General features: G+C 38.6%; 1 protein-coding gene across 1 annotated transcript; it reads left to right on the forward strand.

Moving 5' to 3' along the window:
- Positions 1–20,521: 20,521 nt before the first annotated feature.
- Positions 20,522–111,187, forward strand: XPR1 (xenotropic and polytropic retrovirus receptor 1). The gene is made up of 15 exons (XM_087726905.1): positions 20,522–20,930; positions 29,053–29,104; positions 58,882–58,983; positions 59,825–60,048; positions 63,924–64,073; positions 66,221–66,304; positions 68,854–68,935; positions 78,736–78,923; positions 81,026–81,205; positions 82,324–82,489; positions 85,981–86,175; positions 98,451–98,617; positions 100,704–100,843; positions 102,204–102,425; positions 110,682–111,187. The coding sequence occupies exons 1-15, from the start codon at positions 20,862–20,864 to the stop codon at positions 110,740–110,742; spliced, it is 2,082 nt and encodes a 693-aa protein (XP_087583031.1). The 5' UTR covers positions 20,522–20,861; the 3' UTR covers positions 110,743–111,187.
- Positions 111,188–119,749: the final 8,562 nt, after the last annotated feature.

The raw sequence follows: 119,749 nt of genomic DNA on the forward strand, positions 1-119,749 counted from the left end.
ATCCCAAGCGGCTTCCTGTTCTAATAAGCTTTAAACAACGTAAATTTTGCCCTCATCCCTTGCTTGTCTGATATTTACCACAAATAACGTAGTTCATTCCACATGCATTTTACCCTCATCTCTTGCTTGTCTAATATTTACCACTATCAAATTTATACTAGCGTTTATTTGAAAAATAACTCAGAACTATTACAACCAACTTTCCCTTCAAATAAAAGTTAAGTAGCATGGATCATATTCAAATAATGCTTTCAGCAAGAGTCAGTTAACCTTCTATTTTAAAATAGTCCCATCTAACAAAGTTTAAACAACATAAATCATTCCGCATTCTTTTAACCACTATCAGATTTATGCTAACGTTACTTTAGAATCTAGCTCAAAGTAGTTTCACCCAGCTTTCCCTTCTGATAAAAATTAGTCCACTTTTTCTACCGGAGAGAGGTCTCAAACCCCCATTCAGTCCTCAACTTTAGGAAGTCTTTTGAAGTATCTAAATTCTCGATCTGCGTTCTTCTGCTTCTCCGAGGGAGGAGGGGCTACCCCCTCCATCTTGCAGCCGCATGGCCAGCCGTTTGCTTTCTCCTTCCGCTTGTCTCTCCTCTCTTCCAAGCGCGTCAGGAAGTCCCGCCTTCAGAATCCTACAATAGAAATCTTGAGCCTCCGAAACAGAGTTAAGACGAAATCTTTGATTCTCAAATGTAACCGTGATGCCGGCAGGGGCCTCCCATCTGTATCGAATCTGTTGACTCCTAAGCTCTTTAGTTAAAAAGGCGTAGTCCCTTCTTGCTCTCAACATTTGGAAAGGTATATCTTTGAAGACAATCACGTCCTGGTCATCAACTCGGAGATTGTTATTATGAAACTTTTGCACAATCGCGTTTCTAGATTCTTTTGTAGAGAAATGTATAATTATGTCCCTCGGGAGCTGTCGCTGTTCCGCTATCAATGAGTTCTGGCGATAGATTTTCCGAATCTGCCAATCAAAGTTAAGTCCCGGGCCTCCCAGCGCATGGCTGAAGGCTTCAGCAAATGTCTGTTTCAAATTCTCCTGCTCCTTTTCACGGAATCCTCTGACTCTTATTGAAAATGCCTTCCTATCAAAATTTAGCGTCATAAGCTGTTCTTCGTTATTTCTAATTTTTTCTTGTAAAATTTGAATATTGGTAGTCAAATCAAAATTAGCCTTCTCCAGACTTTCCAATTTGTTCTCTATTTCAGCAGAGTAATCTGACAGGGCAGACACGGCTGCAAACGTATTCGCCTTCATTTGATTAACTTTAGATTTTAGATCCTCATAAAGTTGCAATACAAATTCCTTAAGTTCTTGCTTAAGGGCATTAAATATTTTAAAGAGATATTCCTGTGTTAAAACTTCTCCAGTAGAGGGCGTAGGAGACAAAGGCTGTGTTTCCAAAAAAGATTGTTTAAATTCTTTAGACCCATTTGTAGCAAGACGTTTCTTTGATCTGGGTGCCATAATAGATAAACAAGTAAGCAGTGCTTCGCTCCCCTCTATTTCCAAAGAAAAAGAGTTTATTTTGTTAAGGAGCGGTCTGCAGGAAGATAAGCCCGGCTAAGTACATCCAGTAATCATCCACGGAGAGAAATCGCCATTTTAAAGTCTATTTAAACAAAGAAGTCTTTAAGACAAATGGTGCTGGTATTTAAGATAGTAATAAAAGCATAAATCTCACAGGGGTGGTACCCTCCCGTATCAACTCTAGCTTGAAAAAAACTTTGTTTTGTCCTGGGGGGGGCTAGCCTGTCTGGGGCTGCCAAAAAAAAAAAAGGCAGCTGAGAAGAACTGGCCGGAGATAAAGGCTCCGCTTCGGCTGGATCTAATCTCTTCCACAGCCAAAAAAAGAAAAAGGCTGTGGCTTACGAATAGACCCTAACCTACGGAGCTATCCTCCCTGCCCCTTTCTTAGCCAAAAAGGGGTGCTATCTATGATCTTATTTAGATATACAGACCAGATCTCTGAGGAGCTCGGTGGAGCCCTCCTCGGCAACAGGCCACGCCCACAGGAAGTCCTCTCTCTCTCTCTCTCTCACACACACACACTCTGTCTCTTTCTCTCACTCTCTCTGTCTCTCTCTGTCTCTCTCTGACTCTCTCTCTGTCTCTCTCTCTCTGTCTCTCTCTCTGACTCTCTCTCTGTCTCTCTGTCTCTCTCTCTGTCTCTCTCTCTGTCTCTCTCTGACTCTCTCTCTGACTCTCTCTCTCTTTCTCTCTCTCTGTCTCTGTCTCTCTGTCTCTCTCTCTGTCTCTCTGTCTCTCTCTCTGTCTCTGTCTCTCTCTCTGTCTGTCTCTCTGTCTGTCTCTCTCTGTCTGCCTCTCTCTCTCTCTCTCACACACACACACACACTCTGTCTCTTTCTCTCACTCTCTCTGTCTCTCTCTGTCTCTCTCTCTGTCTCTCTCTGTCTCTCTCTGTCTCTGTCTCTCTGTCTCTCTGTCTCTCTCTGTCTCTCTCTCTGTCTGTCTCTCTGTCTCTCTCTCTGTCTGCCTCTCTCTCTCTCTCTCTCTCACACACACACTCTGTCTCTTTCTCTCACTCTCTCTGTCTCTCTCTGTCTCTCTCTCACTCTCTGTCTCTCTCTCTCTCTCTGTCTCTCTCACTCTCTGTCTCTCTCTCTCTGTCTCTCTCTCTCTGTCTGTCTGTCTCTCTCTCTGTCTCTCTCTCTCTCTGTCTCTCTCACTCTCTGTCTCTCTCACTCTCTGTCTCTCTCTCTCTCTTTCTATTGGAGAAGAGCTCTCTGTCTGGAAGGGAGAGAAGGCAGATTTCTTTTCTTCATTGCATGTTTCCTGCCTTTTAGTCATTAAAATATGACCTTATTCTAACAAAGTAAACTTTAGAGAACAGGCATAAACAACCCACTGAAATGATATTATCCACAGGGTCAAAAGGAGGTAAAGGAAAACAGTTGCTTCGGCTGTCATTAGAACAGCCTGTTCTATCCTCTTTTCTTTTCATCTCATTCCTTGTCCTGTTTTCAGTTTCAACAGAATTGGTCTATCCGCTCTTGCATATATTTGTAAACTCCTGTTTTCTACTCACTGTATTTATTTTCGGAAAACCTTCTCCAGCCTTGAACCATCTCCGTTATCATTTATAGATATAGGTCTAGTGCCAGTGATTCTGTGAATCTATACCTCTGTCTCCCTGCTATAGTTTAAAGCCCTCATCATAGGGAGAATATATAAATTCCTCCTGAAGTATGAAATGGAAGAGGAAATTGTGAAAGAACAAATGATAATATAGGCACAGAACTTTGGCTATAATATTGAATTAGACAAATGGGAAAAATTTGGGGGAATAAATTTAAAAATGACACTATCAGTTCCATACAAGGAAAACCAGTACAAAATGTTTTACAGATGGCACCTGGCACCATCAAGGTTAGCTAAAATCTCAACAAATACCTCCCCAAAATGCTGGAAATGCCAATCAATACACGGAACATATTATCATTTATGGTGGACCAGTGAGGAGGCAAATTTTTTTGGGAAAAGGATCAAAAATTGGCTGGAGGCAATAACAGGGGTTAAAATAGAATGGAAACCTGAAGTTTTTTTAAATTAGGAATTATGTCAGTGAAATACAAAAAAGAAATCCAGTATTTAATACTACATATACTTACAGCGGCAAGGATTGCCCAGAAATGGAAAAAACAAATTAATCCCAAATGAAGATGAAATAATAAGAAAGATTATGGACTGTGCCAAAATGGATAAACTAACTAAAGAAATCCAGGGAAAAGAAGAATCCGAATTCTACCAGATATGGGATAAATGGTATAGGTGGATGGAGGAAAGAAACAAAAATCAATGAAAGAATATAACAACACTCAAAAATAATAGTTATGAGTAAAATAAGAGGGTTAAGAAAGGGGAAATCTCAATGAAGTACAATAGAAGGGGAAATAATATAAGGTGAGCGGTATCGATTGATGATTGCTATTATAAAGAACAGGAAGTTCCTGTTCGCACTGTATTGTATAAATGTGGTCTACGTCTAATTTTTGTGTGTGTGTAAAAAAATAAAAAATAAATAAAAATAAAGCCCTCATCATGAGGTTGCAATACATGTTTTCCCCTCCCCTTTTCAGAAACAGCCCCACCACTGCCTGTGAGCTTCTTACACTGGTAACAGAAGTTGTAGTCAACAAATCCAAATCATTATTTACTTGGTAGCCAGATATTCATGCTGCTTAGCCTTATCCTTTGAAAAGAGATAGTTGTGTTTCTAGTTCCCTCACCGTCTTACCCAAGGCTTTACCGGTGGTTGTAATCTAAATATTAATCATGTTTCTAGAGGTGTCATTTTCTCCAAATAGATTAGCAGGACTTGTTGCCAATCAGTCATTCTGATGAGCCTTGGTAATCTTCGGGGAGGGGGGACCATGTATTGGGGTGGACGCAGAGGTGGGTTCCTACCAGTTCGCACCTATTCGGTAGAACCGGTTCATCAAATCTACCGAACCGGTTAGAAGAGGTTCCACCAGTGGACCCGGAAAGCAGGCCACACCTACAGAAGAGGTTCCAAAATTTTTTGAAACCCACCACTGGTCCTTGGATATGATTATTCTACACTACCATGCTCCTATTTATAAAACTCAGTGCCTCTGTGAAAGGTAAGGATGACTACTGCGTTTGTGGTGCAATCAGAACATTGCGTGTGTTGAAGTTGTTTTAACGCAAACCAAAGATGCCTTTTAAAAAACAAGTTGACATCCTATTCTTATATGATTATTACTTATCTTCTGCAGGCAATGCATAAGTGGAAAGGATAGAGTTAATAAAAATGTCCTTTTCATCCTTTCTGTTTAGTTCAGGTAGGTCTTTGGTGGTGTATTTCATTAATTCCTATAGTAAATCTTGGCTCAAATCTCTAGCTTTTAAAAACCATTATCACCATTATTATTATTACACTAAGTTGCCTTCAGAACATCTTTGTTTCCAGAACCCCCAATACTGTCTTTAAGCCAAACAGTTTTCGTCTCAACAGGTTGAAACAGCTCTGTAGGCTGGGAAAGTACTGCAGATCTATTCTCTTTTGGATCTTTGTGTTAATTTCTTTGGAAAAATACACTTTTTTTTTCTGAGCAAGATCAGGAGCTACATGGGTGGCATGGAGGGACACAATTGTTCAGGAATATTTCTTTTTAATTTGAGCTTAAGCTTTGCTTTTGTTCCCTTTTGTAAACTTTTAACTGTACAGTTGTTGAAAGAAACGTCCTTCTGGGTTCGGCTCCAAGTGGGGAAAAAGACACTGGAGACATGGAGGCTGCTTGGAAAGATGGTTTTAATGGTGGACAGGACCACATGGCTTGAGCCCTGAACAGAAAAGGTGATCACATGCTTCAATGTTGGTGGAGAAGAAGAGAAGGGCCGAGGGAGGGGCTTGCTAGGCTTTTTATACCCTGTTCAGTCCCACCTCTCTGTTTCCTGTTCCTGTGTAAGAAATGTATTCTGATTGGTTGTCAGACTCCCATGGGGCCATGCAGGGACAACTCTCTAGGCTGCGTTTTGAATCCAGGTTTGGTTGAGTTCTCAGATGCCAGATGGTCAGTTGAGTAAAGAGCCAATATTATCATGCTTTAATCCCATCCCCCCTGGGGCTGCAGTGGAGAAGTCTTTATTATGCAAAGGGACTAGCTTGGCCTTCTTAATGGCCCATTGACAAAGTGGGGATGGGCAGGAAGCTACAGGCAGCTATTCTGTCTTTTAAAACATGTTTCTTTCTTTCCACATCCAGAGAAATATTCTGCCTTTTCAATATTTCCTAGGATATTTCATTTTTCTGGGAGAGGACTGGGTGATAACTTCCTACACAGTAACAGCAAAAAATCTGGATCTGGATATTTGAAACAATTTCTTTTCCAAAAAATAACTTTAAGTGCTTACTGCAGAGAAAATAACAAGAGATGGGGAATTATTCCTATGGAGCAAAGATTTGGCTCTCTTTCGGCCTTGCGCTAGCCCTAAGACGGCTATTGAGGATGCCCCAATTCCCAGTTACCTTGGCGATGGTCTGTTGGGGATTGCGTAAACCTCAAGCTGACCTACAGTTAAACCTCAAGGAAAGCATTCCGTAGCTAGAAAACAACCTGATACTTCCCTTTGTCCGTGAACTAAGGAGCTCAAATTCCTCCAACGTAGAACTGGAATCTCTTAATTTTCCACTTTACCAGTCGTCTTCTAAAATGAAGGCAAAAGTTTTCTAGCAGTGCCAGAGTGCAAGGCTCCATTTGCATGGAGGTGCGTTTCATCCGGAAAAAGAGCCGAGGTGGCACAGTGGTTAAATGCAGCACTGCAGGCTACTTTAGCTGACTGCAGTTCTGCAGTTCGGCTGTTCAAATCTCACCGGCTCAGGGTTGACTCATCCTTCCATCCTTCCGAGGTGGGTAAAATGAGGACCCGGATTGTTGTTGGGGGCGATATGCTGACTCTGTAAACCGCTTAGAGAGGGCTAAAAGCCCTATGAAGCGGTATATAAATCTAACTGCTATTGCTATTGCTATCTTTTACTTTGCAGGATGTATGGCGATAAAGGGCTGTTATTATGCCACACAGCTTGTTTGGAATTCCGTCTGCGTAGACTTACGAAAATCAAGTACTCTGAAAGAATATCCAATGCTGAAATCCGCCGAAGATGTGATATCAATGAAAATGTATCTGCCATTATAGAACTTAGACGCTGGCGCTGGCTAGGCCATCCATTGAGAATGCCAGATAATCGAATCCCAAAAATTTCCCTGCTTGCAGAGCCTGGTCCGACCTGGAAACGGCCAAAAGGAGGTGTTCGTCTAACCACTTTGCGTCACTTCAAACGGAAAGCCGAAGATATAGTCATGCGCCCATTCAATCTTAGCCGAAAATCATATAATAGCGACTGGCTGCACCACCTGACAACCCTAGCCCAGGACCGAAAACAGTGGCGTCAAATTTCCATGGAAGTCGCCTATACCCACGATGGGTGAAGAGGCGTCAAGTACAAGTAACTAGTACAAGTACAAGCTATTGCTATCTGGATATTCCTGCTTGCTTTCAATCCAGTAGGCATGGGGATCAGATGTTCAGAATCACAATGTAAGGACTCCGATACCAGTGGAAGCCATGTATCTCTGTTCGGAAACTCTTTAACCAGTCCCTACAACCTTGAACCAAATCCATGAAGCTCAATAGTTAGGTTTGGACATAATGCTAAGCTAGGGGTTGGCAGCATTTGATAGATTAATTGGAGGCCACAACCTCCATTGTGTGTCTGTGTGTGTGTGTGTGTTGTTCCCTGGAAGATGACAATAAAAGCAAGGGATTGCTCATTCCCAACGTTAACATTACTTCCAAGTCTGCCAAGATCAGGGCCGGATTTTCCTATAGGCTAACTAGGCTTCATCCTAGGGCCTCAAGATCAAGAGGGGCCTACATTCAAATTGTTAGCAAAATTAAAATTACGCTATTCTAAAAACAGTGAACACTAAAACACTGAACGGAAAATAAGGAGAAATTCTACGCATATGACTAATAAACAAAGATAAAAATGTATTGGTTAAGATTGTTTCAGCGCCGCGGCAGTTGGGGAGCCCGCCCACGTTCCCGGCACCGGCGGTTGGGCGAGAGGTGTGGCCGCTCCCAGTAGCCGCCCCATCGACGCGGAGCCCACCAGCGGCCAGGCAGGTGAGGGCGAGGGGGCCGAGCCGGGCAGCTGAGCGCAGCAGGGGAGGCGGCTGGCCTCGCTGCCTTTGCCGCAGAGCAGAGCCGTCCTCCGTCGGGAGGCCAGCTATATATATTGATATATATTGATATATATCACAGTAATGATGTATTTTATTGTCTCTCATGTAATTTACAAACTTATAAATGGGAGGTGAAAGGGCCTCATAAGTGGAATAGCCTAGGGCCTCTTTTCATCTAAATCCGGCCCTGGCCAAGATGGCTAAAATCAGGCAGCCAAAATGGAGGTCATTTGCCACCGACAGTGCAAACTCATGTTTGTTGCAATATTGCCTTAATCCCAACCTTCAAATCAAATCAGACTTTTATTATGATCATACACTACCAGAAGGAGGGTGAAGTACAGAGGTGGGTTCCTACCAGTTCGCACCTATTCGGTAGAACCGGTTCATCAAATCTACCGAACCGGTTAGAAGAGGTTCCACCAGTGGACCCGAAAAGCCGGCCACACACAGAAGAGGCTCCAAACCTTTTTGAAACCCACCACTGGTCCTTGGATATGATTATTCTACACTATCATGCTCATATTTACAAAACTCAGTGCCTCTGTGAAAGGTAAGGATGACTACTGCGTTTGTGGTGCAATCAGAACATTGCGTGTGTTGAAGTTGTTTTAACGCAAACCAAAGATGCCTTTTAAAAAACAAGTTTATATCCTATTCTTATGCACGCCAGTGCTGTGTGTGAGGTAATTTAAGGTGGTTCTGACAAGTGTCGTCGGCATCTTCATATCCGGTCACATGAGTGGCAAGCCACTCCCATCCGGTCACGTGGGTGGCAAGCCACTCCCACAAAGGAGGCCACACCCACAGAGCAGGTTCGAACAATTTTTGAAACCCACCACTGGTGAAGTATCATCAATTAAAAATTATGGAAAGATACACCAGAGTCTAAAATATATCATGATTAGCTAGACAATATAAACAAATATATGTATCAAAAAATCAAGGGTCTAAAACGAATCTAAAAGAAGGGATAGGAGTGTCAGATGAGTACTATTATACTATATGGAAGATTGTGTGTGTGTGTGTGTGTGTGTGTGTGTGTGTGTGTGTGTGTGTACACATATATCAGTGGTGGGATTCAAATTTTTTTTACTACCGGTTCTATGGGCATGGCTTGGTGGACATGGCATGGCTTGGTGGGCGTGGCTTGGTGGACGCGGCGAGGAAAGGATAGTGTAAAACAATGGTGGGTGCGAACCGGCTGAATCCCACCACTGCATCAGAATATATAGGCCAAAGCAGCACTTCACGTTCTATCTCTAAGCCAACGCAGGGCCTGTAGCAGAAGTGTAGTATGGTCCTGTTAATTTGTGCCAGTTAGCACCATGAATTGGTATATTCTAGATCAGTGGTAACCTCTGAGTGGCCTATGAAAGCAGCGTCCATGTAGAATGCACTGCAGTAGTTCAGCCGAAGAGTGATAAGGGCATGAGTTATATAAGAGCGGGCGGTGGAAATGGGGTTGGTGACTAGAGGCTCACCTCTTTGGTTGCGTTTCCATAATATTGGATCACTGATTAATCAACCACATTTTAGCCTAGTAGTTTATATGAACCCAGACCACAACATTTAAGGTTCATGTATAAACCCATAAAAGTACGTTAATTAAATAAGTTAACAGATGTTGTAAGAAGACAACATTCCTCTATGAAAATTGTCATCAAAATTGTTTTAATTGGCATGCAGAAATGAATTTGCACTGGTCATAGCCTATAAGCTGAATAGTAATCATTTCATTTTATACATATGCACACCTGTCTTTATAATCCATATACGAATCTAATCTTTTTCACATGAGAAAAATGTGGTTTCCCCTTTTCTTCTCTAAACTACACGAACACTAAAGGTGTAATTACTCAAAAGACTTGTTCTATTTATAAAGGATTCTACTATGTTAATTTGACAAAGCAGGTGCAAGAGAGGAGCGGAAAACAGATTTTTCACAGTTCTTTATCTACATCTGAAAAAATACAAAAGTATATTTGTGGGGAAGAAATCCATAAAAATGAGCATTATTAAGGATGGGAAGGGCATAATAAGGATATGTCTTTGTGATATAGGAGAGAGCCTGTTTTTCACCGTTACAATGAAAAGATGTCTAACAGAACTTTGCTAACCAGCATTCCCTCCTCTCATTTCAGAAAATTCTAGAATGTAAGGGTTGAAAGGATAGTAGCACCCAACCAGCTTCTCAGGGGGGAAACCAGGGGTGGGTTCCTGCCAGTTCTAACCTCTTATATAGAAGAGGTTCCACAAATCTACAGTGCCGTTTAGAACCAGTTCCAGCTCCCTCCCCCCCGCCCGTCCGTCCACACATCATCAAGATGAAGAGAGAGAGGAGGAATTCTGGGAGTTGAAGTCCACAAGTCTTAAAGCTGCCAAGTTTGAACACCCCTGGGGGTTTTTTTTCCCTAAAGGGTTAGGGGTGCAAGGGTCTTGTAACTTGACAGCTTTAAGACTTGCACGCTTCAATGCCAGAGTTCCTGAGCCAACATGACTGGAGGAGGAATTCTGGGAGTTGAAGTCCACAAGTCTTAAAGCTGTCAAGTTTGAACATCCCTGGGGTTTTTCCCCTAAAGGGTTAGTGGTGCAAGGGTCTTGTAACTTGACAGCTTTAAGACTTCCATGCTTCAAATGCCAGAGTTTCTGAGCCCACATTTTGGTTGCTAAGCAAGAGCGTTGTTAAGTAAGTTTCACCACATTTTACAAGTTGGCCACGCCCACCCAGTCACATGGCCGGCAAGCCACTCCCACCTGGTCACATGGCTGGCAAGCCACTCCCACCAAGTAGGCCACACCTACAGAAGAGGTTCTAAAAAAAGTTGAAACCCACCACTGGGGGAAACCCATCACGTAACTGATTCATTTATTGTATTTGTGTTCTTCCACAATCATTAAGTGACTCCATGCCAAGTTTTAAAAATACCTCAACTTTGCCGGGTTCTACGGTAACTATGTTTATCAGTATGCATGAAATATAGATAATTGAATACAAGTAGTCCTGGACTTACAACGGTTCATTTAGTGACTGTCCAAAGTTACAACGGCACCGAAAAGAGTGACTTATGACCATTTCCCCCAACCATTGCAACATCCCCAGGGTCACATGATCAAAATTCAGGTGCTTAGCCACTGGTTCATATTTATGACAGTTGCAAGGTCCCAGGGTCACGTGGTGACTTTCTGACATGCAAAGTCAATGGGGAAGCCAGATTCACTTAACAACCCTGTTACTAACTTAACAAAATGACTCACTTAACAACCGTGGCAAGAAAAATTGTAAAATGGGGCAAAGCTCACTTAACAAATGTTTCACTTAGCAACATAAATTATTGGCTCAATAGTGGTCGTAACCCGAGGACTGCATATACCAAAAACAGGGGAGATGGTACAGGCTAAAATTTTAGTTAAGTTATTTCTATGTTGTGACTTTGGGAAAGCCTGATACATTGTTGCACCATCAGCATAATTTTATTTTCAAACAAGCCAAGTTTGACCCATGAAACTTCAGCGAGGAGATGCTGTTGATTTTCCTAACCCCCCACTTCTATTTACAAAAAGTAATATATTAAAGTACACGTTGTTCAGGAAATGAGTATCAAGTAGTGATAAGATTTGAGCTTTGTGTAAGGTCAGTAGTTTTTCAGTTGCGGCCACGAAAGCTTCTGTTGAAGATCCCTAAACATCACTCATTAAAATACTTCTACAAGCCTCAGTTAAAGATAATGCAGCAGAAGATAATCTGCTGTTGCAGTTGGATCAGCCTCAGAAAAAAGCAGGTTGTTTGCTCAAAGATTATATAAGGAAAAGGAAAAGAAGCATTTTTTGGAATACTTACGAAGAAGATTTGCATTTTGCACGGGTAAATCTTGTTTCTCTGCCTCTGGCCAATACTTGGAATCAGTAAGAACAGAAATGCAATATTTCTGATGATTGGTGACATTATGGTCAATTGAAAATATGAACGTATATTATAAATTAATGGGAATTCTTTGTTCTAATCTCTGCTTTTTCTCCTTGGAGAGAGGTGATATTATAATGCTTTAAAAACTCATTGTTATTTGATAGATAATTATGAATTCAAGGAAATAAGGATTGTTGCAAATGAAAGAATATTAAGGGTACTTTGAACACATAATGCTCAATGACAGCGAAATATTCAGTTATGCTTAATGCAAAACCAGCAATGTTATTCTTAATCTTAAGAGTTGATGCACAAAAACTTGTAACCAAACGACATGCTTGATGAAATGGAGGAAAGTTGTTTTTTTAATTCTTGCTTTGTTTTGTATCTGTTGTTTTGTTTAAAAAGAATAAAAATATTTTTTTTAAAAAAAGAAATGCAATATTTGATAGTAGTTGGACCATGTGATGGATTGTGGGTGTGGGGACAAGATCATGAACTTTTAACTGGGTGGAATCCTGATGTCATTTCCAGTATTGGGATTCCATAGCACGATGCCAACATGCCTGTCTTATTAAATTGGAACTTTAAGGATACTTTAGCCTTTGACTCTGATTTAATTCTGCATGGTACTTGGAACGCTGACAACCGATTTGCTCAGTTATATTCAGTTGTGGGATTATGATGTATGATTTATAAATAACTTTCTTATACATTTTATGGCTAATAATTCAAATGGTTATTCTGCCTTATAAAATTTAAGAAAGTGCAATGGGTTGCTTGCAATTTTCCAGGACGCATAATTCTACAGTATTTTCCATAGTGAATCAACAATACCCAGAGAAGAAGCTTAGAGGGGGAAAAATCCCTAGTTTATGCCTACATTTTTGACTCAGAGCTGAATGCCTGACCAGCTGAGTGACCTGTCCTTGATTTATCCTAGAAAAAAAAAAATGTTATTATATTTTTTGACTGAAAACAAAGTGACACTGTCCCAAAACATGAGACCATTACAGTAATAATTCTACTGTTGAACTTTCTCTACCCCGCTACATTCTATTTCTAAGACTTCCCAGAAGCTACTATTAGCACAACACTTATGTATTGATAGATTTTTTTCCCCAGTAGTTTGAGATAACTCTACTGGATAGAAAGAGAAATTGGAATCCGTGGAAAATATTACTCATACAGTGTGATCCTGCTCCCATCAGGCCTGTAATATTATACCTTCAACAGAGGAAGTATGAGGTGTTACCAAGTCTCAGTGCCATGCCTCACTTGATTTGAGTTTGGTTTAGGGGGATGGAAGAATACTCGGTATGTTTGCGACCTTGAATTATTTACAAAACTAATAAAATGGGATAAAATAAAAAAAACAGCAAAATCGTCTATTCTACTTTCTGCAGGAGTTCGGGCCAGTTTACACGAGGATTTCCCAAGGTAAAATGGTAAGATATAACTGGCCCAAAGTCACATAACAAGCTCCTATTATGAGCGTGGATTTGAACCTCTATTTCCTTAGCCTAAGCCAACTTCAAGGCAGTTTGTTCCACACTGGCTTTTAGGAGAAATGTTTTAAAAAGAACAATTTTAAGAAGTTGTCAAAGAGTCTCAAATGTGAAACAAGCTGATATAGCAATAGCAGTTAGACTTATATACCGCTTCATAGGGCTTTCAGCCCTCTCTAAGCGGTTTACAGAGTCAGCATATCGCCCCCAACAACAATCCGGGTCCTCATTTTACCCACCTCGGAAGGATGGAAGGCTGAGTCAACCCTGAGCCGGTGAGATTTGAACTGCAGAACTGCAGTCAGCTGAAATAGCCTGCAGTGCTGCATTTAACCACTGCGCCACCTCGGCTCTTCAAATTATTTCATATTAAGACTGAAATAATATTTTATGCATTATTTACAATTGCCATCATCTGTGAATCTAACTCCCAATCTACTTCCCCCTTCTTTTACAAGGACTGTAACTGCATTCTCCATAATCTGGACATCAGTCCCAGAACTATTTCCTATTGATTGACAACACTTCATTTTGTCTGGTTTTAACTTCAGTTTCTGCACCAAATTTAAGCATAGATTTTTTTTCCCTGTGGTGGTGATGGTAGTGGTAGTTTTGAGAAACTTTGATATAGTTTATCCAACATGTTAAGCCAGTCTGTTCAAACATGATTATGGCATTCATCTAATACACTAAGTCAGACAAGCCACATTATGGCTTAGTACAACTGGGAAACAGTTGAAAACAACTGTACCACCAACTGTACTGCTGTTTTCCAGTTGAAGTTCATTCATTTACATAATCATTTACATAATACCATGCAGCTACACTGTCCTGAGCACTTAAGAGCTCTTATTAATCTATACCCCAAGGCAATTAGTAGAAACCTTGGCAGCAGTGACTTATTTACAAGGATAACAATCATTTGCAACTGTTCTGACTTAGATGTCAAAGAGCTTGAAGATTTGATTCAGGCCACTTACTTGTCTCTTTGCAATTTTTTTGCGTGGATTGATTTCCCATAGTTCACAAGTTTATCTGTTGGTTGGACTGATGCAGTTTGTCCTTCATGGTATTGGATCTGGGTACTTGAGAGACCGCCTACTGCCAATCACCTCCACTCGACCAATTAGATCCCATAGATTAGGCCTCCTCCGAGTTCCATCAGCCGGTCAGTGTCGACTGGCAACCACGCGGAGGAGAGCCTTCTCGGTGGCAGCTCCGACCCTGTGGAATGAACTCCCCGTGGAGATTCGTACCCTCACCACCCTCCAGACCTTCCGCATAGCCCTTAAAACCTGGCTGTCCCGACAGGCCTGGGGCTAAAGACCTCAACCCCACCCGAATTGTATGAATGTTGTGCTTTTAACGATGTATTGTCTTATGTGTTTAATCTGGTTTGTCCTCCCTTCCCTCTGAACTGTGAGCCGCCCTGAGTCCCCCCAGGGAAAAGGGCGGCATACAAATAAAGCACCTATACCTATACCTTTACCTATATTTCATTCTGTTAAGAGCTGGATTAGCACATGCTAAGGTGAAATACGCCTGTTCAGTTAACTCCATGCTTAGGAATCTCTTTCAGATCAAGTTTATTATCAGGCATTCTTAACAGCAAAACTTACAGTTCAGTGTTAAGATACTTCTGACTTTCCATAATCTGTCCCATCGCCTGGTGTAAAAAGATGATGATTTCACTCCTATGCTGAGCGGAGATACACACTACTATTCCAGTTCACAAAGGCATTCAAACAGACCGGGAATAAACTTTGTATGTGGGCAAAATGCCCCAGTGGCCAATCATAAACAGAGATGTGATCACATGTCATGGAACTACATTTCCCATAAGGCAGCCTCTGCAGACATTTCCCATGAGGTAGTTTCTTAAAGGAGAGAGTTCTTAATTCCTACACTAGCTATATACTGCTGGGGCAGCACACTAACCAATAAATCCCCTTCTTCAGTGTTATTTCCACTCCCCCCAGTGGTGGGTTTCAAATTTTTTTAGAACCTCTTCTGTAAATGTGGCCTGCTTTGTGGGAGTGGCTTGCCGGCCATGTGACCAGGTGGGAGTGGCTTGCCAGCCATGTGACTGGGTGGGCGTGGCCAACTTGTAAAATGTGGTGAAACTCACTTAACAACGCTCTTGCTTAGCAACCAAAATGTTGGCTCAGAAACTCTGGCATTTGAAGCACGCAAGTCTTAAAGCTGTCAAGTTACAAGACCCTTGCACCCCTAACCCTTTAGAAAAAAAATCCTCAAGGGTGTTCAAACTTGACAGCTTTAAGACTTGTGGACTTCAACTCCCAGAATTCCTCCTCTCGCTCTTCATCTTGATGATGTGTGGATGGACGAGGGGAAGGGAGCTGGAACCGGTTCTAAACGGCACTGTAGATTTGTGGAACCTCTTCTAAAGAAGAGGTTAGAACTGGCAGGAACCCACCCATGACTCCCCCCCCCCACTTACATGTATGTCAAATGGCTACAGTATATTGGTTGGAAATTCAATGAGATGAAGTCTAGTCAATCAAGAGACAAGAAACTGAGAAAGGCTACAGTTTAACCTTCTTCCTTCTTTCCCAGTGTTTCACATAAATATGAATTATTTAGGTTTCCTTGCACAAATTAGGACAACACTAAGTGGCTATAATCTTCAGATCACCTAGACATAGCAATAGCAATAGCAGTTAGACTTATATACCGCTTCATAGGGCTTTCAGCCCTCTCTAAGCTGTTTACAGAGTCAGCATATTGCCCCCAACAACAATCCGGGTCCTCATTTTACCCACCTCGGAAGGATGGAAAGCTGAGTCAACCTTGAGCCAGTGAGATTTGAACAGCCGAACTGCAGAACTGCAGTCATCTGAAGTAGCCTGCAGTGCTGCATTTAACCACTGCGCCACCTCGGCTCAGGATTGACTCATGACTGATCTTGATGACTTTTTCATGACTGGAAAAGTTAAGCAGGGTCAGATATTACTTCTTGGATAGGAGGCTACCAGGAAAGTTCCAGACTTGTAGGCTTGACTCAGAACCCAGAAAATTTCTCCAGAAGTTAATATCAAACCTCTTCATACTATTGGCAAGAAAACGTTCCTGAGCCAGCTTGGCTTAAAAGTTGTTTTTCCTTTTCAATTATATAAGAGCTGATATGAGACCACAATTCTATACTATTCAAAGCAGGCCATTAACCTGGTTAAATGGTTGAATCATAGCTGTTTATGGCTACTAGACATGATAGTTATTTATTACTCCCTTTACAAGAAGGACTTTGCCACTTAATGACAGTAGTTGAGAGAAATTAGCAGGAAAATTATATTGTCCTTATAGAGTGCTTGTATTAGCAGTTGGGAGATTATTGGGGATTTAGGATTGGTCCAATACACTGCTTGATCTGATCCAAGGAGGTTTGGTTATTTGAGTAGGGATGAGCCCAGTTTTTCTCCTGGAGCTCATCTAACCACAGCTCAAACATGCCCTGCTAATTGTTTTTATAACATATTGCTGTCATTTTGTCTCATCGCTAACCCACAGCTAAAGCAGCTTTAAATCATCTTTAGCTGTTCCACCTTTAAAGTGGAGTTTCCCCTCTTCTGAAAGAGTTATTGTAGTGAACATGACCTGGAATGCTTCCTTGATGATACATCAGTGGTTGATCTGCCCAATTACTTTGCTCACTTTAAGCTGCTGCGGGCACATGCGTTTCTCTTCAGTTCTTGGGCAGTATTTAAGTTATGGTAACTTATGGAAACCAGGACAAAATCCAAAATTTCCTGAACTATTAGTTGCAGTTTACCGTATATACTCGAGTATAGGCTGACCCGAATATAAGCCGAGGCACCTAATTTTACCACAAAAAAAAACTGGAAAAGTTATTGACTCGAGTATAAGCCTAGGGTGGAAAATGCAGCAGCTACCGATAAATTTCAAAAATAAAAATAGATACCAATAATGCCATTGCCCATTGAATAACACACACAGCCTGCCTGTGCCCATTAAATATACAGTAGCCATTGTAAAAATTTGCTCTGCATAACAAATTATTATCACACAATACCGGTGTATTCAATGAAATACTTCACTCACCTCATGATGCTGATGTCCCGCTGTGATGATGATGTCCCGCCTCCTATGACACACGGCACAGTGATTCCTATCATTGGATCACTGTACCAGAGGAGGTGGGACATCGCTATGTGGCTGCTTGCCATAACAAGGAGGAGGTGGGACATCGTTGCAGAGCGGCAGGAGGGGGAGGAAGGGGAATCGTAAGACAGCCCTGCATTACATTAGAACGTGAGGAGGGGGGATGGTGCGGTGCACGCTGCGCGGCCAACTGACACAGAGGGAGGGGAAACCCAGGGGCGCCGGGCCATTCACGAGCATCACCCAGCGGCATGGCCCCGCCCCTTTTTCTCCTCCATTTCGGGCAAATTTTTCACTGACTCGAGTATAAGCCGAGGCGGCTTTTTTCAGCCCAAAAAGTGGGCTGAAAAACTAGGCTTATACTTGAGTATATACAGTATACTGGATCTTCCTTTTCATGCATATTTATTTGTCCTAATAAGTGGAGTTTAGGAGCATGTGTGTGAAACCACATTATTTTTGCAAAGTGCTGCCATAGATTTCTTCATCAGAATATTCTTTTGTGAGTGAAAAATGGGCACAGCATACATGAAACAATCCATTCATCCATCCCCATATTGGAGAGAGACTGTCTTGAGTTAGAGGGAGGAGTCAAACAGAGAATTAGTCTGAAATCCCTATGTGAGCATGAGGGCAAAATCTGAATGCCACTAAAACTTACCTAACACAGGCATAAACACTATCAGTTTAAGAAGATTTTTATGCATTGCCTTGAGCATTAAAATAGCTAATTGAATTCTTCATATGTGGATATGATTATCACACTTAACATTTCGAACAAAATATCCAATTGATCTGTGGAATCTCTCTATAAGTGTATACACTGATGTTAAATTAGGACGGAATACTAAGTTAAACTTCACCAAGTGATTTGTGGCTTGACATGCTGTGAGCATCCACATGAAAATATAAACTTGTTCATTTTTTTTCTCAATTTAGAGTTGTCACATGAGGCCCAAAGGATAAAGCTTCAAATTATACTACTTCAGACGCACTATGTGAAAATCCATCTATGGAAAAAAGTTTTAATGCTGGGAAAGGTGGAAGGAAAGCTAAATGGACCACTAACAGCAGGTTATATTCGCTATGAATACAGGTTAGAAGACATGTTAGTTTTCTTCATTGTCATGAAGAAACTTGATGGTATATAATTAATTAATCAATCTTCATGATCTCCAATCAAAAAACTTGATAGCACACAAGGAAAATTTATGTGGGAGTGAATACACCTATCATAGAATGACGTGTGTGTGTGTGTACATGTATATATGCATTATATATAATGTTATCAGAAATAAATACAACGAAAGATCTCAGGTGCTAATTATCCATATAAAATCACTTTCTCGAACCAGTATGTTAGTGCTAAAGCATTTTGGATAAACAATATGGTGGATTATTTAAAATATTTTTAAAAAGAGGATAAAGTTCACTCCTGTTGTTTTTTTGCTAGGTATAATTACAGACTCTACAGTTAATTTGATTCTGAATTTAATAACAGCAACAAGATTTCTGGAAGAAGGAAGAATTGCTTATTATTCAAGAATGGACATTAAAAGTAGTAAACTTAGCAGAGATGGCTAAAATCTCAGCATATTGGAAAGACTATTCAGATGAGAAACACAAGTTGGAATGGAGAAGATGGATGGACTACATTCAAAATAAACATTGGACTAAGGAACTTCAATTAGTTTATGAATGAACAAGGAATGTTGTAATTTATCCAAATTTAGCTTAACAAAAGCGGAGTTAAAGTACAAGAGGGAGGTAAGATGTTATAGTTGGTTAGCTTATGTTAGTCTATGATTGTTAAATGTTTATACCCTGTATTTTGCTCTGGGAAGTTGGGGGGGAGGGAGGGTTGGCGGGGTTGGGGTGGAGCAGAGGTCGGTTCCTACCAGTTCGCACCTATTCGGTAGAACCGGTTCGTCAAATCTACCGAACCGGTGAGAAGAGGTTCCACCAGTGGACCCGGAAAGCAGGCCACACCTACAGAAGAGGTTCCAAAATTTTTTGAAACCCACCACTGGGAAGGATCTTGTAACTTGACAGCTTTAAGACTTGCATGCTTCAATGCCAGAGTTTCTGAATAGCTACTTGGACCGACCTAAGTACTAATTCATAATTTCATATCTGGTCACATGGGTGGCAAGCCACTCCCATCCTGTCACATGGGTGGCAAGCCACTCCCACAAAGGAGGCCACACCCACAGAGTAGGTTCCAACAATTTTTGAAACCCACCACTGGCAAGGATCTTGTAACTTGACAGCTTTAAGACTTGCATGCTTCAATGCCAGAGTTTCTGAATAGCTACTTGGACCGACCCAAGTACTAATTCATAATTTCATATCGGGTCACATGGGCGGCAAACCACTCCCATCCAGTCACATGGGTGGCAAGCCACTCCCACAAAGGAGGCCACACCCACAGAGTAGGTTCCAAAATTTTTTGAAACCCACCACTGGGAAGGATCTTGTAACTTGACAGCTTTCAGACTTGCGTGCTTCAATGCCAGAGTTTCTGAATAGCTACTTGGACCGACCTAAGTACTAATTCATAATTTCATATTGGGTCACATGGGTGGCAAGCCACTCCCATCCAGTCACATGGGTGGCAAGCCACTCCCACAAAGGAGGCCACACCCACAGAGTAGGTTCCAACAATTTTTGAAACCCACCACTGGGGTGGAGGGAAGGAGGGAAGGGGAAATATTTGTAAAATTTATTAAAACTTTTCATTTTAAAAAAAAAAGAACATTTTTTAAAACGCCGCATTCCCTTCCCTTCCAAGCGTGGGAAAGTAACCCTAGGATAAAGCAAAGGGGACCTTAATATGTCACACACACCCCCCCCTTTTGCCTCAAAGACGCCGCGTGGAACATTCCCGGTCGCCTCACAAGTCGCTGCCGCAGGGCAGAAAAAGGGGGCGTTCCCAACCCCCAGATCCCGTTTTGTTTGAAAATCCGCTACCACTCAGGGCGTGCCGTGGGCGTTCCCCAACGACGGCTCCGCCCCCCCCTCCTCCGAGCTCCTCACGCTCCTCTGGCTCCGTTTGTGCGGGATCGAAAGAAAGGCGGCGAGGAGGGGAAGTGGGCGTGGCCGACGGCAGTGTTCGTTCTCTCTCCCCCCTCCCCTCCCCTCCCCACCTTTGTTTTCGCCTTACGTCTGCTCTTCGGGAGGAAGGCGGTTCCTGGGGGCGATGACGTCAGGTCCCTCAGCGTGGAAAGGCGGGCCCAGGCCAACGGAGGAGAGCAAAGATGGCGGCGGAGGTGGCCGCTGCCTCAGGAGCGCCGGAGGAGGCTGCGGGGCCACAGCGGGCGACGACGGCCGCGCGAGGGCATTCCTGAAAGGGGGAAAAAAAGCGCGCTAAGGGCCGGAATCGTGCGCGGAAGAAGAGATTCAAGGACTGGGGGGGGCTCATGCGCCGCGGAGGTCGCCTCCGTCGCCCGCACCTCAAGCACCGACAAGAAGACATCCCAGCCGGCTCTGAGGCGACCGAGCGAGGCTGAGAAGTAAAGCAGGCGAGGCTCGGAAGCCTTAAGGGGGGAGGCGGCGGCGGCGGCAGCATGAAGTTCGCCGAGCACCTTTCCGCACACATCACTCCGGAGTGGCGGAAGCAATACATCCAGTATGAGGTACCTGAAAGGCTCTTCTTCGGCGGCGGCCGGGGTGGTGGTGGTGGTGGTGGGTTTGAAATAAAAAGACGGGGGAGAGCAGCCTTTGGAGAGGAGCGGGTAGCGTCGGGGAGGCTCAAAAGCTCTTCGGGTTTGCGTTTGTGGAAGAAAACGTGCATTAAAAGATGCGCGCTTAAGAGCGTGTGTGTGTGTGTGTGTGTGTGCATGCCTGTGTGTGATGTGGGGGGGGGGCTCACCTGCTGCAAAGAAAAAAGCCTTGGAGCCGAAAGAGTTGAATGGAAAATATTAACAGAATTGGGGATTTTCGGGGGGCGGCGACGGCGGCGGCGGGGGGGGGGATTGTCTGGCTTTCAAGTAGGGTCTCCATTTGATGGAGTCGTTTGCAGCCGACCCCCCCCCTCTCCTTCACACACACACCGCGGTTGGGCGTAGCGGCATCGCCGATGCTTCGCTGCTCGGCCGGCCTTTTTTTCCCCTCCCCTGGTAGAATTCCACTCTTCCCTGCTTCCAGCTGCATTCATTCTGCTTTGGGCTCATGCATTTTTTTTCTCACCCGAGTCTTGCAAGGCTTTCTTTAACTTGTCCCCCCATTTGAAGCTTCCTTTTTGCCCGAGATTTCCTTGGGCTTTGATGCTTCCACACACACACCTTGATGTAATTTAATCAAGAAGGAAAGGAAAAAAAACTGGCTACAGAAATATAGTTGGGCTCATGCATTTTTTTTTCCACCCGAGTCTTCTTTAACTTGTCCCCATTTGAAGCTTCCTTTTTGCCCGAGATTTCCTTGGGCTTTGATGCTTCCACACACACACCTTGATGTAATTTAATCAAGATGGAAAGGAAAAAAACTGGCTACAGAAGTATAGCTGTCATCTTGTACCAATTATCTGGACATACCTCTAAACAATCTTTGGACCATTATGTTGTTCTCCACTTTTAATGTCGATACTTTTTAATTATATTTTAATGTTAGTATTTTTTAATATAGACATACCTCTAACAATCTTTGGACCATTATGTTATTCTCCACTTTTAATGTCGATACTTTTGAATTATATTTTAATGTTAGTATTTTTTTTAATATAGTGTAAAAACTAATGTGTATTGCTGGTCTTTGTAATAAAGATTTTACTTACTTAATCAAGATGGAAAGGAAATAGCATCTAGGGAGAGCCAGGAGCTTTTTTTTGCTAAGGAGTGTTTCTTTTGTCGAAGGTCAAGAAGGCTCCTGTTTAGTAGTAGCAGGGCTGTTGTAGTGGACCTTCTGTTGGGATATTGCTATTCCCAAAGAAGATGGGGTGGGAGGGGAAGCCACCTGAGAAAAGCTGTCTCCCTGAACTGCTTTGGAAGGAAACTAGATGGCACTGCATCCCAGGGTTATTCAGCCTCCACTTTTGACACTTGGGGTTTTTCCTCTACTAACTACCAACAATTATCCTTAATTAGTCGCTGAATTGGTATATGTTGATACAAATGCTGAAAAGTTAAAGCTTTGCACTTTTTTTTTGAACTTGGAAGTTATAGTCTCTTGAGCCTGGTCATCAATGGGGTCCTTGTGGGTGTGGCAATTCCCAGAAATACTTCTAGAACCAAGCTTGCATAACTCAAAATTTCAACTTTTCCATATATATATTTTCGCTGATAACGGATAAGAGCCTGTGGCCTAATGGCTAAGATGTTTGCCTAGTATGTAATATAGCCCAGGTTCAAATCTCAGTAAGGGTATGGCTAGCTGATGAGAGCTAAATAGCTTGAAATAGAACTAAACTAGTCTCCCTTTATTTATTTATCAGCACAAATTAAAACACACACACACACACACACACACACACACACACACACACACACACACATATATATATATATATATATATATATATATATATATATTGGGGGGAATGGATTGGGCATCAGGTTCAAGGCTTGCATCAGTTGCTTGAGCCCAGTTTTATTGCATTTTTGTTCATTACATTTGAAGCTTTTGAAACTTTCAGTAATTAAACATTTCAGTTTGTTTTATCTCTGTAAGGCTTTATCTTACACAAGTAATCTGTGTAGGGTTTTTTGTTGGGGGGTTGGAATCCTATTTAGAGTTTTAATGATATTTTTTTTATTATTTACTGACTATGTAAGTCCTTTTCTTATTAGAATCATTAGCCTCTTAACTAATAGGGAGAAATTGGTTCTAGATGTGTTGGAGGGTTAAGGAATGAAATGAATCCCTTATAGTGTATTATAGTATTTGAAAGTTTGTGGGTTCCTTTGAATTTTCATTCTTTCTGTATAAACATGACCCAAAATGTGATTTATTCTTCACATAAATCTTAAAGTTAAAGAGAACCCAATTAAACAAAAACATTATACTTGTTTGTTGAAGAAAATGATTCAAAGCTACATATTTCTGCGTGGCAGAATAATGTGAATCTTTCTTTCAGTAACTGGTGAGTCACCCCTTTGCCAATAATAATTGCAACTAAATGTTTTCAATAACTTAATTAGTTTGTAGATTGTGTTGGAGGATTTTTAACCCATCCTCCCTTAGAAAAGAGTTTCAACTTGGAGAAGTTGTGGGCTTCTTTGCATGAACTGCCCACTTCAGTTCATTCCACAACGTTTCTATAGGATTGCAGTCAGGACTTCGGTTTGGCTATTTCAAAGCATTAACTTCCGTCTGCTGTAATCATTCTTTGATTGTATGACTTGGATGTTTTGGATCATTGTTGTGCTGCATGGCTCACTTTTTAATGAATTTCAGTTCATAGACAGATACCTAGACATTTTCCTGTAGTGTTGCTAGTACAATTCAGAATTCATAGCTCCATCAATGATGGCAAACTGTCCAGGTCCAGAGGCAGCAAAAAAAGTTCAAACTATGATACTGCCACCACCATGTTTTACAGAAGAGATAGGTTTAATGTTTTTCATTCAAGCTAATAGTTACATTTTGGTCTCATCCATTCGCAGAACATTCTTCCAATAGCTTTCTGGCTTATCCACCTGGTCTTTTGCAAACTGTAGACAGGGAGCAATGTTCTTTTTGGAAAGTAGTAATTTTCTCCTTGCAGCCCTGGTATGCACAGCATTTTTATTTAATTTTGTTCTCTTGATGGTGGTTCCATGAACATCGAACATTCACTAATGCAAGAAAGTTCTTTAATTTTTTAGGCATTATTCAAGGATTGTTTCACACCTCCCTGAATATTATGCACCTCTTTGCTGCTCAACCACTCCTATGGAGGGGTAACAGTGATGTTGAATTACCTCCATTTGTACACAATCTGCCTGAGAGTGAACTGGTGAAATCCAAACTCTTTGGAAATGGTTTTGTAACTATTTCTGTGTGTCATGGCTTGAACAAAGTTTCTATCCTGGGGAGCATGAACAACTGTTTTTTGGGGATCCTCAAAAATCTCCTTTTTCAAGCCATGACACATTTCCACATACCTATGTTGTGATCAGATTTTGATAGTGAATACAGTTTTGCCAAGAAAGATCAATTTTGTTAGATACGATGGTATTTTCAACAACATTATACAGTCCAAAATGAATTTGTATATTTGTCCAGAGGAAAAGTACTTTATTGATCTGTCAGTTTCCATGCAAGAACTGTCTTAAGATATCCCAGGTGAGACATTAAAAAAACCCTATCAGTGGTTCTGGAAAATTTTAATACTGCTTTTGGCAACCATGAGATAAATATGTGATCAGCTTGATGCATAATGCATGCTTTGCTCTTAGCCTAGTGTTTTAAATCAAGCAAGGAATACTAGGTCTTGTAAAATACAGACTTCTTCATGAGCATATTATGATCATAATATTTCCTAGCGACTTTTTTATTGACCATATACCAATGTCCAATATATACCATGTCCCAAAAGGGACAATCCATCCTGGACACTTAAGAAATCCTAGAGATTTCTGGATGCTCTTTGACATTCCAGTTAAAGCCATGAAAGTTTAGGTAGAGAGATCCATAGTTCTGATAATTCCCAATTACCGAGGAACTGAATTCATGAAATGGATGGATTGTAATCTGAATGTTGATGTTACAAACTTGATAAAGCTGTATCAAATACAAGCCAGAACAAGTAGCTGCAGCTATGAAACAATCTGTCTCCTATGTCATCTTTGATAGCTGTCCACACTTTTCTCAACACTTATCAGTATTGAATCAGTAGGGCAAATTATGGTCTAATTATATCTAGTTATAACTAATCAGGATATCTTTGGTCAAATATATTGAACCTTCCCACTGCTCCATTTAAGCATATGACAATATTTTGCTGGTGTTTTTGCTTGTATACTATACTTGCCAAAGTTCAGTTAACTGCCGTTAGCTCACTTTTTATGGGTTCACAAGATGCAGCCAGTAATAAACAATGAATTAGATGTGCATAGTATATTAGATTATAAATGTGGTTATTTTGTAGTTCATTATATTGTGTGGACAGAGATATTCTGACTTGGGGGAGTAGAAAGCAGTCCCAATTAGATTCAGCTAATTAACAAAATGCATTTCAAACCAAAGTTTGAAACATTGCTTCAAACTTGGCTGGAAATGGGTTCATTTTCCAGAATGAAGTACAGCAAAAGGCTGTGAATAAAATGTAGGGCAGACAAGCAATTGGTTGGTTGGTTAGTATAGGTGCCAAAATTAAACAGAACAAAATTAAAACTCTTAGAGTGTGTGAAATATAATGACACTAATACAAGAATCCTGCTAAATATAAAACTAATACAAAAAGTCTGCGAATCCAACAAAGAATCATATCAGACAGTGTCACAAATCCACCTGACACAATGTCTGGAGAAAAGCCAGGTCTTTAAGACTCTAATACAAATTGGTAGATTCAGGGTCAGACAGTATGTATCTTTGGGCTAACTCTCATATGCAGTGACTGGAAATATAAGTTTACTACATCTTATAATATTGTTTAAGAGATCGAGCATGTTGATCCCTATTGAATCTTCCTGAATGGGCAATGACAGTCTCTCAAATAATCCAACTTTATGGCTTAAAGGCTTTAAAAATGATAGATGCATCTTGAAGTAAAGTTTCAAACAATCAAATTAAAATATTACACATAATTCACTCATATTGAAGCATGAAAATTGTGGAACATTTCAGTTTGATACTCTAAAGAGAGTGTGTCTAGGTCTGCAATTAAATTGTGATTAGTTATTGTAGACACACTACTGTTTATTACTAAATATTGCAAAAATGTACTATAGACTAGTTATTTATATAACAGTCATGGCTGAAAGTGGCCTGGTTAAAATTATTGCAGAGTTTGGATTACATATTTTTTCTTGAATCTATTTAGACAAGAATGTATCTAAATCTTCATGATCTTGGCTTAGTCCATATTGTGAAAGCAGGCTGTGAAAGAAGAGAAATATGTTTTAAGTTTAATGAGAATCTGAGGTTTCATTCATAAGACTTAATTCTAGCTCATTAACATTTAAACATTGGGGTAAAATTTACACGTAGTTCTCACTTAGTGACCACTCCAGCTACTGTTCAAATGTTGTGATGGTGCTGAATGACTGGTATTTATGACTAGTCCTTGGAGTTCCAGTTGTTTCAATGTCCCCATGATTACATGATTGAGATCTGGGTGCTTGGTGGATAACTTGTGATTATGATGGTGGCAGCATCCCATAGTCACACAATTGCCATTTGCAACCTTCTTTTGGGCAAAATCAATGGGGAATCTGTAGGAAGTTGCAAATGATAACCAAGTAACATTCTCATTGATTTTCTCACTGGTTGGCTTAATAACAGCACATAGGAATATCAATTCCCATCACTAAGTGACATGGTCACATGACATGATTTAGCAATGGCAATTTCTGTCCCCGTTGCCATCATTCACCTTTAATGGTGAATGCTTTCATCAGCATTACAGTGGTGGTGGTGGTGGGAGATCATTCCTTTTCTCTTTCATCTTCAGTCTGCCTTAGAGGATCTTTAGTCTTTCAAACTTTTGAAGGAACATGGAAGATAGCAAGGGAAAAAAAAGAAGATGGTAACATCATGTCAATAGATACCTTCAAGTTCAATCTTGTATTCAACATATGCCAGCCTACTAACTGAATTTTAAATATCAGCGTTTTAATTGGTTTTGTAGTTTTATCAAGTGAAGTTTCAGATATACTGTAGAACTAATGCATGGTATAACTTTTTTTCTTTTTAAGACAATCACATTGGTTATATGGAAAATAGCATTATGTCTAGTCTTGAAGTTAAGCTTACAGGTACAATTTGTACAGAAACAAAGAGAGATTATTTGAAATTTTGGTTACATTGGCAGCGTCCATTTCTGAAAGACACATAATTGACAAGAACTATTCAAAGTGAAGTATGGAAACAAAATCCTTTCCACCCTTAATAAAAGCAGCCCTGCCTTGCCTGTAACAATTAACTCAGTGAAAAATACTTCCATTGGCACAAATAGAAGTTTCAAGTCCAGGAAATAGATTTGAGGCTCAGCCCCAATCTCTCCTTACCTAGTAACTTCTATATCTTTAAAACGAATATAACAACATGTTTTGAGACTTTAGTAAGACTCTGGTGCAAATATGCTGCTTGTTGAAACATAGTATAAATTAATATTGCAAGGCATGGAGTTAATAATGGTAAAGAAAAATGATACCAATTTTACTCCACTCTCTTTTATTGATGTAACTTAATTAACCAAATAATAACATTAACTTAAAGTGTCAGAGATGTTCCATCTGACGGGGAGATTGGCTTTGGCTCTCGTAATTGTGTGACGTTTTTATTCAATAAAGCATAATTCTAACATTTGTATGAAACTGTTGTGACGTAGATCAGCATGCAGTTAATTTGTTGCAACATGGAGGTCAGTTGATGAAGTTTTGAAAGCAATTTGTTTTTCCATTTTTCCATCTTCATTTCCAGGTTGTCCTTTTAGACTTTGTATCTGTATTGCAAAGTCATAAATTTCAGCTAATAATTCTTCAGAGGTGTTTTGATATTTCTGTTTGCTTTCCTCTAAACTGTGACTGCTGATCACTCATTGCTTACTTTTAGATGAAAGACTAAGGCCTTAAAGTTTGGTTTGCTAAGTTAAAATCCATAGTTCAACATGAGATGCCACATGAGTTGAACTCACCTTCTGTTCATTGACATTACTGAATATTTGGGTCTTAATATTTAACATTAACCCACAGATGTTAATGTTTTCCTAATTAGTTTCTCTTGAGTTTTCCATATTTTAATCTAATGATATCATCGTAATTGAATGTCTTACATTTGAGGATCCCTATTGAAATTTAGTACAGATACAAGAAACAACAGTTTCTGTTGTTAATGATAGAAAACAGCATAATTATTACAGGTGATCCGTGATTTACAACACAACTGAACCCAAAATTTCTATTGCTAAATGAGATAATTGTTATGTGAATTCCCCCCCCCCAATTTTATGACCTTTCTTGACACAGTTGTTAAGTGACTCTCTACAATTGTTAAATTAGTAACAAGGGTGTTGACTGAATCTGATTTCCCGATTGACTTTGCTTCTCAGATTATTTCAAAAGGTGGTACATAACCCCTGTTACAGTATCCTGTGAGTCACTTGCCAACTTGTGAATTTTGATTATGGATGCTGCAATGGTTATAAGTGTGAAAAACGGTCATAAGTCACCCTTTTCAGTGCTTTTGTAACTTTGAACGGTCACTTACGGAACTGTTGTAAATCAAGGACTACCTGTTTAATGCATATTATAGACTATTGTGGTGGTCATTCATGCTGCTAATACAATCTGAGATGCTTCTTCCTCTTCTCCAATTTCCAACTAATCTTTCAAGACTATAGACTATGTGAATGATAATTGAAAATTCAGAGACTTAAAAATATAGCAGAGCTTTGTTTTGCTAGTCAGTTTGTTCCTTGTGCTAAATGTTTATGGTCAGTGTGTAGAATTCATCTCTGACTTTGGAAATAAGTGAAATAACATTAAATTTACATTCCATGGTTTTGTTTGTTAGCCGTAAGGGGTGATGGGATTTAATTACTAATTGATTTAAAGTATGCAGAACAAGTGTCTTAATCTGCTAGTGATGACAAATTTATTTTTCCTTCTTTCATGACAGGCTTTTAAAGAAATGCTGTATGCTGCTCAGGACCAGGCGCCTTCTATAGAAGGTATAACACAAACTATAATTATTTTAACTATATTGATTAATTAATTTTTACTTCAGTAGTTTCCTGATTATCCAGATACCATTTTCTATATAGACAAAAAAGGGGGTTAAAAAGAAGTCCTTTGACAAATTTGTTTTTGAGCTGAAAACACTAAATGATCAAAATAATCCATTTCAAGCACACAACAAGTGATTCTATGTTAAATGGGATGTTTTAAACTTACAGTGGTTTGAGTTGAAATGTTTTGCATCATGTTCTTCCTTAACTCCCAATTTTTATTACAGTATTCTCAGAAGTCAATTTGAAACTTCTCATTTGTTCTATTTTCTATGTTTTTTCAAAAAGTAGGTGCTAGAGGTTTCATTTTGGTTATTGGTCACAGGCATGGCTTTTAAAATAATGTTTGTAGAAATTAAATATTTATTTCAATTCATGGTTATGTAATTCATAGAACAAAAATCAAGGAATCTGCTCGGCTGTAACTACTTTCTTGTTGCATAGGAGGAAGAGGAGAATATAATAAGGGGTATCATAGGAATAGACTAATATGGTCTTTGTTTTTAAAATAAGAGCTCAAGAGTTGCATGTGGCAATCAGAATTATTCACTGCAGTTACACGCCTCTTTAAATCTTGTGGCCTCTGTTTAGTTTTCTCATTTCTAATCCACTACAATCAAAAGAGTCCCAGCATCTTACATAAAATACAAAACTAAGAAAACATCCCCCAAAGCAGCAAAGATTATTTAATTTACATACAGTTGTGGGTAACAGGGAAATAGGCATTTACCTATCCTTGTCTTGCTTTCAAAATGTTGTTTCTAAACTGCACAAGGGTATCTTGCTACTTGGTCAGATGGCGATGTTGCATTATACTAAATTAAATTAGTACTAAACATACTCTTGTGTCTTTGCAATTTCATTTTAAAACCAACATACAAAGAAATTGGTTAAATGCTTATATAAATATAAAAAGTTGCTAGACTAGAGTCTAGCTTTTCTATGTTTTATACTTCTTATTATATTCTTTTTATATCCCACATTACTTTTACCAATAACCCAAGACAATGAACATATTAAATATTCCTTCCTTCTCCTATTTTCCCCATAACAACCCTGTGAAATGAATTGGATTGAGAAAGAGTGTTTGGTCTGTGGTCACCTAGCTGGCTTCCATGGCTAAGACAGGACTCCATGGTTTCCTGCTTTCTAAGCCAGTGCCCTAGATCAAACTAACTCTCATGTTGGATTTTATGGCATGTTGCTTTTTTGGCAATCTGATGTCTGCAGAAGACATTTAATTATTGGGTTGCTTAGATGGGAATAACGTTAGATACTAGATTTTTTTGGATTTGGAGAATTTGCTTCACTGTAATAAAATTGGTCATAAACTAGTGAGTTACAGAAATTATTATTTCAATTTACTTTATATAACTTTGGATATGTATCATTATTGCTTGTGCAGAACTGATTGAATTAATGGCTATAATGGGAATAATCTGCCGTATGGATTTGACATAGATGGCATTACAATCTGAGGCATCTGAATACAAAACTAGAATTGGAACCAGCTGAATTTGGAAAACTAGGTCTAGTAAGGAAGGGGGTAATTATTGCCTCCATATCTGTTTAACATGTACAATAAATATATTATAATAATAACAAGAATGGGAGTTGGCAGCTAGAATTCAAATTGAGAGTCAAAACAGTGAAACATGCAGATATGCAACTTGGTTAGATAAACATAAAGAAGCTTTAGAATAGCTCTTTATGGGAATAGAAAATAAAACTATAAATTAATATTAAATATTAAAACATGAAACCGCATGCTAAATGAATTTGAAATTGACAGTAAAGAAGTAAAAGTGATAGATAGTTTTGCTTTCCTTGTTTTAATGGCAGACTTAGGCAAGATTATGAAGGACAAAGTCATTTCTGTGACAAATAAAATTGGAAATCTTAAAGCAATGTGTTTCCATGGGTGATAGTGTGCTTTGAGAACTGAAGACTGAAAATCCAAAAAAGAAGCAAGTTTCTTTGAAGTATGAATTTAGAGACAGATTAAGTATCATGGATTGCAAAAAGCATATCCATCAATTCTGGACTAAATAAAAACTGATTATTTGAGGTAATGTAATTCAGACGTTGACCAGATGATGCAAGCAGGAGATGGACTTGGAGAGGATTCTGTTTGGCAGGTTTATGGGAAGTAGGAAAAAGGATAAGGCAACTGGTAAAATTGATGAACAAACACAACGAAATTGCTGGTGTGTCCGTGAAAGAGCTGTAAATGTTAAGAGACAAGTCAAGATAAAGAATGTTTGTCTATACAACCACCATGCTTCCAGCCGGACTCAGTAGTATCTAACTAAAATAATTATGTATAAGAGCCAGCATTTTAACTGAATAGACTAGAAAAAGCATAACTATCTAATTTCCAAATAGTATCAAACTCATCTATTTGGATCCTTTAACTATAGTAATGTTAAAGGTAAAGGTGTCTCTGCGGATTTTATACTGCTAATCATTGATGCCAAAGGGGACAGTGCTCATCTCCGTTTCAAGGCCATTGAGCCAATACTCTTCAAAGACATTTCCACAGTCATATGGCCAGCATGACATCATGGAGCTCTGTTATCTTCCCACTGAAATGGTACCTATTTGTCTACTTGCATTAAACTTTTCAACTGCTAGATTGACAGGAGCTGGGTCAAGGATGGGAGCTCACCCCATTGCGGGATGTTCAAGTCTCAAACCTGGGCTGCTGGCTTTCCAGGTGACAAGCCCAGCGTCTTAACCGCTTTGCGGTTAAGACAGTATATTGTCTTAACAATATACCACAGTATATTAACATAAATTCAGAAATATTTGCCAGCAGATTAAATGAATATATGAACTAGATTTTGGAAACTTGTAGATTTGACTGATGTTGTAATTCTTCTAAATCAAATGATTTCATCTTGCTTTGAAAAACTTATTGGCATGCTTATAGCAGTTCTGATTTGCCTTCGATGCAAATATTCTCATTGAGAATAAAATGATAGAGAATTCTATCCTTGCAAATACTTTTATGTTAGATGACTATCTTTATTTGGTTAGTAGAATACAGCTCTTCTCAGTACCAGTGCAGTTTTCAGCAGACCTGTACATTGTACATTCTAATTCTTCATACTTAAGAAATGTCTTAGAATGTTGTTTTAAGAGGCAGGGAATGTAAAATATTATAGAGACGGACACTAAAGGCTGTGCTTCATGGGCCTAAATAACAGAAGTTGACTGATAATATTAAAGTGGTGGAAACTTTGATTCCAAGTGGCCATGCTTTGTTAGAATTTTTGATTTTAACAAAAAGCTTAATTAAAAAATAACAAACTATAAACCACATATTTTTAAAAGACTGATTTTAGTACACTAAAAGAAATAATGCAGATGTAATGAGGAAAATTTTAGTGTTGCAACCAGCTGGGATATCTTGAAAAAAACAACCCTAAAGAATACCATTTCAAACAACACTAATGTGGAAGAAAACCAGAATGCCTTTAATGGACCCAGTGGGATTGAAAAGGTACCTTGCTGACAAGCTGAGGCTAAAGAAAGATGCTTCTTGGAAATGAAAGGAAAGTCTAACAACCAAAGAATTTATAAATCTGGAGTTCAGAAATGTAAGAAAAGGGAGTTTTGTGGACGGCTTAATGCTCAGATAGGAATATCGTCCCTATATATTTGTAATAGAAAAAGAGAAATAGTTTGGTATATGGCGCTTCCTGCTCCCTACATCAAATATTCATATGTAAGCAAAAGAATTTACTGATACGGCATCTTGAAATTGCTGTTATTTCAGTAATTTTCCACTTTAGAATTAACATTTTTATGTTAATCCTGTGCTTGTACTTGACTGCCTATGCTTGTTACAACTTGAAATAACTGTTCACACTTTCCATTACATTATTGGGTGGATGTTACAACCCTGTACCATGAGGATGCAGTTTGTCAATAAACATTTATACTATCACTTCTGATTTTAGCATGGGCAATTGCTATGGGCACTTTTGCAAATCAGATTTTGTTAATGAGTTGTTAGTACTTGGCTGTAAAAATAAACTTTGTCACATTGTTTAATAAACTTCACACATCATTTGTTTCTGAGATTTAAAGACCCACTACTTTCTACTCTTTGAAGAAGGTTGGATATATTTTAATAGTATTTTAAATAATCAAACTATAGTTTACCAGCTATTAATGAAATTAAGAGCCCTCATAATAAAAATCAAGAAAATTTAGAATTGAAATTTTAAAAAATTGGAATTCTTATAACAGTATGAAAACCTTCCAAAGGAACTTTACTGTTCTGTGATGTAATTCATGATAGAAATGACAGTCTAATTTTATTGCTTTGCTTTGATGTTGTAGAGTAGTGGTTATTGTAGGAAGAATGCCAAGGAGAGCATTTAGCTAACTGCTTTTATGATTCATTGATTTTAAAGTCAATAAATAAAGTAAAAACCTACAGAATAAGTCAACTACTTCCTTGTCTTCATATTTTTCAGGCTTGAACATTTTCAAATTAACCTCAAATTAATCTTTGTCCCCCAGGTGAATATTCCCAGTACTAAATTGTGACAATATTTGATTAATTTGCAAACCTGTACTCAGAGTCTAGAAGTGTATATAATGACATTTACACGAAAGAGGAATATTAATATTTTTTGTGGCCAAAATTGACATATTAGGGCTTCAAATATTGCATTGGGTTATTAGGAATGTTAGGGGTTTTTAATGTTGAAGTATAGAATAATAAGTGCTGTTTGATTTATAAATTAAAAATAACAAATTAATGCCAGCAGTTTGTACATAAGAAAGATGGGATATGTACAGTGTATTTTTAGCATATATACGAGAAGCTTCTTCTCCTAGAACTCTCTCTCACTTATCTAGAGTATTATCTCTGAGCTATGAGCAGGCAGAAACCACATTCAAACAACATCTATATAATATAGACCAAGAACCTAGATGCAGGAAATACTACTTAGCTTCCCATAATGGACAGTCAGGAATACATTTTGGCTTCAGCTATGTATCTCACACATCTTAATACTTCCAACCAGAAAAGGGCCTTTACCTTAGTCTAATGTAAGGTATTACCTTCAGCATTCCAAGCTGGAAGATACAAAAGGATACTATACCCTTTATAAGTATGTTCTTGTGAGTCAGGACATGTAGAAACAACTGAATATTTCTTTTGTATTGCAAGTTTTACACAGCATCCCAAAATGCTCTAATTGCCCTACTCCTGGTTAGTAAAACAGGTTATAATGGCCAGCAATACAAGCAATTCTTATTATATTAATCCTGAAATAATATATAAGATTGCCAGGTTCTGTGCAGTGGCAGACAAAATTATATAAAGAATAATTAAGAGTAATTGGACTTGTTTGAGCAAGGAGTAGTTCTGCTGCAGCATTACTCACTTGTCATTTTTCTTATGTTAGATGCTATATTGTACCCTCTTCAGATTTGTTGGGGACTCTATAAATCTATGTTTTAGATTAGTTTTAACTAATAAGAATGATGCTTTTTAGTATATGTGTGTGTCCGCGTGCACGCATATGTGTATGTTAAATGACTGCAATAAAGTTGGTTGAATTTTAATTTTTAGTATAAGTGATTTTATCCCTCCATTGTGCAGTTAACTGCACTGAGATGACAGTACTTAGATTTATATTTCAGTAACATTTGCTCTAGCCAAAGTATTTTCCCCTTGGTATAAATAAAGTTTTAAAATATATGTGACTTAGATTAGAAAGGGAGATTGAAGTTATGTACTATATGGCATGCATATTACAATTCTGCTCATCTTAACAGTATGTGAATAATCAATTTTGGTGATAAGCTACTAGACTATCTGTACTTAATCTTTCTCCTAACTACGTGAAGAATAAAAGATAAAGTAACTTAAAAAATAAGGTTATCGTTTCATATATACTTGAATTTTTCAAGGATTTGGATTATGTCTGAAGTCAGGTAGTTAAAAAAAAGTCAGTGCTGCACATATTATTTCATTTTTATTTTACTATCATACTTCACAGTGAAATTTAGTCTCTTGGTTGTGTTTTGCAACAGGTGGTCAGAATGTTCCTTTTTATTTGCCTTTGAATGCAAAGCAACTTAAAACTTTTAAATGCTTATAGCTCTCAGTTCACATTTTAGTTTGAAGGGAAGATTGTGAAGATGGGTGTTGACATGTAGATGTGTTAAAACCTCTGTCTTGCCCAGGCTTGTCCAGCTGCAGCTGTTGTTGCTAGATTATAACTCCTTAATAATCTCTCTTTATATGGGGCACATGCCAGTTTGGATATAACAACTTCAATTTGTTAAATTATATTTGACAAAAAAAATAAAATAAACTTGCATACTAACCTGGTGCTGAAATTTGAGAGGGGAATGCCTTAGAGTGAATTTTGACTCCTGGCAAATGCCTGAAGTTTTCTTGACACGATTTTCAGAAGCGACTAGCCTGTCTAGGGATGAGAAAGAATGACTAGCCCAATAATACAATACAATACAATACAATACAATACAATACAATACAATACAATACAATAGCAGAGTTGGAAGGGACTTTGGAGGTCTTCTAGTCCAAATCCCCTGCCTAGCCCGAAGTCACCCAGTTGACTTCCAGCCTGATGGCTTAACCATTATACCAAATTGGTTCTCTCAGACATCAAACTAGGTCATAATATGGCTTGTTTTGGTTAATAGTGTGGTATGAAGTTAGTCATTGTACTGTGCAAAATATAACTTTGGAAAGGGATGAGTTGTCTAATTATCCTATCCTTGAAACGTGGAAGAGGAGGAAAAGAAAGGGACATTGGAGATATTCTGGTGTTTCTGACCAGTTTGGGCTTTGGACCGCTCAGTGTTATTTTCAGCCCCCACAGATACTGTTTAAGATGACAGAAAAAAAAGGTTGTTCATTCCTCATTTATGGCTTAACTTGCTATACGAACCATCCATTATGCAGCTTACTCTGTTAACAGTATTTAGGTAAGTCATAACTTAATGCAGTGTGTGGTCCTTCCTTTACATCTGTAGTTGAAGATGTAGCTAGCATTTGTGAAAAGAAAATAGGAAAAGTGTACCTATAGGTAGTCCTTGACTTATGACTATAATTGACTCTGGAGTCTTGGTCATTGAGTGAAGCGGTCATTAAGCTTTGTTCAACAGCTACAATCCCAGGACTCCTGGGTTTGGTCATTAAGCAGTTACACGGGTTATTAAGGAGACAGAGATGTCTCGGGGGAGAGGTCCCTGGGAGGCTCCACCCAGAAATGAGCTGTATGCAGAAACATTGCTCAGGTCCCAGGATCTGAGTTCCATTTCTCCATCCTGCTGAAGGAGTTCAGCTGCCCTTGGCAGACAACTTGTTTTAACTTTCATTAGTTTCGTGGGAACTGGCACAGTCTAAAGTTTTGCATGTCTTGACAGAACACAACGTAAATAACAAGTCTAAAAAAACCTGATCTCAATATTTTATTCAATAGTTTAAATTCAGAAAACTTTGATCAAGTTTAAATATAAATAAATATAATAATATAATATAATAAATCTCTGCTTATAATAGTTCCAACACAAAGTTGTCACTAAATCAGTATTCAAATATATTTTAATAACTAAAGAAATTATAAATTTTAAGATGCTCTATATAAAATAAAGTTTAATTGCTAGAGTAATTGTGGTAAATTAATTAATCATAGTTAATAGAGGCATTTGCTCTAAGAGTGAAACAAATGAATAATTCTAAAAATATTTTTCAGTTTGTTAATCATGTTTAGCTGAGGATTAAAGTAGCTCCTGATCAATCCAAACTACTGATTGAAGATAAAAAAATCACACTATTTCAATGAAGATGTATAAAATGGTATCATTTACTGGCTATTTCAAATACAGTTTTACTTTTTATAGTAACTTCATTTGCTTGTCACGCTCATTGACAATTCAAAATGCTCATTGTTGAAACTGATGAATAATTCTGGCCTAGTACCTTCTTGGCTTTGGGAGGAGCAAATGAACTACTGAAATCATATTAACTATTTAATCATTAATTGTTCTATTTGATTGCATTCTTTAAAATGTAGCTAATGTAGTGCATTAAATATATTTTTGTTCTCCAACACTAACATCTTTTCTAGAATCTTTTTCAGTTTGATAAATTAAAGGAAGGATAAGGTATTTGTGGCCATCGGCAGTGAGTTAAAACAGGTCACATTAATGTCTGCATCAAGCCAATAAAGCATTTAACTGTAAATATGATAATTGGATTTCATATAGTATAATCATTTCCCATCAATGACCCCTCCTCTGGTCTCCAAGTATATATGACTAAAGAAATATACTTGAACAGGCTAGAAAACAACCTTGAAATATTAATGCTGCATTTTAAAAGTCAAACCTTCTTAAGCTTGTTTGATAGGCAGCTTATGCCCCTTCACTGTTTGAAGCTGTATCCTTTGGCACAAATCAATAAAATCCATGTGTTTCAACAAAATTATCTTCTTTTTTAGCAAATAGTAAAGATACTCTAATGACTTCTATTGCGGAATACATACTGGTTATCTAGGGAATAAAGGGAGCAACATAAGCCTATCAGTGAATTTAATTTGAGGATGCTTCAGAGTATATTCCTCCATTATTATTATGTTTTGTAACTAACAATGTTCCATACAAAACTCTTAATAGTAGTGGAGTTAATAGATTTGGACTTGAAGCCAGGAGACAGATGGGTTGTCCTTTATATGATGATCATTGGCTAGAAATAAAAGGGGATGGGTAGCCAGTCATCATTTTACTCATGGTTGGATACTTAACAATTGAGAGTTTGGAAGAGTTCATGTTAAAGACAATGCAAACAGATGGAATTATGAATCTTAACTGCAAGGTCCAAAATTTTCATCTTATTATGAAAAATGTTCTCAATTGTAATACAGTGCAACAGCTGAACATTCCCCCCAATAAAATTTAATGTTGCAGATTACTACAATCACAGCATCAATTTCTGTGTAAGAAGCACACTGGCATTCTACAACTCCTAGATTCAGATAAGAGGCCTGTATTTCTGACACTGAATTCCTGATAGCAGAACAAAAGACTTGTGCATAAGCTAAAATTTTAATATGTAATGCTCCAATTGTTCAGGATCAACAGGATGTTATATTGAAGCAGGTAGTGCTTGTGAAACTCATCTTGAAAACCATCAAAATCTTTACACCAACACTATTTTCTTCTTTAGGTGTTTTTCATTATTGTGAATGAGTAAACAACTTGACTTTAAAGTGTTTGGGATTGAATTCCCCATAATAATTGACAACTGATCTTGCTTTTTAGTGTTTCTGGGAGTGGCAGAACAAAATAATTGAAATTGGCCTGAATTAAAATGGAGATAAATAAGACACATAAAAGTGATTTCTGTGGAAGCTCTCCACTTCATACCAGAAATGGGTCAATTAATTTGAGTTGTTATATAGGGACAAGGTGTATCAGTTGGTTATTGTATGCAATCCTGAATTTCAGGATAATATTTGGAATGTCAGCCATAGGATGAGGTGATAATCTTGATGCAACAATGAGGAAGACCTTGGGAAAGAAGAAGTTACCCACTTAACATTTTTAGAATAAAATACTACTTTTGAAATTGTCAGGAATACTGAAAAAGTTAAGAGGACAAACTATTCCCATTAAGAAGTGGCATATTAGTTGATGAATTATCATAAATGGGTCAGCTTGCAACCTGAGGCGACATTTGTCCAAAAATCATTTTCCTATTCACTAACAAGGAAAGCTAATATTTTTATGACATTTTAACTCAACTAAATTTTAACTCAACTAAATGTATTGGTATTTATAAAATACAAAATATTTACTATTTGGCATCTGTACTAAATTGCTGTACTTTCAGCTTAATTCATATGCCTCATGCAAATTACTTAAAGTTTTCTTTTTCTTGGGTTTTCCCAACTTTCCAAATATTAAATATTTAAGAGCTTTCCTTCAGTTTGAAGGAAAGCTCTGGTTGGTTTTTCTATAAATGGGGGGGAGGAGGTTATAACTATATTCTTTAAAATGTTTATCCCAGCATGCATCAGGATCCATCATATTTTGAATTCTAGTGCTCTGTTGCTATTACTTTATAGTTATATAGTCTGTAACTTAAAAATGTATGTATCAATTTATCTCTGCATGAGGAACGGCAATCGACAAGTATGTGACTAAGGAATCTTGCTACTCTCCATTGCAGGAAAAACCCTTGTAAATGTCCTGCTAAATTGTCTGGTAATAGTTTGGAGCTGGGCCTGCTTCCAGAGACACAATGCACTTTCTACAAAGGTTGTAGGACTCTTGACATGATTTTGCTGTGTGCCAGCTTTAGGAGAAGAGGAATTGTGAACTTTGTTGATTTCACAAAAACTATCAATGCTATTAGCCAAAGAGTCCTGTGGAGAAGGATAATGTTGAAGTTTGGCCGCCCCCTCCAAAATTTATTCAGATGGTGTGCCAGTTGCATGATGGCCAGTGTGTTGGATAGCTGGGAATCTGCTAAGGTTTTTGCAGTTACTAATGATGTCAAACACAGCTGTGTGCTTACTTCCACACTATTCAGCATGATGTTTCCTGACATTGTTGAATGATGCCTTCCAAGATAGTGATGCTGGAACCAGATTCAGGTATGGAGGATATAGAAATCAATGTCAGGAGGCTTAAAGCTATCGCTGAAATGAAGAGAGACTTTCGAGAGACTTCCCTTTTGCTGATGACTTTGTTTTGACTACTGGCTTAGAGCAAGTTATGTATGAATATCTTTTCTGGAGGAATTTGCAGGATTAGCCAGGATTTGGTATTATGATGTCCAATTGGCCTCGAGACAGAGTTAAAACTGAAGCCACGCCTCTTGTGTTCCTTGCTTCTGGTTCCCAGTTTCAACTTTGTCTGGCTGAAGAAGGACGAGTTGCTTTTGGTTCCAGTGATTCCCAAACACAATCCAGTGCCATCCTGTAATTTCCTTCTCCCTGCCTTCCCCCTTTTGCCTCCATCTGCTTCCCGGAAGCCTCCCCTTGGTGTGGCTCGTTCCCGGCCACTGGTAAGGGTTTTACAAGTTGTTTGTTGGGGCTATTAGAGGCGGGACGCCATTCCGGTGGCCATTTTGGGCCTCGTGTTCTGGTGGGCCGCATGGGCTGAGGCAGAGGCTGCTACGGAGCCTCGATCTCATCCCTGCCATCCTGGGGGGGGGGGCATCCTTTCTACAGCAGTGGTTGAAGCAAGGCCCTGCAGGCCCAGAGTGAGGCTCGGAGCGGCGCAGGACAACAAGGATCAGCGGTGCGCCGTGTAGTGCTGCCAGCAGCTGCACGACTTGAAAAGGGGCCGGAAAGGTCTACCAGTGGCTGAAATCCTCATGCGGAGGCCGTGAGTGATTGGGGGAAGCTGTTTTTTTTAATTAATTTTTTTTTTTTTTCAAAACAAACACAACACATAAAATCTTCCTTCTTTACATACTATAGAAAGTGTATCAGTTGGTTACTTTCCGTATCCTTCCGTTTTGGGGCCGCCCCGACTTTGTCAGCCTTTGGCTGGATTTTTTGTCATCGGCTTGAAGAACTTCTCTTGCTTCTTTCGAGGATTTTGCGATATTCCCGGGATCAGCAAGACATATTCTTCCTGTTTACCATCTCTTCGGGGCAGTTTAGGTCAGTTTGGACCACCCGGTGGCAAAAGTATTAGCTGTGGTCTCAGAGCATTGAGACCACACAACCATCTTGTCGTGACATTGGCCCCTCCTCCTTGTGCTGCACTGGAGGGATGGGGCCTCAAGGAATAGCTCAATAACAAAACTGAATGTCTACAGAGCCATAGTGTATCCTTCTGCATGCCTGTGAAATGTGGACCGCAAGACTCAAACCATTTACAGTTGACTTGTTTTTGCTGGATATTAGGCATAAGAACATGTCTACCATCATTTCACACTCTACTGATGAGAACACAGACGTGGTGAACAGGTCATGTCACTCATATGCCTGATGAGCACATACCCAATTCTCTGCTGGGTAGAGATACACTGCTGAAGCACAATATAAGCACGAACTGTGGAAGAAAAAGCTACTAGTGCAACAACTGCAGCACAAAGACCCAGTGAAAAACACACTATGAAACAGGACCTTGGATAGCTCCTCCTGAATGAGGTGTTTTTTCCCCCCTAACAGTACTGTAGACAGTACAGATATCTCTGCAATCAACTGTAACTTTATATAGGTAGCTGTGTAAACTTGTAGACACTAACCTCTCTGAAGGAGAGGGCTAGCAGTTATAATAGATACTGTAGTATTATATGCCCCAAACATGTTGCAGTTTATTAGTTGTTCATCTCAGGGTCAGAAAGCAAACCCCATCATGTAGAAAAACAAGTTTTATCTATGCGTGCTCACAACATTTTGCCCGTATAGAAAAAAAAAAGTGTGAACCTAAGTTTCCAAGATGTCCTGTTTTCAGTTGGCAATTTATTGCAAGGATATGGATTCATACTGAAAATTATTCAGATCCCATCCATGGAAGTAAACACAGATTTCCCCCATAATTACTGTGACAACGGTAGTCCCAGCAACTATCATAAAATGTTCTTTTTAAAAAAAAGATTTTTATTAACAAACATGTAAAATACACACACACAAAAATTAGACGTACACCACATTTATACAATACAATACGAACAGGAACTTCCTGTTCTTTATAATAGCAATCATCAATCGATACCGCTCACCTTATATTATTTCCCCTTCTATTGTATTTCATTTGGATTTCACCATTCTTAACCCTCTTATTTTACTCACAACTATTGTTTTTTTGAGTTTTATTATATTCCTTCATTGATTTTTGTTTCTTTCCTCCATCCACCTATATCATTTATCCCATATCTGGTAGAATTCTGATTCTTCTTTTCCCTGGATTTCTTTAGTTAGTTTGTCCATTTCGGCACAGTCCATAACCTTTCTTATTATTTCATCTTTGCTTGGGATTAATTTGTTTTTCCATTTCTGGGCAAAGGCAATCCTTGCCGGCGTAATTATATGTAGTATTAAATACTGGATTTCTTTTTTGTATTTCACAGACATAATTCCTAATAAAAAAAACTTCATGTTTCCATTCTATTTTAATCCCTGTTATTGCCTCCAGCCAATTTTTGATCCTTTTCCAAAATTTCATCAAATGTTCATTGACTAGCCAAACACACATTTATGTAAAGGCAAAGTCACTAGATTTTGATTTATTTCTGCACTGTGGGATGATCATCTTCCCATCAGAGGCAAAAAGATTTAGAATCCTAGCTGTTGTAAATATTTGTGTTTTGATTTATTTGTAAAACATTTGATCTGTTAAAATGACATTGAGTTAATTTATTTTCTTAAATTGCTGGATTAGATTATTAAAAATAAGATACCCAAGGCTTTCCAATTGAAGCTTATACTGGATCGGAATTCCTTCTGCAGATAAAATGTTGGCATTGAGCAGATATCAATATTTTTAAAAAGGCCTTAAAATACTGATTGGGCTGTTCTATCTTAGGCTTATAAATGTGATAACAATATGTGCTGCTCTGGATCTTTCTTTTGTAAAACCAGCAGTGTGGGTGAAACAGTATGTTTATGTACTCTTATATACTTCTATGGACCCTTTCTGGAAACAGATGCAAATAGAGAAGTATGGAATAGTCCATGTGCATTTTATTAGAGACACTGATGGATTTATCTCAGAACCCCCATCTCCCCCAACCCAAGGACAATCTATAATTTCTTCAAAACAAGAGAGGATTCCCAGTTTGTTAGCTGTGCCTATCTATAAAAAAAACCTGAAGGGAGCAATCAGAACAGCATGTTCCAGGATATTACTTGTTTGCAGGCATTATTTAAATGCTGTCATAGTCCCACTCAGAGGAAATTTCAGAATTACGAGGCCAATTAAAAAAGCATAATACTAATTGAAGAGTCATTTCTTTTGATAACATAAGTGCATTTGAAAGGCATACTACGTCAATACTTTCATACTAACGGTAAGTCTCCTTCAAGTCAAGATCAAGTTTTATTATTTCATAGATAAACATTCCAGTAAGGTGGTTGATTTTTTTGGTAACAACACGGAAGTGATTTGCCATTGCTTTCTTCCAGGATGAATATATTGTTCAAAATAGTAGATATAAACTTGATTTGAGAAATAATCTATTTTTGGAAAAGACACATACATGCACACATTTTTAAAGGGTGTGTTTCAGGTGGTCTTCCATGCACTCATGGAAGATAAATTTCTTTGGTGTCATAATACAAATCTTTTGTTAAGATTTGTCTAAGCTTGTTCATCAAACATAAATGTACAACTTTTATAACATAATGGAGGCAATCATACTGCTTGTCAATCTGATATGATTTTTTTCTTAAATTCATGTTCATTAAGAGAAAAAATGCTGAAGGGCTGTGTTCTTGTTTATTGTCTAAAATTGTGTGACTTCTCAATATTGGAAAACATGTATTCATTGCTGCAGTTGTAATGTTAAAACAGAATATTTTCTACATATTTTTCTCATCTATAATAATTCTTTATGCAATGTGTAAGATTTGCTGTTAACTGTCTCTTTATCAACTATTCTGTTTTGCATTTGTGAGCTATCATATTGAATGTCTGAGTAAAGGCTATTTCTGCAAGTGTGAATTTTCATGTTTCTTAATTATTTTATTCCAGTCCAGATGTTAAGAAATAGCTGCTGAATATGATGTAAATAAAAAGAATTATGATAATTTTTAAAAAATGGGTAAATGAACATTCTTTTGGGAAATATTTCAATCGCTACTTGGCATCTTGATAATCCCCCCCCCCCCCCAGTATTGTTTGGGGAATGCATTTGTACTGTTTTTCTTAAAATTCTGGACTTAAAAAAGCAGCATACTCTTAATTATAACTCACCTGCTCAGTATAAACTACTCCAGAAAACCCCTTCATTTAGTTTGCGTCATTGTTGCTGAAATTCCAAATCAGGTGAGTAAGTGCCTGACACAGATCATACCTGACATGTTTACTGTAGTGTTGGCTTTTTTGGCTTGGAGTGTTATGACTTCTGGCGCCAACTTCAAAACTTAGCTGCCCAGTTTGTCTACCTAAAATTTTCTAACTAGTAATTTAAGTACCTTAATTGATGGAGTGTAGTGAATCCTCTCTATATTTGACTGTTCCTTATTCATGTTAATTATAGTAAGTTGTTTCAGGGATAAAATAAAGAACTATGCTGCCCATATTACCAATGTAATTTAAGTAAGTTCAATGTACTCATATCACTGCCAGATTGTTAACAAATACACATTTTCAGAATAAAAGCTTAGCTGTTAGATTTTGAATTTATAATTCAAAAAATGGTAACAAAAAGTCATACTGGATTTACTCTAGTAAGACATTCAGTAAGTAAAATTGTTTTTCACTATTTAAGTTAAGTTACTAGTATTTTGAACAGAACTTCAAGATATTGGAATAAATTGCTTTTATCCATCTTATCTGTGTGCTTTGTGTTTCTATACATGCCCTCTTTTTATATAAATTGGCCCTTAAATGTTATGTGCGAAGGTTCCAATTTGCCTTGAAAGTTCTAGGCAAGGTAAGAAAGAGAAAGTACAGACTGTACAACAGTCTGAGTTCCCATTAGGGTAGTCCACTCATTACCCAGTATTTGTTTACCTAAGCTTATGCTGTTAACATGACCATATCAAGATACAATATCTTTTCATAACTTATTAGATTTCTATACTTGTAAACTGAGTTGTTTCTGAAAAATGTTGAAGAACGAGGCCAAATGCAAAAGTCTCTCATAATACAACAAATGTCTGAACAAGTTTTAATATAAAAGTTTCATGGTTAAGATCAACAAGTCTCTGTGCTGTGCCCTGCCTTTCTGACTTTTTCACTGTTGCCCATAATAGTGCCTGTGGCTGGGATTCAGCTATTAAAAATAAAATAAAAAGAAAATCCCCCAGATTCTAAGTATGCTGTGGAACATTGCACAAGTCTGAAGATTTATTGGGACAGGTTGCACACAGTTGTATCTATTTTGACATGTCTTATGAGATACACTTATGAACAAGAATTTAAGCAAATAATTTGTACCATGCCCTATTTTAACACAATTATGATTTGAAAAAGTCAGTTGCATATTATAATAATTTTGTGTCTAAGTAGGTTTAACTTTATTGTGAGAGTAAATATCACTTTGGTTACAGAAATATGCCATCTTAACAATTAACTAATTTAAGTTTTATCATTTACTTCTTAATTATACTTTAATATATTTTCACTGTCTACTTAATCTGTATCTTAATACTTAACATCTTAGAGAGATTATTTAATTGTCACACAACTTAACATTGAATAAAATAATATAAGATTTCTACTAGGTGAAAGAGTTTTACAAATATATTTAGCAGCCTCCTAAAGAAAAATCTCAAAACTCTGATTTAAGTTAATGTTTAAAAGAATATGAAATAGCATTTGAATTGTTTAAATGGTTATGAAAAGGGTTCACAATATTACAGCTGACAATGCTATTTACAGATGTACTTATTGCACACAGTACATATTTTGCATCCTGAGTAGTATGAACCTAATACCAAGGTGAGATAAAAATAGTAAAGGTGTGATTTTGGAGCTATAAATATACAGTGCTGTATACCTATAGCATTATCTCTTTCTGATGCGTGTGTATGCGTGCACACACACACACACACACACACACACACACACACACACACACACACACACATTCAGTAAGAGGGGGAGAGAGAGGGAGCTAAGATCAACATTCCTTATTTTTGAATGATGTGAAAACTTCTACTTGACTTGGAAAAGATGTTTTCTGCTATATTATGTAAAAGGGAAGAAATATTAAGGATTTTTTTTGTCTAAAACACAAATGAAATATTTGATTTTTCTCCTCTTAAGAACTCCAGAACAATATTTGATTTTTTTAAAATTTATGTTAACGTTTGAATAATATAAACAGTAGCACAAGAAGAAATGCTGCTTACATAATTAAATGGAAACCCCATCTCTTTTGATAGAGTTAGTTTCTTGGGACAAGCACTTGGTATGCTTTGTAACACAGTGAAGCAATCAGATCTTACTATATATACTGTAAAATGTGGGTCAGTCTTCTCAAGAGGGTACCCACCCTATTAACCTTTCAGAGAACTGTGACGATCTGGCTCTTTATCCAAGCTTTGGGCTAGGATAGACGTGAATCCAGCAAATGTAAGAATATGGGAGTCATGTGATATTGTGGCACTGTACTTGAGATATGTGATGGTGTTGCGAGTTTGGTTTGTTTTATTTATTCTGTTATTTAATAATGTGAGAATTAAATTGTATTTAATTTAATTTATATTTCTTATTTTTAATTACATTTAATTCTGGGCTTTTTATCTTGCCATACAAACTTGTAAATATCTTTTATCCACTATTTAAATGGTACATTAGTTCTCTGAAATACTGAAATAACATCCTAGATAAAACATTCATCTTAATTATAGAAGTTTTACACAAAGACAATAGTAATTTGTCACCTCAATAAATCTTTTTGATGTCATTGCATAATTCACTATATTTATTCTGAAGCAGCATGTGATTCATATTAGTCACTATAATCCCTAAAAAATTAACTTTCTTCTCATTTTTAAAAAGTTTTTTATTAAAGTCTCTTGATCTTATATATTTACATTTTTAACCAAATATTTGTTTTTTGTTGATTTACTTTAAAACCAGCTAATGTTCGAAAGTCCTTCATTTTCTTCATTAAGTGTTCAATGCACATTCCGAGAGTCTTGTAAAATCAAAAATAAATAATCAGCAAAAGCCTTATAGTTTTTGAAACCAATATGAATTTGTTAGTCCATCAGGACATGGTGCATTCCCTAATTTAATCTTTTTATAGATGCTGATATTCAGAAGCTATTATGGGGCTATTCATTATTTGTTTCTGAAGTTGTGAAATTTTTATTCAACTTTGTATAAAAGTCAGGAAGTCTCCCTGGAAAAGATTGATGAATATTTGAGAAAACAAAATTTACCGAAATTTGGACCCCATAGCGCTCTTCCTGGCTTTGTCATTTCCATACATATTTTGACATAACCACAAATACAATTCATTCTTTTCATACACTGCTACTTTGATCTTACAAACATATCCCTTGTCCTCATTTGTCTATTTGTCTAAGTATAGTTCTACTAATCTTCATTATTTTCTGTTTCAACTCCTTTTCCTCATCTCCAACCACTGGTACATTTTGTTCCAACCTTCGTAATATTCTGACTCACCCTTATTTTTAAATTCTAGTGACAGCCTGTCCATTTCTGCACAGGCCAAAATTTTCTTTATTGTTTCTTGTTCAGTGGGGATATCACTGTTTTTCCAATTTTGCGCAAAAACCAATCTTGCTGCGGTTGTAACATGCAGCATTAAATATATCGATCATTTATTATATTTCTCTTTTGTAACTCCTAGTAGGAATAGTTCTGGTTTTAAGTCTATTTTTTGGTCTAGCATCTCTTCCAACCATGTCTTTATCTGACACCAACATTCCTTAGTCTTTGTGCATAACCACCACATCTGGTAAAATGATCCTAATGCTGAATTACATTTCCAACACTGCGGCAATTGGTTCTTAATTCATTTTTGCTAACCTTGTGGGCGGGAGGTGCCACCTATAAAACATTTTGTATAGGTTTTCTTTGTACGCGGTGGCTAACATTAATTTCCTATTCCTCTCCCATAAGTCTTGCCATTTATCCAGTTCTATGTTGTAACCAAAGTTCTTGGCCCACATTACCATAGTTTCCTTCACTTGCTCTTCCTCCATTCTATATTCCAGTAGATGTTGATAAGTTCTCTTTATCACCTTTTCATCCGTTCCTAATAAAATTTTATTTCATGTAGCGTGATTGAATTTGCAGGTATGCCCACCATTCCAATTCTACTCCTTCTTGTAGTTCTTTTGTAGATTTTAATTCCCCTCTTTCATTTAATATATCCTTATATGTAAACTACTTTCCTTGATTTAATAAAGTTTAAATCACCTCCAACGTAGAGAGCCAAGCTGGGATTTTCATATAATTCTGTTGTTTGACTTTTATCCAAACCTCAAGAAGGGCTCATTTAACATGGTGCCTTTGGAAGTACTGGTGAGCCCTATGTCTACCATCTCACAAGAATGCATGCCGTCCTATGTGCACATCATACCTGTTGGCACCTCTCCATTAAATAATTAGGAAAGAAAGACCACGAGACTTCATGTGTGGAAATCAAGTGTACTTTTACTAATTATAAATGATTAAAGGCATAGCGAAGCGAAATCTGAATATTTAGGCGCGAAAGCGATTGATATATAGAATAGTCCATTCCCCTCCCCTTGGCATCACAGTTACAGTCCAATCATAATTCTCTCAAGTGTCAGGTGTGAGATAACTTCAAAAAGCATCACGAAGATGGAATGTCGGTGCCGTTAGTCCAGGCGGGAATCTCCCACGCATGCGTAGTCCGACCAGCAGCTGAACTCCAGAATCTTCCTCCAGCACAATGAGTAACCCCTCCCAAATACCATGCCCTCCCTCCCCGTTTCATGGCAGCCGAAGCAACAGCAAAGCAGAGGCTGACAATACCCTTCCAGCATTAGTAATCTTCTATTCTTTAAGCTTATCCACTCTCTCACCCATGTGAGTACAGCAGCTTGATAATATCTTTCTCAATCAGGCAGGCCGAACCCTCCTCTTTCTTTAGATTCTTGTAGTAATTTTAATTTTATTCCGGGTCCCTTCCCCTGCCATATAAATTTGGATATTGTTGTGTTTAAATACTCAAAAAAGTCATTCTCTAATTTTATGGGTATGTTTTGAAATAGGAAGAATATATTTTGTAAGATACTCATTTTTATTGCTGCAACTCTCTCCATAAGAGAGAGTTGCAGGTTCTTCCATCTCTCCATCTCTTATTATGATTATTATGAATTTTGATAGCAACAAAAGTAGATGTAACATATACAATGGAAAAGTAAAAATTAAACAGGTAAGGTATAGTAAGCGTAAACTTCTTATAGTGTGGTTATGCCCAAACCAAATATAATATGAAATGAAACATGTTTTATGACTGAGCTAATTCGTTTTCTCAGAGTTTTCCCCAGAGTTTGTTATTTGGAAGGATGGCACTGGAGAAAGGGCAAAAATATTTGTAACCTTTGCCTTATGTTGTCAGTGCATTCCTGTGAAGGAGTCTGTTTGCCCGATGAATTGTCATCTTAAAAAAGTGATCATTTTCTACTGGGTTGCTTAACAGCATCACTAGAGTCTGTGAGAGACAAGATGTCCTTTAAGAGGAATGCAAAATGAAAAGCTAAAGATGCTAAACTCAATCGAATATTAGCTTCCACTGTCTTCAGAGGTAGCAGAGTATCTATAGCAGTCAAAAATTTAGGGCATACATGTAATACCTTCATTTCACGTCTCACTTCAGAAGAAGATCTTGACGGTTTAGTCCTGAACCAAAAATAGAAGAATCCCTTGGTGAAGGTTGAACTACTACGGTAGCTGAAACAATAGCTGAAACTTGAGAGACCGCCTACTGCCAATTACCTCCACTAGACCAATACGATCGCATCGATTAGGCCTCCTCCGAATTCCATCTTCCAGCCAGTGCAGACTGGCAACTACCCGGAGGAGAGCCTTCTCGGTGGCTGCTCCGACCCTTTGGAACGAACTCCCCGTGGAGATTCAGACCCTCACCACCCTCCAGTCCTTCCGCGCCGCTTTAAAGATCTGGCTGTCCCGGCTGGCCTGGGGTTAAGATTGTAGCCCCACCCGAACTGTGTGACTGTTGTGCTCGTTCTTTTTAACATGTTGTATTGTCTACTGTTTGTCTCCCCCCCCTTTTTTTTTGAATTGTGAGCCGCCCTGAGTCCCCCCAGGGAAAAGGGCGGCATACAAATAAAGGAAACTAACTAATAGCAGCCAGGGGCAACTATTCTTGATCATGTTCCAGAATATTCCAATAGAAAACAAGCTCTCCATTTATTTGCCAAGAATGCCTGAGTATTTATGCACGTTACTTGCTATCTTCATATTTAACGTATTGTATTTAGTTGCATATATTTTAGTATATCTGTTTTTCATTTTTCATTGTTATTTCTTGCTTTTCTCCATCTAGGTGGAGGTAGCATCCAGGATGGGTTGACATTGTCTTCTCGCTGTTTCAATGTCAGTTTTTTTAGCTCTTTCCTCAGCAACAGCTCAATTATGTTACTAAGAGATGATTTTCACTTATTATCCATCCACTCAAAAGGAATGATATTTTAAGATATCTAATTTCAGTTGATTTGTCTAGGAATTGGGGGGCGTGTAATTTTGAACCTGAAAAAAATTGAATTCAAAATATTCATCTGTTGACAGCAGATTTTCTTTCTCACACAAAGGTTTCCTAATATTTATAAAGTCAATTAGAAGACAGTCTTTTCCTTAGCTGACCTAGGAGAGTGAGTGATTGCCTTAAAAACCATTTCATAGCTTGTTCTACTTTACTGATGATTCAGTGCTTAATATTTGTATTCAGTGGTTTCTATCCTTTGTCCCATATTTGCATATGCCAAAGGAAAGAATGTTATACATTTTGTGTGTGCAGAAATGCTGTGGAATATATTATGAGATGATTGATATTTTGATAAATTTCTGGGAATTATCATTTTCCTGACCAAGTTACCTAAGCATTTCACTACACAAGTCTTTGCCCACCGTGTCTTTGACTGTTCAGTAGAGAAACAAATGTTTCATTCAAATTTCCTTAAACTCCTCTTTGTCTTGAAGGCAGTTTTGTACACCTATAAACTATTAGAGATTTGGGATAAAATTGCTCTTACTTTGGTTGGGAATAACTTTACTGAAAATTGAACAAGCCTAATAATATTTGAGTAACAATATTATGTGTATGTTAAATATTCTATCCATTTTATTATTCATGAAAATGTTATTAGAGGAATAAAAGGCTTAGTCAAAGTGGAATATACTGTAGATTAACATTAAAGTAGTGTCAAATTTGGGCTACCTACTCTAAAAGCAGGGGAAGAATTTGGTAGACGTTCAAGATTTTGTTTTTCCTGAAAGGGGTTCCAGCCTGGCTAAACTAATATTTTTGCAAGCAGGCTGAGGGTGGTTGCTGCGCACAGCCCACTTTTGTATCTGTAACAATATGACTGGACAGAGTGTCTCTTCAAAACATTTTTTTTCTCCCAGCTGTGGAATGAACTTTTCAAATTAATTCAAGGCAAAGCCTTCATGAGATTTCAGTTAAGAATCAACATATTGTAACCTTTAAGTAGTTTAGCAACTGTCTCCTAAACCAGCCAGGTTCTCTTCAGTATGACACATAGAACATATCCATAGCAGAGTTCTGCAAAGCCTTTCCAAAGGGCTATTTGCGTACCATGTTAAGACAAACAAATTATCCCTCCTCAGAATATCGAACAGTCGTATTCTGTAGAAGGAGGATATCTGTGGGAAGGAGTGCTTTTTACCGATATTGGCTGCTTTGCGAGTTGACATTTGAGTTGGTTGAATGTGGATTCATGAGCCTGCCCATTCTTGCCACCACTTCACTTGCTCCCCAAACACTGCCACCATTCTGTGTGTGCTCTGCTTTCTTTTCCCTTGGTGACAGCATAAATGTTATGCTTATTCTATGTCAACTTTCAATCCCTCTTTCTATGGAATGTCAAAGGGGTTAGATTGGATTGCCAACAAAACAAATTTGATGAATGGGAAACATTTAGAGAAGCTTGATAGAACTGCCACTATCTTGGTATGCTCAATAAGATTAGGAAACAGTTGGCTTCTCTGGTATTTCTACTATTACAGTTCCTCATGGTGTTTCCTTGTTACTTTCAAATCCTTTACCCCTCTTTAAAACCATCATGAAGCCATCATATTAGTTGGATTCAAACCCTCCAGTGTTTCTCCGGTGCCCTCTGGAAAATGCATGGAAGCTGGGACTGGTGCCTGCATTGAGGATTTATTTGCTTTCCTTTTTGATATAGTAAAAGTAAGAATTAGGGTTAGGGTTCAAGCAACTATGGTGATAAGAAGAGAGCTCAAAGAGGTCACTATAGCTGCTCAGTGGCTGGCCTCAGATGGGTTTCCCCTTGATTCACATTAGACTATACGAATTGGTGAAACTCTTCTATACAGTTCTAAGTTGCTTCTCTCCTTGTTTAGTTTCCACCCATTGCTTCTTGTTCTACCCTCAGGTGCCTTGGAGAATAGTTTGACTCCCTCTTCTTTGTGGCAACCCCCAATATCTCAGTGGTTGACACAAAGAAGAAGGAGTCAAACTATTCTCCAAAGCACCTGAGGGTAGAACAAGAAGCAATGGGTGGAAACTAATCAAGGAGAGAAGCAACTTAGAACTGAGGAGAAATTTCCTGACAGTCAGAACAATTAATCAGTGGAACAGAAGTTGCCTCCAGAAGTTGTGAATGCCCCAACACTGGAAGTCTTTAAGAAGATGCTGGATAGCCATTTGTCTGAAATGGTATAGGGTTTCCTGCCTAGGCAGGGAGTTGGACTAGAAGACCTCCAAGGTCCCTTCCAACTCTGCTATTGTGTTGTATTATACCAAAGGTTCAGAGTATGCTGGCTTCTTGCCAGCTGTACCATGGGAGCAGAGGCAGTGGCCCACTTCACAGATATGTGGAAAGTGAGGTTTTGGGTTCAAACCAGATGGAAGCTGGCAGATGGCATCAGTAGATATATACAAGACCATTGCCAGGGAAAAGGGACTCAGTGTCTCCTCAGAAATGTTGTTTCTCAATATATCCCAAAATGGTGTCGTGATTCCATTGATTTAGTGATCTATGATCTGTTCAAGTATAACCATCTGAAGTACTACCTCATGACAGATCACATATGCCACTCCATTTAGAGTTGGCTTCTACATCATTGTTATTCCCCACCCACACATCCCCACCCCAATCATTGTAGTGAGAACCATTGATATGAACTTTAGTTCCAGCCAGTACAAAAATGGTATGAAATGTACACTGGTAGTGCTCCAACTGTGGGATTCATGGTTTTCTAAAAAAGCTTGTTTCTTCAGCCAGGTTCCTGGAATGTGGCACTATTTGTGATCAGTGAATATCTGAAACATGGTATAATGGTGGCTTTTGGATTGAGGAAGACGCCCTTCTCAGCCACTGGCAAAGAACAGCTTATCTTTTATGCACATGCCTGAACTCATGAATGAATTTTACATATACATACACACGCCTTGATCTTTGTATTCTTACAGCTCCCTGGAGCATTCATTTACAAATGTTAGAATTCTTTTAAAATTAATTGGGTCATAACATGGTTGGAGCTATAATTCAGGACATGCAGGAACACCAGATGGTTGTTTTTAAAAGTGACTTATTCTTTCTATGTTGCTGTCCAATTTTGCTTTGCTTTGTCCTTTTAAGATATGCCTGTTGGATAAGATGCCCTGTTGGATAAGGCCATTTTACTAAAATGCTGTAGAATCTGGAGGACTCACCCCCTCCCAAAATTATCTGCAAGCTCCTGTTTAGTTCTTTGTTATAACTTTGCATAAGCATTATGCATGGATAGATCTTGTTGGCCAATTAACTAGGAGTCCTCTCCAAAACTTAGGTTAGAAGAGTTCAGCTTTACCCAGGGTGATATTCTCCCAGATGTTTTAGAACGACAGCCTTTCCTCATCTTTTGGAATTAGAAGATCCTTTAGAATTCCCCAGTTGCATTTCAGAGCTTAACTGAGAACCTGGAGCTGCAAGGGGGTTTGCTACTGTCCATTATTTTTATGCAGGTTTTTAAAAATAGCTGTACTAGTTTGGGAATAATCTGTTGAAGACATAGGGATCTGTTCTGACCCCCCTCCTCCATCCAGTAACAAAAGCCGAGACAAGCTTAAATGAGAATGTCCTTTAATAACAAGTCCAGACTCTCGGTGGCTGAAAGCCAAGTAAACAAACAGATAAGGACTTTGGCAGCAAGCCCGACAAACCTTGGCAGCAATGCAAACAAACTCTGGCAGCAATCCAGCCTGCCAAGTTAGTTTCTCTTTAGTCCAAGTGTTGACTTCTGCAAGAAGGGCGTGGCACAAGCAGTCTCTTTTATAGTCTGGAGAGGAGCCTAATGACCATCAGCTGAGCATAATTACCTCCTGTAATTACGTAGTTCTTGACGAGTAGCTCTTCGACGGCGTGCATCCCAGAACAACTCACAGTTGGTTTCCGGATCACTCTCCCTTGTCTCCTCCCCACTGATCCAAGGCTCAGGCGCCACCTGGTGGCCAACCAGTCTCTCTGCTCCGTGCTAGGAGTCGGAACCCTCTCCAGGGTCCTCCACATCCTCCAGGGCCGACTCATAGGGCCCCTCGCTGTCGGAGTCTGGTGGCAGCTCCAACGGCTCCTACTGGGCCACAACAGGATTTGTCATCCAGATTTTATGAGAGACAGTAGCTCAGTGATGGTATAGTTCAGTAGCTTTAGTTGGGAACTATAGATGACAAGTGAAACAAATTAGGAATCTAAATCATAAATGTCTCAGAGGTGTCTTTTCAAAAGGCAACTGGACTTAATAAACATTTGGTTGTTTTCTATTTTATTTTGATAGTTTGGAGATTATTCCTGGATACCAGTTTTGTTATCTTTTATCAATTATTTGTTACCAACCTGTTCCTCATCCTTTGAACAAAAGCTTTTGTTTCCACAAATTCTTGAAGGACCAGTTTAGGGTTCTTGCTTACAGATAGTTTATTTAATTTTAAAGTTACAGAAATTGCCCATGTGTCATCTTGTTTTTGGTTTTCTTTCTGTGAAACCATTTGTGGTGTTGCAAATGCTAATGGATCTTTTAAAAAAGAATTATATACTACGTCTCTCTCTTTTTTCATGCTAATGCAGAAAAAAAAATTAAGTGGACACACACTGTTTAAGGATAATTTTAAGATGGGTTAAGAGTACTTCAGATGACGCAGAATATTACATCAGGAACAATATTAGAGATAATATATGTGGAAATGCTGTCATTTTCTGTTTGTTAGCTTGTCTTTTTTTTTTTAGCGTAATTTAAGCTATCAGTATTTCCCCAATCAGGGTGCCTATAGAAATTTCCTACGCTTCCCAGTAATCAATACGGTGGCTAGCAATTCTGACCTTTGAAGTCCATTCTTTCTGGTTTGGGGAAAGCTGGTGTGAGTACTGACCTTTACACCCTGAATGTTTTGAGACTGGCTTATCAGAAGGATTGCCTGAATCCATTAGAGTCAGCCTTGGCTTTATAATTAATACATGAGGTCCTGCCCTTTGACTCCTTGATAAAGGGAGATTTGCAAGGCTGTTTTGTAGTCATAGGCTGCCGCCTTCACTCAAAATTAAAGAGCCGTTGCTTTGAAAATTTCAGATATACATTTACCTATTTATTTCACTGTACTTCTTACTAATTGCTCTTATAAATATTTATTGTTTTCTTTTTAAGATGTGTATAATGTATTAAATTGATGGTGTCTATTATATTTTATGATTAAATGAAATACTGTGCATTTAATTGAGGGGGAAGCATAATCGTTCCTTGAAATATTGTTTATTCATTCATTAGGCAGCAGCGTTATAAACTATTTGTCTGGGAATAGGTTCCTTTAACTTCAGTAGAATGTACTCCTGAGCAGTGTTCCCTCTAATTTTTTTTTCATAGATGTCACCCAAGACAACAACGAAATCAGTGTTATTTGAAACTCAAAGTTATGTTTATTCAAGGTACCAGCTTAATTAAAAGTGTTATATAATACCGTGTTTCCCTGAAAATAAGACATTTTCTTTTGCCCCATGAAATATGGCCTTGGACTTATTATAGGGGGAGGGCTTATTGTTTTGTGGTTGCTGGGCAGCTGCTCCCTTGTGAGCGGGTTCCCGAAGAGCCGGGCACAGCCTCGGGGCGAAACAGCCATGAGGTGACCACGCTCACGAGCAACCACTCGGCAAACCCCCTCTCCAGCCGGGCGGAGCACCATTCACTGACCTAGGGGGTATCCCTAAGGCGCCAAGCCATGTGGCACTCTGCCCGTTCCCCAGCTCCTGCGGCTTGGCACGTTAGGGATACCCCCTAGGTTAGTGCATGGAGCTCTGCCTGGCTGGAGAAGGGGGTTGTGCAAGCGCCTGTTCCGCCCCCAGCAAGCATGCCTCCCAGACTCACCATGCCCTGGCCCAGGTCTCCCTGCAGAACCAGGGTGCCGTCGCCGCCACGCTCAGAGCATAACTTCTTCTCCAGCTTCCAAACGCCAAAACTCGGCTGCCGAGTCTTCCTGCAGCGGCCACTCTAGGACTGTGCTGTATGGTGGTGGGCTGGCTGCCGGACAGAGTCTTCTGGACAAAGCATCTTCCAGACAGAGAGTTTTCCAGCAGCTGGCCCACAACCATACAGCGCACTCCCAGAACGGCTGGTGCTGGAAGACTTGGCAGCCGAATTTTGGAGTTTGGAAGCTGGAGAAGAAGTTATGCTTGGAGTGCGGCAGCAGCAGCAGCAGCAGTGCCTTGGCTCTGCACGGAGAGCTGGGCCAGGGCATGGTGAGGCTGGGAAGCATGTTTGCTGGGGGCAGAACAGGCCCTTGCACAACCCCCTTCTCCAGCCGGGCAGAGCTCCATGCACTGACCTAGGAAGTATCCCTAATGTGCCAAGCTGCAGGAGCTGGGGAGCAGGCAGAGCGCCACGTGGCTTGGCGCCTTAGGGATACCCCCTAGGTCAGTGAATGGCACTCTGCCCGGCTGGAGAGGGGGTTTGCCGGGTGGTTGCTCGTGAGCATCTCATGGCTACTTCGCCCTGAGGCTGTGCCCACCTCTTCAGGAGCCTGCTCGCAAGGGAGCAGCCGCCAGCAACTCCCCCCTCCAGCCATGCAGAACGCCACACCCCAACCTAGCAGTATCCCGAAGGCGGCAAGCAACGTGAGCGCCTTTCCCCTCCTGGCTCCCGCGGCTTGGCGCTTTCAGGATCCCGCTAGGTCGATGAGCGGTGTTCTGCCTGGCCAGAGGGGCAGTTGTCCAGGGGGCTTATTTTCAGGGGTGGGCTTATATTTTTGCCCACGCGAAAAATGTGGCAAGGCGTTAGTTTCAGGACAGGTCATATTTTCATGGAAACACGGTATTTATAATATGCCTACTGCTTGTCATTTGACACTCGTCTAATGTCACTCGACCTACATCTAGTCTCCACTCTCCAGACTAAAGTCCAGAGTCCAGTGGCTTGATTTCCATCAAATGTACATCACGCTGTGACATTAAAAATCACTGCAGGGCAGTTGGAAACTGCTGCGTGGCATTTGCTTGTCACGTACGTGGCCGTGTAGCCGCGCAGCTTAGGGGGAACATTGCTCCTGAGTAGACATCAATTATATTACATAAATTGTAAATTCCTCCAGTGGCACATTGAGTAGCACTAAATCAGAGGTCATGGTTTAGAGGTTTGTTTTCAATTACAAGAGAGGAAAATTTGTATCTTGCTAGTTAAGGTGTCCTAGTTAAATATTAAATATTAAATACTATCTATTTTATCAAAATATTTAGGGCATTTCAGTATGAATCAAGTTTGTTTTTCCTCTGTGAATACGTTTTACACCTCTATCGCAAAAATTATATAAACTTAAGCTTGACCACATCTTGTTTCCTGCAGTAGGAGATATTTGCAGTAATAACTTGATCAGATCTGTGTAGTTTTTAAATTTCCCCCAGAAAATAAATCGTATAACACATCCTAAATAGCTTAAAAATAGCTTTAAAATGTCTGTGTGTGTGTGTTTGTGTGTGTGTGTATAACACACACATATAAAAATATGTGTTATATTATGCATTAATACAGTAATAGAAATGAAAATAACCCTGTATAATAAATGCTTAAATGATAAAGGCTTTGTAAGTTTAAGCAAGAAGATATGGTACTGTTCTAATTGCTTGTTGAATCTGCCATAGTTTGCAGTTGTATAGTTATTACAATAGAAAACCCCCTGAATAAATTGCGGGATAAAAGGAAAAGGAATACCATGCTCACCTACTAGAATGGTTATCTCAGAGGTAAATTGCAATTTGTTCCTTTATTGACAGGTATTCTGGTCTCCATTATTAAAACAAATAAAGGAGAAAAATATCCTACAATAATTCTTATATCACCAGCTCCTTGATTTCTAATGGGTACTGTTAAATGATTGTAATTTTAAAAGAGCCGAGGTGGCGCAGTGGTTAGAGTTCAGTACTGCAGGCCACTTCAGCTGACTGCTAGTTCTGCAGTTCAGCGGTTCTAATCTCACCGGCTCAAGGTTGACTCAGCCTTCCATCCTTCCCAGGTGGGTAAAATGAGGACCCGGATTGTTGTTGGGGGCGATATGCTGACTCTGTAAACCGCTTAGAGAGGGCTGAAAGCCCTATGAAGCGGTATATAAGTCGAACTGGTATTGCTATAAAAAACTAAGACATACCCATTAAAATTTTGAGGGATTTTTTTTTCTTCAAGGCGTCTAATGATTTCATTTTCTTGACTATGTTACAGACTCCCAAGAAATGGCTTTCCTCCAGATAAAAAGATTACATAGATATTAATTGAGAAAACTAAGATTAATATCAGAATGGATTTCAATAATCGTTTTGCAAATTCTATTTTTTTACCTGTTTCCCCAGTCACAGATGAAGATACTGTAAAGAGATATTTTGCCAAGTTTGAAGAAAAGTTTTTCCAAACTTGTGAGAAGGAGCTTGCCAAAATCAACACATTTTATTCAGGTAAGACATCATTTGGTCCATCAGATTCCTAAGAGGCAATTGCCATAGCAAGGCTATACCATATTTTGCAATAGTTCTTACCTTACCCTATTTAAGAAGCTCCTTTTACTCTGCCCGGAAGAAGGCAAGAATATACAGCTTTGGACAGCAGAAGAAACTAAGCTCCCAATCCTAATTTATTTAACCAAAGCATATTTCAAATTAGGCAGAATTTTCCTAAAGCGTAATATTATAACGTATTTAGTTATAAAACTGAATTTCTGGTATGGTCCGGTGTGTCTTATAGTGAAAAAAAATACGGTATATTTTCATTATATCATTTAAAGTTGTATGTTTATAAGATACTTAACTGGACACACTTGCATTATTCATTATGAATTAATTATCCCCATCCACATTGTGCCGAGGTGGCGCAGTGGTTAGGGTGCAGTACTGCAGGCCACTTCAGCTGACTGCAGTTCGGCGGTTCAAATCTCACCGGCTCAGGGTTGACTCAGCCTTCCATCCTTCCGTGGTGGGTAAAATGAGGACCCGGACTGTGGGGGCGATATGCTGACTCTGTAAACCGCTTAGAGAGGGCTGAAAGCCCTATGAAACGGTATATAAGTCTAACTGCTATTGCTATTGTAGTTAAATGAACTACACTCTCCCCAACATCACCTTGTAGAGGAAACAACCCCATCAAATGACAGCTGGGTTTTCTTTATTTCAGCATCCATCTGTGCTATAAAATACTAGCTGCTGACCTGCTCCTTCGGGAGAAGCGCAACATGATTGGTGTTATTTGCGTTGCGCTTACTTAATATAATATATAAACATATTCTCTATTTTCATTCCATAGAAAAACTGGCCGAAGCTCAGCGCAGATTTGCTACACTACAGAATGAATTGCAATCAACTTTGGATGCACAAAAGGAAACCAGTGGTGTTACTACCCTGCGGCAACGTAGAAAGCCAGTCTTCCATCTGTCTCATGAGGAACGTGTTCATCATAGGAACATCAAAGACCTGAAACTGGCCTTCAGCGAGTTCTACCTCAGCCTCATCTTACTGCAGAATTATCAGGTATTGATCATATCATTAAAGGATGTTTCAAGTGATTAAGATGGGATTAATCTTGATTAGTGAGAGATTTGCAACCAGATTGCCTTTATCTGGTCAATCATATAGCTATTGGTTAAGATTCAATTAGCGCAGATACTTATATGGCTTGTATGGTTATGACTGAGATACAGTTTTCATATAAAAAGAGCTTGGGCCCACAATTAATTTCCCAGATACCCTTTCACCCTTTAGATCAGTTCAGAAAAAATTTCACTTTTCTGGTTTAAATTTATCTAATGACTAGCAAAATCTTTTTGTGTTTCCAGAGTGAGGTGTGGGAGGAGTAACAGATGGGTATTAACCCAGCCCTTTTGCCCTGGAGTCTGAGGATAATTTTTTGAGGCCACACCTCTGATCCGCCTTCTGCTCTCCCAGATTAACCTCAGACTCCAGCCCAGAAGGAGTGTTTTCCTGACTCTCCCTCACTTGGAAGTCTAGGGGTTTTTTTAGTGTAAGTTTTTTTTTCCTCTAGCATTTTTTCTCTCACCAAGAAGCTTCCAGCGCTCCATCTCTCCTCCAACGTGCTCAGCGCTGCTAGCGAAGGCCTTGCAGCCCTGCTAGCACGCGCGCGCTTCCCAAGCGGCCGGACGGTCGCGTAAGAGGGGAGGAAGCCTCTGCACCGATCGGAGTGCGTGGAGAGACCTTTGGACTGCAGACGCCGATTAGGACTCCGGAGGACTGGGGATCCACAGGGGATCGCCCCAGCGCTCTCCAGCTTCAGAGAGGCTCGGGTCGCAGGCTGGCGGCCACCATCTTGAATAGGAGCACGTGGGTGAGCGCGTGACTGACAACCATCTATGGTAGCCGGGAGCGCTCAAGGTGCACCAAGAAGGCTGGATAATGACTAGCAAAATCTTTTTGTTTCCCACCAACATTTGAAAAACTAGGTATTAGGCTAATTTTGCAGTGGCTATCTGGAGTAATACAAAACATGTTAAGGGTAGATGCACCTTGTTGGCCACAGGTTTCCACATTCAGATGTAGAATATGGCAACCGGTGCATTGACACAAAAACATTGAGCTCAGTTATAATGCGTGTGAAAATCATCTTGCAGATAACGGAATACCTCTTCCTAACAATGTTACTTATGGTCCCTTAGTGCATGCTAAAAATTTCTTTGAACTAAAGAGATTGGCTTGCTATCAATAGATCATCATTAATATAACTAGTTAATTTGTCCTTTATTCTCTAGCCCTACAGGTAGTCCTTGACTTACAACCATTCATTTAGTGACTGTTTGACGTTACAACGGCACTAAAAAGTGTCCTATGACCGTTTTTCACACTAACGACCATTGCAGCATCTCCATGGTCACATGATCAAAATTCAGGCGCTTGGCAGCTGGTTCATATTTATGACATTTGCAGGGTTCCGTATTGTCCCAGGGTCATGGGATCATCTTTTATGACCTTCTGACAAGCAAAGTCAATGGGGAAGCCAGAATCATTTAACAACGGTGTCAAGATAGGTCAAAATGAGGCAAAACTCACTTAACAATTGTTTCACTTAGCAACATAAATTTGGGGCTCAATTGTCGTAAATCGAGGACTGCCTGTAGTTAGTTTCTTTATTTGACAAAAATGGGGGGGGGGAATAATCAGTGTCCATATAAATATTCTGGGGAGAGAGAGAGAGAGAGTTGAGGAGAAGCTCTGGGATCTTTTATCTCTGGTAACATGACATGGATCGTTTGGAAAGCAGTAATCTTTTTCATTTCTCTTCTCACTCAATCCCCCACAGTTTAATATTTTTTATGATTAACTCCTTATTGCTCAAAATATACAGTTGGAACAGAAAGATTCTAGCAAGAATTCAGCACTGCGATGTTGTATTAGGCTTGTCAAACATTTCGTGTCGCTGAGATTTGTCAGAAGTAGTAATTATTCCCAGAGTAATCAAAGTTATTCAACCCAGAAATAAAAACCTAAGCCTGAAATTGTCACTTCATTTTATTTTTTTCATTTAGGCTTGTTGAACGAGATATAGCTCTCATGGGAGATTGCTAGGTTTCTTCAAGAGAGAATAATTAAAATTTCTTATTAAAGATAATATATATCATTAATATATTAGTTTCCTCTTCCCATCTCCAAATTGTTTCCTTGCTTTTCTATCCTACTGAGTTCGATTATGAAATCACTCCAGGCACGATTTAATTGAAAATAATTTCAGGAGAGCTGCTGTAACTCTTCCCATAGGCACTATATTTTCTTTGGTTCTTTTCTTTGTTTTGTTTCAGAGTTGAAAATGAAATTACCAACTAGCCTAAATGAGATCGTTTTCCAAGAATTATTATCTTTTGGATGTTCAGTTTATAAGGAAGCTTTTCCCTCCTATTTTATATGATTTCCCCCTTTTTCTTTTTGAAAAAAAAATAGATTGATTTTGAATATATATTTTATCTTACTATAAAGTTTTGTATCTATAACAGGTTAGCTTTCTTTTTTAGCTTATATATTAACCTATAATAATGATACAGTGATATAGTTTTATTGTTACTATGTATATGCTGCCACAAACTATTGAGTTTATTGCATTATTTCTTAAATGCAATTGCACTGTTTTTTAAAATTAAAAGAAATACAAATAAGCAATCATATACTCAGTGTTACGTTTAAAATAAATTACACCTTTAAAATAAATCACACTTTTCCATGTACCTGGTGATTAAATGTAATATAATGTGCCATAGGCTTAAAATAACAACAGTGCTTTTACTGTCCCATGTATGAGTTAAAAACAAGTGAAGACTTCCATATCCTTAATTTTTAATTCTTTATTTGCTTTTTTCTGATAACCCAACAACTTTCTTCTTTAAATATTCAATTTCTCCAATAATTATTCTCAATAAACAGCACTTTATATGCCAGGTGTTCAAAAATGTGTTCAGCAGTCAGTGAATTGGGAATGTCGATTTGTTTCTAATCCTCCGTTTTTGTCTGTATGAAGTCTGGAGTTGCTATTAGTGATTACAATCAATTTTATGCATGATTATGTACAAAACTGAAGGACAACAATGTGGATTACAAGCAGACTTTAGCTCTGGCATTTTAATTTAAACATGCAATTTACAAAAGGTTACTCCTATAACAGCAATCTTTTATGAGGGAATATATGATTTAGCTGGGTTTACCATATTTTTCGGATTATAAGATGCACCATGGTTTTGAAGAGGCAAATAAAAAGGGGGGGGTTGCACTCTGCAAACCTCCCAAAAAGGCCCATTTTTTACTAAAATGGGCCCAGGTTTTTTTTTTTTAAAAAGGCATGAATAGCCTTTAGGGAGCTTGAAGAGTGCTCCTGGGGGGTACCTCCCAAAATGAGCAAAAAAAGGCCAGTTTTTCGCAAAAACGGCCCAATTGTTTTGCATGCACAGCCTTTAGGAGGCTTATAGAGTATTCCTGGGGAAGCAAAATTGGGTAAAAAACCGGCCAATTTTTCACTCATTTCTGCCCTCCCCAGCCCCCAGAAGCTCTCTGAAAGCCTCCTAAAAGCTATGCGCGGCCATTTTGGTGAAGGGGGGGGGCTTTGGGAGGCAAAAAATGCTGATTTCAGTGTATAAGACACACACAGATTTTCAACCTCTTTTTTGAGGGAAAAAGGTCCGTCTTATACTCTGAAAAATACGGTAATTTTTTGTTAATTTTAAAGAAAAAAAAGACTAGCTTTATTATGGATAGAAAAATGCAAAATATGTTCCTCTTAAAGAAGGAAAAGATTTTATAGTTTCTTCCTCTAGGTGATTTATTTCCCTTCCCCATTCCCTGATATCAAACAAAAGGGTAATATGCGCAGAAACCAAGCAAGTAACATGGTTGTGTTTTATCTTTATCTTTAGAATCTAAATTTCACAGGATTCCGTAAGATTTTGAAGAAACATGATAAGATCCTGGAGACACCACGAGGAGCTGATTGGAGGGTGGCTCATGTTGAAGTGGCTCCTTTCTATACTTGCAAGAAAATCAATCAGCTCATCTCTGAAACAGAGGTATAGCCTACTACGTAAGGGATGGTTCTAGAATCTCCTCTTCCAAAACGGGCCAGTATTGGTTCATGTTAACATTATTTCTAGAAATGAACTGTCTAGAGCAGTGTTTCTCAACCTTGGCAACTTGAAGATGTCCGGACTTCAACTCCCAGAATTCCCCAGCCAGCATTCGCTGGCTGGGGAATTCTGGGAGTTGAAGTCCAGACATCTTCAAGTTGCTAAGGTTGAGAAACACTGGTCTAGAGCAGTACTACTACCACTACTTATGTTTCCATCTAGAAATAAAATCTCCCAGGAAACACTCAAATCAACCGATTCCAGTGTGTATTTGGGAGCCAGGTTGTTTCAGTGCTAATATGGCAGGTTTATGATTTTGTAGAAATTAAAATCCTACTAAGTAAAGTCATTTTTGATACAAGTAGTATTTGTATACCAGTCGTGTATCAGTCAAGTAGTGATAGACTTAACAACCATTTGTTCTGTGAACGTTCTAAGTTTTAGCCCCGCTGAACGTGATCAAACTTTGGGTGTTTGGCACACTTGCAACCATAAGGGGCACTTCAGTTTCCCTCAATGCCTGCCTCTTCCACTGATATTTTCTTGCATTCCCCTGCAGTCTGCAGCCCTTGATGTCCTAGTAGAGCTTTGCCTTCTTGCTCCTGCTGCTGATCAAACACACCAGGTCTGTCCCTTTGAAGGCAACTGCTAGTTGCATGAGGGTTTTCCCCCCAGGCCATGCATGGCAGTTTCTTAGTGATACCTGGAGAAGGTGTGGCCAGCAGCTGCCTTGACCAGGTACGCTTCATTGGCAGAAGGAGGGAGAAGATGGCAAAGCTAAGCTAGGGCATGGAGTTCACGGTAAAGGGGGAGGTTGCCAGTGACTGAGACTGGGCTAGTATGGCTGCAGCTTCCCTCGGACAAGTGACCCTTTGTGCTATGCTGGTGGAACTGGTGGAACTGGGCTTTGTGCTTCTTGCAACCTCAGAGTAGGAGGACCCAAGAAAACCCTTTTGCATGACTGAGCTGAAGCTGGGTTTCATGCTGCACTGTGGCCTGGTATTCATCCAGCCCCAGAGCTGCAGAACACCAAGAAGCCCCTTTGAACCACACTGCTGTAGCTGGGCATTGTGCTGCAGCTCTTGCAACCCCAGAGCTGTGGTGCACGCCAAAAAGCACCCGAGCTTCAGTATGTCCTTTCCCCAGCATTCCTACATATGCATGCAAGTAATTTGTACCCTCTATCCCATGCCTCCTAAGTGTCAAGTCTGAAAGCCATCTTCTGCATTGGGCCTTCAGGCCTGCCACATTCAATGCTGTGGGAAAATGGGAGGCGGGACTATATGGAGTATGGGAGATATATAGTCATAATAACATATCTTTCTCAAGACAGTCAAGGACATCTTGCCCTGCATCTGGGAGGGGTATGACTGGGGGGATGGAGGGGTATGACTGGGAGGCATCTCCAGTTGGGATGGTGCCTGGTTTGGATGGACATGTGGGTGCTGGGTAAGGGCTTGGAGTTTCATTTGGGTGGGGAAAACCTGGAAGCTTTCACATTTGGGTTTTCCCAGATGTGCCAACATGACATCTCTAATAAAATGGAACTTTGAGGAACTTCAAGCCTTGGAATCCTCTTTAGTTGGGGGTATTACTTGGAACCCTGACATTAACCCAAATCTCCTTTAAAACTCTAACCATTTCCCCAAACCTCGGGGTGCTGTGTGGGGTCCTGAGCCCCGAACACCAACCCAATACTGGGTGGTTTGAAGACTCAGGGAAGATGGAGGTGAGGTACGCTTGCAACACATTGCAGAACCCACTCTCCAACTTATGCATGGCCTGTGCTAGACCTTTCAATGCCTCCCCCACCCTTGTGGCACCCCCACACTGTTCACCTGGATCACCCTCTGTTTCTCAACCTGTGTGTGTGGAGTTAGGCAGCTGGGCCTGTCAAGTTTGCCATGGCTAACAGTCACATGACATTGCGCTGTACAACCATATTCCTTAATGATGGAAATTCCAATCCCAACTATGATTGTACGTCAAGGACCGCCCGTATATTTTTAAATAAGGAGTTGAACATTTAGCACTTATTTCATGTTTTTTAAAAACTATGTTATAGCTTTTTATCTATTTTTTTTTTTTAGACAGTGGTAACCAATGAATTGGAAGATGGTGACCGACAGAAAGCCATGAAACGATTACGTGTCCCACCACTAGGGGCAGCACAGGTGATGGAAATAGAAGAAGGTTCTTCACTATATTTCCTTGGATAAATGGACATCATTTAAGAGTTGGCATCAAGTTCACATCTTGAATTACCTTTTGCTTTTTTTTCTTTGTAATTTTCATTTTAAAAATTGTGGAAGTAGACAAGGCATTAATATGTCATGGCAGAATAGAAAGGATGCTAGAATTAAAAAAAGTTCATTTGTACTTCCAATTAATTATTTTGTTAGTTTCCTCTGCTGTTTATTCCTATTAAAAGTCGTAGGCAAAGAGCTCTGTAAAACCGCAGTAGTAACAGAAAAGCAGAAGGTTTTATATAGCTAAGTCATTCTTGGAGATCTTAGTCATTCATTTGAAGCAAAATATTCTTTTAGTCCATTTTTTTAATGTCTGCTGAGGCCAATTGCGCTTCATTCCTTTTCCAACACTGCTTCCTTTTTCCTTCCTTAAGTGATTAAGCATTGTCTTAATCACTTAACTGCTGCTTTGATTTTGATTAGACAGTGGCCCTAGCAGCTTTACAGCTGCAAGACAGCTTCTCCATTGAAGAAAGTTTTTCAGTAGGAGGATTGACACAATCATGTCATGAGAGCTAAATAGTTTCTTGACATTATATCATTGTCATACTTTATCATCCCAAATACTTGGCATCCAATGCTGTGTACAGCAATGTCTGAATTTAAAAAAAATGATACCTGCCTCAAGCCAATCAAAACCGAGTAATTACTTAATGCTTATTCCATTCAATACTGATTCTGTGGATAAGCCTGCCACAGAAGAAACGACTGTTGATTATAATTAGTATATTATAGTATATAGTATATAGTATAGTGTTCTGACCCCCACCTTGCCCGTTCAGAAACGAAACCAAACAGAACGTTCCAAGGAATGTTTTTATCATTCCCGGCTCTTGCTGGCTGCGAGCCCAAAATAAACACAGATAAATGCTCTGGCAAAAGTCCTCACTCATAAACTACTACAAAACAGGATTATATAAATCAAGTCACTTATCCAAGTGCTTTTCTCGAAGGTTGCATGCAAATGGGGAACGTTGACTTCTGCAACCAGGGCGTGGCACCATCAGTCTCTCTTATCTGCAGGAGGAGATCCTAACGAGCAACAGCTGCTCGTTATCATCTCCTGTGAGTCCTCAATTGTTCCTTAGGTCGGTCAGCCCTTCTTGTGTGTGCATCCCGAAACAACTCACAGGAGGTTTCTGTGTCAGCCTCTCTTGTCTCCTCCCCACTGATCCAAGGCTCAGTCATTACCTGGGGGACCAACTAGTCTCTCTGAGCCCTGCTCGGAGTCAGAACCCTGTCCAGGGCCCTCCTCCTCCTCCAGGCCTGACTCATAGGGCCCCTCGCTTTCAGAATCTGATAGCAGCTCCAAAGGCTCCTGCCGAGCCACAGCAGTATAGTATAGTATATAGTATAGTATAGTTATAGTCCACTTGGTCTAATGCAGTGGTGTCAAACTCGCGGCCCATGGGTCAGATGCGTTACTTGCTGGCCCTGCCTCAGTCCAGTTTAGTGAAGGGGAAAAGAGTCCCCCATGTGTCACGTGACGCCACCGTGACGACACGAGTTTGACAACCCTGGTCTAGTGGATTAAGGGACCAGGCTAAAAACCAGGAGACTCTTGAGTTCTAGTCCCATCTTAGACATGAAACCTGACTGAGTGGCTTTAGGCCCGTTACTCTTTCTCAGCCCAATTCACTTCATAGGGCTGTTGCGTGGACTGTAGGAAGGGGAAGGAGTATTAGATATATTTGCCACCATGACTTGTTTATTTTTTTAAAAAAGGTACAGACAGGATATAAATAAATAGCAACGAACAATAACTATATTCTTATTAGTAATAATGGGGTATAACTAGGACTGTGCTAGGGCCCACATAACCTGACAATGTCTTGAACTATTTAATTCCCTCCCTGGTGTTATGAAAGCCCCCTTTTGACCATTATTAATGTATTGCTGCTTATCTCCATATATAATAGCTATGCAGTGTTTACAAAGCAAAATTATAAACTCAATCTTCTCAATATTTATTTGTACTTTAGAGCAAGTAAACAGCTTGCTCTAAAAGTATAAAACAAGTATAAAAGTATTTGTAAAGACTTCAGTATGTCTCCCTAAATTGGACTTGTTTTCATCCATAAAAATGTTGCCGTTTGCTCGGATAATTGCATTTTTCTCTCTCACCGGAACAAGCAGCAGCTCAGACACAAACCTTAAGAGAAAATTACAGTGGAAGGAAAGCATTAAACTCCTGCATCTCCTTCCTCAATATTTCTTTGCCAGCAGGATAGTCGTCCTTTTGAGTATAAGTAAGATTCGGGAGATTTAGACGCATATCTTCACCATATATAGCTTAGGTCTAAGATTAACTTTCATTAATAAGCACAGCAGCTACATAAATGAATTCAGTTTGCAGAAAGGAATTCAATCATTGGTTTGCCTGCAAACTGATACGTCAGTAAGTTTGATAATATCAGTACAATCTTTTAAAATCTTAGATATTTAAGATCAAAACTGTTCTGTTCTCTCTACAGCCTGCACCAGCATGGACAACTTTTAGGGTCGGATTGTTCTGTGGAATATTCATTGTGCTAAATATCACCCTCATTCTTTCAGGTTAGTTTTCAATAAGTAAACTTGACTTGGTTTCAGGAGTGTGTTTGTTTGTGTGTGTGTGTGTAGTTTTAAGGTTACAATAGGATTAGTTTTAAATCAAGTTACTTCAATATCTACTGTAAATAAAGGTATTAAGCTCACAATAATATTTTGAATAAACTTTTTTCCCAGTTCCTGTAGAAACAATGAAGCTTGAGTTATATCATAATATTCAGCAGCTTTTAAAATCTCAAATGTAAACTAGCCTTAAGCCAGGAAATCTCAAAAACTTGCAATACTGTAACTTTTTAAAATGAATGTCACAATCCTCCCTGAGTAAAGTGAATATTGTTGTTGGGATTAGGCTTGCACAGAAAATAAATATAGAATGTAGTTTTAAGAATTAAGATTTAAATCATAATATGTCAGTTTAAATTACCATAGAGCCTTATAAGTTTATACATGTATAACAATGTATAACAATGTATAAAATCATAATTTTTCATTTGAATTCATTTTCACATAATTCCTGGAATCTCTCCTTTATTTATGTGGTTTTAAAGATAGCTGTTCTTATTTACTAGAGTTGAGGAGGGAGTGGGGAAAGTTCTTGCCTTAGAATCAGTTTTTCTTCAATGTTCTTAAATGCTTCAGCAAACAGCATGCAAAACACTGGCAGACTGAAAGTTGCTTTTGGTGCTATTTTTTCCTATGGCGGCCACAATAAAATAAGTCAGCACTCATTCTCCCTTCTCATCGCCTCTCTTCATCTTGTCAGATGATTAGAGCTTTGCATAGAAGTCTAGGGCCCTCCAGGCATGATTATTTCTCCTTTGAAAAGAAAACATAATGTGTTTTTAAAAATGCCCTCTGGAACTGCCACTGCTTTTGCGTTCGGTATTATTTTTGCATTAAACTGGCAGGCCTCCTCTAAGAAAGCAGTCACAGAGGTAAAGAAGGCAGACACAAACAGAGGAAGAGATAGGATATAGGCAGGTTTGCTCCAAGCAGGTGTGCAAGTTGTGCATTGCCAAAGACATGACAGGTGGGTGCCAGATGGATGTTTTAGAAGTTACATTAATGAAAAGAGGGAGGGGGTAGCAGATTAATTCAACTTGTACTCCCTAAATAGGCTGGAAACCACAATGTTGCGGGGATGACAATGACGACAAAAGAGTAACCCATGTTCCTCTGCCCCTTCCTATGTCTTCCACGTGAGCTGCACTGGCTACCTGTTGGTCTCCGGGTGCACTTCAAGGTCTTACTCACCACCTATAAAGCGCTCCATGGTAGTGGATCTGGCTATTTGAGAGACCGCCTTCTGCCAATTACCTCCCTGCGTCCCATCAGATCGCATAGAGTTGGCCTCCTCCGTATTCCATCCGCCAGTCAGTGCCGACTGGCGACTACTCGGAGGAGAGCCTTCTCTGTTGCGGCTCCGACACTATGGAACAATCTCCCCGTGGAGATTCGTACCCTCACCACCGTCCAGGCCTTCTGTACAGCCCTCAAGAACTGGCTAACCCGTCAGGCCTGGGGATAATCTTATTTCGCCCCTCCCGAATGCTGAGTGAATGTTGAGTTTTATTGTCTAATTTACTTTGTGCACATTTCTTTTTTTGTATTGTCCTACACTCCCCTTCCTTTTTTTGATTGTAAGCCGCCCTGAGTCCCCTCAGGGAAAAGGGCGGCCTATAAATAAACTACAAACAAACAAACAAACACATGCTTTGCACTGACATCATTAAGAGGCAGCACAAAAGGTGGAATGGTAGATAGGGCCTCCTGCACAGGTTATATAGCCCAGGCAATAGAGGAGACAGGGCTGCTGAGGAGTGACAGAACACTTTTTGCACAAAGCTAACTCACAGGTTAGCAGCAGTTTAGTTCAGTTCAGTTTATTATATTTATATGCCGCCCTTTTCCCCCGAAGGGGACTCAGGGCGGCTCACAACTCGAACCAAGGAAGGGGGATACAGACAAAAATTTAAAAAAACAGCAAGCATAACAATATATAATTTAAAACTCACAACAGTCATACCATTCGAGACGGGGGCAACAGCTCTTTAGCCCCAGGCCTGTCGGAACAGCCAGGTTTTAAGGGCTTTGCGGAAGGCCTGGAGGGTGGTGAGGGTTCGAATCTCCACGGGGAGTTCGTTCCAGAGGGTCGGAGCAGCCACAGAGAAGGCTCTCCTCCTGGTAGTCGCCAGTCGACACTGGCCGGCGGATGGAATTCGGAGGAGGCCTAGTCTGTGGGATCTAATCGGTCTAGTGGACTGTAATCTGCAGTCCTGCAGATACAGATAAAGGGATCAATACAGAAATCAGCCATAAGGAGTGGAGAAGGAACAGGCAAGAAGAAAGAGTATATTAGTATTTTTTCCCGTAGGGTAAGAAATTCCTGCCTCCATCAATCACTTGTGCAAATTATTAAACTAAAGTGCATTAAAAAAAAGAAAACCTTTCTCTCAAAAATGTAAGGGGTAAAGCTTTCTGATGCCATTGAGCTGTGGAGTAACAGAATGGGCTTGCTCCTGGGTTTCAATATGAAACTGTCACTCCATATATTACCACTGTATTGAGAACATGAACTTTACAAAGCCTGCTAATGTAGTTTTTAATGCAATATATAAAAATTTTATCATTAGAGAATAATTAGAAAAGTAATATTTTAAAAAAGGAAAGGAATTGGATGTTCAGTATAGTTTTCCTAAAGTAATAATTCCGTTTTTCAAATATCACATCTTCAATTTCCTCTCTGCAAATGGGCTTTTACAATGTTTTTTAATTTTTTCTTTTCAAACTAGCGTCATTTGCTTATTTGAATTCTGGATGTCCTTAGAACCATCTGTGTGTTTGTATTCAATTGCTAATTTAAAAGTGGAAAAACACAAGTCTTTTGATGGCTGAGAGCATATTGTAGTATAAATGAGGGTTGCAATGTTGTAGCATAATCTGATTCCTAAACAGCTTTGTAAATTTTGGTTGTAAATAGTGCATTGGGAGTGGCCTTTGGATCAATCCAGCGTAATGGTACAGTAAACTCTCAATTCAACAAAGTAATGGTGGACAGTAATATTGATTAGAATTAAATAATATTAAAAAATGATTGATATTTTGCCGGTATGTAAAATGCATGTAATATATGTTATGTATAAATATGTGTAAAGTTAGTGAACATTATTCATACTAATTTGCCAAACAACAAGCTATTTCATTCCTTGGGGTAAAGTGTGTTGCCAAATTTTGTTTGCTCTATTTAAAATCTATGGGGCTAAGATCCATACAATCAGGGCTACGGTCATAGACATATTACAAAAATGACACAAAACAAAATAACTAGTATTGAAATAAGTGGACGTAATTTATGTGAGACTCCACAATTATCTGGTTTTCATATGGTTAAAACAAATCCAGGAGACATCCACATGTAGCTTTTTACAAAACGTAGTTATGAAACAATGGAATAATAATTCAGCAATGTGAATCTCCCTGAATCAGATCTTCAGCAATATCTTAGAAGTTAATCTTGTTAATCTAAAACAAATATTTGCATTCAGATGTTTGAGATCATATAGTAAAAGCATTTACTTTAGTAACTTCGCAAATCAAAGCAGATAACAGGACAGCCTACTGTTCTTAAGATATTTCTCTGTTCTTTTCTTGTTTTGATCTACTATGCAAAATTTCACATGGAAAGATGGAAAGAGTAACATTTTTGTAGACAAACTAATTTTTAAAAAAAACCACCTAGCATTAACAGAAGGTGATAGAAAGGAGTGAGAAGGGAAGCCTTTAGACCAGGAGTGTCAAAGTCTATTTCATTGAATTCAAGATAGTCCTGTTTTTCTTCACAGACTTAAATTTGGCAAATAGCCGGAAATCTTATCATCTAATTGGAAACTGTTGCTAGGTCTTATTAGTAAGACTTCCTGGAGTATAAATCTTAGCAACAAACAAAGGAGATGGAAGGTAGTTAGAAATGGAAAATACTTGTCCGCCTAAAAATACTATTGATTTTTAACCTGCTTATAAAATTATAAAGCAATGAATTCATTCAAGCTTATAAAAAAACCAAAAAAAAAAACCTTAAAACAAAAAAACTTAAAACAATATATAAAAATGTAATATCTACAGATAGCATTAGGAAAGTATAAAAGCATCATTCGTTCAGAGCCCAGGTGGCGCAGTGGTTAAGAGTGCAGTACTGCAGGCCACTTCAGCTGACTGTTATCTGCAGTTCAGTGGTTCTAATCTCACCGGCTCAAGGTTGACTCAGCCTTCCATCCTTCTGAGGTGGGTGAAATGAGGACCCAGACTGTGGGGGCGATATGCTGACTCTGTAAACCGCTTAGAGAGGGCTGAAAGCCCTATGAAGCGGTATATAAGTCTAACTGCTATTGCTATTGCTATGAACTGTGTTAAAACTGGACATGTCTTAGACCACTGTTCCTCAACTTTTCTGGACTAGCACAGCATGGGCAGGAGGGGTGGAGAGGAGATGGTTTTGTGTGAGGGGCAGGGACGTGCGTGCACACAGCTTTATTTGTGTGAGTGGAGAGTGCATGTGCCCGCCCCTCACACAAATGGGGCTGCACATGCACCCGTGTGTGTGCCGGCCTACCAGTCATGCATCCTGATTGCTAATAGACCACAGCCGGGTAGTGGGCCATAGCCCACAGGTTGGGGACCCTTGTCCTAGACAGAAATTCCCAATTAGAGGGCACCCCCTTCTCTACAAATGACCACCTTTCTTGATATTAACTAGGTGTCAACCCTCCTATTCGGGGGGGGGGGGGGTTGACAATATCTGCTTCTATACCCCTTAATATCTCATGAAAAGATTCACAACATGTTCTCTCTGATCAATCTATACGGGCAGATTTGGCTTTAAACAGATGATCCCAGAAGTAGCAAGGGCCAACCAATAAGAGTTGCTATAGGTAATAACCAGATCTTGAATTGAACTTGAGGCCAATGGAGATATCCCTCAATACAGTATATGCGTTATCCAGCTATAACTGATCTTGTCCATTAGCAATTGATCAACTGCATTTTTCAGCAGATGAGGCTTTTTTTCAGGGCAGTCCCATTAGTTTGTAGCTACCCAAAAGATAGAAAAGAGTGTAAGTCAATTTCATAATCCAGAACAGAACACAGCTATTGTATCAGCCAATGCTTAGCAAAGACTGTCCTGGTTATGGTTTCTGCCTCCTGATTTTTATTTACAAATTGCCTACAAATCCAGAATGGGCTGCCTGGTTTTAAATGATTAATGTTTACTATGACCCCCAAACCCCAGATAATGTACATTTTAAATACTATTTTGATATCTGGGGCACAGAGGAGGCAAGACAATGATAAAAGAGAAGTGGATATAGATCTGTTGGGTGGGTGGGAGGGAGGAGTTATTTTAGGTTATTTGTTTTTAGTTTAAAATCTGCTGAATCCATCTGAAACATGTTCTCTGCAATGACTCTTCTTCAGTAGATTTTCATTCTTTAACTTGTCAAAGTAGTTGCTAGTTTCCTGCATCTGATATCTAGAGAAAACTTTTTAAGGGTTGTGCATGCCTTGAAAATGTTTCTGGGGAAGTGTTTAAAACCATTGATAAATCCATGACCTCTCTGTTGTTCAGGATTTGACAAGATGCTGCTCCTTTAAAGGATCTACTCATTAAAATTAATAAACTGTTAAAAAATTCACATCTTTTTCCCAAGCTAATGCGCTGTTTTAATGAATAGCAGATACATACTGCCTAAGATCTTGAAGCACTTCTTCTGAATCAGTTTTGAAGCATGCATATTTTTTTCCTTTATTCACATCTTGTCTTACTATTGACTAGATCATATATTCCACTTCTCTCTCTTCATTTTAGCAAGATGTCCATTTTACAAAACAATACTTCTGGATCTTTATAGCTTTTTTTGGTTCTGCTTATTAAATACGCTGGCATCCTTAGTGGCTGATCCCCAACCCCCATTGCAAAGATATGCATTCTAGCAGTTTCAAATTAATACCAAGCATTTAGATTTATTGACTGTCTTATTATTAATCTCATAGGGATCTTGTTCCCATTTTGAAATCAGATGTGACTATGTTATATATCTTTGGACATTTCCCATTTGTTTCCCATTTCTTGTGTGTGTCATTGTTCCCATTAGATGCTGATGCCACCATGTAGGATTTGGGACAGAATGCTTTCCTTTTGATTTTTTTGATAATCTAGTCTAAATCATAATCACATAAGATATATAAGAATTTTGTCTGTGCCACAACTTGGTACTCATATTTTAAAATATTTGAAATTATCTATTTTACACTGTCTTTTTTAGTCTCTTGATTTATTTTTCTATCATGAGATTACCTTCTATATTTTGGTAGAATTGAAAGAAGATACTGTATACTGTATTCCTACTGCCAAATTGCTGCTTATGTCTGCCACTGTATTTGAAAAGCTGAAAGAGAGTCATTAGAAGAGAATTTGAAGTGTTCTCAGTTCTTTTGTTTTTTCTAATTTATAATCATCACCATACATACAGTACCCATGCTGCATATTCTAAATATTCCTTACCTTGCCAAGACTGGAATTATGTTCATTTATCTCTTATGGAGTCTTAATATAGTTGGCAATGTAGATCTTAAAATATACAGACGTTCAATTACTTTTTACTACTGTTTAAAATTTTCTGACTGAAGTAGTATTAAATGGTTCAAGGGATAACTTATGCCAGTCATGAGAAATCTACAATGGCACTAATTAATTCAACTGTTTAGCAATCTTCTCACTTATACCTGCTTTTTTTAAAAACAGAGAAGTGTATAAAGACTGTTTTTCAGGGGCTCATGGAGAAATCAAAGCTTATAAAGAGAAATAGCAGTAGAATTTCTTTTACTTCCTCTTGGAAACCAAATAAGGAAATAGGGGAAGTTGCCTTGCATGATTTAGTTCTGAACAAAATCTCTGTGGTTCTTACCATTAGATAACAATCATGTGAGTGCTTGTTCAGAAGTAAAGTTTTGATAAGCTCTATTACAAAGAATAGATAAGATAGAAAAGGAAAATAAAATAGCTTAAATGAATCAATGGGTGTCAAACTCGCAGCATCACGTTGTCATGGAACATATCACAACTTTTTCTCTTCTCTAAAATGGGTGGGCATGGCCAGCGCATGACAAATCCGGCTGACGGGCTATGAGTTTGACATCCCCGACTAGAATAATTAGAGTTTAAATAAATTAAAAAAACAAATCTCCAAGAGTAGCTTCATTAGGCATACTCTACTATCCTTTTATTATCACATCGAAGGTACAGAATACTATTTCTGGGAAGATGTGTGTGGCAGTTATAAGCAAAGTTTTAAAAATTAAACTCCTGGCATCCTCTAGTGACCTTTTCCGGACTGAGTGCCCAAAGCGTGTGCGTGTGTGAATGCGCATGTGCGTACCCAAACACCCAAAATACAGTGCACCCCCCGGACACGCCCCACACATGCGTGTGCATCCCCCCTGCATCCCCCGCCCCCACACATTTGCACCTTTGGTACGCGTGTCATAGGTTCGCCATCACAGCTCTAGATGTTTTGTGACTTTTTATAACCCCTTGCTATGGACCACGATGACTGCTAGTGATAGGAATTAGAGCCATCATAACATGCTCCACATTGTCACATGATTTCCTGGAAATTGTTCAAAACTGCCAAGACAATCTAGGGCAATTATCAAGTTATTTATTATATCTTTATTTCAGATATTTCAGGAACTATAAAATACATAGTCACTGCCAGCTGACAAAACCAGAACAATCTCTTGCCAGAATATCATTTTAACTTACCCTAAATATTTTGCCTTAGTTTACTTGCTATGTGCTTGTTCTTTGATTTTTTTAAAAAAAATTCTTAATTTTTTCTGAGATCATGCTCTTTTTAAACCTTTTTTGTCCAAATAAATTCACATTATCACTTGTCCCTCCTGTATTGTTGCATTTGCTTTACTTTAAGTACAGACTTCGCCTAGTAGTATCCTTCAGCTAGAAAAAAAACTGCAATCAATCACTAAATCACTTTGTATGCTATAGTTTTGTAATCAAATTATTGATATGTTAACTAAATAAATTAAGGGCATTTAGCTATAAACCTCAGCGTGTGTATTATTTTTAAATAAAGTAGTTTTGCTGCTGTTATTGATGGCAATGAGTCCGTATGGGATACGGTGATAAATAAATAAGTAAATACATAAATGGTATAAAGAAAAAGGAGCAAACAGTTTTCCCTCTTATAATGTCACAACTTGAGGCCATCAAAGAAAACAGATTATTAGGTAGAAATGCATATTGAGAGCCAATTTGGTTTACTGTTTAAGGCATCAAGTTAGAAACTGGGAGTCCGTATGGGATATGGTGATAAATAAATAAGTAAATACATAAATGGTATAAAGAAAAAGGAGCAAACAGTTTTCTCTCTTATAATGTCACAAGTTGAGGTCATCAAAGAAAACAGATTATTAGGTAGAAATGCATATTGAGAGCCAATTTGGTTTACTGTTTAAGGCATCAAGTTAGAAACTGGGAGATGTGAATTGTAGTCCCACCTTAGGCATGAAAGTCAGCTGGATGACTTTGGACCAGTCACTCTCCGCCCAATCTACCTCACATATTTGTTGTTGTGAGGAAAATAGGAGGTGAACGAGCATTAAGTATGTTTGCTGCCTTGAGTTATTTATCAAAATAATAAAGGTGGAATATAAATAAACAAGCTTTGATTTACTGCCATAAGATAGTAATAGGAATTATCTTGGTTGGCTATAAAAGTGGATAGCCTATATCTGTAGCAACTAATGATGTGGGTTGTATGGAATGTCTGTCTCAAAGGTTAAATTCTTCTTAGTGTCGACTGCGAGGGAACGTCAAAGAGAAATAACTTTTATATCCTTGTGCTGATGCTGGCAGCTGCATTGAAATAGCCATAATAAAGCATTTTGTTTATGCAAGGCAGCTAGGACTATATTGCATATATTGTAGTAAAATGAAAACGGAAGAGTCATGTCTGAGTCACTTTCAAGTTTCGATCGGGATAAGGAAACTTGCTCTATGTGCACCTAGGTAAAAAGTGCATCACAAGGTAAAGTTAGGACTTCAAGCACAATCACAGACAGAACTATGCTAATTTCTTCCAACAATATGGACATTATTGCTATTACTGTTACACTGGTGTTCCCTGGTGATTTCCCATCATGGCACAAAGGCCTGCTCCTATTTACCTTCTAAATTCAGACAAGATCAGCCCACTGTTGCTACCTGCTGAAACTTTCTACATATTACTGAAATATAATTCCCAGCGTTCATCACAGGTTAGGCCAGCCTGCTGAGAAGTGTAGTTCATCAGATGTGGAGAATCAGCCGACTCTGTCCTGATCATTAAGGAGGGAACATAACTGCTGAAATTAAGTGTGCCTTTTAGATATCATTTATTGCAGAATTTTAAATTCAGAGAGAATAATATGTCCTTTAGCAATAGCAATAGCAGTTAGACTTATATACCGCTTCATAGGGCTTTCAGCCCTCTCTAAGCGGTTTACAGAGTCAGCATATCGCCCCCACAGTCTGGGTCCTCATTTCACCCACCTCGGAAAGATGGAAGGCTGAGTCAACCTTGAGCCGGTGAGATTTGAACCGCCGAACTGCAGATAGCAGTCAGCTGAAGTGGCCTGCAGTACTGCACCCTAACCACTGCACCACCTTTATTATAAAGAAAGAGTTGCTTAGTTATCTCTCCTAGGTTGTTCATTTTGTATATGTTTAATTTGCATCTTTTACTTGATAGGTGTGTTTAAAATGGATGCATCAAATGTGTGGCCACTGATAAGAATCTATCGAGGGGGCTTTCTTCTGATAGAATTCCTTTTTCTCCTTGGCATTAACACATATGGCTGGAGGCAAGCTGGAGTGAATCATGTTCTCATCTTTGAGCTTAATCCCCGCAGTAATTTATCCCATCAGCATCTTTTTGAGGTAAGTTCTATAATTCAAAGTGTTTTAACACGCTCCTGTACCTATTTTGAAAAGCAGGACTTCATAAATTCAATTTAACAGATTTTAGCTAAACACATATTATTATTATTATTTTCTTTTGGATCTTTGGCCTGCCATATTTTCTATGATTCTACTATGCATTTTCTAGTGTGGGAAAAAGGAAGCTGGGATTGCAGGAGTGAAATGCTATGTAGCCATAACAAAATTCTTTCTAGAAAACCAAGGTCATCCTTTGTCTTTGCACCTCTGCACCTGACCGGAACTGGATGGGTGGAAGCTGCCAGCATGGCAGTGGAAGATTGGACCATGTGATGGATTTGTGGGTGTGGGGGGGCAAGATCTTGAACATCCTTCTGGGTGGGGAAAATTGGGAAGCTTTCAGATTCGGGTTTTCCCAGATGTACCACCAAATTGGAACTTCAAGCAATACTTTGCCTTGGACTCTGATTTACTTTTGGATGCTACTTGGAACCTTGACACTTATATTGTTTTATTTATTGGGAAGTTTTCTTCTAAGATTTTTGTATAAAATGGAAGCATCTCACATCACTGGCCATGCTGAGTAGGCCCGTGATGGTGAACCTATGGTACACATGCCATAGGTGAAACGCAGAGCCCGCTTTCCGGGCATGCAGGCTGTTGCCCCATCTCAGCTCCACCGTGCATGCGTACGGCTCCCACTGGCCAGTTGGTTTTTGGGTCTCTGCCGTGCATGCACAGGGACAGGCTGCATATGGGAGATGCGTGCACATGCAAAAGCCAGGAGGAGCACAGGAGGTCATGTGTGCATGCATGGGGGGAGTGCAGAGGGGTTGCATGCGCATGCACAGCGGCCGGGCAGCTGCGGGGGGGGTCACACCCACATGTGCAGGGGCCACAGGAGGCCACACACGCATGTGTGGGGGATAGAGTGCACGCAGGGGTCATGTGCGCATGCACAGGGGTTGGGTTTGGGGTTGTCATGCATACGTTGCATTATGGGTGTGCGTGCACGGTCTTTTGGCATGCATTAACGAAAAGGTTAGCCATCACTGGACTAGGTAATTCAACATCTGACTACAGAATTCTACCCATACAAGTTTTGGTGTTAGATGATGCTATAATTTAAATATTGGCTATGACTGAAAATTATTTATTTATTTATATGTAAATTTTATTTGCTGGCCATATTGTATCCAATTACTTTGGGTGGCTTACAGTATAATAATAGAAATGTTATTACTGTCCCTTTCTGTTTTGGAAATATTAAATATTTTAATGGATTCCCATTAAAATTCTTTTTTAAAAAGAATTTTTATATCAACAGAAGTGAAATGATCTAATACTTACATGAAAGGGCATTCTATAGACACACTTACTACTATAATCTAAAACATCCTGTACTCATCTACTGAAATTTAAATGGAAGACTGAGAATTGTTATTCAAAGTATTGTGTTAGTATTGAGGGATGAAATCATTTTCCATACACAGGTAATCATCAGTTTACCACAGTAGTAAATCATGGCATTAATTAAATGAGTTGCCATGGGACTGCCCAATTTTACAACCTTTTTTGTAGCGAACAATGTGATTTGTTAAATGAACCCAATTTAGCTAATGGGCATTTTTTGCCAGAAACCAGAAGTAAATGCCAGTTTCTGACAAAAAAAATGCTGAAAATTGTGCTATACTGCAAAGGGTCATAAATGTGGACCAGTTGCCAAGTGCCCAAAATGTGATCATTGAACTGTGGCTGGGGAGGGCACCATTAGAACTTCAAAGCTATGTTGTAAGTAGCTCTGGGGACATCTGCTGTAACTTTGAATGGTCACTAAGAGATCAATCATAAGTCGAGAACCACTTAAAGAGTTGATTTAGGAATAAGATAGGTGGCAACAGTGAGATGGGTGACATATACATTTAATGAATAAATATAGTTTGAAAGATATGAGTTTAAAACTTAAACTTAGAATTTGAGTTGGAGCTGAAATAAAGTAATAAGTAATGCAATACTGAATATATTCCTCATATGTATTATGTCCTGCCTTATCTGTACATAACTGCTAAATTTGCATTTTTTTAAAAATGTAATTTTTCTAGATTGCTGGATTCCTTGGAATGCTGTGGTGTCTGAGTTTGTTGGCATGCATATATGGAGATAGCACTGGATTTCCCATGCAGGCAAACCCACTTATCTTGTATGGATTTATGCTGCTGTTCCTTATCAATCCTACAAAAACCTTCTACTACAAGTCTCGATTTTGGCTGCTTAAACTCTTGGTAAGTCAAGATCTAGCTAAAATCCATCAGCAACTGGCAATCTCACCACTCTTCCTATCAAAAATATTATAATTAAATATTCTTAGATTTAGTTAAATGGGCTGGCTCCATTGCCTTATCCATCGGTAAATTTGGGCCAGTCACTCTCTGTCAGCCCAACTCACCTCACAAAGTTGTTGTGGAGAAAATAGAAGGAGGAAGAAATAATGTATTTTTGCTACCTTGAGTAGCTTACAAAGTAAAGAGGTGGGATAAAAATCCAATAAATAATCCTCTATCCTCTGCTTGTTTGTATTTTATAGATCTTGGTGTTGCCATTTTAGCATTTGGATGTTGATGTTCTAACTAACCATGCAGGAAGAACTATAATCTAAGATAAATGGAGCATGAAATGGCCTAGTTTGAGAAACACATAGCTGAAGGCAGAATGGACTGAGATGGAAAAACATCTGTTTTTACTATTTCTTCCACTATAGCTGCGATAGTGTGCGAAACCAAACATTTCCTCCGCTGTCGTCTTTAGTATAAATAGTTTTCCTAAACTTGATGCTTGAAGATATGCAACTTAAAAAGTATTTTATAATCCACTAAAGAATTCTATGAAATTGTTACAGTCAACTAATGCTGTAGTATTACTAAACCGTTTCCCTATTGAAATTAATTACAAAACTCCCAATTATAATAGTTTTAATTTGAACGCCTATTATAATAAATGTAAAACAAGATTTGAATGCAAATTCCCAGTCCAATATTCTCTGCAAACTTTCTATTTTTTCTAAATTTAGTAAATAGAGAAGGTGATCAAAGTACTTTAAAAGTTAAATGCATCACTACCCTCAGTCCACTATCTTTGGTCATGCGTACTAAACTAGTGGGAGTTTTAAGTTCAAAACAACTAGGACATTGGATTGTTGCATTCTGTGCATTAGGACAAACCGAGATTATAATAATTAGACATGCTATTTACATAGCATTGCACTGAGAAGTCCTTTAGTTTCTACATCTGCCTTGTAAAATTAAATGATAGAATGATTTCTGTAATGCAATTTTACCATTTAAGAGAAAATGTTTCAACTTTTGGGATCTGAGTTTTACAATGTTATATTTGTTTTTTGTAGTTTCGGGTATTCACTGCCCCCTTCCATAAGGTGGGTTTTGCAGATTTTTGGCTCGCCGACCAGCTTAATAGTCTGGCTGTAATACTTATGGACCTTGAATACATGATCTGCTTCTATAGTTTTGAGCTCCAGTGGAAAGCTAAAGATGCATTGCTGGAAGATCCAGGTACGTCAGTGAGAAGAGATTCGGTAACCGCCATATAAATTGTACTGTGTGTTTGAGCCAATTTGAGCTTTATTTATTCAATGCAACCATACAGCCGCATTCATTATACACTAGACAACCCCTTCCCCATTAGGTCATTGTTTGAGAGATATTTCCTTACCTAAACAGAATGACCCAGGACTGGCAAAAAGTAGTGGGAGCCGGAGTGATTTCTGAGTTCCTGCCAGCTTCCCCATTGAGTTTCCTTATGGGAATCAGGCAGGGAGCATCAGAATTCTTCCCTCCTCTCTCGTTTCCTCTTCTGCTCCTCAATGAGGGAGGGAATGGGAGATTTTGAGATTAGTTAGAAAATTGTCGCAAAACATTGGAAATTCATTTCATTCATTTCATTTCATTATATTTGGTTTGTATGCCGCCCACTCTCGAGAGACTCATGGCGGCTTACAGATAAAAAGGAAGGGGAGAAACATACAAAATTAAAAAAAAAAACATTAAAATTCCACAACATTCATAGCTTAGGATGGGGCTGGATAAATCAACAGCCCCAGGCCTGCCGGAACAGCCAGGTCTTGGTCGCTTTGTGGAAGGCCGGAAGAGTAGTAAGGGTCCGGATCTCCACAGGAAGATCATTCCATAGGGCCGGAGCAGCTACAGAGAAGGCCCTCCCCGGGGAGTCACCAGCCGACATTGACCAGCAGATGGAATCCGGAGGAGGCCTAGTCTGTGAGATCTTATGGGTCTCTGGGAGGTAAATGGCAGGAGGCGGTCTCTCAGGTAGCCAGGTCCTATACCATGTAGGGCTTTAAAAGTAACGACTAGCACCTTGAAGCGTGTCCGGAGACCAATGGGAAGCCAGTGCAGCTCGCGGAGGATAGGTGTACGCCCACTATCGCTCACGCGGCTGCATTCTGGACCAACTGAAGTCTTCAAACACTCTTCAAGAGCAGCCCCATGTAGAGCGCCTCAGTAGCAGTCCAGCAGTGCATCAACAGTCAGTATCACTGAAGCAACCTTCAGCAGCCTAACTTTCTCATATTTGATTCCCTTGGCTGTAATGGATCCTGAATTTTGAACATATTCTATAAATTAGCTTTGAGGTATCTAGGTTAAAAAATTGTTAATTTATGATGCTCTCTTTCACTTAGTTAAAGGTCATGTCAAGGAGAGTTTTATTAATATTTAGTAGATAGCTATTCATTATCTCTTACTGGGGATAGAGTAGGATGGAAATAAAGAAGGATGGAAATAAAGAAATGTATTTATTTGCTCAGTTTTCGTTTTCCAATGTTCCCTTATCTCTGAACACACCAGAGGTGGGTTCCTCCTGGTATGATATGGTACGCCAGAAGAGGTAGTGAAAATCTGGCATACCGGACCGGATCGAGAGCGATGATGGCCTGGCCATGCCCCCATACCGCCAAAAGAAAAAATAGCCCGCCGTCCTGGAACTGCTTCCTGTTGGGGAGTTCTCCTGCATGGATGCGCCTGATAGCAGCAGTGGCAGAGCACACCCTGCCTTCGGGGGCGTGTTCCCCCAGCGAATGAATTGCGGCGGCACCAACGGGCAGCGGGAGAAAGAAGAAAGTGCTCCAGGAGGGCTGGTGGTGCACATGAGCAGCAGCCCTGTGACATCTGCCTGGCGCCTGCCCTCCTGAAGCACTTTTTTTCTTCTCCCGCCAGCGAAAGAAAAAATACCCCGCCATCCATTGGTGCCACTGCGGTTGATTCGGCTGGGGAAAAGGGGTGTGCTCTGCCGCCGCTGCTGCTGCAACTGCTGCTGTCAGGCGCATCCACGCAGGAGAACTCCCAAGCGTGGCACAGTTCTGGGATGCCAGAGAGCCAAAGCAAGCTGTCCCGCCACCGCTACTGGTGGGCCCTTCCACATGGAGGAAGTCATGTGAGTGTGGAATTGCCCCATGGAAATTCCAGCCACCCGCAGGGAAGAGGCGGCCTAGCGTGAAGTCCTTTCCATTGCCTGGCATGGCTCCTGTGTGCTATTGTGTTCCTGATGGGGGACCGGGAAAGGGCAGGATGGGAGCACTAATTTCCTGGGCTCACTTCCAAAAAGCCTTGTGGGTAAAATGAGCCACTTCTGCTGCCACTGTCAGAGGGGAGATTAGGATCTTCACTAACTGTTCCACATGGCTCTGGCACAATAAAATTGGCTGGTGGCTGGGAAGCCGCCATTGCTAGCGTTCTGATAGGCAGGTTGGTCCGTGAACCGGAGTTGCCACTAAGGCCAGGAACAGCCGCTCCTGTTCACACGTGCTTCCTGCAAGGTGGCAACTGGAAGGTATGTGTGTGGGGGGGGGGAGAGGAAGAGAGAGAGAGAGAAAGAAAAAGAGTAAGAGAGAAAGAAAGGAAGGGAGAGAGGGAGGGAGAGAGAGACAGAGAAAAGAGAGACAAAGATAGAAAGAGAAAGAGAGAAAAAAGAAAGAAAAAGAAGGAAAGAGAAAAAGTTGGAGAGAGAGAGAAGAAGGAAGAAAGAAAGAAAAAGAAAGAGAGAGAGAGATAAGAAAGGAAGGAAGGAAAGAAGGAAAAGAAAGGAAAGAAAGAAAGGGGGAGAAGGAGACACAAGAAAGAAAAAGAAAGAAAGAAAGAAAGAAAGAAAGAAAGAAAGAAAGAAAGAAAGAAAGAAAGAAAGAAAACAAACTTATGATCACAATTGAGCCCAAAATTTTGGTTGCTAAGCAAGAGCGTTGTTAAATGAGTTTCACCACATTTTCCAAGTTGGCCACTCCCACCCAGTCACATGACCGTCAAGCCATGCCCACAAAATAGGCCACACCTACAGAATGGGTTCTAAAAATTTGAAACCCACCACTGCTTCGGACACCCACAGGTCACCCGCCAAGCGGCAGAGGAAAAAAAGGCGTTTGAAATTAGCCCTCTCTGCCGCTCTGCTAAAAAGGCAGGAACCATGGCCAGGGCATGACAGGACAATCATAGGATTTGTTGGCCGTTGGTTTTAGTTCATGGAATATATCTACGAATATAACTGGAAGGAATGTGTGTATTTGAGGGGGGGGGGAGAGAGAGAGAGAGAGAGAGACAGAAAGAGAGAAAGGAAGGAAGGGTGGGAGAGAGAGAAAAAAGACAGAGACAGAGAGAGAACGAAAGAAGGTGGGAGGCAGAGACACAAGAAAGTAAGGAAGGAAGGAAAGAAAAAGAAAGAGAACTCATGACCACAATTGAGCCCAAAACTTTGGTTTCTAAGCAAGATCGTTGTTAAGTGAGTTTCATCACATTTTACAATTTGGGCATGTCCACCTGGTCACATGACCAACAAGCCATGCCCAAAAAATAGGCCACGCCCACAGAATAAATAGTATGTGAAACTCACCCCTGGAACACACATATGTTATGTGTGCCTCGGTACTTTAAAGTATTTGATTTATATTGTTGATTTTAACTGGAATTCTTCATCTGTAATTCACAATATCATTTTCCCAGAGATTTCTTACCTTTTGAAATGTTTTTTTTTTTTATAGGCGTTCATATTTGCAACACCTATGCTTATGGTGTGCGTGCAGTTGTTCAATGCATTCCTGCTTGGCTGAGATTTGTCCAGTGCCTGCGCCGATACCGTGATACTAAGCGAGCCTTTCCCCATCTGGTTAATGCTGGGAAATACTCCACCACATTTTTTATGGTGACATTTGCAGCCCTTTACAGCACCCACAAAGGTATTATTTTGGAGTCTTTGCTTACAAATCCAGGGTCTCTGTTTTTAAGTGCCATCTTATTTGAGATTTCTCAGAATTACTTACTTAACTTTACTGGGGTCATTATCCAGCACAAGACTTCATAGAGTTGCTGACAGTGTGCATTTATGAGTCACAAGCAGCCCTTGGTTAATGATGGCAGTTGGAATTGGGAACTCCATTGCTAAGCAAGGCTAAGTGACTACACCAACTTATGACAGCAGTTCCAGTTTTGATTGTTAGGCGAAACAACAGAACTTCAAACATAAGAGCTTGGACCAAAAAGAACCCAGCTACACCAATAGAAGAACACAATAGGAGCTTTACAAACAATCATATCCCAGTCTTAGGAGAAGAGCCAGGTCTTAAAGAGCCTTCTGGAATCCTAAGAGAGTGGGTACCATGCCTTATCATGGAGTGGATGCTATTCCAGAAGACAGGAGCTATGACAGAGGAGGCATGCGTCCTTGGTTCCATAATATGAAATAAGAATGCAAGTACCATAAACATATATGCAAGAGGAGTTATAAAATTAATTTTAAATCTGTTAGGCCTACAAATTGATTCTGATTGTTTCCAATTAAATCAATTGCTCTTTTTATATAGTCAGTGCCATTTTTAAATGTTTCTTAAGATTTATGCAAATATACATTTATTATAAACAAAGACAGTTTAGCTCATAGAATCTATAATATTTCAAAAAGTATTTAATAATTTTACTCCCCTTCTGATACCAGTACACCAACCTACTGCATGAAGCTGAAATATATAATTGTCTGATGAATGTGAAGAAAAATAACCAGTTCTAGAAAAGTACCTATTGATCACACATACACAGGGACACAAACACACACAGAAATATACGATAGGAAATTGCTTTTGAATTATTAATCTGCAGACTGAGATCTCTGAACCATTGTGTTCCTAAATATCTGTGGTAAGAAACCACAGTGATTTCCTTTAGTTGTTTTTACAGAAGAATAAAGCACTTAGTATTTTAGGCAATTATAGCATCTTTATGTTCCCCCAACTCCACCTCTTTCAACTGTTACTCCAGTCAAGAGGTTTAATACTATTCTAAAATATATACTAATATTTTAGATGTGTTGTATTTGTGCTGATGTAACAAAAAGGCAACAGTAAAAATATTGGGTTTCTGTCTGGATGGTCTCTTGTGACGAGCCGATGGACAGAGAATGGAAGTAGTGAACTTCCTCCCATATTTGGGCATATCAGGGGTTGTGACTTTAAATATATAATATTTTAGATATATATATACTAATTTATTTACTTTTGCACATATTTCACTTATATGTCAGAATAGAAAAACTGTCAACTTTGTTCTATTATTTTCACCCCAGTAAACTTCTAATTTTCTTCAGTTGACTTATATTTTTTATATAAGATAAACATCAGGCTTCACATGGAAATCTAGATCTTCCCAATTTGATGATAGTGAAGAAGAATCAACACTTAAAACTTCAAAGTAAAATCCAAATGTTTACATACAAATTCAAGGATATTGGCATTACATTTGTATCAAAATTAACAATATTTGAAAAAAGTTTTCCTTGAGAAAAAGGGAATGGTGGATGCTGCTGCTTGAAGGCATATGTGGGGCTTTAAGAGGAAATACCCTAGTTTTTCCTTACTTCCAGAAACATAAAACACTGGTGCCTAACACAGCACACTCTGAAGAACCCTGTCTTCAGAAAGATTATGGGAAAATGTAGGGAAAGGGTTTGTAAGACTTGTTTATTCAGTAAGAATAATATGTACAATGTGTCAAGGAAGAGAGAGAGATTCCTGGTATGGCAGATTATTTCTGAATAGTATTTGAGGCTTAAAAAAACAGTTTTCAACCATCTTGGACCAAATTCATTAGGCATTACATTTTTATACAGGTCTACCCAGAAGTAAGTTTCATTCATTTTAGTAAAACTTTACTTTTGGGTTAACTAGATACTGAAATGCAAGCAAAATCTTTTCTATAATTACTATAAGCCCCAAAGTAAAGCATGAAAAATGAATTAAAAAAAATTATATGATTAGATAAGACAGTTTCTAATATCTGCATCCCCTTCTTTGCTTTTTACTTTCTTTGCCTGGCCTATTTATGAGATACTGAGAATATTTTTTATATAGTTAGAGTTATTTGGAATTCTGGAAAGAGCAAAGAAATCTAATTCCAGAGTTATATAAATGGTTATATAATACTTTAGCATTCTAATAAAAAGAAAATAAAGGAAATATTTTTAGTCAGCAAAGATGAACATGAATTGTTTAACATAGGATAATGAATGGCAAAGATAGAGCATGTGAAATATTTTTTTTCTGTGAAATTGAATTTTTACTTGTCTCTCTATACAAGCAAATGACCAATATTCACTCTCCATGTGCTTGGATTTTATCAGGCCTCAAGAAAATAAGTAGCCACATTTCTCTATTACTACATCTTCCAAATAAATATTTTACATTCCAATATAAAATAAATATAAGTTTAATAATTATAGTATGAGAATTCATTTATTTAAAGAAATTTGAAGACCATTCAACTGATCAGATGACTCTTGGTTGCATCCATAAGTCAAAGTCAAAACTAATAGAAATCAAAATAGTGAAACATGATTGTACATATCTACATAGTTGAGCATCACAGACATTTTCTCAGTGGAATTCTCAATTATCTCAATGCTCAGAAGGAAAGTCAAATCTTCATGGCTCTGTGAAAGGCTAATAGTTGGGCCATCTGAACAGAAGTGGAGAGGGGGGGACTCATTTCAAAGGGCAGTGACAGCAGCAAAGGAGGCATATCCCATTAGCTGACATACCGCCTTAGAGAAGGACATGGTACATTCCCATTTTATGTAACCTGGTAATTCTTTATTTTTTGTTATTCTGGCTAAAAAATAATGCTTGTGCCTTTCTCTTATTACTGAGATGTGGTGAGCTTGGCTGACATTTTGGATCTTGCCATTGCCATTTCCTCACCATTGCAGTATCACCAAAGGCTGTTTTTTATTTAAAAATATTTAAATTATTGCCTAAAACTAACACAATTAGTTTGATAAAGGTTTTTTTTTGTAAATTTTAAGTTGCTTCCATTCTATAATTTTTAACTTAGGCTTTCAAAAAACTTGCATAAAAGACTTGGTGTAAAATTAGCATACCCAAAGATGTTATGAGAATTGGTTAAGCATGTGAGACTATATGTGAACAATTTTATGGTAGTCAGGAGATGATATCATTTATCTTTCTTTCTAATCATGGGAGGTTAAACTTACAATTTAAATAGATTTGGTTTCAGTTACAAAGTATAAGCACTCAAAGACCAAAGACCTATCAGTATTAATTAGTTATTAATAGTGTTAAATCTTTGGAAACTTTCTTCTTTAGGAATGACTATTGCTATCTGTTAAACAACAGTTTGATTTTGTTATAACTGAAATTCTCTTTCTTAGAATGTATCTTTCAAAAATGTGTTTAAATTTTCTTTTTCTTTCCTTCGTCTTTTACTTAAGTAAAACTTAATGTTGAAATTAGTTTAGAGATGATAACATGCTCAATTAAATAGATATTCCAAGGCATTGATATATAAATGACTAGAAAACAAAAGCAGAAAATGGCAGGAATCATCTTTGGAATTTAGAATTGATGTGTGTTTCTGAAGAATATTCACTTGAAGAAAAAGACGGATGGGGATGGGGGAGGAAGCAGTTCACTTACTGTCGGAATTCTGCCAAAGAAGAGATCTGCCATGGTTGTCATGGTAACCAAAATATTCATTATTTTTTAAACCTTCCTACCCCCATTACTGGCCTTATCCCTCCTATGCTCTTATATGCCAGTTGCTAAATTTCAGGAAGAAGTGAAGCCGCCAAGCTTCCATGCTGGAAATGAATACCACTTTGTGGGGAAGCTGCTTCAACATATTACAACTCTTTTGATGGGCTTGTTTTCCTTCATTGATTTTTTGATGTTGACATTTCTGGCTGTATTCCAAAGACAGAATCCCTGAGGGAGAAAGAGAAGCCAGCGAGCGAGAGAGAGATTAAGTAGGTGTGGAAGTCTGTGGGATGAAATAAAGAAATAATGAATGATCCATCTTTGATTACACTGCAGAATATATAGTCCAAGGTTCCCAAGATAGAAGTAGATGAGAATGGCTTTCCTTTCCTTTTTAATAAGAATTTACCAAGTTTAGCCTATTTTTTTTATGAATGAGTCAAAATTGACAGCTCTACCATGTCTGTTCTTAGGTGTTTTATATATGCTTTGCTCCCCAGTTTAGCTTTGAGAATGTGATAGCCTAATTTGAAATTAAACTGGATATAGCTTGGATGTACAAAGTCTCTGACTTGAAGGTTTCCACAAGATAGTTATTGAATCAGGCAGTCTGTAGCAATTTTAAAACTAAGGCAGTTTTTGATAACCTCTCAGTTATCTTGGTTTCACTATCACGGCTCAACATTTAACAGAAACCACAATGCCTGGCCCTCCCAGAAAGCTTATCATAGCCATTATGTTCTGTGCCAGTTTTTGATAGCAAACAGCATTGATTATTTTTCTCTCAGTTACACTGAGCAGAATATATTGTTTGACTTTCCTAGATAATTTAACAGTAAACATTCATTGACAGTAAATCCAATGTTAACAGTCTGCAGTATAGAAATGATTCTGCATGCATAGAGGCTATTTATACAATGTATATAAGGGTAGTCTTTGCTTAGTGACCACAGTTGGGATTGGCAGATCTATCTCTTAACCTCACAGTCACTAGGTGAAACATCACATGACCACAATAGATTTATGACCTCACTTCTGCCATGAGTCGTTAAAACAAATCAGGCATGGTTGCAGTGCAAGATATTACATAACTGTAACTTCCAATTTCACTGCTGCTTTCTCCAATTGATTCTGTTTGTTACAAGCTCATTGTGTAGCAAACAAATGGCGATGAAATGACTATGGGATGCTGCAACGGCTGTAAATGCCTGTTGGTGAAGTGGCCAAATGGTGATCACATGATGATGGGGATACTGCATAGTCATAAATATGAGATCATAACTTCAAATAGCCAGCAAAAAAGGCAGTCGCTAAGCATGGTCTACCTGTGACAAGAATTAGAAGGAAAAAATCACATAAAAAGTTATACTTTGTTGAGGGAACATTATAATTTGTGATGCTCACTTGTGCTACTTTTTTGCCTTGTTAAAATATCCAACGTAAACTATACATGTATTCTATTAGACTTGAGAGACAATTGTTAGCTTGAGGAATACCTCCATTTTTGCACCTTTTTCGACTTGTATTTTGATGCATTTTTACATGTTTCAGAAATCAAGAATCACATTTTGTGTGATTGTCCAATATAGAAGAGTGAACTTTTTATTGCAAAAACCTTCTGACAAACTGAGTCTTCCAAAATAATCGCTGAGCAATGGCAGCATGTAAACCTCTGTAAAAAAAAGTACACTCAGGTGTAATTTCTTTTCAAAATTATAGTATAAAACTATTTCTGATTTTGATGAAGTTAATATCAGTTAACCATCTGTTAACTGGTAGAAATGGTTAAATGGTAGAAAGGTTTCTGCCTAATTTGGGAGAATTACCTGGGCAGGAAAGCAAAAATGATGAGAAAATAAAAATTCAAGTACCCATAGAAAGGAAGGGAAGAATGAGAAAAGGAAGCAGAAGACTTTTCTTCATGGAAAAGTTCCCATTCCTGCCATGAAAAAGAGATGAAGGAATTATGAATGAAGGAATTAAAGGAAGCTTAAATGGACGCAAACATCTCTCCTGCCTGCTCAGACTTTCAACGGCCTGATATGACTGCTAAATCCTGTGTTCAATAAAGAAATCTTCCCTTATTTCTACTATCATTAGAACTATTAGCAAGCAAGATACAAAAAGAAACTAGCTCAGCAACACAGTTGCATTTATGGCCATTTGCTGTGTCATAAGGTTGTGTAATCAGATTTTAGGACAGTTTCTAAAAAGCAGTAGTTACTTCAATTTTTTTGGCAAAATCACACCCATAGTGACCATTGGTTTGCTGAAAAGCCATGGCATTTGTCTAACAATTGCAAAGGTTGTTAAACAACCATCACAAAAAACAATAAAAACATTTAGAACATCATTAACATTATAACTTACAACCATTATGGGGTTCCACCACAAATGCGCGAACGACAAAAGCGCACCTGACTAAACCGCGGTGACAAAACCGCGCCGACAAAACCGCGCCGACAAAACCGCGCCGACAAAACCGCGCGACAAATGAGCGACGAATGAGCCCTGAAGCGCGCCGACAACAGCGCGCCGACAACAGCGCGCCGACAACAGCGCGCCGACAACAGCGCGCTGTAACCTAACCCTAAACCTAACCCTAAACCTTACCTTAACTTAAATCGCACTTCTGTCGGTGCGCTGTTGTCGGCGCGCTGTTGTCGGCGCGCTTTTGACATCGCGGTTTTAGCGCCGCGGTTTTGTCGGCGCGCTTATGACGTTTGCGCTTTTGTCGGGTCACGCCATTATGGGTAGGCTCCATTACAGTCATAACTCAAGGATTACCTCTGGTTCCCAAAATTCTAATCGCAGGGAATCTCTATTATATCAGTTACTTGTTTAATTACTAAATATTACACTATTAGTTTTCTAGCAATTTAGAAGTAGAAAATATATTGTTAATAAACTAGTCCAATGCATCAGACATAGGTGTTAAGATACACATCTTTAAAACGTCAAACAACTGTTTTCTTCTTTTAGTTAAAATGTTTTGTGAAACATGAATAATAACTATATAAAATGAATTAAATATGCAAATCATAACTAGAAATGTTACAGTAAAATTTTATTATACCATAGGAGTAGAATGAAATTTCCCAAATTTCATAGAGAAATCCCATAGGAACAAGCACTATTTTGAAAGAGATAAGAAAATATTCCTTATCTTGCTGCATTTTAAACTGGTAATAGTTGACAGGAATTAAACACAACAGCTTTTCCTACAACTATTTTATTCGGTATGTTGACTTAATTTCAAATGTCTTTGTACATGAAAGTCCTCGAGTAGAAGTTCTGTGTTTTTTTTAATACAGACAGACATTATAAGTGCATGTACCATGGCTTATTTCTACCAATAAAAGAGAATTGTAATGCTTGAGGGTTCTATTTGGAATATCAATGTTCTGATTTTCTGAACAGCATTGAAAAGAATTGTTAGGATTCGCTAGTGGAGATTGAGATATAATTGCTTGCCTAAAGCAACATCATTTTGGAACATCTCTTGAATACCAATGAGGAAAAACAATGGGGGAATAAAGGTGACAACTGAATCCTAGAAACATGAATATTGAGAGAGAGGTTAAGGGTATTGTAGACAAAAAATTCAGAAGGTGAGACCAAATGGTTCAGGAATGGATACCTTTTTATAATATTTTTCTTGGAAATCGTATCTGATTTCTTTATTTGTGATTATATATTTTTTCAATAGTTCCACTGTAGAAATTTTACAGAAAACATAGTTTCCTAATCGCTACTTAGGACAGCGGTGGCCTAAGGATCCAGCAAAAGAAAATATTGATTCTGCCAGAACAATTGAATAGAAGTGCCTCCTTATTTTTCTTCTTTCTCAATGTTTGAAAATAATTTAAATATGTGTGGAGAATGGATCATTTGAATTCTAGATCCTTTACATATTCAAAAGTTTTTGGGACAGACAGAAAAATGTTGGCTCTTTGGGAAATTGACAAATTTATGATAACATTTATAAAAGTATTTTGTAAAAGTTTTAAGGAGTGCTCCTATGATCTTGTCTTAAAAGTTCAGTAATTTTGTTCATATTCGTCTAGCCATTCATATTAAGTCCCTTTTTAGATGCTTCCTTCAATATTTGCCTTGTTTTCCTGTGGGCACTTCAGACACCTTTGATTGTAGTTTACATCCCATGATGGCTTGCGTATCATCATAGATAGAGATAGATTCTCTCTTACAGCACGTGGTTCCAAAATTATCTACTTTTACTTAAGAGTTATAAAATGGAAACCCAGTATTAAATACCTAATACAATAGCCAAGCAAAGCCCACCTTATTTTTCAGCTTTCATTTTTGACATTTTCCAAAAATACGAGGTCTGAGAACCATAGGACAATTTAGTTTGCTCTGTTTTAGTTTCTAGTTGCAACTAATTAAATCTGCTCATTACTGTTAAATTATTCTAAATGATTTATAATTGATCTATATTAATTTTGTCATGTGCAAAGGAAGAAAATGAAGAGACATGCACAGGACTTGCGTATAATAGTAAGCCATAATTTAAATTTAGGTGTATAACCAAGAATTTGTGCAGTGTAGCATCTACCCTTCAATTTTCTTTTCTCTGAAAGAAATAAATGCAGCCAGTAATAGCAATAAAACAGGAATAAACATAATTGTAGCAGTTATTATAGTTATGTTCATAATAGTGGTAGGTAATAGTGGGTGTGTTCCATATTAACTAAGCTCCCTCCCTTTCAGAATAGATACACTATATCATGGTTTAGCATAATGTGTAAACCAGATTTGTGGCTTAAAATTAATTGTAGATAGTTTCTAAATAAATCTACTTCATGTTAGCATTGTTTTTATGGTTTGTTTAGGGAAGCTAGGTTTATTTTAAACCATAGCTTCTGATTTCTTTTTTAAAAACAATATTTCAGTGAAACTGAAGCTTTTATTGCTCCCCATATGCATATAGAGAAGAAAAGCTATTTTGAAATCCTGGCACTCTGGAGATCACTCCATTGTACACATAACCATATATTATAATTGATCATTGTGAATGAAGCTGTTAACATTAATCTTTAAAGTTTGAGGTTGTTACATTATGGCTAAAACATTCTGGTAGTAAAACTTACATGTTAAGCAGATAAACGATGAATACATTATTATAAATTATCAAGATGGTAAATATGCCAATTTATGAAAAATGCTGCAAGGTCTAATTCGGTGTCTTGGTCTGTTTCAGTGGAACAGGCACATTTGTTCCTTGAGATTTATGATTACAAAATCAAAAACAAATATATCTTTATACATGAAATTCTACCATAACTCCCCAATTCTTATTTGAGATAATCTTGCTTTAGGATTAGACAACCTGTAGACCTCAGAACACTTCCAAAAGCTGATACTGAAAAGTAATTCTGAATGAATTAGAAGGATATTGTTTTAATATGTGGGGAGGATTAAATACATTTAGTTTTTGTCCTGACACATTTCTTTATCCTTATTTTTTATCCTGTGCAGACCCTGTTTTAACTGGACTTTTATTGCAATAAAAACCAATTGATGTAAAAGAATGACTTAAATTTTTTTTCAGCTGATATCAACTGAATTTTAAATACTTATGCTATGTGTTCAAAAAAAATCACTTGAATATTTATTTATTCAGTGTTTACATGTAGAGGGACTGTAAAGACTGGCATTTGTGTGGCAGAATTTTTATGAAGAACCTAGTAATTAAAGCTTGAGAGAAACTTGCTATCTTCTGCCTACAGTAGAACCTCTGGCCACGACCAGAATTTGTTCCCTAACTTTGATCACAACCCAATTTGGTTGTGACATGAACCTATTTTTGGAAATTTGGCACTTACAAAAAAATGGTGCGGAAGGTGAAATTAGTTGCGAAAAAAAAATTGTGAATTTTTTGGTCGGAACCCGATTTGGTTGTGGTCAGAAGCATTCGTGACCAGAGATTCTACTCTATATAAATTTTTGCATTGGACCTCTCTATTTCAGCAGTATTTGAATGCCTTTGTTGATATAATCTTGTGCAATCTTAATCCTGTCACCTATTTTTAAAAAGTGACTGCTGTTTCCCCCTTTGGCCAGATCCTTTTAACCACCTTGGCCTGAGTTTATAAATTTAGTTAATCAGTACCTATAATTTGAGGTTGTTTAATATATATTATAATATATATGATTTATATTACAAGATGTTTGATATAATCTCAGGGTTTGCCACAAAGAAGAGGGAGTCAAACTAAACCAAGGCACCTGAGGGGAGAACAAGAAGCAATGGGTGGAAACTAATCAAGGAGAGGAGCAACTTAGAACTGAGGAGAAATTTCCTGACAGTTAGAACAATGAATCAGTGGAACAGAAGTTGCCTCCAGAAGTTGTGAATGCCCCAACAACTGGAAGTCTTTAAGAAGATGTTGGATAGCCATTTGTCTGGAACGGTATAGGGTTTCCTGCCTAGGCAGGAGGTTGGACTAGAAGACCTCCAAGGTCCCTTCCAACTCTGCTATTGTATTATTTGTATTAATTATATGAAAACATGTACCCAAGATACGTTATAGAGGAGACTTTACAATGTAAAATGTAAATGCATATTGAAAATTAGATGAAACAATATTGGACAAAGATTTAATATATATTTTAGTGGAAAAAGTATCCTGTATTAATTTAAATTCTACTATATGTAGAATTTAAAGTAATCCTTACTACATCTGAATTATTTTCATGAATTTAGTCTAAAAACAAAAAAAGGATCAAGCTCCCCCTTTTCCCCAGGGATACCATCTCTATTCACTCTTTATTATAAAATACCCTGGTAGATAACTGCTAAGTGGATTGATGATATTCTTATTTATTTGATTTTTTCTGTGTGTGTGCAACATTGAGTTACATGTTTTGTATGTGAAAGCATCCATTTCCATCTACTGGAGAAAATTTGAATGGCATCCTTATTGGTTATGATAACAAAAGCAATCTGCATTTATGCAATAGTTTCTCTAAGAGTTTAACATATTTCACATACACAATTTCTTATTATCAAGCTATCCATGAAAGTATCTGGCTGTCTCAGATAAATACTTTGTTGTCAGATAAATTATTTCTTACTAACGGTATGATTACTTAAATCAGGTTTCCCATACATTTTACTCTCTTAAGATAAGATCTAACACAAGCCTCCTATCCTTCTGCAAGAGCCTAAAGTTCTGCTCCTTGGCCTAGGGACCAAATGGGGGAGGTCCATGCTGAAGGTGACTGTTGGATTGATGGTAGACCCCTCCCCCCGCCTTTGCTCTGCTCTCCACCTGTCCATCATTTTGGATATCATATTGATGTATTCTCATTGTGTACAGTTTACATGTCTTTCATTTTCTTCCTTTTTATTATTGTAAGCCACTTAGAGTAGCCCCATTGCAAGATAGCTGGCAAATAAATTAAACAAACGTTGTTTCATAGGTTTAGTAAACCATCAAAATCCATGTTAAATGCTAGCAAAATTCAGAATACATAGTTCCATTAATGGTGGCAACCCATCCTGGTCCAGAGGTAATAAAGCAAGTCCAAATCACAATTCTGCCATCACCACATTTCACAGATGGAATGGGGTTCTTTTACTGGAATGCCTTTCCCCAAACATAACTATTTTTTTGTTTATTCAAGCTCAAAAGTGCTATTTTAGTCTCAGCCATGCACAGAACACTCTTCCAATAACCTTTTGGCTTATTCACATGATCTTTCTCAATGTGTAGATAGGCAATAAAGTTCCTTTTTGGAGAGTAGTTTCACCTTAAAAATATGATCTGCATGTAATTTTAAACTCTTTTAATTGGTTGTTATGTACTTATTGCTATTCTGTACTCATTCATTATTATTCAATCTTGCTTATGCTCCACAGTTGTAATCAGATACTGACATACTGTATATAACCCCACCATCTTGTTATCATTAAAAACACAGACACACACAGACACACAAACACACACTGAAGCCTATTGAACACAAGGTTGAGACAGTCAAATAATATGTATTCTTGGGAGGAGTAAGCAATTTAAAATATTTGAACACAATAATGAATTGCAGAGCTACACTGAAACTCTTAGTATCCTCATCCTTTAAAGAAAAATAAACATACATCCTCACACTGTACAAAGATGAGTGTTTATGACCTTTGTGGGGTGGAGTTCAGAATGTCATTGGTAATCCTTCCCTGTAGCATGTAAAGGTAACTTCCTTTTAACCAACTATACTCTAATAAGAATCTAAGTGGTTATTCAGATGTGAATAATCAAGGCTTTTTATAGATGTGGAAAGGAGATACTACGTAATATTTCTTTAAAGGCAGTGTTATAGGGGTTTGCACTTATATAAAATACTATCCACTGCCAAAAGTAATCTGAGACATGATTAACTAAATTCCATTTTATGGAGTGAAGTGTGCACTATATACTCTTGTTTAACATTACTGTTTTTCTTTCTTATAGTTCAAAAACACAACGACTACCAAGTATTCTTCTATTTGTGGATTGTCTTCTACTTCATTAGTTCCTGCTATACTCTTATCTGGGACTTGAAGATGGACTGGGGTCTTTTTGACAAGAACGCCGGTGAAAATACTTTCCTCCGGGAAGAGATTGTATACCCACAAAAAGTGTGTATATGGACAGTGTTTATTTGGAAATGGTTATGAGAGACTGCAACTGTTAAGTGTGCGTGCTGAAGCCAGCTTCTGCTAATAATTTCTGTTTAAACTGAGCATTATCTAGATCAGTGGTAGTCAACCTGGTCCCTACTGCCCACAGCTTTCGTGGTGGGCGGTAGGGATTTTGTCCAATACTGAAGCACTTTCCTTTTTTAAAATTTAATTGACTTTTAAAAAAAATTTCATAGCATTATTTAAAAACATTTTCATTAGGTTTTCATAAAACCACCATTACTGTGGAACCGGTGGGCGGTTAGAAAATTTTACTACTAACAGAGATGGGCGGTAGGTATAAAAAGGTTGATTACCCCTAATCTAGATTGTAGATAGACACTATCTTTAAAAACGTGTTTTGAAACGGAGAACTGATTAGGCTGAAACATAGTTGGAGGATCAAAAATAAGTAAGATACTCACATGAAGAATTAGTTCTGAAAGAGCAAAAAGATTAATTTCAATTTTTCTTCCATCACCTTAGCAGCTAATTATTTTCTCTTTCATTTTCTCTGTTTCTGTTCCTCAAACATGCACACATTTTCACTGGTCATCTTCTCCCATCCCCACTTCTTAGTGGCATAAAGCAATAACCGGGTGCTCTAGAGATGATCCTAGGTTTGTTTGAACATGTCTGGAACCTAATAATTGGTTAAGTTGTAGTTTGGCAAAAAAAAAAAAAGGATATATACTGTGCAGAAGCTCTTATGTGCAAGCAAGTCTTTCAAGGCATCAAGATGTTTATGTTTGACACCAACATAAAATGAAGGTATACTGTATTTCTTGCAGTTATGTTACTGTCCATCAAAAGAATGCAGAATAGAACCAAAAAACTAAAATGATTGTTGTCTTTGCTTAATAGATTTTTTATTGCAAGTATTGTAGTAATAGATTGTAAAGTACAAGTAAGCTATTATGGTATGTTATGGTTTGAAAGATCTATAGTTCCTTAACAGGATACAGATTGTCCTTTACTTACAACCATTCATTTAGTGACTGTTTGAAGTTACAACAGTACTTTAAAAAGTTACTTACAACTGTTTTTCACACTTAAAACCATTTGCAGCATCCCCACAGTCACGTGATCAAAATTCGGACACTTGGCAACTTGTGATTGTTTCAGGGACCCAAGGTCATGTGATTTATCTTTTGCAACCTTTTGACAAGTAAAGTCAATGGGGAAGCCAGATTCATTTTATTTATTTATTTATTTATTTATTTATTTATTTATTTATTTATTTATTTATTTATTTATTAGACTTATATACCGCTTCATAGGGATTTCAGCCCTCTCTAAGCGGTTTACAGATTTTTAGCAAATTGAGTCAGCAAATTGCCCCCAACAATCCGGGTACTCATTTTACCCACCTCGGAAGGATGGAAGGCTGAGTCAACCTTGAGCCGGTGAGATTTGAACCACTGAACTGCAGATAACAGTCAGCTGAAGTGGCCTGCAGTACTGCCCCCTAACCACTGCGCCACCTCGGCTCTTTTAATGTTACTAGCTTAACAACAGCAAGTGATTCAGATAAGAACTGTGGCAAGAAAAGTCATAAAATGGGGCAAAACTCATTCAACCCCTGTCTTGCTTAATTGAAATTTTGGTTACGGTTGTAAATCAAAGAATTCCTATGTTTAGAAAAAGAATATCAAATTCATTTACTGGCAAACCATCAGAAGTGAAACTGTTGCTGCCCTTTCAGTTAGTGCAATGTTTATTCTTCAACCAGTAGACAGCTAGAAATGCAGCTCATCTCCGATGATACTGTACTTAGAGCAGTGTTTCTCAACCTTGGCAACTTGAAGATGTCCGGACTTCAACTCCCAGCATTCGCTGGCTGGGGAATTCTGGGAGTTGAAGACCAGACATCTTCAAGTTGCCAAGGTTGAGAAACACTGACTTATAGTCATAAAAAATGACTGCAAACGTAGAGTCTGCAAATGAAGAACTGGCTATCTCTATTTGCATATATTTATTTGGAGGTTGATTTGGTGGATATTATTCCTTGATACTACAGCTCCCTGTTTTGTCTGTTTATCAGGCCTATTACTATTGTGCCATTGTAGAGGATGTGATTCTACGTTTTGCGTGGACTATCCAGATTTCTCTGACTACCATGGAAATTCATCCTTTTGCCGGTGACATCATTGCTACTGTATTTGCACCACTAGAGGTTTTCCGGTAAGACGCACTGCGCTGATTGCATAGTTACTGAGTTTTGGAAGGCCTATTTGCAAATAATTATGACTGTATTTATCCCCTATAATTAAAAAAATATATTTTATTCTCTCTCTACAGCTCTAAATCAGCCCACTCAGATGAACAATGCTTGTGGCATTCAAAAAAAGTATTATATAGCATTTTAAAATGCAGACAGAAACTGCAAATCAAAAGAAACCTAGGATATGGTCTCTAGCATTCAGGATTTGAAACATCTACATTTATAACTATTAGAAGTATCCCAGAAGCTAATTAATATAATTCCATATTATTTTTAGGAGGGGTTATAAAATATCTATAAAAGTGTAATTTGCATTTTACCACAGTTTGAGAATTTGGGTTTATCTAGGTTTGGGGATCAAACCTAGATTTAATATTTGAGGAAGGGGACTAGGCTTCAGTATCTCAAGTTTAGCATGTGCTCGCATCAACTCATTATATTGAAATTTTTATCTTTTTTCTCTCCAGTATTTGACCTGTTACATTTACATTATTTACTTTGTTGCTAGTCATATCGACACATTTTCTTGGGTTTTCTCCTTGTTTATTTTATTCTATTATTTTTCTTTTACTTTGTTTACACTTCCTTTTAATTTCTTTATTTTTTATGGTTGTGAGCCACCTAGAATAGCCCCATGGTGAGCTAGGTAGCAAATAAATTTAATAATAATATTTTTTTAAAAAAAGGGTGTCATTCAATGTACATGTATTGATTAGTCGGTTCTACCACAAAACCGCGGACGACAAAACCGCAGACGACAAAATCGCGGACGACGAAAGCGCGTACGTGACGTCATCACAGCGTGACGAAAAAGATCGAAAAATGTAAAAATAAAGCGAAAACCTTACCCTAACCCCCCCAAACCTAACCCTAAACCTAACCCTAAACCTAACCCTAAACCTAACCCTTAACGTAACGAAAAACCTAACGCTAACCCTTAACCTAACGCTAAACGTAACGCTAACGCCCTAACCCTTAACCTAACCCTAACCCTTAACCTAACCCTTACCTTTATGTGAATCGGCTTGCTGTAATTTAATTTTTATTGCAATTTTTCGATCTTTTTCGTCGCGTTGTGATGACGTCACGTACGCGATTTCGTCGACCGCGCTTTTGTGGAACGCGGTTTTGACGGGTCACGGATTAGTCAGTTGGAAAATTAATGCAAATGTTCCCTGGCTTTAGTTTATTTCTTTGTCATTCCTTTGGGGAGAAGTGGAAAATTGATTTTCCTTATAAAATACATGTATGCATTAGTGTTAGTCTATGTTAATATCTTCAAATCTTTGTTTTAGCTGCTTATTATCTTCCACTTTTCAGGCGGTTTGTGTGGAATTTCTTCCGATTAGAGAATGAGCATCTGAATAACTGTGGTGAGTTCCGAGCTGTCCGGGATATTTCAGTGGCACCACTGAATGCAGATGATCAGACCCTGCTTGAACAGATGATGGACCAGGAGGATGGTGTCCGAAACCGCCAGAAAAATAGACCTTGGAAGCGTAGCCAGAGTGTGTCTTTGCACAGACCACAACTTGCTTCACAGTACGTGTTACACAATAGCCCAATGAGTTTGTTATTTGATTAGAAGAGCTTTTCTCCATGTATTTCCCTTCGGTTTTCTCGGGACTGCAATTTCCAGAATTCCTACCTGGAATGACCAAAAAGAGTGCTGAATTTTCTGAAGGGTATAAATTAGATTTAATAAATAAATCTTAACATGGGAGAAGTAAAAGAAAGCTGGACATTTTTTTCTATTGCATTCCACCGCACAAGAAGCCAGTTTACGTGGCTTTCTGATACCCAATTTTCCTAAGGTTAAGAATTCTTAATGCATTTTAATTAATATATGTAATATTTAATTAAATTAAATTAATGCATTCGCTCTTCATGTAGCCAGAAGTTAAATATCAGTGGAAATAAAATTGATAAACTGAATTTTCTCTCATGTACACATACCAGTTACCCACAGGGTTGTTGGCATTAGATGATGGTGTTTCAGAGAGTCCTAAATCTTTTTCTCTAAATCTTGGGTTGTGCTTATCGATCTTTCCTCTCCTCATAAGATGCTATTCTTTTGTTGGGATGGATCATTCTTACGGTCCACAGTATGTGCCAGGAGAAAGTCAGCATTTTGGAAGATGGGGAACATTAACCTTGAGAATGTAGTATGTCAAGGTGCTATCTGTTCTTTGAAGTAATTGTCCTAGATTACTGTTGTGGCCCAGCAGGAGTCGTTGGAGCTGCCACCAGACTCCGACAGCGAGGGGCCCTATGAGTCAGCTTTGGAGGATGTGGAGGACCCTGGACAGGGTTCCGACTCCGAGCAGGGCGTAGAGAGGCTGGTTGTCCACCAGGAGGCGCCTGAGCCTTGGACCAGTGGGCAGGAGACAAGGGAGTGTGATCCTGACGTCATGCATTGGAGCAGTGGGGAGAAGACAAGGGAGTTGGTCCTGGATGCCCGGCAACAGAGAGCTAATACGCGTAAGGAACAGTTACATAGTTACAGGAGATAATTGCACTCAGTTGGTGGTCATTAGGCTCCTCTCAAGACTATAAAAGGAATGATTGTGCACACGCCCGTTGCAGGACTCAACGTATTCATTAGAGCTGGAGAACTCTCGTGGCTAGCTTGGCAGGCTGGATAGCTGCCAAGGTTAGCCTATGCTGGATTTCTGCCAACCTCTGGACTGTGCTGGATTGCTGTCAAGGTCTTGTCTCTGTGTTAATAAATCCTTGAAGTATCTTTGTCTCGGCGTGCTTTGGTGCAGGACGAGGGGGGTCCGAACAATTACAGACATAGGAAGGCCATGTTTTTCATGGAGCCCTACAAGTTGCAAGAAATGGAGAATGGTAGATTGAACTTTATTCATGGGCAGCTTTTTTTTCATTCAGGGCAGAAGGCTTTCAAGGAGAAGAAATCTGTGGTTGGTATAAAAATACTTAGAGTTACATTAAGATACTAAGTGAAATTGACGTTAAGTTAGATGCTGGTAATTCACTGCCTATTGGCAAGAGCAGAATGTACCTCACTTACTTAACTGTGGGAAGGTTAGAATTTATGATGAAGATGTGACATAGTTCTTGTATTCTTATATTCTTATGATCACTTATCTAATTAGATTCAACTATTAAGGTTCCTAGTACAAAGAGGTTAATATAATTTATCAAGTTGTATGCAGTATTTAACCCATTTCTAGTTTAAATCTATTGCTCTGCTCAGTTTATCGTAAAATCTGTTTCATACAGATTTTCTACATATACATATAGCCCGTATATATAGCCTGAAATTAAGATTGTTTTATTATTTCCAAATATATTGAGCTGAAGCCTGTACACCAGATCTGCATAATTTACATGCAAAACAGTTGGTGTGACTCACTACTAATAAGTAATGAATCTAGCTTCAGTAATACCCAGGGGAAGTATTAAAGCAGTTGCTGTGATTCCAGCTCCCTCGGGGCTATAACTCTTATAACAAAGCACCTCCATTGGTTTCTTGCATAAGTCTTTTGGTTGCGGTCATAACCTATTGCATAGATTCAAAGTGTAACTCCGTCTTCTGATAATCTATTGAAGCTACCATCTTCCATTGTTCCTACTGCCATCACTGATAACCTGGGCATACTGACTAGATACCAAGCTAAGTAAAAGATATTCCCCAAATGGTCTTCAATCATATTCTCCAATAAGCTTGCTGTCCTGTGGATGAAGCACATTCCTTGGTTTTAGTTACAGGATTGTTATCATTTATACCCAAATATCAATGGGATGTGCTATCAGATTTATAAGAGCTAGGGACAGTTCTCCCTCTAAGTAAATGTGTGTTTAACTCTGGGCAAGTTATCCTCGTGTCATGTTCATTGTTATGTTTTCCCTTCTTCCACCATTTTGTTCTGGATTATGATAGCTCCTTTTTATCTATAGGGGCCTTGACCTGTCCCCAGACTGATCCATTGCTGTTCTGTTTGATGTGTTTGTTACTCTTCTCTTTATGGTGATGTTAAAGTTTACACACACACACACACACACACACACACACTCACTCACTCACTCACTCACTCACCAGTGATGGGATTCAAATAATTTAACAACCGGTTCTCTGTCCTAATGACCAGCAGGGTAGGTGGGGCTTGGTGGTCATGTGACCATGTGGGTGTAGCCAACTCAACATCACTCACGTTGATGGGCGCTTCACCTTAGCTGTTACAATGGTAATAAGGGTTAACTGGAGAGGCAGTTTCTGTAAGCAGGGCAATAAAGATTAGGCTAGAAACAACACCAGAATGTTTCCTTCCTGCCTTCCTTACAGGATTAGCCCTGTAAAGTGGAAAAAAATCAAATTAAAATTTCTTCCAACAACCGGTTCTCCGAACTGCTTAGAAAGTTACCAACCGGTTCTCCTGAATAGGTGCGAACTGGCTCAATCCCACCACTGACACTTAATATTAAAGATTTTCGCATAAGTAAAAAGTAACTATGAAATTATATGGAATAAAAATAAAAACTAGAAATCAAAGAATAACTAAAAACAATAGTGCAGATAGAAAGAAAAGATGGTGATGCTAAAAAAATTAAATTATTTTGTAGCAGAAATAGCTCTTACAGGTATATTCTTCCATAGCAACAACATCAACACAATATGATTTGGGGGGAAATTTTAAGGGACTATATCATATTTTTGTTGCATTAAGTTGCAATTCTTAATCATTTCTGCCTCCCCGTTCCCTGTTCAGAGAAATTGTATACAACATAATTTCACCTTGAGAGTAATTGAACAGCCATGTTCTTATGTCCAGATGATTATCAGTGTTATAACCTTGTATTCCTACAGCCATAAATTGATTTCAATAAAGATAAAATGCAGTCATCTTTTAAAACCCAACCAGGAATAATTTGAAATCACTTCAATAAAAAAACTTTTTATTCTAATGCATCAAAGGCAGATTAAATTTAATATATTTTTTGTTATAGCCATGGTAATTTGGGAGCCACATAATATCTCTCAGATTACTTGAGTTACAGCAGTTGGGTAAGAGAAGGCATAATTGTTTTCCTATTTTGCATTTCATTCACAACAACATTATCCTGCTAAAAAATACGGGAGTTCCCACTCTTTTTAATCCTGTGTGCTTAGGCAAGGAAGATAATGCAGTATCATTTCCCACTTTCTTTGTGGAACTGTGACATACAGGCATGAAGAATTTTGCCATCCTTATTGTCTGTTTTCCCTTCTCAGCTTCCATTAGTGCAGCATTTGCTGCAGTCCTGTCTAAATCATTTTAGTATAATCCCTGTTGTTCTATCTTCTACCCTCTGGAGATTTAGCTTTTGATAATCCTTTCTTGTAATTTGATCACATATTTCTCAAGGAGAATTTTGAATTCATTTTGTTATTAGCAGCTTTTAATTGGTTGTTGATTGAAATAATTATTTGAGAAAGTAATGAACAACTTTTGGCTTTGAATTCCAGCCAGCATCCAATTTTTCCTCTGTCCTCAAATTATAAGATCTCTTAGCTTCACAATCTAGCACAGCATAATTTAGGAAATGTAACAGAGTACAATGCACTTGCCATATAATCATGTTGCAGATTAAAGCTCATCTGAAATTCAAAATACATCCATTGTTACCTCTTTCATTTTTTCTTACTCTTTATCTTGCTATCATTTATTGTTCAAATTTTTCATCTTCATGCTACTATGCAAGAACACTCCTAGTTGGTGAAGGCTTCTTGGGAGGTGGCAGGTAGCTGGATCCATGCTATAATCGAAGGAGGCAGTGGTGCACCCTTTCCTCAAAAAGCATCCTGGACAATTTTAATCACATTTCCAATCTTTTCTTTTCATGGAAGATTAAAAAAGGGAAGAAACTGATTATCTGAACCCCCTTCAGTCATATTTCAGGTGCAGACGTAGTATGGAGACAGCATTGGTAGCATTTGTGGTTGACTTGTTGTGAATTTGGGATGTTGTTAGAGCAACTGTCCTGGGTTTCTTGATCTTTCGATAGCTTTCAATCCCATCAACCTGAGTATCCTTCTAGCCTGCTTGTGAGAATTTGGAGTGGAAGGTACAATGTTCCAATGCTTCCCCTCCTTTCTCTGGGGTTGGATTCAGGAGAGGAACAGCCGGACTTGAGATTGCTGGCGTGTGGGCTACCACCTCTTTTCTTCAACATCTTCATGAGCTTGCTCAGTATCCAGATGATACAAAATTATATATCAGACTTACCAGACAACACTGAGAAGAAAGAGGCTTCTTAACAGTCCTGAATGAATTGCTCTTTAAGACTCTTTTGGAGTCACAGCTCCTTCAATGTTGTCTGATGGGATCTAGGAAGCAGGACATTTCCTGTTCTATGGAACGCTGTTTCCAGAGGCTGGTTGCTTCCAGTTCGGCCGAATCGGTAGTGGAATTCAGGCAGCGACCCAGGCCTGCCACGCCCCCGAACCGGTTCCCTCACTGCCGCTGGGCCGCTGCCATTTTGGTTTTTAGTGACTGCGTGTGCGCAGTTCACTGTAAATTGTTCTGCACATGCGCAAAGAACAATTTACATTGAACGGTGCACGTGTGTGCAGTGCACATGTTGCGTGCGGGTTGTGAACTGGTAGTAAAACTGGCAGCAATCCACCCCTGACTGTTCCCCTACCAAGATACCTCTGGGCCTCACCCTGACTATATTCAGAGGGTTCTGAAAGTCTGGCTCTTTCCCCCAGGACTGGGTTAGCATGAGTGTGTGAGTCCAGCATGTTTTATTATCTTTTAATGTTGGTTTTAGTTCCAGTACGTGGCTATGTTTTTTTTAAAGTTGTACAGGTAACCCCTGACTTATGATCATTCATTTATCAACCAAAGTTACGAGAAAACTGAAAAAAAGTAATTTACAATGGTCACAGCAGCTCCACAATCATGTGATTGCAATTCTCCCCGTGGAGATCCGGACCCTTACTACCCTCCCGGCCTTCCGCAAAGCCACCAAGTCCTGGCTGCTCCAGCAGGCCGGGGGGCTTGTGAAATATCCAGCCCCACGGTAATTGTGAATGTTACGTATTTTAAAGTGTTGTTTTGTTTATTTATCCCCTTCCCTTGTTTATTGTAAGCCGCCCGGAGTCCTTCGGGAGTGGGCGGCATACAAGACCAATAAACTCAAACTCAATTCTGATATTTGGCAACCGGCATATAATTACAACAGTTGCAGCATCCCAGGATCACGTGACTGCTAATTGTGACGTTCCCACTCAGTTCCCAACAATAGACGATTCACTTAACCACTCTATGATTTGCTTAATGACTGTGGCAGAAAAGGTCATTAATTCAGATGTGATTATGTGATGACTCACTGAACAATTGCATATTAAGCCATGGAAGTTCTGGTCCGAATTGTGGTCATAAATCAAGGACTACTTATATTGTTTGATTATTTTTACCCTACACCAATGCCCTTGTGACCTTTGGTTTAGATTACTGCAATAGGCTCTACATTGGGCTGTCACCGAAGAGCATTCAGAAACTTCAGTTGGTATAAAATTGAGCTGCACGGCTAATAAATAATGCCGGCTACTTTTACACTACAATGTAACCTCATTACTCCGTGAGCTGCACTGGCTGCCAGTATGTTTCCGGGTCCAATTTAAGGTGCTGGTTATCACCTTTATGTCACCTACATGGCTTGGGACCAGGTTAACTTGAAAGGGATCGGCTTTTCGCAAGAGTTACTGTCCATCCAAATTAATTCAGTGGACTGGGCCTGCTGCAGATCCCATCGGCCAAGGAATGTCGACTGGCAGGAACCAGAAGATAAGCTTTCTCTGCTTGCAGCCCCTGTCTTATAAAATACCCTCCCCTCAGAGATTGGAATGGCCCCAACCCTATTAGCCTTTTCCAAGTCTTTAAAAACCTGTACCTGGGCCTGAAGTTGGTATGTTTAGGGCCTCTGTTACTTTACTAGCCCTCTCCTACTTCCAGAACTGTTTTTATTTCCATGAAAACATTGCTCATTTTCTCCGCCACTTTTCATTTTTATTCTTTGAAATTCTTTTTCAAGAAGAATTCCTTGAAAAGAGCCGAGGTGGCGCAGAGGTTAGGGTGCAGTACTGCAGGCCACTTCAGCTGACTGTTATCTGCAGTTCAGCAGTTCAAATCTCACCGGCTCAAGGTTGACTCAGCCTTCCATCCTTCCAAGGTGGGTGAAATGAGGACCCAGACTGTGGGGGTGATATGCTGACTCTGTAAACCGCTTAGAGAGGGCTAAAAGCCCTATGAAGTGGTATATAAGTCTAACTGCTATTGCTACTGCTATTTTTATTTACTGATTTTATATGTTTGTCTCTGGGTTTGGGTTTTCTCCTTTTTCACAGCAATCCTTTTATATACATTTTCTCATGCTTTATTATTTCAACAAGCATACTTTTTTGTATTCCCTATTTGCCTTCATATTTATAATTGTTTTTACTCTCTTCCAGAAAGCTTCCACGTCCTCCTTAATTCCTTCTATTAATACATTTTTAATTCTTTTTTTATAAAGAACTTGTATCTTCCTGAATCATTCTCATTTCACTCATTTCACTTTTCCCCTCTTCTTCCTTTTCCCTTTTCCCTCAATCCATTTTCGATAGTTTCAAAAAATGATCTGTCTCAAATTCAAAACTTCTCATTGCTCTTGTACCCTTCACTAATTGCTTCCTGTCAACCTTTCATCATAAACCGTCTTGGTGGTTTTATATTTATATTCATGCCATTGCTATAAAACATTAATAACAGAGCTCTTTCTAAGCAGCTATTCTTTAATCAGCATTCTCAGTCTTTCTTGACTCTCTAAAGGTTTATCACTTTTTCAGTTCTCTCACACCTTGTTCAAGCTCGTGTGTTCATAACGTGTCACAGATGGTTTTCTCTTTCTAGCAATTTTTCCCCCCTTCCGGATTAGAATGAACCTGAACTCCACTGCTTTTGTATACAAACTAGATTCTAGAATCTAAAGATTACTTTGCAGGACAACATTCAACTTATGCAAGCCTTCTTTGATTTGAATTGTTTAGAAAACAAAGCTATTCATGGCAAGGAGCTTGCAACAGGGGCAAAATATATTCTGATCATAGAGCATCCCTGCTTATTCTGTACCAACAATGATTGCAATGAATGCCCATTGCAGTAGAAATGCTTTTTCTTCTGCGTTCTTTTCATACTAGCAAGTACTCAGCAGAGGGAGCTATTGATATATGTTATTTATTCAGTTCAATAAACATTAAGATGCCTGGCCAAAATTCTTCTGCTTAGATTGTGTTTTGAATGAAGCTATTTCCCCAGATGTTTGGGCTAGGGGGTAGAGGAACTCTGCTAATAATAATAGTCAGTGGGGTTAACAGTTTATGTTGCTAGGATGGATAAATAATTAAAATTTAATTGTTCTAAAATGCCTAAAAGTATTTAATGGAAATACTATGGCATGCTCTACGACAGTGTTTCTCAACCTTGGCAACTTGAAGATGTCTGGACTTCAACTCCCAGAATTCCCCAGCCAGCATTCGCTGAATTCTGGGAGTTGAAGTCCAGACATCTTCAAGTTGCCAAGGTTGAGAAACACTGCTCTACGAATTACACAACAGTACTTAGCTGCGGTCAAGGAAACAAAATTAGATTAATCTTTTTTTAGATATTTTAAAGCAATTATATTTTTGTTCTTTTATCCTAATTGTGACTTTTGTGTTTTAACTGCTGGTCTAAGACCAAAATAGAGATTGATTAATTGATTGATTGAATGGCAAATTGTTAATCAAAGTTTAATTTCCTCTTTCCTCAGGTCAAAGATTCATGACACCAAAGTATTAATAGAAGACACAGATGATGAAGCAAACACATGAACTGTCCCCAGGGTCAAGTTCCGCATCCCTCATGTTCTTTTGATTTATTACCTTCCCAACCGCAACAGCCACCCAGTCCATCCCTCTGGTATAGTTCCAGCTAAAAACAGGAGAAAAATCCGAACACATTTTCTGAGCTCTTCCGGACTGGTTCCTATGGACTCCAACAAGCTCACTGTGTTTTCCTTTCTTTTCTTCTGGTTTTAATTTGATTTCTTGTTTTAAAAAAAATGTAAAATCTAACTTCGTTTTGCCAATCAGAGGGACATTTAAGGAAGGAGCTGTCTTAAGGATTGTTTACAATCTCTTCAAGGACATACAATCTGGATGAAGGAAGCATCATTTTGGACTCCCTAACGGGGACTTTTAACTGAGAAATCATTCGGTCTCTGCTCAGTCCAGTTTTTACTGGTTGAAACTGGACCAGCGTTTTTAACTCTGGCTCGCGCTCTCTGGTTTTTTGGTGTTTTCTTTCATATCCAGCGCCAACGCACTAGCTGCACTTGCCGGGAAAGTGCACTTAGAGCAGTACCTTCATTCACGAAGCTACTTTTTAATTTGGTGTTTAACTTTCTTATTATTATTTTTTTTGAAATATGATGTATTTGTTGCACATAGTTTTCATATTATTTATGATAGTTAACCTTATGAGAATGGTTTTCTGAGTCCTGTGCAATGAAGGTGGTAACTCTTTTAAAAAGAAAAAGAAAAAAAGGCAAGTGGTTGGGGAGAAGGGGATGTAGATCCTGGATCTCTCTCTCTCGCTGCAAGGTTAAGCCCTTTAAAATACCTCTTTGAGAGAACTTGCACCAGCTTAACCTGATTATTATTTTTTTATTTTTATTTTTTTCTTCTTCTTCTTGATTGATTTTAAGCCAAAGTCGCTCTGTTGAGTTTTATTGCTGCTGCTGCTGCTGCTGGTCCCGTAGAAATCTTGTCACCTTCCTTAGCTGGATCTTCTTTTGTACGTGTGCCTCCACAGAAATAATAATAACCACGATCTCCAGATTTCTGTTGGAAAAAAAGAATCTAGGGATAATCCGATGTAGTCCGTCAGATATCCATGCAAGAAAGCCTTAGTTTGTACATTTAAGAATGGTTTTCATTTTAGTGAGCTGAGTCTCCAGGACATCATCCCATTTTTAAATAAGGGAGTTCCTGTTATGTATGGTTCATTCACTTCAGCTAAAAAAATAGAGAAAAATAAAACTGATTGAGACAGAGGTCTGTCTTGTAGTGGATATAGGATTACTTATTCAGCAGTATATATACTGGGTTCAGGCAGACACTCAACAGCTTGCCATTTCTGTCATCCGGAGACTTTGTAGTCTCTGAATATTGAGAAAGTTGGTATTGCTATAGAAAGGGCTCTTTAATTTTTTCAATAAATAAAATATTTTGCCGTACTTTGGCAAAAACTTGACTGACAATCACTGTCCAAGAACATCCTCAGGTTAACTTTTGTTTCATTTTTTAAACCTACCTGCCCCAAGTCCTAGATTTCCAGTGTGGTGCTAGGCCCGACTTCTACAAGCATTATGAGTGGCACTGCTAATTGGACTTACGGTAGATGATCATACACTTTAGTAAACCCTTTTAAAAAAAATGTTTATCAGTTGATTATTATTATTATTTTTTAATTCCATATTGGCCTCCAGCATCCATAGGATAGAGCAGCATGAATGCTTAAGATGACCACTCCCTCTCCTTGTAGTAGAAAGCCTGTGTTGTGTATGCCAAGCATTTGTACTTCATATTAGCAAATGGAAGCTTATCGTACTCTGTTACACAATGTGTGCATCTGTGAGATCACCACCCTATGATGGGAGAAGCTATTTCAGATTTTCTTAAGTCTGATACTGATATAGGATTTCACAGCAAGGACTGTGTTGTTCTTGTTTAGGTTTTTAGATGGTGTTAGTTCCTTTCTCCTGTACAATCTCCTTTGGTTTGCAAGCATTTTAAGCAAAGAGGATTCCTCTTTTATCTTCCCCCCCCCTTTCGTTTCCAAGTTAATAATCTTGTCTATAATAATTTATTTCCTTATTTTTATCTTTCAAGCCATTCACAAGACTTACTTTGTAAAGCAACTGTGACTTAAAAATAGTATGCATAACGTGCCTGTAAGCCATAAGGACCTAGACAACAAATTCCTGGCAAGACAAATTAACTACAAATCAGGACTCCTTGACACAGGCAAGAGAGCTGTAGAATGAAACTTTAAATCACAGTTATTTTTTATTGTGCTTTAACTTGGTAGAAGATTTAGGACATTGTGGTCGTAATGCAAGTAGATCTTGGAGTTGTACATTATTTGTGCTTCTGCAGTGTAGCAGTTATTGCTTGGTATTCTAGTACCAGGCTGTTCTAGTAGAAAAGTTGGATTTTGGAGTCCCACTAAGCTGTTTTGTAACAAAATGAGTCTGAAATTCAATGAGAGGTGGTTGTTTTTTTTTACATATTATAATAGACTACTACTGAACTTTATGTGAATAATGGCAACTACTTACACATTCAGTTAAACAAATATGAGAGGTCATTCTACCTAAGGAATGTTAATCTGAATAAATCATGCGTCCTCTAAATTCTTCCAGCCAAAGACATATAACAGGGAAAGATTTATTCAGGATATACTGAAGAATTCTGACGTTTGAGGTTTAAGCAGAAGGAATAACCTGATGGTGGAAATTTAGAAGTACCAGCAATCTGAAATAATTTGCCTATCAGATTAGGAAGATGATATATGCCACAATCAATATTTTTTTTCATACCACCATCATCTGGTTGAAAAAGATCACTGCCTTGTGCACAACACAACATTTTACACGGAGGTATTAAGTGAAGTTCCAGATTTAAATTTATATTTAGGGAACTTGACTAACTTTCATAAATTGTATGTTGAGGGGTTTTTTTTGAATCTATGTAATGATTAGCCAAGTTCATTAACTAAGCTTCCCCTCCCCTCCAGGGTGCTGTCATCAAAAAGCCCTAGATTGAATTGAATTATATATTTGGAAAAAAATGTGTGTCCTAAAGAATTTGTGCTTGGTAGCCCGATTTCAGAAATTGAGACCTTTTAATGTAAAGTTTCATCTCCAGAGTTCACTTTATTTTCCCGTTGGTGGTTAGTGCAGAATTGTTCGTTAAAACCAGTCTACCTGAATTTCTTGTGTAGAAAGCTTTTAGAATCACTAAAATGGAATATTGAAATAGCTAGGATACTGCTTTCATTTTCCTGGAGTATAAAGAAATGCCATGTAACTAGCAAAAAAATATTCAGAAGATTTTTTTATTTTTTTCCCTCACAGAGTTTAAGACCTGAAAGAAGAATTGATGCTTTTTGGCTTTTACACTTGGCCTTTTCCATGTCTGGCAAATAGATTTAATGTAGCGTTACATAATGGTTAGATTTTTCTTTGCCCTAAATAACGGGGCGGATAAAAGAAAGCTATATGAACCTCTTGGAAATTAATGACTTTCTTAAGCGGTTAACTATTTTAGAAATGGAATGGAATTGACGCTCTGCCAAGAAGACTGTTAGAAGCATCTTTGTGAGGTTATGCAGAAGTACTTTGCTGCTTTTTGGTCTCCTCTTTCAAAGTAGTTTTTCTTTGTTTTGTCAGAGAAGATGAATTTGTTAGATTTGAATTAAAGCATCTCCCTTGCTCTTTGTCCATTCTCTATAAAGGTTACAGAGTTGTGGAGGGTAGGAATCTTGCAATGAGTTTAGGCTTTATTCTGAGCAGTAAAAAAAAAAAACACCTTTATTTTCATTCTTTGCTTTTTATTACCTGATTTCTTTATTTTTATTTTTGATTGACAGAAGCAAGTGTGCTTTGTAGGAAACTGAAAAGCTCGCATATTGGAAGTTAAAAGCATGTGTTCAGGAAAAAGTATATAATTCTGGTGTCTTAAGGAGGAAATTCCATTGTGTTATTCTGGACTTTGGCTTGAAATTGATCACAAGCCTACTGGGAAGTAGTAGCAGTAGTAGAAGCTTTGTATAGATTGTTTTCTTTTAAAATATTTTAAAAACAATTTCATTAAGGAAGACCGTATTTCCCCTTCCCCACAAAAAAAAACCCCTTCATTGGACAAAAATGTGTCCAGTGTATTTATTTTCTGTGGAGAAGCAGTGTGCCTAAATTAAGCAATGTATTTCAGCATCTAGATCAGTGTTTCTCAACCTTGGCAACTTGAAGATGTCCGGATTTCAACTCCCAGAATTCCCCAGCCAGCGAATGCTGGCTGGGGAATTCTGGGAGTTGAAGTCCGGACATCTTCAAGTTGCCAAGCTTGAGAAACACTGATCTAGATATTTCTAAGCTTCTTCAAGAGATGCACATGAACATTTTTAATCCACGATTGTCTTCTCATATTTTCGTTTTCAAGGAATCCTTATTGATAAGGCCTCTAATCTTATAGTATCACAAATTTGCAAAGAGCAGGGAAGAAAAATGTAACTTGGCTAGGAAGATTTCCTGTTGATATATATAACAAATTTGATCTCTTGACTAATCCCACTTTCCTCTAAGGGTCATAAAAAAGCCAGAAGGCATAAATTGAAATTCTAGATTTTAGAACCTACTACTATAGTTAGATCCAGAATCATGCAATTGGTAAAACAATGTTTTCCTTTTCTAACCACCAATCCAGAGTTGAGCAACTACATTAGTCCCCTATATCATTTTTGTTAAATCTTTCTGTAAACCAGTTGTGTTAGAAGAAATTGTCCTGACTTACTAAGATTTGTTTTTTTTTTAACACTGGTTATTAAAAAGGAAGAAAGATTTATTTTTTGAGGGGGAGCCATTTTTATGCTTTTAATATCTTTTATATTTTTTCTGCTACTTATATGAATAAGAGTAACTTAACACAAGACCCTAACAATGTTGCCAAAATATTTATGTTAGTTCTGATTGGAAGGTGTGCATTTGGATATATCCTTCTTCCAAATCTTTATTAACTCAATGTCGGAAAATCACATTTTTCCTTTCTTTACGCTGCTGTAATAGGTAGAGTAAAGGAGCTATAGGTTTATAACTGGGCTATGAACTGCAGTCTTCATATCTGAATATGCCAATAGGTTAGTCCATTTACCATGCTAAACTCTAAATTATCTCCACCATGTTTAAGCCGTCGGCCTTACACTGTTAAGAATTCTTCAAAAAGTGATTGGAGATGGCAACGAGCTTGCCTTTTTGAGATCCAACTTTGCCCTGCTGCTATATTGAGATATATCTCATTCTCGTTTTTCACCTTATTGGTGTGTTGCTCTAAATAATGATTATATATTACAAAACCCCAAGCTGTAGGTGTCAAAAGTAACTATGGAATGTGATATAGTCCTCTTGTGGGTGCTTTTCTCTTTACTTTATTCCTTTCTCTATCCCCTTTTCCACTCCTCTCTTGGATCAGTGGAAAAGGTGAAGAAAAAAAAAAGACTTGCCGCTTGCTTGGACTCATAATGATGTTTTCTGTGATTGCGCTTTTAGCTGTCTCCTCCCCCCTCCCCTACTCTCCCCCCCCCCCAATGGATATAAGACTTTTTCTGAAGTGTGGAATTAACTTTCTTGATAAGTAGGTTTAAAAAATGCACAATGTGGTACTGTTTCATAGTTCTTAGATGGTTGTATAAAAAGAGTTAATGTGGTTTGTGCTTTAAAAGGAATAAGTGATTGATTTATTAATCTGTCTTTTTCATTATTACAAGCTTTGTTTTCCAATGACCACTTGCCTTGTTTGGTTTTTGTACAATATATGTGTCTTTAATGGTTGGTTTTATTCTTACACATTGATGTTGATCACACCAGGCCCACAGATCACACCTGTGCAAGCCTTACGTAACTGACTAGTGCATCCACAAGACTATTTTTACACGTGTATTACTTACAGATTAGGTTTCTATTCTGCCTTTAGGACAGAATTGTAAATAATTGTGATTACATTTATTGACTATGTTTGTTTCCTTTTTAAACAAAAAAAAAAAGCTGTTGAGGTCAAACTTTAGACAGTGAATATTGTTTTTTCACTACCCGAGCAACATAATTGATGTTCTCCAGTAGGTAACCTGTGTAATTTTCATATCATTTGAACCTGAGCTATTGCAGAAAAGAATCCCATGTTCGTGTTGTCTAAGTATAAATTCCGTGACCCGTCAAAACCGCGGAGGACAAAATCGCGCTCGACGAAAGCGCGCATTTGACATCATCACAGCCCGATGAAAAAAATTAAAAATTTAAATAAAAATAAAATTAAAGCAAACCGATTCACATAAAGGTAAGGGTTAGGGTTAGGGTTAGATTTAGGGTTAGGTTAAGGGTTAGGGTTAGAGCGTTAGGGTTACGTTTAGCGTTAGGTTAAGGGTTAGCGTTAGGTTTAGTGTTAGGTTAAGGGTTACGTTTAGGGTTAGGTTTGGGGGGGTTAGGGTAAGGTTTTTGCTTTATTTTTACATTTTTCGATCACAGCGCGATGTTTTCGTCGCGCTGTGATGACGTCAAATGCGCGCTTTCGTCGAGCGCAATTTTGTCCTCCGCGATTTTGTGGTGGAACCATAAATTCAACTTTCCCAAGGGATAGCAGCCTTCTTATTGTTTTGCAACAAAAACAAGAAGAAAAAATCCTGAGTTACCTTAAAGGTACATGTGTCAGGGTTCCAAATAGCATCCTCTATGAAATAATAGCTTGAGGCAAGAAGTTCCTCAAAACACCAATTTATCAGAAGAGCCATGTTGGCACATCTGGGAAAAGCCAAATCTGAAAGCTTCCAGGTTTTCCTCACCCAGTTGAAAGTCCAAGACCCTGCCCCCAACACCCACAAATCCATCAAATGGTCCAATCACTTATTGCCGTAGATGAAGATTCCTCCCACATCCACATCCGTCCAGGTGCAGGGATGAGGTGACCTTGACTTTCTGATAAAGAATGTTATTTTGGCTACGCATCTCCCAAGCTCCATACCATCTCCCCTCCCAGTTTCCCATAGTAACTATGTTTGAATACGTGGCAGGCTTGAGGCCCTATCCCCAGATGTTTCCAAGCCTGACAACATGGTGTTTGTATTCTCACACACTCCAAAGTACCTTTTTTGAATCAATTCCAAAGTGCTTTCTTTACAAACCTAATGTGTAACATGGTGTTAAAACAGCCCTTCCAAAAGCTAGGGAATAAATGTGGTTTTCAGATACGACAGCTTTTATTTGTGAAAAGCATTTAGCCCTGTTTGGACAATGAAAGCAAGTCAGGAAGTAGAAGGTTAAATCCAATGGTCTCCTATGCTAGGATATAAAGCTTATTTTCCAAATTAAGGGAATTAGGCTTCCTCACTTTTTAATTGCTAGTGTATGGGTGCATAGACCAAGAGTAAATAGTATCAACATTAAGAACAAAACACATGCATCTATACAATGTTAAATGTGTAAAATTTTATCATTAACATAAAGGGACAGATCAGCAACATATTCCCACTAGAGAGTACGTATGCCATATCTAATTCAAAAAGATTGGATTGGATTTATTACATTTATATGCCGCCCTTTTCTCCGAAGGGGACTCAGGGCGGCTCACAATTCAGTCAGGGAAGGGGGTACAGACAGGGGATAAAAAGACGAACATAACAATACACAATTTAAAACACACAACAACCATACCATTCGAGGAGGGGGGCAAAAGCTCTTTAGCCCCAGGCCTGTCGGAACAGCCAGGTTTTAAGGGCTTTGCGGAAGGCCTGGAGGGTGGTGAGGGTTCGAATCTCCACGGGGAGCTCGTTCCAGAGGGTCGGAGCAGCCACAGAGAAGGCTCTCCTCCGGGTAGTCGCCAGTCGGCATTGGCCGGCGGATGGAATTTGGAGGAGACCTAATCTGTGGGATCTAATCGGTCTATTGGAGGTAATTGGCTTAACATCTAGATCTATGATGGTGAACCTAAGGCACACATCCAGAGGCTGCCCGCACGGCATCTCCAACTGATCTTCTGGGTTTTGTCACGCGCATATGCGCCGAACCAACTGACCACTGTGCATGGCGCCCAATAGAACCCGGAAGAGCAGCTGGCCACTGTGTGGACCGGCCAGCTCTCTTCCGGGTTCTGGTGCTCTGGCATGCACATACACGCATGCACATGGAGTTTCTTATGCTGTGATCTACATGGATGGTCCTGATTCTTTATGCTGATAAATCCCTTCCGATAATTTCCTAGAACTTGGTTAATTTTTTTTTTGTTCCTTCTCACAAAATTCTTCAAAAGTTTAATAAGTTTTTTTTTTAAACAAATCTTGTAAATCCAAGTTATTTAGTGGTCTGGCTTTTGTTACCATGTATTTTAAAAGCAAGGGAAAGTCTATAATCTGGCTGCCAGCAGTTGCTAGTTTATTCAGTTCCAGCTGTCGCACGATGAGCAGGCGAACTAGCTTCACACCTCTGTAAATCCATTATGGAAAAGTTTTTCAGGTCACTCATTTAGTTTGTTATTTGTATATCCCTTATTATGAAAACAACAGCCGGTTTTATTTGCATATCCTGTGTAGCATTTTTTCCTTATCATTCTTGTAGGCTATTATTTTTAAATCCACATTTAAATCAGTCTGAGTCTTGACTGATAAAACTTGCTTTTCTTCCATATCATTTTTAAAACTCAGTCTACCTACAATGGCAGAGATTCTTAAAACTAACAGGTAAAAAGTCCATTGTTTACAAATATCCTCCAATATAAAAGTGTTTTGCTCCATTCTGGCCACTGTGGACCAGCCAGCTCTCTTCCGGGTTTTGGTGCTCTGGCACGCACATACACGCATGCACACGCAGTTTCGGCACTCAATGCCGAAAAGGTTAACCATCACTAATAAAGGTCATTCTCGTGCATTTCAGTAGTCATAAATGGAGTTCATTATATTTTTAATCCATCCGTAGGGTGGAGTAGGCAGTGAACACGATTCACTCCCAAATAGAAAAACATGGCCATTTTGTTTCCAAATCTCAATTGAAATAACAGTAATCAAATTCCGATGGCT

Source organism: Thamnophis sirtalis, unplaced genomic scaffold, assembly GCF_051295495.1.
Source record: "Thamnophis sirtalis isolate CommonGarterSnake01/CBP01778 unplaced genomic scaffold, rThaSir2_p1.2 scaffold_12, whole genome shotgun sequence".
Lineage (NCBI taxonomy): Eukaryota > Metazoa > Chordata > Lepidosauria > Squamata > Natricidae > Thamnophis > Thamnophis sirtalis.

Excerpts from the sequence above, each read along its gene's own strand:
- XPR1 (XM_087726905.1), top strand. The coding sequence starts at position 20,862 with ATGAAGTTCGCCGAGCACCTTTCCGCACACATCACTCCGGAGTGGCGG. Across the intron at positions 58,984-59,824 it reads AATCAACACATTTTATTCAG|AAAAACTGGCCGAAGCTCAG; the intron begins GTAAGACATCAT and ends TTCATTCCATAG. Across the intron at positions 98,618-100,703 it reads AGATTGTATACCCACAAAAA|GCCTATTACTATTGTGCCAT; the intron begins GTGTGTATATGG and ends TCTGTTTATCAG.